The 144,179-nt window shown below is 40.1% G+C and overlaps 1 protein-coding gene across 2 annotated transcripts; it reads right to left on the reverse strand.

Moving 5' to 3' along the window:
- Positions 1–224: 224 nt before the first annotated feature.
- Positions 225–67,206, reverse strand: TRIM24 (tripartite motif containing 24). 2 transcript variants are annotated; one of them, XM_074901995.1, is made up of 20 exons: positions 66,733–67,206; positions 40,751–40,869; positions 32,611–32,758; positions 29,558–29,690; positions 28,216–28,332; positions 26,973–27,087; positions 26,086–26,232; positions 23,158–23,275; positions 19,752–19,915; positions 19,715–19,717; positions 18,837–19,001; positions 14,923–15,102; positions 13,039–13,174; positions 11,842–11,914; positions 10,294–10,462; positions 9,436–9,749; positions 6,580–6,712; positions 5,114–5,188; positions 3,679–3,828; positions 225–2,563 (listed from the first exon to the last, which is right to left on the reverse strand). In XM_074901995.1, exons 1-20 carry the CDS (start codon positions 67,118–67,120, stop codon positions 2,354–2,356), a joined length of 3,057 nt encoding a protein of 1,018 aa, XP_074758096.1. In that variant the 5' UTR covers positions 67,121–67,206; the 3' UTR covers positions 225–2,353. The 2 variants fall into 2 exon arrangements, with proteins under 2 accessions (XP_074758096.1, XP_074758094.1); XM_074901993.1 differs by having other exon boundaries at positions 19,650–19,915; positions 66,733–67,205.
- Positions 67,207–144,179: the final 76,973 nt, after the last annotated feature.

The following is a 144,179-nucleotide window of genomic DNA, read 5'->3' on the forward strand; positions in this document are numbered from 1 at the left end:
ATCATTCAGTGGATTGAGGCAAGAGGGAGGTATGAGGGGTGGGGAAAATACAGGAAGTGTATACAGTCTGCCACAGCAGCTTGAAAGAATATAGTACTCCCCTTTAAAAACAAAATAGCATTCCTCAACTATTTGTGCATGTCATCTGCATTAAAATAGTTAAATTTAACATCTCAAAGCTCATTGCATTGGCAATTCCTGAAGATTCTTAGGGTGATGTTCAAGACTACGAAATGAAAGTTGAGTCAGATTTTTCCAGTGGATTATTTAAACAGAGCCATTTTCAAACAGTTTACAGCAGACAGGTATGTAACTGGACTGCAGGAATACATCTACGCTCCTCTCCCCATTATTTTCCACTGAGAGAATAACTTGAATGTGAAGCTGTATAGGTGCCTAATGTCACCTCTAAATGCACTAAACCTCCTAATAAAACTGTGCTTGCAACTTATGGTCTGGAGAAACACAGAGCACCTTCCTCCGGAAGCACCGTTAAACTGGGTGACATGGTATCTAGGACTTCTAGGCACTGCTAGATCTTTAAGACTTCAAATGTTGCAATGGAATTGCCTCTTATTTCTTAAGTCTGTGGTGCTGTAGCCCGCACTGATCACACCTGTTTTACTAGAATGGTCTCCCTTACCATTCTGTTCTGCTCCTTCACCTCTCTTTTCTTCTGGTACTCTGGGATGGCAAAACTCCCGCTACAAACAACTCTCCTTCTGGTAATAAAAATTTTCTACAAAAAAACAAAGCCAAAACAAACACACACCCCACCACCCCTCAACAAAGGGAAAAAAAATGGTTGTTTTGAGCAGCTTAAAAAAAAAATCAACCACCTGACCAAGGCATTTCAAAAGCTATGTCAAAGGCCTGCTACAAACACAACTGGAGTGTTCTTTTGAAGTGTCCACTACATTTAAGTGTGCAGTGCCACCCTATGACAAGGCAGGTGAGTAGTATCTCATCTGGGGGGAGGCAAAAAAAAGTGTCTTTTTCTGAGCACATACGTACACAGCAGGGAGGCACAAGCAGCACTTGTATCCAGTCTCCTCAAAGATCTATCCAGAGCACCACATCAGTGTGATACGGCACACCAAAAGCAGGCTTGGGTACACTTGGGTATCTTGACAATCCCACCTGTGAAATTCTGGCACAGTCAGAGCTCAATTAATCCAAGAGACTGCCCTTTCTCCTGAAAACTCAGTTTTCATTTAAGATGACATAAATGAAGAGCATAAACCAATAGCTGGAACAACCATAGACAAGTACTTCTCTAACTCTGCAATCTCTGCGGGTAGAAACAACCATCCATATTGTTGTCAGTGCTTCTGAAAAGTAGACAGAACAAAAAAAAAGAAAAGTTAATTTGTCCTCAACTTCTGGTGATTTTAACAGGTACAGACCAAGGGTTGAAGAGCAATATCCTCTTCTCTCCACCTCTTCAAACTTGTGTACTTCCAGGTGAATAATGATGCTGGTTGCATTCTGACAACAACATATTTAGGAATTTGGAAAAACAAGAAGAGCTTGTGGACAGAAAGGATACTGGATACTTTTTTCCCCCCTCTCTAAACATACAAAAAGACTGACTGATGGTTGCAAGCAAACATTTTTCCCCTCAAGACTTTGCCATCAAGTCCATTAAACAGAGGTACATCAAACTTGAGACACCTGTCAAACAAACTAGTACAGAATACCATTGTTTCTTGCTGGTGGTGAGAAAAATGGCACAAAACAAAGTATTTTGTCCTTTACTTCCTCCATTAAAAACTCCCAAACAAATTCTTTCTTTTTTTTTTTTTTAAGTTGTTTTTAATACACTCTCCCTTACATTTTAAAATTACCAATAACTTCTTTGGGGGCAACTACACTTTCATTGTACCAGTCAGTATTGCAGGACAATAATATTACACCATCTGTTTTCATGGCTTGTGTTAAATACAGTACAAAGAAATCAAATTATGGCCAGCCACATGCCTTTGGTAAAATTAAAAGTCTGGTGAGATCACATTTTCTTCAAACTCAGAAAGCCACATGTTGAACCCATGTAATGTTTTAAAGTTCAATTCTATACAAAGTTCTTTTCTTTTTCAAAGTAAACAGCTGTCACCCCACACAAATGGCAATTTCTCCAGAAATCTGCTCCAGAAGTATGATGAAAGTTTGGAACTTCAGAGAAACTTTCCACATGCCTTGATCTCCATTAGATTTGTGTTTCAGACAAGGAATAGAAAGTCTAGTAAATATCCACAAACCTACAAGTCAAAGCAGTCGTGATTTTTCCTCTTTTCACAATTAACAGTGATAAATACTCTTAGTTTTTAAAAAACGCTCCGCAGTAACATGCAGCTCATTTAAGCAACTGTCGGTCTTCTCCTTTGAGGCGTTTTTTCCGGGGCTGTACAAAGTCATCATCTGAGTCATCAGTGAGTTCTGGATTATCTTTTTCACTCTGGCAGTTCGGTTGTACAGGGAACTTTCTCTCAGGGTAAAGGTTCCTTAGAAGTTCTTCAAAGTATGCTTCAAGTTTCATGCCAGCATCAGCCACTTCCGAATCAGGCTGTTGGGTGAATTGACAACATCAATGCATCACGAAACAGCTTTATACTTAGATCACATTAGGTCTTTTAAGTACTTTTACAAACTACCAAAAAAATCTATGGCAGTAAGAATGGCACCTGTGGAACACATGGTCCCAAAGAGCACAAGTCTGCAAAACAGAGGATCTTTTGGCCAACACCCCCAATGACTTTTTTTCTCTGATGGATTGTCATAGAAGCCAATTGCAAAAGCCATACTGTCTGGGTTCTGAAAGCTATGTAAAGAGACTTGAAACACTCTTAAATCCTGACTGGAAAAACAAAAAACCAAACAAAAAAAGAAGTTGGGGTACGCTGTGAAATATATAGGTATGCTTTCAGGGTGTTAAAAGTGTTTTGGAATGACTGCTTGAAATGCTAGAATTTCTCTAGCTTACAGACCTTTTCTAATGATGGTGAAAGTATTACTAGGATAGGTGATGACTCTAACCTGGGAGGACTAGGCAGTCCTAAAGTCATTCATAGCCACCATGGCTCATCGGTTTCCGGAAGCGGAGGTCACCATGGCAGGAAGTAGTCCCAGCTATCAGGGGTGACTGGAGGCACCCCTGACATTGAGGCCACTTAGAGAAGCCTTTACTCCCGCTGTAATTCTCTATCATTTTGTGGTCCACTCAGTACCTGCATCCTTTTAACCGTGTGTTCCCTTATGTGCAGTAAGGAATAATAACAATCACTCAACATACAACTAGGAATTGTAAGGGTGACTAGACCTCCCAGAATGAATATCCCACTGAATTTAAGATTTGAGGCAAGGAGGATTAAACCAGTTTTTAAATCAAATGTTCACCATTAACCTATGCAGTAAACAACTGTCGTATTCTTTACCTGCTGTCCTACCATTCAGCTAGCATGTCTGTTACAATCCTCCTTTCTTCTACAGAAGGATCTCCACTGCATAGTCATCTAACATCACAGCAGCAATTTCAAATGTGATTTCTGTTTTCACTGCCGTGTCATTGTCAAAATAAATTTAATACAGTAAGTTCTCGTGTTGCAGGTTTTATCCCCACTACAGTTTTCCTGAAAGCAATTAAGCTTTATGAAACCAGATAAAAGTATCTACTTTTCTAACCTCATTAAATTCAGCACAGTTTTGGAAAATCAGTCTGAAATCAGCCACAAAATCTTCTGGCTTTGTGTAGAATGAATTGGTCACTTCAAGTCTTTTCTTGATGGTTGACAAGTCCATAGGCTTTTTTATTATTCTGTAGTAATCGGGAACCTAAATGGAGAGTAAATTTTTTTTAATCAAATGCAGTCATGTTCATTATTTATTGTTTTATAAACCTTTAGCTCTAAGGCAGAAGGAGAGATTCAATCTCATATTCAAAGTACAACTCTAAGATATAAGAATTGTGCTTCTAACATATATGCAGACAGTTTCTGGAGTAACAGTGATGTATGCTAGTTTTTCTGGCTAAAAACCACTCCTCCCAATGCCTATTTTAAAATAAAAGTAAAACACATAAAAACCCCACCTACACTGACTACATATGATAGACCAAATGGTTTGGATGTTGTTTTGGATGTAGTCAAATAAGCCATCTATTAAGGTTCGCTCTCCAGACCACCATATGATAACTTTGGCAATCCACTAGAAAGGAGATAGCACGCAGGTTGCTTAAAATGAATTTTGGTCATGAAATATATTCTTGGAAATCGTGGCAAATTTCAGATATCAATTATTTTGGCACTCAAGCTGTGCTTGTAGGATTACAATTTATTCTTTCTCTAGAAAAGAATTAGAAAATAAGATATGAAATCCAATGATTTTTTTTTCCCTAACTAGATTCACGATTTAAGAGAAATGTTATAATACCTAAATTTAGTAACACATGACCACCATATGATTAATCAATTAGTCTCTTGTGCCATTTCTTATTATTAAATTTTGTGGAATGTTCTTCACAAGACTTCTTATTCAAATGGAATAAAAAGGGTGCATAGGACCACAGTACTTATTGAATTCTTTTCCAATTGACTTGTCTTGAAGATCATAAAAGAGGCACTTTTCATCTGATCAGACTGGTAACTCTTCTATGTATCCCTGGACTTCTGATTCACCCAGGTATTGTTTACCATTTTAAACTAATAAATTTCAAGCTAATAAGAAGTAAATTTCATGTTAGTACTATGGAGTACCCTAATTCTCAAAATCAGGCAATTTTTTTAAAAAAAATAAGCATATGCCAATTTACCTTTTTAGTGATATCATTCAGCATTGTGAAATCAGCAGCGAGTGTTAGAACTCACTTTTTGTGTCTAATTTTTGAAATACTAAGTAAAATCAGTTCTTGGGAAATTTCACTAGTAAATCCCCTTCCAATCCAATGCTTCATCTTTTAAATCCCCTTCAGACAGTTTTAATAAAATTAAAACACGTTTAATACAGTCAATATCTGGGAAACTTGACTGCTGATAACAGACTGTGATAGGACATAAAAATGCCATTAGAAAGACGTCAATTATGCTACCAAGAAAACACGGAAAAAAAGTGAGGTACATACTGTGGAAGGAACTGGATCTTGAAAAGCAAGACTCATTTCATGACAGTAAAGGTATAGCAGCAGTCTTTCACACTTCTGTGTCAAGAAAAATAGATATGCAAGTAATTAAGAGAATCCTACATGACTTGTTCTAAAATAACAAACCACAGAAAATACAAAACAGGTGCTCAGTACTCAGAGCACAGAAACTGTATTTGGAAGCAAGATTAAATGTCATACCTACTGGCCTACAGTAGTTCTTCTCTGCAATAGATATATCATTATCAACTCTCAAATGCCTGCTATGAAACCTAATACAGTTACCGTTATTCAGCATTTGCTGAGCCCAGCAGACATTTCAGGGAATAAAAAACCACGTGTGGCTCTTAGTGCTTGACAAATATTCAGAGATAGCAGTATTATTTCTCCTGATCTGGGTATAACTGCTCTGTCACTGCAAAGCCTACAGTGCTTTTTGTTAGCAGCAGGAAAGAATATCTTGTATTTGTATATTCAAATATATTAAGCTGGATCTTGAGACTTGAATGAGATTCTAAAAATAGTTTTGTGTGACTTTATGCTTGCTGATAATTTATTAGAATATTTACAGGACTTAACTTACATTTTTATAATTTACATTTAAAGCAAAATACAGAGGTAGCTTTTTTCCTTTTAGATAGCAGCACATATAAATAATAGTTCTACAGGTAGACTAAGTCCCAAAATAAAATATTAATTTCAGTGTATTTAAACAAGTTGCCAACTGAAACCAAGTAAGACACTGCTGAAAGTTTCCAATACAGCCCAAAATTGCCTTTAAAAAAGTTTTAAATAAAACAGAACAACTATAAATAAATAAATCAAAAAAGGCAGCCCCCCATACCCAAAACCCCAAGAATCCTAAAGATTTTGTGAAGCAGTTCAACTGTCTGCTCAAAGGCACAATTTTTTTCTTTTACCTCTGAAGTTTAAGGGAAAAACAAATGTTGGGGACCCATTGTTTGCTTTGCAACTTTTCCACCAGAACATTCAAAGCTGCAACAGGACAGCAGTTATTCCCTGAGACTGGTGCTAATCTCTGCAGGATCGTTAATTGCATCTCTGTATATCTTCATTGCAAAAGAATCACCTTAATTTTTCAAAAGGATGTTGACAAAGTGCTTTAAAGACTAAAAACATCAGTTGCTAATGTTAATCTATGCCAAACTTCGAAAGCACAAAGAAAAAATTCTCAATGCAAGGTCACTGTGTATGAGAGCTGTTAGAAACACCACTTGGTAATTTTCTAGAACACAGTCCCAGTTCAGAGCACCAGATCACAACCACTTCTCAGACATTTAGTGTGTGTTGTTCAGCATGTTTGCATGAAAGCTGCTATGATTTCAGAGCTTATTTAAAAAGATAATTCTCCTTTTTTACTATCCCTTTTTAAAGAATGCATACATTTCAGAATACCAGAAGCAGCAAGATACTAATTTTATGCTTACCCTACGATCTATTGGTGCCAAACCCACAGTGTCTTCCAATTTTCTTTTTTCAGAGTTCTGAGCAGGTTTATCACAGTCATATTCAACTTCTGGCTTGGACAAATCCCGACAGAATGTACAAATCCACTCTCCACTAAAGAAGACAAACAGACACATTGTGATGTAGCATGCTCTTGACAAAAGGTTTCCACATACTTCTGGATATGGTTCCTCATTTGTGGAGTGTTTTTTTTCTGCATCGTGTGTTGTTTTGTTGTTGTTGGTTTTTTAAACACTACAAAAGAAGAGACTGCTGGCAAAAATGCTTTATTAGAACTTTGTTTCTTTTTTAATGGCACTGATGTCATTAATGGTGTCATAACAGAAAAATGGTTTGTTAGAACAGACAAACTGTGTACTGAAATTTTTCAGTTGAGCTCACAGGCTTCAAGCAAAGCACTATTAAGAGTTCTGTTTCCTAACTACAGAGAGACTGAAGGAATCGTATAGGCTGAACAGAAGGACAAGTGTTCATGTTATATGGCAAGAATATATATTTTCCCTACAAGCGTCATCTACAAAATATTACTACTCTGTATAGATCTTTTGGAAAAATGGAAATTCTTCATTCCCTAAAACTTTCAGATGTTCCCAATTTTATCAGTTAGTCCAGGAAAACCCTATAGATTTAAACGACAACATAGGATTATGACAAAATTAGTTCTGCAAGCTATGTTCACTGATTCTCTAATACAATTTGTGAGCCTCAAAGTTTTGGAAAAAAACTATGAAGAGTGTATGTTTTTAATATAGTTTTCCACAAATGAAGAAACTTGCATGCTTGCAGATAACCACAAGAGGGCTGAGTTGTATTTCTCACATAGTAGACAGAATTTGGCAATAATCAGTTACAAGATCTTTTATACTCAGAGGTATAAGAATAAGATCTTTGTAATTGGGAAACAGTTTCTACAGCACCTTTTAGTTCATTTTGATAGTCAGGCAGAAGACCTTCCAAGTTAAAAAAAAACCCAACAAACCACAACTTACTGGTTTTTATTCAGAGTAATACAAAGACTTCCACAATCTGATAGTTGTAGCATACAGTAGCGAATAATGGGCATTTTCCTTCAAAGAGACTTTTACCTTCTACTGTCTTGACAGAGCTATTTATATGACAGTGTCACCTCTGTGCCTGGACTAGCATCAGATAAATTATGTGGTAGATATACAAAAATAGATACAGTCCATGATCTAAAGATCTTGTCATACAAGAAAACAGGAATCACATGAAAGATGAAGGAATGATGCATTTAAATATCCAAGAATCAGGAAAGGTGTAGCGGGTTGGAGCGAAGGAAAAAAGATGCAGTGACCTTGTGAATCTATAGGTGAAATTGTTCTATCAACCTGAAGCAAGAACAAAAAGCAATCATGAAATAGGTAGACTGACACTTCTGTTATAAGGGAGTGTGTTTGAAGGAACTAATGGTTAAGAGACCAAAGTCTGTCAAGCAGACTGTTACAAGCTGCAAAAAACCCCAAACCACAAGGATGAGAACAAAAACCTGACACATCTGAAGCCAGGAAGAAAATTAAGATAACCATGGTTCAGAAGTCCAGGAACACAGTGCACTTGTATTAATATGCACTTTTACAGATCTGAACACTTGTCAGAAAAGATGATTTTGGCTCCCTTGCCCCCCGACATCATCATCTCAGTTTCCAGTGAATGATCCAGGTAAAAAGAGAAATCTTAAAGACTTATTCTTGAGGCTTTAATTTTAATAGAAACAAAGCCTTGTAAATGCATGGTTACTGACCTGCTTAAAAATTATTTTTTTCTTGTCAGAAAGGCACAAATGTTTATTAGTTTAAGTGCTTATTGGAACTTTACTTGGTTTTGCTTATGGCACAAAGCTGTAACATAGCATCATTTTATTTAAAAACAACAAACTGTAATTTGAAATTTCAAAAGGTAAGTATTTTTATGTGCCATTTCTAGTGACACTTAGAAGAGTACATATATTTGCTGAAGTATTCTTGTTCAGAGTAGCACAGAGAGATGATCAGTGTACTAAATCAAGTTGCTATCCAAATGTTTTACACCAGCAAACTATGATAATATTTAATAAGAAAACCTAATATTTATAAAAGCATTAAACAATGAACATGTTAAGACAGATTTATTTATTTTTCTTTAATACTAATAAGCTTACTGCATAGCATTTCAAATTTGGAACATTGCAGAATGTCATTTACTTTAATCAAAGACACTAATTCCAGAAGGAAACACCAGTAATGCTTATTACAACAATCTATTTAAGACTGTATCTTGAAACTCAAAAAACTGAGTACTTGTTTTGTAACAGCCAATCAAGAAAACCTACTGCTTGTTTCAACATTGAATGAGATGTTACTGGAAGATGTCAGTCACTACATCCCATGCTTGGAGTGTAGCTACATTTAGTGCTATAGTAATTAATACATTTAATACTGTATTAGCTTAGATTTTGCTTTAAGTTATTTATTATTCTTATTAAAGAAATGCAAATATTTTGTGTCATCCTTAAAACATTTTATGACAAACTGGTAATTCTGTGGCCCAATTTTAATAATAGATGCTGTAGATATAAGTGATCTTGCTTAATTGCCAAATATGTGAAGAGTTTTATTATTGTACCTGCAAATCTATAAAGTTAAACTGGAGTTTTAATGCAAATTCCAATTTTTACCAATTAATAAAACTTCTGGATTCAAGACTTCAAAGACGACACTGTTTACTTTGAGCCTGAAACTTCTTGTACTGGGTTTCACAATACAAAACTTACGTCTTTTAATGGAAGTTTGGATGGAATTGAAGGGAGTCATAATTACCTTGGAAAGCTCATCAACGTAGGGACGTGACAAGAAAGATGGAATACTTTGGGACACTTCTCACAGCAAAGGAGCTCCCCTCCATTTTGACATACTGCACACCAGTCTTCATTGGGATCATCCTCTTTTCTGCCCTCCCCACTGTGGGAGGGACCTACCCATCCTGTCTTCCCACTGGGTGTGTTCTCCTGCAGTACCCCTGGTTGATCATCTGTGCTGTCCGGTGCATCTGTTCTTAAAACAGCTTCATCAGAGGTGGAATTATGATTGCTATCTAACAGCAATGAAGTAAGTATGCTTCTTGAAAAGGTGGCCTGTAAGAAGAAACAAAGGAAGCCAGATTATAATATTTATGTGAATTTTACATAAACCTAACAACAAGTAAACTGACCAGAACAACAAATCTATATGCAAGCAGACATGCAACGTGCATGCAAAAATTGCTGTTGTACTATAGCATCAGGCAACTAAACACTAAATAAGGTATGAAAGGCTATCTACTGCTCACTGCTCCACTAATAAAACTAATCTCTGATGCCCCAAAAGCCTAGATATATATTTATATATATTATTGCACTATGATTAGAAACTCTTATTAGCACCACATGAAGTTTGATGTTTCCAAGATATTTCCTGGCTTCCCAGGTTTTCAATGGACAAAAGCAGTCTGATTGCACCAGCTAACTGAAGTGACAGTAGAGCTAGTTTGGTTTTGCATTTCACCTCTTCCTTTGATTTAACTCTTTAGTTTTCCCCTGAAAAAGTCCCCAACAGAATATTAGTAGTTATTCTATTCCCCATAAATGAAAAATACCCTCCACCAAGGAGAAAGGAGATCTTTGTAACTGTCTATATTACATTCCGAGGCCGGGACTCCTCATCTGATTCTTGCTTCACTATAACAATTGGGAAATCAAAGTTCTCATTTGGTGCACTTGATTCTTGTTTAATTCTGATAGGCTCCAACATAACAACTGGGACTTTGTGTGTAGAATCAGCTCCTGGTGGCCTGCTGGAGGAGCCAGAACTGTAAAATGACAGAAAGAAGGAGGAAAAAAAAGATACGAGTAAGAACTGGACACCTTTTGTACACTGATGCTTTCTGAGACCTCAGGACACTAATCCATTTTGCTTCTTTGAATCCTGGGCACTACAGTATTGCTCTTACAGAATACATTTAAGTTTATTCCCTTTTATGTATATTGAAAAGGCAATTTCCAAAAGGAAAAATTTAATGGCGCAGTTCCAGAACTAGAGAATTACTCATTGTTTGACTTCCCACTACTCCCAAGATTTGTAGATAACTTCCATTTCTTTTAGGTCATACACAAAAAAGCACTTCCATTGAACATTATTCCACTTTGGAAGGACATACATCTGTATTTTGGGAAAGGCCAGTGTTTCTCCAGAGCTGAACTGATAATTGTAAACCATGCAAGCAAATAAGCCAGATAAAACACATATTTACACTCTCTTGGAAGATCTTCTCACAGCCTTGCAGCGCTACCAAAACTGGACCCTACTTTTAGAACTAGATCTGTTTTTTTCTCATGTGTTTAGTCATAATAGGATGAGAACGGACAACCAAACTCAAAAATACCAGCTTTTTTTTTAAATAATGAAGAATTTTACATCTAACAAAATTAATTAAAGCAGCAGCAGATACAATCACATTTCTTTAAATGCAAGTAAAAACCTCTTCAGACAAACATTTAAACAGTTCATAAGTCCTTCACAGAATTTACCACATAAATGGAATAGAGCAAAAGGTATTCTATATTAAAAAGCATCTGCATTTCCAATTCAAGTAGGATGAATGTCATCTGACTTTTCTCTGCATGAAAAATTAATCTTATGTCAGATGTATGCTCTAATTTATTGGAACACATTAATGGATCTGCACTCTTCAAACAACATTGTCTAAATCTATTTATTCATTAATATTCCTTCACTAAAGGATAAAAACAGTTGTGTAGACTTTCAGTAGATATCTACTACTCACTTAACTAACTGTATTATGGCAGAAGACTTTTAATAACCCTCTCTGTAACATGAGTTCCTTAAATTTGAAGTAACTTATGGTTTCATGAGGACTTTCAATATACAACTTTTTCCTTTAGATGCTTTTCTGAATTTAAAACCTAATTTAGAATTGGCATTCTTTTAAATAGCACCAACCTAGCCATCATTTACAGAGTTAATCTGGTTTTAGATGTGCTATTAATTGAATTGCAAATTGAATTACCACTTTTAGAATGCAAAGAGTGCTGTAATAACCATCAGGCTTGACCTGTTAACAGAGAAGGTAAGGCAAACTGAATTCTATGTGCATTAATGAGAGAAGAGACTGAGGCATGTCCTATGGAGGTGGAAGTTACATTTTCTTCTCTCCCACTTTTTCCTTACCTCTCTCTGCTCCCAACACTGGAGGCACTGGGTGAACGAATTGGAGGGTGTATGTTTGTCACACTGACTCCTCCTAGGATAGAAGAATCAGATTAGAACAAAACACAGGTCTGTGTTAAGTCTGAGATGTGACTCAGAAGTACACAGGTTTGGGGAAAAATTTCTTCTGCAGTGCCATTTATTTAACCCATATCTCATAAAACACAAATTCATTACAGGTGAGAAGAATGGGATAACAGAGGGAAGGAGAGGACTAAAAAGGGGCCCATTGCATGTAAGCAGGATGATGTGATGGGTCACGGTACCTTTGCCTTGGCTAACCCCTCCACTTGAGCACTGCAGTTTGTTTTGTCACACCTTATTAAAGGAAAACTAAGTCAGACAAGCTGGTGAGTGGGAAGAGGTTTGGGAGCCAGGTATGAGACAGACCAAAGGTCTGGGGACCAGATAGCCAAAAGACTATTTTCGCTGAGCATTGGTCTGAGAAATGAGAATGGGCTGTTTGTGCTTTCTGTGAACGCATTATCCACCTGCCTCAGCGAGTCTGCCCAAGTGCGTGAACGCCATACGACTGCATGAACATTACACAAGTGCTAACTGGGAATTCATGCTCACATAGCCTCACTACAAGGCCAGACAGGGAAATGGGAGTAAGGAGCAGCTGCTGATGGCTGCCAGGCATGGTGACAGAAATCCCCTGGGTCCTTCAAGTCCACCACATTTAGCTACCCATAACAATAACTTCTGTGCTCAACCTGTGTCGGTGCTGCACTACCCTTCCAGTGAAAAATATTTTCTAATATCCAAACTGAACTTTCCAAGTCATCATTTGTAGCCACTGTTCCCTGTTACATCACATCTTGCTTTTTCAAATACTTGTCCCTTATCACAGGTTCTAGGTTTTAATTTGGTGTAACCCCAAGAGTGCCATTTTTCTACAGATTTCTATGCAATTCGCTAAAATCTTAAAAACATGGAGGGCAAAACATAATAGATCTGGCCACTTTTGTTCACAACACTAAAATGTTGTCTCAACATTACCTACTAACAGGGTTTCTACAATTTTGCCTTCATTTTCATATTTGTCATCTTTGATATAAAATAGGTGTAACTAATTCTAATACCAGTGTTAACATTGCCACATTTTATTTTTCCATTACACCACTTAAACAGAAAATTGCGCCACGTTTAAATTACCCGAGAGGCCTGGCGATGGTACTGATGAATTTGGTGACTGCACAGTTCTGTTTGAAGGGGGTTTTGCCTGATTTTGCTCTGCAGTGCCATCCTTCCTTACAACATTATCCAGTGTGATGTTTCCTGAACAATCAATCTAAAAGGTGGGGAAAAGAGGGGAAACAATTAATGTTGGGAGGGGGAAAAAAAACCACAGCAAAACTCCCCAAAAGCCCAACAAAAAAACACCCCATGCCTCTGTCATACTGTTATTTTGAAGGTGAAGACCAAACTGACATCCAAAAAGTGAGGTGGTTACTTTAAAGCAGGTCATCTGCCTTTCTCTAAAAAGAAAAGAAATGCCAAATCCCAACAGTGCTTCATTTTAAGATCAGATGATTCCCTAAGTGCCAATTTTTATCCATCAGCTACATCTGGCTTACACCAGACAGGTAGCTTTCACACAGTGAAGTAAGAGATGATTTTCTATCACCACACCTTCTTTTGACATGCTCATGTTATATACTCTAAAAAAGATAATAAGCAATACAGAAACTACCCATTAATCCACTAGTGTTTGAAAGGAATGGAAGAACCTCAAAAGACACTGAATTTCATCTGTCCCACATACCCTCTGGGCAGGGGTCATGCATATTGACTCAAAATGCAAACAGCAAACCAAAACTTGTCTTCCCACACACAGCCCAGGCCAGACAACTGAATTCTGGTTTAGGGGCTCCCAATTTAGCATTCTAACTTTCTGTAAAAATTACACATTCTGGTTTGATAAAGTGACCTTTTGAAATGTTAGGGTTTTCTTGCAATACATAAGATCGTGTTTGATAAGAAAATAGGTCACCTGGTATCAACTTTTCTCAGTTATCTAGACACCTCACAAATCCACTTCTATCAACTGCATTGACCACTGAAATTTATATTTATAAGCTAGGCTTATCCAAAGTGGATGCAGAAGCCTCTGCTAGGTCAGCATATTTACAGTGATTTGGGCCATGTATCTTAATAGCATAAATGCAACCATATACAAGCAGAACAGTTCATAATACTGTGTACAAAATCAGTTTGCTAAAATGTCTCACCTATTCAGTAGTTTTATGATTGTGTTGCATAGTTCACCTTTTAAGCCTGACAGATCCTGTACTCTATGTACTCTCTTTCTAAAATAGAATACTTTTATCTGAGAACTTATTGGTGAGAACAAAAGACATTTCAGATACCTACAAATCTTAGACCACAAAAATAGGCTTAGAAGTTATTTCAAAGAATAAAGTCAACTGACTAAAACTCAACAGCTCTAATGTGGACCTCTGACAAACACATATCAGTCAAAAGAAACTATCAAAGGCAAGTTCAGAAGCTTAAGAAAAGATGATCTTATGATGCTTCTTCTATCACTGGCTCACAAACAGAGGATATATGAAGAAAAGGAAAAGATATAAGGAATGTCCAGTATACAACAATTAGTACCTACCTAAGGTAGGCCTTTCAGTGGGTTAAAAATATATTAAAAATGTTCAAAATACACCAGGAATACCATCAGCAAAACAGTGCTATCTACAAACACTGGTAAATGAAAGACAAGCTAACCCATTTTTGTTAGTATCATTATAGGGGGTGGGGGAAAAATATGCAGCATTCAAATAAAGAAGTCCAATTACAATTGCAACCTGCAATGTTATTTTTCTTACTTGTCCTAACAGCTGTCTTCCAGAATAGTTCTGGATACTGCCAGCAACATGTAGACAATCATGCATTGTTGTTTTCTAGAACTGTCTCATTTTGACAAACAGAGCACAATTTTCCATCTAAAAGTTTTCTACTTCTTACAAACACTAAGACTTACTTCAAAATAGAATCCATAAAACATTGCTCTTATGCTACACTTACATCAGGAAGAGATGGTAGGTTGTAGGAGCTACCTACTGGGGAACTCAAATCTATCACAGGGGGACCATATGTCTTCCCATCACATCCTACAGCACTAGTGACTGTGGGGCTGGATGGAGTAGATGTTGTGCTGCTTGCAGTTGAAAGGGCAGTTGAAGTTTGTCCACTACCAATCTGCCACTAAAAAGAAAAGACAATAATTCACAATTCAGCATTTTTTTTTCCAACAGTTCACATCTACTGCATATACTGCTTCTAACACAGCAGCTAAACAAGCAGCTTAGTTCAGTAAGCCACATTCAAACATAAAATCCTGATTTACTCTGAACTTATCTAATTTCAATAACCAATCTTACAAGACAAGATAAGATGACAAGTAGTTGAAAACTATGAATAGAAGAAATGAATGTGAATTCTTAAATTCAAAGCTGCATCTCAATGTTAAGTATCTATTAATATTTCATGCTGCATTGACAGTGTTGTGGGAGAAAGGTAACAGTTTTAGTGAAATAAAAGCATTACAGATAATAGGCTGAATGCACAACTGCTCCAGTGTTTTATTAAGTAAATAGCTATAGTGTCACTTGGTCGCCATCAAGTATTTAATGTTGTGCTTCCCTTAACAACTTAAAGTGATTAAGAATTTGAAATGTTGACTGGATCTCCACCCACATATACGTTTAACACCATGATATGAAGTGCAGAGTCAAGTGAGACTAAATTTCTTTCTCATTTAGACATATGCAGTTTTCAATGTCTTTAATGGAATTTCATGGCAACTGCAGGCAAAATTTCACTCTGCTCAACTCCTTTTTAGTCAGTCATTCTATTTACTGGTTGCTAGTTTCAGAAAGACATTACTAAATAATGAAAATGCTTAAAAGAATGGCTTGCAGACAGACCAATCTTCTTTTCAGAGGCACAGAATAGAAGTGACTTAGGATTTTTTCCTACAGGTTCTCTTAGGTACTGTACAGCTTTCTTCAACTTTGTTGGAATTAGTTCTCTGATATCATAAGCATTGAAAACATGGCTGACTGTCTTCATTAGGCACCTGCTTGACGACAGAATCCCTTGGGAAAGGGTCCTGAAGGGTAGAGAGGTCCAGGAAGGCTGGGCACTCTTTAAGAAGAACATCTTAATGGCTCAGGAGCAGGCTGTCCCCAGGTGCTCTAAGAGAAGCCGACACCAGAGAAGACCACCCTGGCTGAACAGGGAGCTTTGGCTGCAACTCAGGGAGAAAAGGAGAGTTTACAGCCTTTGGAAGAAGGGGCTAGCCACTCACAGTGATTACAGAGAGGCTGTGAGACTGTGCAGGGCAGAAATCGGGAGGTCTAAAGCCCAGCCAGAAATTAATCCGGCTTCAGCAATCAAGGACAAAAAGAAATGTTTCTATAAGTTTGTGAGCAGCAAAAGAAAGACCAGGGAGAGCCTCCATCCCCTGCTAGATGCAGGAGGAAACATGCTAACAAGTGATGAGGAAAAAGCTGAGGTGATTAATGCCTTCTTTGACTCAGTCTTTAATAGCAAGGTTAGTTGTACTGAGGGAATCCAGCCTCCTCAGCCAGAAGACAGAGGCTGGGAGAACGACCCCCTGCAATCCAGGAGACAGTCAGTGCCCTACTGCATCACACAGACACACACAAGTCTATGGGACTGGATGGGATACACCTGAGGGTGCTGAAGGAGCTGGCTGGGGTGCTCGCCAAGCCGCTTTCCATCATTTACCAGCAGTCCTGGCTGACCGGGGAGGTCCCGACTGATTGGAAATTGGCCAATGTGACGCCCATCTATAAGAAAGGTTGGAAGGATGATCCAGAAAATCACAGGCCTGTCAGCTTGACATCAGTGCCTGGGAAGCTGATGGAGCAGCTCATCCTGAGTACCATCACACAACACATGAGGGACAACCAGATGCTCAGGCCCAGTCAGCATGGATTTATGAAAGGCAGGTCCTGCCTGACAAACCTGATCTCCTTCTATGACAGAGAGACCTGCTTATTGGACGAGGGAAAGGCTGAGGATGTAGTTTACCTTGACTTTAGCAAGGTCTTTGACACTGTTTCCCACAGCATTCTCCTGGAGAAACTGGCTGCTTGAGGCTTGGATGGGCACACACTTCACTGGGTAAAAAACTGTCTCGATGGTCAGGCCCAGAGAGTTGTGGTTGAACGGAGTTATTATAAATCCAGCTGGCGGCCGGTCACGAGTGGTGTCCCCCAGGGCTCGGTTTTGGGGCCACTCCTGTTTAACATCTTTATTGATGATCTAGAGGAGGGGATCGAGTGCACCCTCAGTCAGTTTGCAGATGACACCCAGCTGGGTGGGAGTGTTCTCTGCTCGAGGGTAGGGAGGCTCTGCAGAGAGACCTGGACAGGCTGGAGCCATGGGCTGAGCCCAACTGGAGGAGTTTCAATGAAGCCAAATGCCAGGGACTGCCCTTGGGCCACAACAACCCCCAGCAGCGCTACAGGCTTGGGGAGGAGTGGCTGGAGAGCTGCCAGTCAGAGAGGGACCTGGGGGTGTTGATTGACAGCCAGCTGAACAGGAGCCAGAGGTGTGCCCAGGTGGCCAAGAAGGCCAATGGCATCCTGGCTTGTGTCAGCAATAGCGTGGCCAGCAGGGACAGGGAAGGGATCTTACCCCTGTACTCGGCACTGGTGAGGCCGCATCTCGATGACTGTGTTCAGCTTTGGGCCCCTCACTACAAAAAGGACATTGAATGACTCGAGCGTGTCCAACGAAAGGCAATGAAGCTGGTGCAGGATCTGGAGCACAGGTCGTATGAGGTATGGCTGAGGGAACTGGAGGTGTTTAGTCTGGAGGAGGATGAGGGGAGACGTCATTGCCCTCTACAGCTACCTGAAAGGAGGTTGCAGAGAGGGGGGATGAGCCTCTTTAACCAAGTAACAAGCGACAGGACAAAAGGGAATGGCCTCAAGTTGTGCCAGGGAAGGTTTAGACTGGATATTAAGAAGCATTCTTTACAGAAGGGGTTGTTAGGTGTTGGAATGGGCTGCCCAGGGACGTGGTGGAGTCCCCGTCCCTGGAGGTGTTTAAGAGTTGGGTTGACATAGCACTGAGGGATATGGTGTAGTTGGGAACTGTTAATGTTGGGTTGATGGATGGATGATCTTCAAGGTCTTTTCCAACATAGATGATTCTGTGGTATTAGTCCGCTTCCCAGGTCACCGATCAGATTCATTTGATCCTTCCCTGCTTACCTCTAGTGACATGATTTTCTCTTTTCTGGACATAGGAATATCTCCATAAATAAATATTCATATATTTATTTATAAATATATATGTATTTTTATATTTATATAAATAACTCCAAATAAATATTTGCCTTCCTGAACATCCAGAAAGCATACTATGTGTTTCCTTCTGCCCTAGTTCAACTGCTGATTAGCTGGGTATTTATCAGTCTCACTCAGTAGAGCTCTTTCAGTTGTAGACTTTCTTTGCTCTCATCTGTAAAAGTTCATATTTGGCATACTCTGAATAACAGTGGTAGCTATAGCTTTTTAGTCAAGCTTTTACCTGGCTCCTACTGCAGTCACTAACATCAAGCTAAATAGTGGGATTTTCTGTTTTCTCTAGTCACTGATTGCAGCGTGCAGACCATGGCCATGTTAAGTTTTACGTAAGCAGCCAGAAATCACAGTAATAGCAAACAAGAGAAAGAAACACCTATGTAGCAGCAAACTTCCGTAATGCTTCAGCTGCATAAAACTGTCAAAATGAAAGAAATTTGACATTTCATCATGAAAACTGTAGGTATCTTCTCACAGGAAAAAATGCAGTCTCTGTTCTGACTGAAAAGCACTCTAGAAACATAATATAAAAGATGATATAAAGCACATTTGTTGTTTTATTTCTACATGGTGAGTATAAAGGGAAAGAAATTCTACCTGTTTTATAGCTTGCTGTGCTAAGAATGCCATTTGCAGCGGGTTGGGCTTTATTGCTTGTCTTGGTAAGTTCTGATTTTGGGGAAATCTCATCTGTGGTGCAGGAAGAGCTGAACCATTGGACTTGGGGCTATGATTCTGAAAATGAATCAAGCGTGGAGGTGCCTGCATGAAAACAAACAAGCAATTCTGCTACTTATCTGATATTTATTAAATATTCCAGAAATTTTTACCAAGTGGGCCTTTTAAACTTCTGAAATTCTTAAATGCAAATAAATAGTATCACAACATTTATTGGAATGATCACATAACACATTGATTTTCAATGTTAAAACCAAAACCTAGTAGATGGTTTTGATTTATTCCAATATAATAAATGCATATATATCACAAGAGTCAGAGAGAGTATTTCCAACTTTGAAAGTTATATGGGAGAATTACAGAGTTTTATGCAAAAACTGGGGGGGGGGCGGGGGGGGGGGCAGGAATCAATGACATTCGCTTTTTAATAATTTGACAAAAATACAAAGTATGTAACTCAGTGCTAGATATGGTTGGGTACCATACGATTTTATTTTTAAGGAATAGGCTGAGTGCTACCACACATTTCACAAGCAAGTTTAAAAGACCCATTCAATTCTCAGTAATGTTCCTTAATCCATTTACATAGTCAAGTGCTGAAGATGAAGCTATCTGAAGTTAAGTATCTAGACTTAATTTCTTTCTTTTTTGTTATCTTTCTTTACTTTCTCCTTCAGTGCCATGGAAGAAAAAAAAAAAAAAGAGTCTTCTCTGGAAATAGTCATAACTTACCTGATGAGAAGCAGGAGGTTGCTGCATGGCTCCTGGCATTCTTGGATTTGGTAAACCTACTGGACCTGCTCTGCGTTGAGCTTGCTGTCTCTGAGCCATGACCTGCTGCTGCATGTGCTGCAGTCGGAGCTGAGCTAAGCTTATCTGCGTTGGGAACTTAGAGAGCTGGTTTGAAGGTAAGCTGCCTGGTGGCTGCAAGTTTGTTTCCATCACAGGGCTCTTCGGCATATGTGGTGGGGTTTCTTTATCTTCAATTACCAAAGAACCTATTTTAAGCAAAACAAATAAAATTAATACAAAAATAGTGCAGTTAGCAGAAATGATATTTTTCACAATTAGTTCCTTTTATACCATATGGTTACTATTCATTATTGCAATGTAAAGAATGGATATACATGGGACTCCATTTATTTTGTTCGTTTCTCTGAAAAAAAATGGTGCCATTTTATAGCAAACTCTCTTGTGCTGTGGCCTCCTTTATAAGGTAGATTCTCCTAGAAAGGTGTCCTGGTCTCTCCAGAAGAGCAAGGGAGCAAAGTTTCAATGGAAAAGAGTATCTTGATGCAATCATCTGATAAAAAACTTTAACTGTGTGATAAAACTGTGTGATCCTTTATGGCTTCTGAGTCACCATCATGAAATACTCAAGTGATACTCTCAGTTGCTATGCACCACCAATTCTAGGAGATGTTTGATCTCTCTCCACTGACTTAGAAGGAGATTTGACTAGACAAGTAACTTATAGAGATTAATGCTGAGTGAGAGATTTTATCTGAAGAGATATATACTGTGATTACATGAAATTCATGTAAAATTCTGGCTACCTTATCCAAGAAACATGAATTCCAATTCAAACAGAGTTTGATTTGATTCAAGGGAACAGCACATTGTACAGGAAAAGACAAAGACACTTTCTTTGTTTAAAACAGAGTGAAGTAGAGGAATTTATGTTCTGAGAGTTTAAAAATTGCAATGATCTGTGGAAGGCTGCACAACACCTTTTCAATACAAGTGGGAGAGAGAGACCTCATACTCTCTTCTCTCCCAGAGATATAGGGCCACTTTCCAGAAGAGTTCACCTCATGAGGTGGGCACACCACATGACAGTTTGACAACCCCATTACAGCAGAACTTGAAATCACCTTGTGCCACTTCTTTCCTCATATCCATCAGTCCCTGTGGATCCTGTGCAGTCTAGTCTGGCTCATTTTGGGGTAGATTATCTAAAGGAGGAGAGAAGCTATGCAAGTAGCATCATTCTAGTCCTCTATCTAGACACAGGCACAGAGGGAGTCTAGGCAGGCCAACATACTGAAGTGCAGAGCAGGGAAGAAAGCTAACATCAACAATACTGTTTCCATATTCACACTTGGTAATGTTGGTGTTGCATACATTTTAATTATGACTCTACCACATGAGTCATCAACAAAAATATTAAATACGCTAAACAAAATGGGAAAAACCTAGCGACATATTGCATAATAACCTTTACTCAGCCTATAAATCTAGTCAGTGCTTCCCATAAGTAAAAAGAGAAAAATGCAAATAAGTAATACTGTTTTCCATATATGGTTGTATGAAATACTTCAATACAGTCAAATTAGTTTTTTTTTTCCTCTAGAAAATGAATTACCTTGACAAAGAATGGTATTGACTGTACCACAATCAACTGTCAAAACCATACCACACTTTTCTTCAGTTCTCTCCAAGTCTAATTACATCTTTAAAAGTCTTTCCAGACTTAACATCTGTGGTATAGCTACTTACCCAAAGGTACTACAGAGAATGATTCCCTTCCATTATTCTAGAAAACCATTGGTTATCCTATAATTTGCAGAATTAAAACACTTTGTATTTTTTTTCTTAAATAAATTCTGAAATCCATAAGAGATATCCTATTAGTGTACAGATGTTACACTGTCAGCAACATACAGCCTGACTAGAATTCAAGCCATTCCCAGAATAACTTGTTTCTTTACCCAGACTTTATTTTCTTTTTCCTTCAGTGGTTCTTATATCTGGTTTATCTGCAGAAATTGAACATGTCTGCTCACAAAAGTAACAGCCTAAAGGTTGCGACTTCTGAAACCAGATAGATAAATGTGATCTAGTTTTATCTATCAATTAAATAAACTATTACAAGAACTCTTATCTATGCTGATCTATACAGGTGCCATTTCTATTGTAGCACTTTTCAGAATTTAAGGAAACCTATTTCAGCAGCTCATTAACTAAGCAAATAAAAAAAGAGCCCAAACACAAGAGAAAGCCCCCTCATCAAATAATATCATCTCAGTTTAGCAGTAGCTCACAGTTATCAGCACACAGCTTGACAGTTTGTTTCTGGAAACAAGAGATTCACTTTTGATTCCTTTTCCAAATAAAATGATTTACAAAGAAAGAACTTGGAGAATTTCCTGCTACCAATCAATGTTCTGGTGTGTGGGGAAAGGAGCTTGTTCATCTTAAATCACTACCATAACTCTTTCTCTGCTTTTGTAGAGAAACATACATTTGTACTTTGTGCATTTGTAGAGCCGACTGTACTTTCTAATGAAAGGCAGAAAAGGTCCCACAGGTATCTCACAAAGCATTCTGCACAGGACAGAAAAACAAAAATGCCCATCAAACTAACAGTAGAGAGAGAAAGGAAGCATGACAGTGGTCAACATCCTAAACAGACCTCTAAGCTTTAATTCCTGCTCCTAAATTGATGAGTTCCTAGGATGCTTATTTCCATTAAACTCAGGCTTTCAGGCAATCACACAAGCAGGCTATCATCTGCTGCAAAGCTTCCAGGTTCTGGGATTCACCAGTATCATAAAACCCTAGCAACTTATAGCTGTAAGAAAAAATGTAAAGATCAGTTTGTTTAGGAGAATGAAGATGAATTAGATTTGCAACTCGGTTAAAAACATGCTTTCTCCTGAATTCTACCTCACAACTTCAGGAAATACAATCTAAAAGCCAGAGAACTGTCAGAAAATAGTGTTCTCTTCCCTATTTTTCTGTTTTTCTTTGGCATTTTCCCCTTCTCTTTACTCAGGTCTCCAAGGCTTACTGTTCAGCATGACATGGGAGTTCCTGAACATATGCTGTTGCTATGAGTTCCAGCTTGGGAAGATGTGATTGAAGGAGGAGCTGGAAGGTGCAGACTCTGAGACTGACTTCTGGAATCCATTTTTAGGATGTGAAGCAGGGCTATAGATTGCATTCCTTGTTTCAGAAGCCAGAAAGCATACATATTGCCCAGAAAAACTGAAAGCTGCTGTTTTTACCATCACATGTACCATTCAAGCAAGATAAGTTTGTTAATACTTTATTGTAAGTATTCATAAATAATACTTTTTCCCATCAACATACTTTAAATGTCTTCTACAGGTAAGGAAATAAATCTAATAAAACAAACCAAGACATGAATAGTGTAGAGGATATTTATCTTCACAAAAAGAAAGCTGTTTTCAAAATAGAATCAAGACACCAAAGGGCTAATAAAACTTTATCATACCTAGATTGAAAATATTCTGAGCCCAGAAGCTTGGATCACAGTGAAACTGGATGGTATTGTTAGTCACTGGTGAAGCATCACACCTTGCTCGGAGAAGATACCTTAGTCGGTATGTAATCTAGAACAGGAACAAAACAAGATTTATTTTTTTTTCCTCTGTGGCCAGAGCCATTTATCTGAAGAGCATTAAAAGTCTAAAAAAAAAAACCCAACCCCAAACCAAAAACCCCACCAAAACCCCCCCAAAACCCCCCAAAAAACAAAACAAAAAACCCCAATAAACCCCGCCGCGCCCCGCCCCCCCCCCCCCCCCCAAACAAGCCCCTAGAGAATTGAGGTGAAAGAGTGAAAGACAGAGAAATTTGTCCCAAGCTGCAAATAAAAGAGGTATTCTTAACATCTTCCTCTTATTCCTAAAGTAGTTTTAAAAAAGCAATCAACTACAGCCTAAAAAAATTTAATTTTTCTCCCCTACAGAAATACATATCCTTCCACAAACTTTGTCATTACATTCGATGACTTAAACTGTGAAGTACAGACTCACCATTGTTGGGGGTTTTTTTCTCCCCAAACCTACGTTAGCCTATTCATTTTTCTTTCAAAAAAAAAGTATCCCATCCTTTTGCAACAAGTATCATCACATGAAGTTTTCCTTTGTAGTAAATTTAAGTTTTCTTCAGAGATTATAAAATCAGAATAGATTTTATAAACTTTTGTTTTTGAAAACTCTCAGATTCACAGATATTTTCAGAGTTTTCCAACTGTTTGGTTCCAAAGGACTGGACAATGATTACATTATACAAACAGAATATTTTATCAAATGCTCAGTATTTATCTGGTCCCCAGAAAGAAAATATTTTCTTGCAAAAGTTTCACTATAAGTATCTAACAGAGGCACTCATTTTAGAATAACACAGTAGATACAGAAAAAAAAACCTTATAGGTTCAACACTTATTTTTCTTGCATAATAAAATTATTTCCTAGAAAAGTTCAAGAGACATATTTGGGAAAGTCATCTTACCTGTTCAAAATGATACTAGTTATCTTTTGCATAGGAATTTTATAAAAGCTTCCAATTTACAAGGTTTTTCTTTAAATTTTAGGCAGGTCAGTTTTAGACCAGATACAAAAAACATTTAACATTTAGCAAGACTTAAGTTTTTTAAAGACCATAGAATATTTTAAGTGTAGTATTATTCTGAATATAAATTTCTCAGGATTTCTGTGTACGCTATCAGAATCTAGTACACTATAGAAATTCTAGGTTTTTGTGCCGTCACCAATACAGGTTGCACACAGTTCTTGTCATAGTTTGCTCCATATATTACTCCTAATGTGCTCACGCATATATTGTAGATAAATTCATGACCAGACTAGTTAACTCCTGTCAGTAGTAGCAGTAACTACCAGGGTTTTGTTTGTGCTAGAGGACTAGGCTGGGAGCCTGGTGTCCTCCTGCAAACTGTACTGTTTCCCTGAAGTACAGACGTTGCCTCCTAGCTGTAACTCTGCATTTAATTCTACTGGGCATTCCTCCCTTCTAGCTTCAAGGAGTTGGATATGTCAGAGCACAAGTCTTGCATGTTCCTCTATGCATCACTGTTCAGGAACAGATTTTCCAGATGTCCACAACAGGTTACCTGCTCAACTCCCAAAAAACACCAACTTTCAGCAACAAAAATCAGAAGCTTAAAGCTTATCTGTTCTTTTCAAAAATATTTCTTGTTTGCTGAGGTTTTATTGGCTAGATGATCTTTTTCTTCAACAGCACAATTTTTATAAGATTAAGATGCCTGCAGTGTAACTTACTTTCTTATTCACATAGCACAAGTCTTTGTAGCAACACTAAGCAATTAAAAACAACACGACTCAGTTTGATGCACTTTTTCATCATTCAATTAAAAAATATGACTTGCTGAGGAAGTATAGGGCGGGTCAAAGGAATTGAACTACTTGAAGTAAGTTGATAAAACCAAGTAATATTCCACTATCTGCTACAGCCTGCAGCATTTTCATGGTTATGAAAAAAAAACCCAAAAAAACCAAACACACACAAAAAAAAAACAAACACACAAAAAAACCCAACAACAAACTCAAAAACAAACAAACCAGCCCCACAAACTCCCCCAGTAGAGTCTCAACTAAGCAATGAGAAAATAAAGAAAAAATTTTGTGATCCAGTTATAGGAATTGGAAAAAAAGGATGTAGTATCTTTCCTCAATATTGCCATAGGTTTCTGTCATCAGGCTAGTACAATCTAGTAACCTCTGGAAAAATCAGTCAGCTTTTTGTTTATTTTTTAGTTCAAGTCTTTTAGGATTTCTGTTCATCATGAGCACTCAGTTTAGTGAGACCACAGACACTCACATCTTAAGTGTCATAGCACTGAAATATTTGCTTCATAACCGTTTGCATGGACAAGCAAAAGTCCCAGCTTAATTTTTATCCATTTTTGAAGACTTTTAGTGGAAGATGAGTCTGACAGAACAAAGCTATACATCAATTTTTACATGAAAACACTGGATATCAGACTCTACAACATATAAATACCATCCTTCTCTGAACTCAGAAGCTATAACAAGTACTGAAAAGAACCTCAATGATGATGTAGGATATACGTTTTCTCCTGTGTTTCATGGCTTCACGGTTTTCACTCCAGAGAAAAGAAGTTGTCCCTACTTCTGCAAATCTACAACAATCCTATGGTAGTGTAACAGAAGATAATAATGACCAGAGAGCTAAATTATTAGAAACATTCTGTATTTATGTTTGAGAGAAAACCATGAAAAATTATATACAAATATTCCCATTAGTAGAAAGTCATTAAAAAGTCCAATTCCTAAGTGTTACTGACAAGCATGTGCATGCATACCTGCCTTAACTGCAGTCTCTAAGTAAATGGAGAGAGCCATCTTCCTAACCTTACCAAGCGTTTGCTGTACAGTAGTGCTGTGCTGCTCCCACTGGAAACTGCCCATTTGGAAAAATTCATGACATGTTCCAGCTGTTTAGAGAGACCTGCCACTTCCTGTTGTTGCTGCAGAAGTTTCATCCGATGCTCTTTTGCCAGAGTCTGCAAGTAGAAAAGCAGTTCCAGTCAAAGGGTTCAATTTACAGTTAACAGGCATTAGCTTTCATATTTGTAATTCACAATGACCAAGTGGTTTCACTTAGCTCTCCTAAAAAGCACCTCTGACCCCTGACTGCAGCTATCAAGCAGAAAAGTCAGTATACATTTATTCAGGATATCAAGACTTTCTCTGCAGACTCCTGTTTTCTCTTACAGCATATTTTCATATAAATATATATATACAAAAAAAGTGTGCCATATATATCTGTACACATATATATGTGCCTCTGTATACACACACACACTTTTTAAAGCACAACTGAAAGTAGTATTTTTCCAGGTTATCTATTCTAGACAATTCTCTCCTCTGACTCCCTATTAGATTGCTGAATTTATGAAAAATTCTGATGGAAACACTTCATGCATGACGCATAGAATTAGGACTTGTAAAAGCATGGAAAAGAAACTCGGCTCAGAGGCAGCCCTGATTCACAAAGCAGGGACTGATTAATAATTACAAATAAAACAATAACCACACCCTAGAAAACAAACTTCTTACCCTCCCCCCACAACCAAAACAACCCTTTACTCAAATTGTTTGGTGGGACATCTCTCCACTTTGGAATTGTGATAGGACATGCTCAGGTGGCTAATGCTAGTAATGGACTTCTATTTTAATGTGAATCCACACAAAAAATTATTAAGACTGATGGTTTTGTTTCTTATGATAGAAACGAAGTTACCTCCAACTGATGCAGCAGAGCTTTTCCCTTTTTATTTATTTCTACCATCAGTGTAAATATGGCAACTTTAATATCCTGTTCCACCTGCTTTTGATTCTGATTCACTTCAAGAATTCTGTAAGTAGACAGTATAGAAAATTATGATCTTTAGTTCACAAACCCACCCTCTAAACAGTATAAAAAACAACCACAACCCTCTAGTCTGTTGCTGAGACCGCAGTATTTCTTGGTCATATGCACCAATTAATACATATTATCAGATATTTATAGTCAGGAAAATTACTAGGAGAAACAGAGCAAGTAACAGTGACCTATGGTAAAATTAATTAACTGGTAGCAAATTCTAATGCCATAAAATTACTGATATCTGCCACTGATAAAAATTAAATGTTCATTGTAATTTAAATTCTTATTTTTAATTGTCCAGCACATTTCTGGAACAGTCCATGGCGATCAAAACTGTGTAGTCTAATTTCCATCTAAGGTAGAATGGTACTCCAGAAACAAAAACAACAAACAGATTTTTCTAATTTAGCTATTTTAACAATAGTGCTCAAACTCATAACAGCAAAGCATAATCTTATACTGCGAAAACGACTACTGCTAAGATGCAAGGGAGAATAACCACTTAGATGCAGCTAAAGAAAAGATTTTTTTCCTCATCTCTACCATCCTCAGACAGGCAAAGAGAGAGGGAGAGCTCAAGTTGCTCTCAGCATCCTGTACTGTGTTGAATCTTCCTGGGTATTCCCTTTGAACTCTGCTGAAGGAGCAGTTAAAGGCCTACTGCAGCATGCATTTTACAGATTTATTTTTCTCCTAGGTTTCTTGTACCTAGTGAAAAAAGCCCCAAGCATAAAAGTATTACATAAATCTTCAAATATATGTCACAAGCATTATGAAAACATGAGTCATAACCTTTCACTTTCTGAGAGGGATCTACACTAAGAAAATAAGTGTGCTGGTGGTGGGGAAGAATATAAGACTGTAGTCTTCATTGCATAAGTTGTTTTGTTGCACCCAAGCTATTGCTGCCCATTAAGTCCACAGGCTGAAGAGTTACCTAACAAAACCAAGCACATTAAATAAGCAACAGTCACTCTGACAAACTGAAGATTTTATGATTTCTCTTTCTGGAAGGATAAAAGGACAGAGGTACAAAATACACTAAACATTTCAGAAAATTACAGCATATATAAAGTTGACTTCTGTGTCAGTTTTAATCTCAAAATCTGATACATACCTGTTTTGGATCTGCTTCCCTGTGTATTTTATGTACTTAGTCTTCTCCATCAATTTGGTGATTAGTGTCTCAATGATCACTTTCTGGTTCTGAAAAGCTTCTTCTATAAACTGGTACCTGTAGTAAAAAAAACGTGAATATTTACACATGTAAGAGGTGTGATATACTTGCTAAAAACTAGAGCACCTTATAAAAGACTTATTTAATTGAAGAAAGATGCTGCTTAAGTCCAAAATGTAACTGTCATCATGGAAGTATATGTCAGCAAATGCTGCTATGCTTTATTTATAGTATATTTATAGTGTATTTGCTGTAAATTTTCTGAGACTTTATGAATTTCATAAAGGGATATTGTGTGACCATAGCCCAATATTAGCAAAAGATAAATTAATGTGTTATAATCATCACTTCATAAGTGAATGTGCATGTAAGCTTCACGCAAAATATGGATGTAAAAACAGAAGAGAGATTGCTGAATCAGTAGAGGTCAGGAAAAAAGGAGGTGGCACATTCTGAAAGGGATAGAAATCCTAAGAAAAGGAGAACTTAAGAGGAAGACTGAAACTCTATAGCAGCAAGGTTTAGCCTGTTCTAATGATCAAGTGGCCAACACTTCTCCACCTACTGATGTTCACCTGGTCAGGCAAGAAAGTTCTTTGGGTGGATGTATCAGGTATAGCAAACATATTAATATTTAACCTAAGAGTACCTTTGTCCCAGATCATTATTGTATGCATTAGGCATCACGATTATTGTTTTGTACTCCGAAGTTGTATATAATCCTGCTTTTCAGCTTCTGTAGCCAGTAAGAGATGACCAAAGAACAGCAACCCACAGATTTGAGTGTTATAAATAGCACTGTCAAAGTACAGCATAGCCAAACTTTAGGTTTACCCTTCCTTTTAAAGGGCTCTTCACAGAAAAAATGCCCATTTGCTCCATTCTGAAATTGTTTGGTAATGTTCCATGTTCCATTATATAATCATCTTGTTGAAGGACAATGGAGAAATTACATATAAGTGTACAGTTGCATAACACAGCCCCTGTGCTCTCTAAGGGCTCTGTGAAGAGCTGCATAGCAACAAATTCTATCCAAATAACCTAAAGAAAGGTCTTGTGTTTAAGCCACCAGATTAACAACTGAAAGAATTAGGTTTTATTCTAAACTATCACAAACTCAGTCACTCTTTTGGATACAATCTCTGTTTATTTGTGGGTTTCATTTCTGAGCTGAAAATTTTATTTTGCACTTTTTGCAACTGACTGTATTCCATACAGCTAGAGCTACAATCAGCTTCAAGTTATAAGTGAGTTGCATAAAACATATACTTTTTTCTGATACCTGTGCTCTTTGTGTTCTAGTAACTGACAGTCTCGGCAGGTCAACTTATCACACGTTTCACAATACAACTTCAACTGCTCCTTTTTGTGGTAAGGACAAAACACAGGTCGCTGGCTGGTCACACCAACTGCCTCTGTTGAATGAAAGAAGACGTCAGTCCAATCTGTTACGGATGCTCTCAAATAAACAACCAACCACCAAAAATAATAATAAAAATATTATTATCATAATTAACTAGCTCTCCATAAATTATAGGTTCAGATGTCTCTTAGAGAAAGACAGCACAGATTTCCAAGGTTTACCGGCAACCAGCAACACTTTACAAAGAGCTCTATAGGGTTTAACAGCAACCCAAAACACTGAACAAAGCCTCACTCCCTAGGGTTTAACGGCAATCCAAAATGCTGAACAACGCCCTACTCCCTAGGGTTTAATGGCAACCCAAAACACTTTATCACTCACCTGACAAGTGAAGACTCTCAACCTCGAGGACCTGCTCAGGAGAGCGTCACGACCCACGGTCCCTCAAGGAGTTTCCTTGGGCAGCGTCCTAACCCAAGGGGAGAGTCCTCGACCGAAGCGTGCTGCTCCAGGGGACGAGCTCCAAGTAGCCCCCCCCCAGGGACTCCATTTATACCCAGGCCGAATCTGACCTGTAGTCAATAGCAGCTCTCATTGGCCAAAAGCCCCAATTGCCACGAGGCCCTGAGAACAAAGGCAGCCAGGAGCTGCTACACTTCAGCAGCCAAGAAGCTCTGCTTTCATTGGGCGGATGCACCTGCCACACAGTCTCCTGAAATTATTAAAGCTTTGCATTCTCTTGTTTTTCCTCCCCCTAGATGCTAGAAGTGTGTATCAAGCCATCTAATCAACACTGTAACAGCTGTAAGCTCAAACTGCAATGTCTCACTCTTGATCAAGCATGGAGCTAACACCCTCTCTCATAGAAAAAGTCTAGAACCTATAACTTACTATGGCCCTACAAAACTATTTACAAAAGTAGCAGCCAGCATTGTTGCCGTCGCAAAAGACATTGCACAACCAGAAAGCTCCTTTCTTAAATGGAAATGAGGAGATTGCTGATTTAATTTGTTGTTCTGTCTTCTTTCTCAGTCAAATGAGTGAAAGGAGGTTTGAGGGTATCAAGACACAGGCATTCAAAACTGTAAAACATGCAGAATATAACAAACAGAAGTTTACCAACATCCCTTCAGCATCCCATTCTAAATGGGTGAAAGGTCTCACTTCAGTTTCTAGTGAACAAATACCAGAGTGTAGGAAAGAAACACCACCAGATGATAAAAATTAAGTCTATTCTTTAAACAGTTTAACTGACAAGGCTTAATTTCTTATGAGTTAGGTTGGACATTTGAGTCCATGAGGATTGTGTGGCCTATAATGAACACTGGCTTCACAATGCAGCCTGTCCTTCACTGCAGATAAACAAGGTCTCTTTTCCACATCCATTCATTTACTTATTTTCATGAAACCTGGAAGAAGTTATTTTCAGATTTGTATCCTTCAGTAAAAATTCTTCACAACTGACCAGCAGACTCAGAGGCCTGACTGCACAGAGAGCATTCCTACCACCAAGACATTCAGTGTAACAGTCAGACACTTTTACCTACTACTTTTGCCCTCTCCTGAAAGGACACTCAATACTGACTTTTCATTAACCACATCTGAAAGTGGGATACAGAATATAGTGTATATCTCAAAAGTGTCATACTGGACACTACCCTTTGAGCAACAAATATTACAGAAGTGAAAGTCCATATTATATATAAAATTCACAGGTCTAGGTATGGTGGAATGAAAATAAATATATCATATATACATTTATAATAATTTATAACAATATTTTATATATTTACAAGATAAATCATGCAAGTCCAAAGGACTTATCGGAATAGAATGTTTGTCAGCATTATATTTGTAATTGTCGTACAATGTCATTAAAAGAGAAGACACAATAAGCATAAACTGAAACGGTTCGCAATAAATAAAAGTACAACCTTTTTTACCATGAGAATAGTCAAGATTTCTCAGAGAGACTGTACTGTACACCAAGTCCATCCTTGCTGGTCTCAAGGCCCGAATGGATAAAGCCATGAGCAACTTTATCTGAACACATAAATGACTCCTTTAAGCAGGAGGCTGGAGTAGATGATCTCCTGAGGTCCCTTCCAACCTGAATTATCATAGATCCTACCGAGAAAAACCACCCCCATTCATAACAAACTTCCCTTAATTTTTAAGGCAAAACATTTCAATCTTAAAATATACTTAGCCAAAACTTGAATTCTGGCACACTTTACTGCTAACAGAGCATGCTTTATTATCAGAGTGCTGAAGAAAATATAATCTATTAGTGCTCCTTTTGCTGCACTGTACAACAAAGTTCAAATAAACCATCTGGTAAACCTCTAGATAAACCAGAGGAGCCAAACGCATAAAGAAGTATTTTCTGTAGCTGATCTCTAAAGTCTAGACAATAATTTGCAGTCACTCCAGGTGAAAGCTAAAATCTATGTGTATTTATTAGTCTAAACCACGCTGCATAAAAATCACATGAAATACCAATCTGAAGGGTTTCTTAGCACTATGCAGCATATCTGACAGAAAAACAGCTGTCATACCCCCAGCCATGACAAGGTTTCCCTTTTCAGTAGCTATGTTCTAATGCATCTAATGCTTAAAATAAAGTTTTCTCTTTCGTTAGCTGGATCACTGAAGAGATCCACTTAGATGGAGAGCAGCCAGAGAAACACCAGAATTTGTTCAAATGGTTGCAGCCTTCAGCAATGAAATTGGAGTCACTGGAAAGCAGGCAACTATTAAAACATATCCATTATCAACCAGAAAAATAACATGGTTCCACTAATTCGTATGCACCAAAGGGTTATATCATGATGTAGCTGTCCTTTTACATTTACTAGGATTAAGGAAAACCATTTTTTTTAAATTTATCACTTCAGAAAGAAATATGGTGGTCTAACAGTTTTCCAACGCAGGCACACATTCTTTGTGAAATTATCAATCAGGTGTGTTACCTGGAGATACTTCCTCTTTCTGTCTTACAGTATGATCCTTTGTGAATTTAACCCTCTGGTGAGCTCTGATGCAGGTCTTGCACAGCCATTCTACACATTCCACACAAAACCCATTAGCTTCTGCATTGTCTTCACAGCTTGTGCAGACCTGACATGAAGAAGAAAAGGTAGCTGTTAAAATAAATACGGAATATACATACAAGCTATTGTTCATTGCTTGTTTTATGTGCATCATCTGTGCACTTTTCAGTGAAAACAGTGAAATGAGAATGGAAAACTGCCTGAGGTACAGGAACACTATAAATAACTACTGCATAAGAGTAATTGAATGTGACTTTTCAAAGAAAGTGGTGTTACTCTAAAACCTTTAACTGACATAATAGAAGTCAAATCATTACTTTCTGCCCAAAACTGTACCCTTAGAAGCCATATGATGTTTACTATATACAATATGCTCTTGTGAAATATCTGCTAAAGACAGAATATGATCAGAACTTCTCCAATTTTAGAAGCTTCCCTCAGTTCACACAGCAGCTTTAATTTTAGCTTCTGTTCACCTGCTTACAGTTTCAGGAAGTGCACACAGTATTGAACAGCAGGGTTCCTCTCAAGAATCTCTGCATCACCCCTTAAAAGATAGCATTCCAGTTAAGCTTATCAGTAAAGCTACTCTAGAACAGATTTACAACCAGTGTATACTAATTTTCAACCTGAGGCCTGTTAATTCCTGGGGCTCTTTGGACTACATCCAAGAGATCTAGAAAAAAAATTTAATTAAGGAAAACAAACCTGATGGCAGACCAAAACCTCTCTGCACAGAGTCAATACACAAACAAGAAAAAATTCCTATGGATCCACAATTTGAACAACACATTGAAAACTATGAATGACTCACAAACACCACTTCAAATGTTCATAACATCATTTCATTTTTAACTCCTCTCTTACAATACCTCTGTAGTCATAACTTAAAGGGGGGTTCGGTGGTAAAAATAGCGAACACGCTTACACAGATACTTGTTTAGGTAACAACCATCCGTTTCCATCAACACTTATCACTGCTGCAAACAAAAGCATCAGGATGTCTGAAGATCACTATATCCTACACATCACAGTGACAGAATTCTGCTAGCAGGAGCAACAAGGTTAAAATTTTATTAGATTTTTAGTTTATTTTTCAGCTTGATTAAAACAAAATTCCAACTTCTGCACCCACACAAGGTAAATATAGATTAAATTAAGGAGGAAGCAAATACATCCTATGCAGAGAGATAATATATATGTAGAACTATGTCCCAGTTTCCCCTTCAAGAAAAAGAGGAAAATTAGCACAAAACTTGCCTTAGGCCACATAGCAAGTTACTGACAGAACTGGAATTTGAACATAGGAGTTCCAGATTCCCAATGCTGTGCTTATTCCTCTTGATCATGTTGCCTCCCAAAGCAAGTATCTTCTGAGAAATGAAGTTACAACACAAGGGTGGTTGACCCCTCTAGTTGTCACTTGAAGTTTGAAGCAGTTCCTTTTCATTAAAGGTGACCTGCAAAGGAGAAAAAATAGGGCTTGTGCCCCTTTTTCCATTTCTTTACAAGAAGGAGGCTGGAAAGCTTTTTTTTTAAAAAACTTCTTAAAAATTTTTATCTTTGCTTTGGTTCTTCCTTTTCTTCTGCCTCTTCTCTTTAACAATAAAAATTCTAATCCTATCCAGACTAGTTGACTACTGAGAAATATCAAAATCAGGACATCATAAAAAAAGTCAAGAAAATGAAAGTAAAACAATAAAAGGAAGTGAATTGTAATCAGGAAATTGAAACTTTTTACTTGTTCTTAACCCTTAATTTCAATGACATTTTGGAAAAAAAAAAAATATTCTTAAAGACTCAGTACAGCTTCTTGAAAAACAGTTTGGAATAAGCAAATATCACTGGGCACTACTTCAATGTTACATTTTTCTCTGGCAGAAACTCCCATGAAAGAAATTCCCTCCCTTTTTCTTTGTCAGTTGTCTCTGCCAGTTGTTTCCTTTGCCAGTTCTGTGCCAATGCAACTCTCTGCAAGACTGTGGTGTAAAACCAGATTGATTGCATCACTGTATCCCAACGATCAGTTACATCAGCACTGCTGACTGGGCAGTGAAGTACTTCAGGACAAGAAAGAAGGTTTAAAATCAATCTGTTGCCAGAGAGGTGCTATGCCATCAGATACCCAGACGTGTTTCTGCAAGTTAGAGTGGAGAATTTCTTGGATATTTGTTTTTCTAGTGTAAAAAACCCAACAGTGAAAACAAAATAAACAAAGGGAAAAGCAACAAAAAAGTCTTTCAGGTATTAAGAAGCAAAACACAGACAGAAAAAAAAAAAAAAGAAAAAAAAAAAAGAAACAAAAAGGCAGAAACCCCATTTAAAAAAACCCAACCAAACAAAAAAACCCTCCACAGAACAGAAAAAACCCAACCATGACAGCCTTTCCAGGTCACCTTTAGCAAACTTAGGCAGATAAACCTGCTACGTGCCAGGGCATTTAGGTAAGTTCAAAGTATTTCTGAAGTTATTCACTCCTCCTAGATTTCAAAATCTTTGTCTATTTACTTTTTTTAATGTGCTTTCGTGTTTCTTTCAACGGGCTTGACCTGTTATAGCTGGAATGAGATGGAGATTGTGATTCAATAACCAATAATCAGGTGCTGCCAAATGAACTGAAACTCCTCCTTTTTAGTGCCAAAACTATATATTCCAACTTTATACTCTTCAAAGCCACCAAGTGGAAGAGACAGATTTCTAAAATTTTTCATAGACATCATAAATCATACTGTCAAAATAGCTACGCCTTCTGCGAGAAACTAGATCTGCTACTACCCACTTCTTATTTGAAATACGCATTTTCAGATGTAGCTTGGATTTTGCTAGAACTAGTTATTACAATAAGTCATATAGCTGAAGTACATGGAAGTGCAATTACTGCAAGTATTTGCTATATTCTTACAAAACGTAAAAAACTTATTTCACTCCTATTTTTGTGAGTCATACAAGCCGTGCTTCAGTGATTTCAAAGAAAACTCTCCCTAGTTATTATGGTTAGACAGATATTTATTTTTAATTGAGTTTTCCTTGTAATTATGTTTAATTCAGTTACTAGTCCTAGTATTTATAACCCCGGGAAGCATTCATTCAGCCTTCATTCAAATTTAATCAAAGCTGAAATTACTCAGCATGTTGCAGGTAAATACTTTTTTCTGTTGTAAAAGCTTGTATATTTACTTAAAAACAGATTTATATGCAAGAGTTGAGGTAATAAAGATGTCTTCTCAGCTACTGTAGTAACTAACCACTCTTTCAAAATACTTTGAGTATTAAAGAGATTAAATTAGCAAGCAAAGGTTTCCAGATTTCAAAGGAAAAGAGCACAGTAGTCCACAGGATTATTCAGGGAACTAATGTTCCAAACTTCACCAGTGTAAATTAAATGCAATTCTCCCTATTGGATCGAAAAAACCCTGATGCTAATAGTTATATAACCATTTTCTGGCACATACAAAATCACCAAAGACAGCACCTGTCTTTTGGGACCTTCTCGCCTGTATGTAACTCCAAACATGAACCATATGCTGGTATCGCAAAATGCATGAACCCTAACTGACACATCCCCCTTTCCCCAACATCCCATCAACAGCTGCCTCTCTGAAGCACAACAAAACTATATTGTGACTCTTCTGGAGTCTATTACCCACTGCCCTAAACCAGCGGCTTTCCAAGACATTTTGGCGATGGCTACAGCTTTGATAAGCTATTTAGCGTACTAGTTCTCTTTAAGAGAACACATAGTCACTATTCTGGCATCACACAAAACTACAGAAACTTTTTGTTTTAAATTGGCATTAGTCCCTCTATTATGCCAGTCAAACTTGCTGTCTTAGTATCCAGATCTAAACTCCTACTTGGTTTTGTCACTACATTTCCTATACATCACATAAACTCCAACTGTTTTTCATTGCTACTACATTTAAAACTCTCAGGTCAGTAACTGGTAAAGATGCAGAAAGTGTTCTTACCATCAAAAATATTTTTACAGGTGTTCTCTTTTGGACACAGAATCTGAGAATTAGAACCAAGACTAAAATGTACTACAGGCTCAATATGCTGCAACATCATGTTATCACTATGATCTTCTCTTTTGCATCAATCTCACACTTCTCATTTTCACTTTCATGGCTTTACACACATGTTAAACAATTTTCTTGTTAAGTTCCTAAATTGCCCTCACTTGTCTACCCTTTAGTCTTATTCAAATTTAGCATTTCCTTCAGTAACATCTTAACTTTGAAGCCCCTTTCTGTTCCCTCTTATGAATCAAATATAATTAAATTTTATTTTCAAACTTCTCTTTAACATCCAATAATTTTGTCAAGACTTTCAATAAATCGTAATGTGAAAAAAATTATAAAGGATGTGGTGTTTCAAAGTATTTATGTCCTAGTTTCCAGAACTGCCACCTCCATCAGAAGATCATGTTTGAGACCATCTAATGAAGGTGTACAAGCCCATGGGACCTGGTAAGATGCATCCACCAGTCCTGAGGAAACTGGTGACTAAAGTGGCTAAGCCACTATCCATCATGTTTCAGAAGTTGTGGCAGTCTGCTGAAGCTCCTGTTCACTGGAAAAGGGGAAACATAACCAACACTTCCTTATTTGTCATGTGCCCTAACAGTTTCCAGGAGGATCTGCTCCATGATCTTGCTGGGCACAGGAGAGACTGACTGGCCTGTAGTTCCCTGGGTCTTCCTTTTTTCTGGTTTTAAAAATGGTGGTTATGTTTTCCCTTTTCCAGTCACCAGGAACTTCACCATACTGCCATAACTTCTGAAATATGATGGATAGTGGCTTAGCCACTTCATCTGCCAGTTCCCTCAGGACCTCATTAGGTCCCATGGACTTGTGCATCCTCAGGTTCCTTAGATGGTCTCAGACCTGACCTGCTACAGGTGGTGGTTCTTCATTCTCCTAGTCCATGCCTTTGCCTTTTCTGTTTTGGACGGTATGGTTGGAGCCCTTGCCAGTGAAGAATGAGAGAAAAAAGTCACTGAGTATACCTCAGACTTTTCCATATCCTGGGTAACCAGGTCTCTCATTTCCTTCCAGAGAGGGCCCACATTTTCCTTAGTCTTCTTATACCAATGTACCTATAGAAGCTTTTCATGTTGCCCTTGATGTCTCTGGCCAGATTTAATTCTATCAGTGCTTTGGCCTTCCTAACCTGATCCCTGGATGCTCAGACAGTTTCTTGGACAGTCCTTCCTGACAACACACATATACAGGCTAGTCATAGATACGGACCAGTGGTTCTAAGCCACAACGTAACTTCCACAGGACCCATGGCTTGACTCTAATTCTAATTTCTTAAACATCCTGCTAAAACTGATGAACTATCAAAGCCTAACTAACTGTCTCAGTAGAAAATTTTCGTAAAATTGCCAACGTTTTCGACAGAATTTGAACGATCTCTGATCCAATATGTCCTGCAAGTCTCAGTATCTTTTCCACTTTAATTCCTCTGATCTGTTGCCTATGTTGCTACGGCCAATTTTTCTTTTTCTCTTTGCTCCTTCAAAGGCAAAACAAGACAGGGCTATTAAATGGATGTATCATACTTAAACCTCATAATATTCCCCCTTGAACAGGGCACGTATCTGTTTAACTATTATCAAGTTAACTTTGCTGTTCCACAACAGACTTTATAGAATGGTGTACTTTTTTTATGGCTTTAATGTCAAAGTACAAAGGAATGTCCAAAAAAGCTTCATCATACCAAAATTAATCTATTAACAAAACAGAACTGCACATCATTCATTTTCAAGATTAAGGTACACGCTTACTTAGCAGGCATCTAACAAAACATCTAGCTCCATTTTTTAAAAAAAAAGTCAGCAGAAAAGCACATGAATGTACTACTATGCTAGTTCAGCAAAGTCTGCCAGTTTGCCTTCAACTGCTGCAGAAAGTATGCTGAGTTCAGCCAGAGAACTTAGCTGAGGAACAGACATGCTTTCTGAACTGCAAGCCTGTTGTTTTTTGTTACAGAGAGAGAAACAAATATGGAATGGAAGAGTAAGATAGAAGTCTGAGAAGGGAACTTAAGGAAACAGAAATGCTTTTAAGAACCTCCCTGAAATCTGATCACACCACTCAACAATGGGCAATTCCAAACCAGGCACTGAAATACACAGAATTTCTCTGTATCACTCTCCAGCAGATCAAGATTGGAAGGTAAACAAAAAATATCTCCCTCAGTTCCAAGGAAGTGCCTGACTTATCCTGACATCATCAAGTTTGGTGGATACTCAAACTTTTCATACCCTATGACCTATTGAAGTACACACAATTCTACATGATTATGGCCAACCTCAAGAATATGAAGAGCTCTTCTTGAGTATTCAGTTCCTCATCTAAGTCTCAAAAGCAATTCCCCACTTAACTTTCACAGAAAGCTGAAAAAGTTTTGGGGGTAAAGAGAGGAGGGGGAAAAAAATAAAGAAAAAAAACCCCAACCAAAACTTTGTCACTAAACCCAGCAAAAAGAATGCTACATCTATCACCACTCCCTAAAGCAATATCTTCAAGAACTTGTTATAAAGCTAAGCAGAGGTTATGGCACAGCACACCACACCCCATTCAGGAAATCTGCATTACGAAGTTATTTGTTATCCTGCTTCTCTTCCTAATTAAAGCCACTAAAAAAAATTATCATGATCGAATTTTCAATGCAACAGGGATTATTGATTTTTTCATTCTTACTGATAAGAGTATTGAAAGACTTTGTGTAATTCTCACAGCCATTTCTGAAACTCAAAAGCTTCAAACTATTCTACATTAAGAGAACGCTGACACACTGCTTATAGTTCCAGAGTCTCCCAACTAAATTTCAGTTTCTGGTAAGGTCTATCATTTCTCAGAAATCCAGTTGCAAAATTCCTTATAAACTGAAGACAGTTTTTGAGACATAAATTAATTCCTCTTCCACAGAGATGATGACAACATTTATGCCTTTAGTAGTCAGTGAGCTGGTATCACAAACTTGACTGGATACTTTCATCTGTTCTTGAGACATACCTATTTACATATGTAAGCATAAATTTCAGCTAAGCTTTGAAACAGACTACACAATAAAAGGCCTGTGAGAAGCTGCCCCCAAAACAAATGCATGGAGAGCCAATGATACAGGTCCCTAAAACAGAAAGCAAAAAAGAGGCATTTTCAAAATAAAGGAGATCACCATTCAAATGTTAGGGGATGAGTTTAAAATGAAAGCTACATTGACATAGTAACCTTTTTGTACTGTTATTATGAAGAATTCAGCAACATATAAAGAGGTTCAAGTATTTAAAATAAGTTCCTGGAGTTTAATAAAAAGTTTATGACTAAAGAGATACTCTTTTACTAGCTAAAAATCATGCAATATTTTGATACCAGGGATTGCTAAACTGTGGTCCTCCACAGATGCAATTATTCACTTGGTACTGCTTCCACACTTGTATTTTGCTCCTGAAAAAACACCATGAGAGAAAAAAAATCCACCAGTATTACTATTCTTCCAGATAAGCAGGTTTTGTTTTATGTGATAGTTATTATTTGATTGCAAAAGAAAGAAGAGGCAGCCTACAGAAGGAAAATAAACAAGAAACCCCTACAACATACCATCTTCCCCAGTTAGAAGTTTGAGCCTCTTGCTTGGTAAATGCACTCCAGCTGTTCACTGCCATGTTTTGTCAGTGCTAAGAAAGTACTTGTTTTAACTAGAGAACTGAGATATCTCAGCATAGTGTTGTTAAAGTCTCTGTCTCAAAGAGTGCTTCAAGTGCCCTGTCCAAAGTGTAGAAATTCCCATTCTAACACCTATTACTTATTTTTCTCTTTTGCTATCATGATGCAATTTTATACCAACAATTAAAAATAGAATAAGATAACCCTCTTCTTCACAAGTATTTTAATCTATTTTAACTGATTTTCTATAGTAGCTAGCCTTCAAGTAAGTACTTGGAAGTCTTTTTCTGCATATGATCAGCAAAAAGGCCACACAGCAAGAAGGCAAGAACATGCATACACATCAAAAAGGTGTTAACTTAATTACATGTTAATGCACTTACCTGATTTGATTTTTCTACTGTGCTACTGGGAACCTCTGTGGTATCCTTCACAAAAAAGTTATCTATGATGTGTCTCTCTGCACACTCCTGACCACAAATTGGACAACGGATAACACCAACTGGGGGGAAAAAACAAAACATCTGATTATGCTTGCACAACTTGAAATTTATCAAACAACTCCAAAGACATCTTGTAAGAATAAATACTTTGAAAGGATGTTTTAATACTTTCTTGTCAATAATGTGTAGGAAACAAATAGTTAATTCTCATTTACCACTGAAGCAAACTTTTACGTGTTATTCCCTGATATGTATTTTTTTTTTTTTCAAACAAGGTCAAGCACCTTTTTCTTTCAGTCCTATAAACAATTTGCCCTAATCTTACAGAATTCTCTCTAAAGAGAATGTATTTCCATTGACAATTTGTGGTTATAAAATGGATAAAAGTAAACATTTATTAATGTGCAGTTATTAATTAGTGACATTGAGCAGTATTACAGACACACACATACACGCCAGCACACTGGGGAACAATTCTAAGACAGTAACATACTTAGACTTCTGGTCAAAGAAAGAGCTGAGAATCAGTAATTCAAAGAGTTAAACAATTAATAGTTTTCTCAAGAGAATAAAAAGGACAAAGTCAAATTCAAAACTGAGGGTTCAACAGTGAGTAGACTAGACTGAAATGGAAAAGATCTATATAAACATTTTAAAGCAAACACCTTTCCTGGGTGCAGAAAACAGAATGTCTTATTAGCACTGAGGCTTGTTTATCATCCAGGAAAAAGTCTCTAAAATGCTACATATTAACATCTTGCTTCAAGAAAACTATCACAGTCATTACCACCAAAAGAAGAAAAAAAATGAAGCTAAGTTAGGTTGAATTAAATACTTAGGATGTGGATGCAAAGCCTACAGTGGAAGTCATGGTGAGGCCACACAGAGAGATTCTAGACCTACAGCTGCCATTTGAAGAGGCATGATTTTAGGGCCATAGGCACTGTTTAACCCAAAGAACTTAACACCAGTATATAATTCAGCAGTTGCATATTTAACTAAACCAGCATAATCTTATTTCTGTTCCTGCTTCACTTTTACAGTAAAACATGGAAGTACAAAAACTATTGAATATTTTGCTTTCTGTAGAACAACATAATTCCTTACTGTAAGTGCTTCAAATAAGACTTAGGTAACTTTTTCATAATGTTCTTCCAATACATGCTACAGATTTAACTGGCCAACCTACTATAAAGCAGTTCTCTAATAAAAGTCCACCAGTTTTACTAAATTAGCTCTTCATTCTGGAAATTTATCCAGCAGTTTTCCACTTGTGTGCAAGGCATTTCACTTTCATCTAAAAGGGTATATGATGCTAATCCTGTGTTTATTACAACTGCAATTTTGCCAGTCTACATTTTGAGACATATCTGTGCAGCTTCCTATATTTTGGCTAAAACTTTTGCAATATTTTTTATACCACCATCATGAAGGATAATTAAGAAAACCAATTCTAGTATGTCAAGTAGTTAATAGAACTCCCAAGTACTGAATTTCTCCTTTTATTAAGCAAATCAATTTACCACAGTAAAGACGAGTCAAATCTTCTAATACTCAAGCTATATACATGCTGAAAAAGATTATTTGTGATATTTTTCAACAGTACAAATTACAAACTGCCCTCTGTTCCCTTGCTGCTCATTCTTGCCCCAATGAAGTATAGTGCTTGGGCCAATGCAAGTGACTAGGTCGGTCTTTGCATGTGTTTGGGAGTGGAGTATAGGCAGAGAACGAGACTGACAGACCAATTCAGGCACGGATGTATTTCTCCTGCCATCCTAAGCCTCACCTTCAGCCCCCGATCTGCTTCACTGACCAAATGCTTACACTGAAGCAACATGAGAAGCAGCAAGAGAATGGGAAGGGCCAACACCTCCACTGAAAATTAAACTTAGAAACAGACCAGTTGTATTAAGCTAAGTTTATAAATCAGCTTGAATTGAAAACATGGCAGGCAAGGACAGGGCAGGGGACAAGTTAGGAAACATGCTAATGTAAACCAAAAGTTCCATTTTCATTGTCACTAACAGCATACTGCCAACTACCTGTTAAAGAGGTCACTTAGAAACTCTAGACTGAGAAGGGAGAAGGAGAAAAGGAACACTAGCCAAACCTCTCAAAATTATCTGGAGAATTTTTTTCTAGAATTCCTTTCAGTGTCTAGGTTTAAATCAAGGTTTTCTTCTGGAACTGTGTGTAGGTAAATTTGCTTTTGTTATAATCCTGGATTGATGACTGCTACACAAATCAGTTTTAGTCCAGGTTTAACCCACTTCAGGACCCTGGATTTCAGTGAAAACACCTAGTATCATGATCTCAGTGTAACTGTTACAAGCCCAGTTACACTGATACAGGCACAGCCTTTGTGGCACAAAATGTAAAACACCAATCAGCCAGGCAACATTCCTTTCAGGTCCCACTAATATTAAAGTAACCAAGGTTCTTTCAGTAATGTACTGAACAACATAAACCATGTGTGTTATTTTCCTCTCCACTCTCTAGGTGGGAAATGGAAGGTGCAAGCAGAGTGCTCTGTACATGTTTTTTAACATGTGCTGCATTTGAAACAAAAGGGTGATGGCAAATAAGAGTAGCTAATGAATTAACGCACGTTTATTTCAGAACTTCAGCCTAGACACCTCAGAGAAAATCTCACACAGATGAGCTACACCTCAGCACTGGCATTTCTAACTGTGCTCCTTATCAGTAAACAAATAGTACAGTGGATCACCACACAGTCCTGCAGAACACAGTGAGGAGCTAGCAGTCCACCAGAACCCACCTCATTAAGAGAGACACTAAGTTACTGGGCAGGAAAAATATGGTTTACGATGAACCCAGAATTCAGAACTTCCTATGGGAAAACAGAGGTAGAGGACAAAACAATTATTATTTTGGAACTAAACGGAAAACACAGAAAAATACAAAACCAGTGTACTCAAGGTTAAAAAAAAGAACACTGATTACGTTCAAGTAAAAACACACACTGTAATTTAGCAAACCTCATGGAAAAAGTATCTCTGTTTCAACATTAGCATTTCTACTACTGACATTGGCAATTACCTGTCATAATTAAGTACTAAAGTTTTATTTGGAAATAGCAATTTTGAAGTAAATTCTTACTTTGCAATACTGGTTACAGAATTCAGCTTTTTGTGTAAAATCATAAAACTACACATAGGCCAAGCAAAATTTTCAGCCTTTCATCCAATATAAATTTTACAGTTGTCAGCTAGCACAGATCCAATGGGATTTGAGTAATTTCATGTTATTTTTGTTGCTTACAGCCCAGAACACATCAGCACGACCTGAGCACCATGCACCTGTAAACATCAAGCTGCAGAGAGTTATAAACAAGAAATAGTGGGAACAGGAAAGTTACTGGATTTGTTCAGTATCCACTCCTGAAGATGACACAGAACATTTAATTTTTTTCATGGGCAGAGTCCTCTTTTAGAATAATATTTGGTCTAATAACATGATGAATTGGGCTTACATGTCCAGATTTTGGTAAAGGGGGGCAAGAGGGCTCTGCACAAGTGGCCTCTGTGAGAAGACACGAGGGGCTGCCCCCATGTCAGACAGAGCCAATTCTAGCCAGCTCCACGCTGGCCAAAGCTGAACCCATCAGCAATGCCGGTCGGCACCTCTTGTGTACGTGTTTAAGAAAGGGCTAAAAAAAAATGCTATGCAACAGCAGCTAGGAAAGAGTAAGAAAAAGGTGAGAGAAACAGCCCTGCAGCCACCAAGGTCAGTGAAAACAGAGGGGGAGGAGGTGCTCCAGGTGCCAGCGCAGAAATTCCCCTGCAGCAGACCGTGGTGAAACACTGTCCCCCTGCAGCGCACAGACTATGTTAGAGCAGGTATCCACACTGCAGCCTGTGGAGGGCCGCACGCTGCAGAGGTGGATATGCCCTGAACGAAGCTGCAGCCTGTGGAAAGTCCACGCCAGAGCAGGTTCCTGGCAGGAGCTGCAGCCCATGGAGAGGTGCCCGTGCAGGAGCAGATTTTCTGACAGGAACTGTGGTCTGGATAGACTGGAGCAATGGGCTGAGGCCAACTGCTTCAATAAGGCCAAATGCCAGGGGCTGCACTTGGGCCACAACAACCCCCAGCAGTGCTACAGGCTTGGGGAGGAGTGGCTGGAGAGCTGCCAGTCAGAGAGGGACCTGGGGGGGTGATTGACAGCCAGCTGAACAGGAGCCAGCAGTGTGCTCAGGTGGCCAAGAAGGCCAATGGCATCCTGGCTTGTAACAGCAAATAGCGTGGCCAGCAGGGACAGGGAAGGGATCTTACTCCTGTACTTGGCGCTGGTGAGGCCGCACCTCGATTCCTGTGTTCAGTTTTGGGCCCCTCACTACAAGAAGGACATTGAGTTACTCGAATGTGTCCAGAGAAGGGCTACACAGCTTGGTCAAGGGTCTGGAACACATGTCCTATGAGGAGCAGCTGAGGGAACTGGGATTGTTTAGTCTGGAGAAGAGGAGGCTGAGGGGAGACCTTATCACCCTCTACAGCTACCTGAAAGGAAGCTGCAGAGAGCTGGGTTTGAGCGACAGGACAAGAGGGAATGGCCTCAAGTTGCACCAAGGAAAGTTCAGGATAGATATTAGGAAGCATTTCTTTACAGAAGGGGTTGTTAGGCATTGGAATGGGCTGCCCAGGGAGGTGGTGGAGTCCCCATCCCTGGAGGTGTTCAAGAGTAGGGTCGATTTAGAGCTTAAGGATATGCTGTAGGTGGGAACTGTGCTAGGTGAGAGGTTGGACTAGATGATCTCCAGGGTCCTTTCCAACCTAGATGATTCTGTAGGGGACACACACTGGAGCACCCTGTTCCTGAAGGACTATATCCCATGAGAGGGACCCCACAGCAGAGCAGGGAACAAGATGGAGCAGCAGAGAGGAATGTTATGAACTGATCCCAACCCCCATTCCTCATCCAGGCTCCACCCCTTGAGTAAGGAAGGAGGTAAAATCAGGAATGAAGGAATGAAGTCGAAAAGGGTTGTGAAGGGGGGGTTGGTTTTTTTTAGTTTATTTTTGTGTTTGTTTCTCACCCTCCAAATCTATTTAATTGGCAACGCATTAATCTTTTTCATGTTGAATCTGTTTTGCCCATAATGGTAATGGACAAGCAATCTCCCCATCTTTATTTGTCCTGTTGAAGGGGAGGAGAGCAAGCAGCTTGGTAGGCCTCTGGCAGCCAGCCACGGTTAACTCACCTCACCATAAGCCTTAGGAGACAGACCTTGATGGCTCTGGGGGTTGGTCTGTTTGCAATTTTTGGTTGGTTTTGGTGTCCAGTTGTCTGCTTTTTTTAAAGCTAATGCTAAAACTCAAATTCTAACTTAGCTGACAAGAGAAGTGAAGTAGATCTGAAGGAGATGCTGGTGGGTATGTAACTTTGCAAGTTTTATAGAGAGAAGACTGTTGCAGTCTTAGAGAGGTGTAGAGAATTCATAACCTCATGCCAAATACAATATGTACCACTTTGGAGGTTTAATCCTTATTCAAATCCTTAATTAGAATATTGCTAACAATGTAGATCGTATGCTTTTTCCTTTTCCCAAGTAAAAAGGACTCTGAAGTGTACTGAGTGTCACTGTCCTCAGACTAGTCTATTAGATGATGTGATAGGTAGTAAATCGTCTGTTCATCAAATCCAGTAAGAAGACAATAGAAAAGCAAACTGTTATATGATCTATTGTATGTTGTGTAAGGCTAACAGCAAATGTTTAATTGAATTAACATGATAGTGTGAATTGTGACAGGAAGAAAGGGGGGGGGGGGGAACAACAAGAGAAGAAGCATCTGCACTTCAAAAGGTGTGAAGAGTTGCAGATGCCCAATTAAGCAAACAAGAGAGTGTTCACGACCATAAATCTCCTTATTCAAAGAGACTGCTGGGCCTAGGCTGATAAGGACGCTGCAGACTTAGTGGATCATCACATTCCAGGCGAAAGGGGAAAAGTACACTGTGAGGAGGACCTACGGCCTTCATCCCAAACGACCACCACCCATAATTTGGAGACCCTTACCCGTATTTTTAACTTCTGCGCAAGCGTAAGACTGATAAGCTAATTACCATACGAAGCGGGAATAGGCGGGTCCAAGTAATGTATATGCATAAGTGTATAATGACTATGTAACACTTTATAGTATAAGATTGAAATAAAATGCCCTAGGGTTGCGGGCCGTTGTTGGAGCAGGAGACTCCCCGGCCGCCCAGCGCTGTTTTGCTTGTTGCCGCTTGCTAAATAAAACTCTGACTCAGCCAAATTTAAGAAGTCAGTTTATAACAGATGACACCATATATGACAGCAATGTAAGAGAAATTTTATTTAAAAGATAGCAGGAAAACTCAGATGCATGCTAGAGTGTTTTGGTATCAACAATAAAAATGGAAACAGTGTACAATAAATATTAACATATTAATGACTTGACAGTTTTAATAGATTACTCCTACTCTCTCAAATCATATTATAATATGCTTTCTATGTACAGTGATGATTCGATAAAGGAATCACAGACATGATTTAAAACCCTTTTTTCCTCATCCAGTTTTCTGATACAAAGGCTTAACTGAGACCATGAACAAGTATCCCTTGCTAGGTCCTGTGGTAGTAACAAAACACAACACTGCACACTAAGGATTACTGGTCTCCCCAAACTACTAATAGACATGCTACAGGAGTTTGACTTCTTTTGGTGCATAAGAATTCAGATTTAAAGTCATAACTGACAAATAGTATTAAGACAAATGGTTGAAACAAACACAGGAGCAGACATACAAGCTTTTTCCAACAAGCTAACAGGTACTGTGGTAAGCAATTAACTCAACTTTTTTTTGAACAATGAAAAGGACAATTATATTTTCCAAAGACATTTCTGCTTCATCAAACAGTTACAATAACATACAGAAAGAAGGAATACAACACAAAGGCACATTAACATAGCCCCAACATTTTCTTACTGCATTCCATGTAAGTATTTGATTTTAGTGTTCATTGGTACACCTTTTTTCCTCATAAACATTTAATTATTTTAAGTTGTTCCTTAAGCATGCATAGAATGCAATTTCTAAATTAATCTCTGAATTAATTAACGTTACCCTCAGGTCCTCTGCTAGACACTTCCCTAGTGCTACAATGAATCAATTTTTTTAAAAAAAAAAGTGTTAAGTTTGGAAGCAGTCATGCAACAGCTTTTTAACTATGCTTCATCTTAATGCCAGCATTTCCTTCCTCTTGTTTCCAGACACCTGCTTCCTGAATTGTGCTACAATTTACTTCAGTAAATATAAAAGATGTAAGTATAGTACAGTAAGTATACAAGTAACTATACAGTAAGTATAAAAGATGGGAACCCTAGCTATTATACTATGGCCCGTTCAAGAAGATTCAAATTCTGAGTAGCAAGATACTAAAAGCCATGTAGTTAATTTCCTTGTATAAATTGGTTAGGAAACTTCTAATGAAACTATAGAATCACACTATGTCATCAAGACAAAAACTACATTATTGCTTTAAAGAGGGTGAAAAAAATTCCCCAAACTATTTGCTGTTCATTATCTCCTCCCCTCAAATACCCAGTTTTGCTAAAAGGAATGAGGGCAAAAGGGAAGAAAAAAAATCTAGCAAGCTTCAGCACAGAACATTATTAATCTACACACTGTGGGATGATATAATGAAGTTTCACTAATCCAAAAATTACTTCTGCAATTGATATTTGCTATACTGAGTCTATATTCAAGTACATTATGAAGTCAGCCCAAAACCTAGTATTTTCACAAAAGGCAAAACCCCAGTATCTTTAAATAAGAGCTGTTAGAGCAATTATAATGCAGCAGCATCAGAAACAGCATCAGATTCAGGTTTGCATTTTGGTTAACATTGTTCAGGTTAAGCATATTTCTGGATGGTAAGGCTTTACCATTTAACCTGATTAAACTGGGGGTAAGGAGGACCTCTAATTCCACATTAATGTTCTGATGCTCAACTAATTCTTGACCCAATCAGCAAAGAGCTTTGACATATTTGTGTGTGAAGTGAACAATATATTTAGGGGGCTTCCAAGATCAGGGTACTTTTTAGTGAACAAAGTAATTTCCCTTCCTGAATATTCTCTGAAAGATGACTTGCTACGATAGCAAATTACCAGAAGAGTTGACACTTGGTATTTTTAATGTCATTTCCTTTCAGAATGTCTGCTGTTGCACTACATTCTAGTGACATGGGGAATATCTGAGAAAAACAGATCCAGTATTACTTAGAAGAGGGAACAAGTTGAGATCAAGCTACCTTTCCTATTCCTCCTTAGAGTGGGGAGGATAGGGGATTGGGCAAGGGTGACCTTACATTTTCCTAAAACTGCCTGAAGTAGAATCACCTACCATCATCTACATCCTCCAGTTTAAAGCAAACAAACACCAAACTCAATCCAGCAGTGACTCCAGCCCACCAGAACAGCTACAATAGTTAACCAGTGACCTTCAGCCAGTTGTTTAATTTTTGACTAGACTTACCCCTCCCCAACTGCCTGTTTGTTTCAAACCCTATGTTTCCCTCTCAACCTTTTGTCAAGCTTCAGTCAGTTGTCAGCTGACTTGCCATCCTTCCTTCCAATTTAGAATATTCGATCCTACAGAACCTCATTTTCTCTAGTGGTTAACAAGAAACCTATTTCTGGTTAGAACCAGAAAAGAATCAACTGCATTATTCATATCAAGTGCAATCTCCTGCTTCCAGCCCTGTAGTGCCCATTACAATGGGACAAATGCAGGGGGGAAGAGAACCAAGAAAAACCTACAGGATTCATCTGTAAAATAATTGAAAACTTCAGTGTGTTTGGGCCTGAAGCACTGCAAGGTTTAGCGGATGTGAAACAGAAAAGAAAAAGCATTTAAGAAGTAGAGAGCACCAAAAAAAAAGTATTGTTAGAAATAGGTAAGGTTCTTAGCACTTACTGAATCTTCAAAAAGGTAACACTGCAAGGGCAAAGATAATACGCATGGGAACGCCTTTCACTGAAAACTGTCTCATTTTACATGGGCTTAAGTTTTCAAATTTAAGAATCCTAACAAGAATTGCATAGTTTGCTCTCTCTTAATAACCGATTATGTAAGTATCTTCGTTCAAAGGTATAAAAAAAAAGAAATCCATTGTCTATCAAGAATGAAGAGAGGCTTGAAACTTTCTCTTCCTGTCTCTGTGCACTGACACAAGCTGAGGGAGAACCTAAGTCCAGGTAGGCAGTCCACTGAGCTTTGAGAGTAGGTAAGTATTTCTAATCTTGTCAATTTGCAACTGTCGTCTAACTTGAAACCACTTCAGGAAGTAAAATTTTAAAAGCATTCTTACCTGTTTGTTCTTGCTCAGAAGAATGACTTTCAAGTGTGAAGGTTTACTTTTGTCAAAAAAATCTTTTCTTCTTGATGGAGCAAGTGTTTCCAGAATGCTCCAATGGGCAGGTGAAAACATATTACTTAATTTGGGAGGAGTTCCATAATCACCATCATGATTATCATGATAATGGTAAGTGATAAGATCTCAAATTTTCATCTACTCCTTCCTGCTAGGATAGGTATTTATGCAGCTGTACCAAGAGCACACGGCTCTTGAGGAGGAGGAGTAGAGGGAAGACTCCCACCCTTCTTAGCAGCAGCATCCATTCATATAAAAATCAAGCAGGTGCAGAACCTCACATTCGGCTCTGGTTGACCCAGGCCTGGACACTATGCTGCTAACAAAAGTAACGATGCTGGCTCCCATGCCCAGTCATTTCTAGCCCATGCCAGCACAAGATTTATGCTACCAGGCAGTGAGCTGGATTAGGGGAATGATGTGGATTAAATAGGTTTGTGCCAGGAGAGATGAGTTAGTTTCCATCATAACAGTTCTCACTGGCTACAGACTCACAATGCCTTTTTAAGGAATGCCAGCCTGCATTTTAGGCACAGGGGAAGCCATGGCACATTCTTACTCCTCTTTACAAGTTACACACTGCATCCACAGCAATGGCATCTCAAACCACTCAGTAGAATGGATTTACAGCATATACTGTATTATTTCCAACTCAGTTTTTAATTTCCTGGGAGTATATTTGAGACTACTGAACCATCCTGAGACAACAGGAGGAGATTGCTGTGGTCTGCCCCAGTTTCGGCTCATTTGCATCTTCACTTTATTGAAGAGGTTTCAGAGTCAATTTAACAAAGCCACTGGATAATCATTTGTGGATCCAAAAGGGTTTGGTTTTTTTTTCATAGATGCAAAGTACTTTACTAGAAAAGGAGGGCCTGAGGGTTCCCTTTCTTCAGCACAGATCAGTCAAAAAAAATTACTAGTTTTGTGAAAGACAGCTCTTTATTAAATAGAGTCCTTGGAAGCAACCGGTAACTAATTTTCCCTAAAATGACAGAGTCATTACAGAATAAATTAATTAGGCTTGCATAAGGCAATTTTCCTTGGTTTTACAGAAGTCTTGTTTGAAATTTTAACTATATGGATTTCAGAACAGAAAATACTAACAGCAAGTCACACAAGCAGTTAATTTTTTAAAAAAATGGACAGGCTAGTTAACACTAAGAGAAGGTATGTCAGAGACTGAAGACAGTGGCAGCTATAAGATTTTTAGCAGAGCTACATAGAAAATTAGAGCACTTCAATTATGACCTACAGAATGTTTTCTCCTCTCACTGTGTATATAGACACCATTAATATTTGCAAGGTTTTTCATTAAAATGCATGGGGTTGAAGGTAAGCCCGTTATACTTACACAGGTCATGTTTTTCTGCTAAAAACAAACACTTAGAAAACTTAATCTGAGAGACGATATCATGTGCAGTAACGTCTGAATCAATTTTAAAAGTAATGACTGCTTTCCTCTTGTTTCTCATTAAGCCAATACTGCTGCTGTAAAATTGGCAACTTCTTCAAACCAGTTTGTTCCAGAAAAAGCTGCTCCTATCTAGTTCTGACAGCCTGCTGCTGCTAGTGGAGGGGAGATAGGTTAAACCAACAAGCAAGCGCATCTCAAGGGGAAACTGGCACTCACTGCCAAAACATAAACATGCAAAGCAACCACCAATCTAGCAGATAAGTTTATTAAAACCTGAATGCTTTATTTACCACCCTTTAAAATGTAAATAGATGAAAACTAGACAAAGACTACTAGCTGTAATCCCCCCTCTGGAAGAGTGTTACAGGCCAGTTTTTATGCTGCAGTGCATTGGCTTTCTTGGAAAGCACTGCAGAGCTGAATTAAAATATTTCAGCTGCTCTGTGAAATGGTTCATTGTTTTTGCTATACATGCCCAATCTTCAAACATTTCAAATATCACATATAAGACTCCAAAAACTAAATTTTGCAAAGGTTGACTCTCCAGCCACTTCTGACTATCTTAAGAAATTCTGAAAGGAGAGTTTATGTTCACATTAAAGTCTGTCCAATGCCTTTCCTTCAACAACACAATTCTAAGAAGTGTCATAATGGTAACAACAGGAAATACTGCTATTGGGGGATAGACACTATTTAAGTACAAGGTGATGAATAAAAAAAACTTCACTGTCTTGCAAAGAACATGCTTAAACAGTGATGCAGAAGCCACCAACAATTATGCCAATTGTCACTGCTGACTGATGAGCGTTTCTTTCATCAAAATTAAAATACATTCTTTCAAGTCCTGAAATTGTCAAGTATTTCCAACTTATAGGTAATGAATTCAAGCATACAAGATGCAAGGATTTTTAAGATTCAGTGACATTCTTGCATCATTTTCTCTGAGCAGCCTAGTATTTAATTTTTCAAGTTGCTAACATTTTAGAAGTTGGTTTAATGCTGTCTAGATTCATACATTCTACTAAAATACCATTTTGCAGACACTCTAGGATCTTGCCAACAGTGCTCAAGTCCATTGTATCCATGTGCTTCTGGACAAGAAAATTAACACCTTTCTTCCTGAATAGCAAGATGTTAGCATGTTGCAATTACTATTTTAAAAAAAGATCACTGGGGTAAAAAATTTCTGTTGCCAGAAACTCTGGTAAGGAGATGGACCCCGCCTTAAGAGTTGTGAGCACCACAGAGCTAGTAGTCATTTCTTTGTAGCAAGAAATTTCATACTCTGCTCTTCATCTTTTAGAGTGCTCATGTACTACCTGACAGTTCAGTAGTTGCAGTACAATGCATCTATTACCAGAAATTATAGTTATAAAAAAGTAGGTAAGCAGATTATCACATGGGTAGTTGGAGCCAGTCACGAGCCAAGGAACAAAGACATTCTGGAAGAGACTGAAGGAGTTGGCTCCTTTTACCCTCTGTTGAAAAGATGAAAACTACACTCCAACACATGACTCTTCACTGTTTCACCAGCTTCCTCCATTTAGCCCCAGATACCATAATGTTCCCATCAACACTGAGCAGATGTGAAGGTAAAAAAAGCCTTGAAAAATAACTTCTAAGAATCTGGACCACAATAGAGTTGGAAGCAGTAGTGGGAACAACAGTAAGTAACAGGCTTTAGTCAGAGTATTTCAGGAGAAATGTCATCCAAAACAGGAACGTTAATGCAATTCAAGGCCTTTGGCTAGCTCATGCTACTCCCTCTCTTCTCTGAGTGAGCACTCAGATGAACAGATGCACCCTTGCAAAATGTTCTTTCACAAGTCTCCTCCCATTCTCAAAATGATCACCACCAAATAACTGGAAACGAGCCTCTTGGCTCTCATTTTTCCAGCCACTAATCTCAGAGGAGCAATTCAGGTGCCTAAACAGACATACCTAATTTGAAGTGGATATCCTGCCTGGCTTCCAGCTACTATTCCAGAAGGAAATAGGTCTCCTGTCCGATTGCGGAGTACATCTGTCAGCCCTTTTCTGAATATCAGAGGCATCCCAGAAATTTAGAAGTGGCAGAAGATACTCCGGTTTGGACAGTGAATCTCCACTTACCTGTCCACTCTATTCCACATATCTACTATGGCAATTTCAAATTCCTGGTGTAAAATACAACTGTGAGGCACACAGAGGATCTCTTATGTAGTACCCAAATGGCAGTCTGTAGCTCCAAAGAAAAACTTTGTTAAAATTACTTGTCAATGTTCAGAGCCATCACCTTCTTAATGCAGTGTTTGCTGCATCCAACGGTATTCTGTCTGAATTATGTCTGTTCTCAAGGAGAACTTCAAAGTCTATATAGCAGAAGTCATCAATGTCTCCATTATGCTTCCTTCAAATGATCTCAAAATATAAACTACAGTGATGTAACAAATAATGGAAGACTCCATCAACCTTACTCATAAATTGTATATGCAGGGAATGGATGTTCAAAAGTACATAGAAATAATATGTTAATTTAAATAATAGGTTCTGGCTTTGTTATGTTATTTTGTTTGGTGAAGGGATGGAGGAAAAAAAGGGCAGACCAATGTGAAAAAAAATCACAGATTTTTTTGCTAACTGGAATCACAGAATTTAGGTTGGAAAAGACCCTCAAGATCAAGTCCAACCATAAACTTAATACTGCCAAGTCCACCCCTAAACCATGTCCCTAAGCATAACATCTACACATCTTTTAAAAAACTCCAGGGATGGTGACTCAACCACTTCCCTAGGCAGCCCGTTCCAGTGCTTGACAACCCTTCTGGTGAAGGAATTTTCCCCAATATCCACTCTAAACTTCCCCTAGTGCAACTTGAGGCCATTTCCTCTTGTCCTATTGCTTGTTAGCTGGGAGAAGAGACCGACTCCCATCTTGCTACAACCTTGTTGTAGAGAGCGATAAGGTCTTCCCTGAGCCTCCTTTTCTCAAAACTAAACCACTTCCCTCAGCCACTCAAGACTTGTGCTCTAGACCCTTCACTGGCTTCATTGCTTTTCTATGGATGTTGCCCTTAGTATCTCTTCAATATATTCCTCAGTGACAATAATAGCATATTTACCATTCAAGAACAATGCCCAGAATTAGATCCCCAACAGTGAGAAAGAGGAATTTAATCCATTATCAAAAAAATCTGAATATTTATAAAGGTACAGTTTTAATCTGTGCTGAAATTAAGTCTGTTATATAACAAACATTTCATTATTAACCTGGTAATATTTTAAGGCTTTCTAGATTTTTTTTTCTTTTTTTAAAGCTTGCTGTTGGCAGGGACAGAGACAATGAAAGGCACAAACTATCTGATGAAAATTCCCACTCTGGTAAATGTAGTCAATAAAACAAACAAAAATATTTCTATTTCGTGCAGTTTCCATCAGATAGGTCTGGAAGCTCTGCAAGACATTATCATTAGAATAAAAAAAATTCCAGCCATTTAATTTATTTGAGCAAAACAACCCCAAGATTCCCAAATCCAGTCTGACTATTTATTATATTCAAAAGCTGTTTAATACTCAAGCTTGTGTCGTGATTTGAGCCTAGAGGGCAACTGAGCTCTGTTCACTCACCCCTTCCCCCGCAGAGCTGGGAAGGAGGAAAATGAATCAAAAGGCTCAGAAATCGAGATAAGAACAGGGAGGGGTCGCTCAGCCGTTAACATTCACAGGCAAAAGGCAGGGTCGTTAGGGGAAGAAAACAACAATATCACCAATTCAAAAATTAACAATACCTACACTTACCATAAAGAATGGGACAGTGAGAAGCATTAACATATCTTAAAACACCTTCCCCCTATCGTCTTTTCTTCCCGGGATCACCTCCCCCAGCGTTGTAGAGGATGGGGGGTGCAGTTGCTTCTTCCTGCTAGGGGCAGGGGGGCAAAGCACTCCTCTGCATTCTTCCCCCTGCTCCACGTGGCGTCCCTCTCACGGCAGACAGTCCTCCACAGACCTCCTCTGCCCTGAGTCCTCCCCATGGGGTGCATTCTTCTCGAGATGCTCTGGTGTATTGCAGTCCTCCCAGCACTGAACTACCACAGTGGGGGCTTCCTCCCTCGGTCCTGGGCGTCCTCTACAGGCGAACCTCTGCTCCTCCAGTGACCTCCATGGGTGATGGGGTCAGCCCTGCCACCTCACCCTGTGGTCCAGAGGGGCTCTCTGCTCCCCCCCTTCCTCCTCCTTCCTTCCACTGACCTCAGTGTTTGCAGAGGTGTCCTCCTAGTAACTCGTCCTCCGAGTCCCCATCCTCTCTCAGGTTTCCTTTCTGAAATACGTTGTCACAGAGCCATGGCTACCGTCGCTAATTGACTCAGCCTGCATCGGAGGCAGGTCCGACTTAGAACCGGGGGAAGAAGCTTCTCACAGAGGCCACTGCTGTAGCCCCCTCCCCTGCTACCAAAAATCCCACCACACAAACCCAGCACAACTTGTCACATACAGAATTTTTACATCTATGAAAAAGTAACTTAAAGGCAGCACAGCAATAATACTGATTTACTATGCCAAGGCGACTCTATAAAGTTAAACCTTACACTTGAGAGATGAATAAAGTTTCTTTGCAGCGTTGCCAAACTTTAATACCTTGGGTGGGATTCATCTAAGTGTTGTTTTACATTAAGACAACAAAACTGGAGCAATATATGCATAGTGAGATCCACATAGACTATACTGCCTCCAAGAACCATCATTAATTAAGAAGTAGCATTGTTCCTTCTACTCTGACAATACATTAATATGAAAATTACAGAATGTAACTAATAAAACATATTCCTTCTGGGTTGAAGGGATGCGCTGATTGATCAAGTAAGAACAGTGATTTCAAATACCTGCCCTACTGCTCTCAGAAAACAGTTTATGACATTTTCCCAAAACCAGAGAAGAGCTCCTTCAAAGGCACTTTCGCAGCCTGAGAATTTCTACTAAGAATAAAGCTTATGGAAATGAATCTTCTATCAAAACCAGTCTTCACAAATGCCATTTACCTGTCCTTTAGATTCACTTGCTCTACTTCCACCTTCTTGTGCCATACTGCCCAAAAGGACTGATCATGTATTAGTCTAGATAATGAAGTTCTGGAAACATTACACTGTGCCCCTAATACCAGTCTGGAAACAAAACTAGGATTATACTTCTATTTCTACTTTATTTTTAAGGGATAGTCACAAGTGTTCAACCATGGCATTATGGTTCTTAATCTACCTGGCTGGCATAATGACAAAGGAAGAAAAAACACAATCAACCACAACCTTAAGGCAGAACAACAGCTACTCTGGCAAAAGCTTGAAGTCAGATATGCTGCAGCTCATAGCACTACACTATATTCTCAATAATTTAAATCAGTCAAAAGCCAGCCAAAGAAAACCTTATTAAAACTGATCTCATTCCAGTGGAACTGGAAGCAGGGTAAAAGAAAAACACCCCACACAATACAATGGAACACAATGCAATAACACTGTTGCTAAATGGACTTTAAAAGGATGCAAGAATATCATTTAGCTTTTAAAGAATCCAGACTACATTCAGCTCTTGCACAAAAGGTGGAATGGACTGTTCAATCCATCTAGGATTCCCATATACAGTAGCCTTCATTTTCCCAGAACAGCTTCTAGAATTACTATTTTGAGAAGAGATCTTTGGCCCCATTGAATTTAAACAGCGGTGATAATAATCTAGAAGACATGAGCCACCATAAACTGTGGCTTTGCTTCTAAATTTTATCCGGTCCCAGGCCATTACTAAGAAGAAAAAGGCAACAGTGGACTGTCTCTTGATCTGCAACTGAACGTGCTCAGTCCATCAAGACTGAGCAGAATTTTACTAATGGTGCCAGGCCCAGTGTATACAACAAATACTTATTTATCAAGTGGTAAGAGCAATTCTGGCAGGTCATTCTTATAATACAAAATAAGACCCTATTTCTAGGGTTTTTTTGTTTAATCTTCACTGCTAGGAAATGTGGGAAGACCACATGCTATCACATAAATTCCAATCCAGGTTCTTCTGAACTCTCTTTCACAACACTGCCTTTGTAAAAATGAGGGAATAACCATCCTATTTTGCAGCTTGGAGTATATCTGAAGAAAGGGATGCTAGCATCTCTGGACTCACATGCAGGCAGACGCAGACTGCAAGAGGTAAACTACACCTATGTTTATCCCAGGAAAAAACTCTATGTATCTATATTTTGAGCTAATACTTATTCAGACAAGGTTTAAAGCATGAGTTCGGAATCCACACTTCATTTTCTTGCATAGAGAAGGGACTGAGGAACAGAGTGAAGTTGAGCTTCTCAAAAGAGATCAAGTTTCTTTAACATTTGATTAAACTAAGCAACTGAAGTATTCGAAGTCATTTTGGGGGTTTTAAAGATTTGCTAGCCAGTGGGTTATACCATCATAGTCCATGCTCACTACCAACAGTGGGAAGAGAAAACAGAACTATTGAAGGCCAAGTAGCCTGTAATCGATAAACTCAACAGTTAATAGGTTAAAACAACTGAGAACAATAGCTGCTAATGCATGAAAGACCCCAGACAAGACAAAAGCAGGTAAGAACAGAACTACTGAGGGCTGAAAACCAACCGCCTAAACACAGGTATTACAGGAATTGGGAAGCTGTGAACACTCAAGAGCTAAATCTAATCCCGAAGTATGCTACCTGCAAGATTTCAAAATTCCGAAGACATTTAACCATTACTGAGGTCCTGCTTATCAGACACTGAACATCATTACACAGCTCTATTCATTTAACAAAGCTTGTCTACTAAACAGACTGTCTTTATCTCGGCTTGTGACTGATCAGTTGCCTACTACCCTACCCAATTTATTACTTCGGGGCTAAGGAATGCTATGAATTTCAACTTTTGCATGAAAACTACTGAAAAAAGTTACAAGTCACACAAGTATTCCAAAAAGACAAAGATGATTCAAAGCTACTTAGACTTCTCTTTAAACCAACTGACTAGAAGGGCAGGTAATTTACACTCCTACATTGCTTTAGCAAGTAGTTCACTCATTTTAAAGCAGAATACAGGTTAAACAAAAAAGCATGTTTCAACTCACACTTTTGCTATTCAGGCCAATCTTGCATAGTACTCATTTCTAGTAACAGGCCTGTTGGTGCTGGGCTGTTTTATCAAAGCACTGTGCCTTGCATTTAAAATTAGAATCTTTCTCCCACTTTAAAATGTCTTCTCCAGCCCCAGCAGAGCACTGCAGCTCTTCACCTCTCTTTCTTCCCAACTTACACAGTCCCTGCACAGCTGCCAGCATTCCCTAACCTAACCAGCATGAGCGTTACAAGTATCCTGACATAGCAAGTTCAGCAACAGCTTAAGCCTAACATGAACTTCTGTTAAGCTGGCTTATAGCATTAGTTCAACAAAGTTCAACTCCACGCAGCCTTAACCATGTTGTGAGTCTATAGCAGATGCCTAGAAATGAACAAAGCAGGTTTACTTTTACATTTATTACACACTTTTTGAACTCAGGTACACATCCAAGAAAATACATGGATTTTTTTTCCAAGTCAACATTTACATAAAAATAGTCCTGTTTCTTTTTTACTATGTACAGTACAGACAGATGTGTCAGCTCACTGGGAGAATATACAGTCACTTTTCAAATAAGGTAATCATTTTAGTTAAAAGGGTATTTCAGCTACAGTCTTGTTTTATTCAAATTGCATTATATTCACTTGAGGGACTACAGTAGAAAGGGGAACTTACCACCTTAAAAAAAAGTTGCCCGTGGCAACTTACTTACTAATCAGAAGCAGGAATCTCTCCAGTCAGAAAGCAAACAGCTCTGTTCTCTTGTCCATGTACTCCCACTTACAGAGAGTTTAGCACTGGAGTTGCAGATTTCTTTTGAAATGAGGATGTGCCCATGACCCAGATCCACTTTAGAAACAAGGGCCCTCAAAGCCCATGAGTGCAGTTCTAACAGCTGAGCCCTGCTTACTGACTTCCTTTTTTCCATAGCCCACTGATAAACTTCAAAAATAACTAGAAAGCTTGTTTAACATCAGTTCTCTATCATAACTTAGTAATGTATGCAAGGTAATACACAATTTTCTCCCACATAAAAGCTTCAAATGAGCATTTACTTGAAGCACTGGAGAGACAGCATAAAGTCATTAGGAACATTCTTTTGCTCAACCTTCAGTTTCATGCCTGACTTTACAAGACTGTTTCTTGTTAAGAATAGTGTAGTTTTCTTAAGTTACTTCACACAACTGTTTCATGCTTTCTTTGATGATAAACATTTATGTTTTTATACATTCTCTCTGGCCACTAGAAAAAAAGTTGGTAGTCAGTTCAACTATGACACTGACATCTTCAAACCACGTTTGAGCTGGAAGTTCATAGTTTAAGCAGTAAATTACTCCATAGCTACCTAATTGCTGAGGTCAATTTTAACAGCATCACTGGAATTTTTCTGTGAAAACAATATTTCCGTGACCTTTAAATTAGCCAAAGAAAGAAAAATGCATCATTAAACTGCTACAGCAGATACAGTTAAATAAGACATAGTAAGCCCAGTAGGAGATTTTGCTACTATTCACAATTCAGCCAGATCATCTGCACAGGTGCACAGTGCAAGCTATAGGGCCATGCTCACCTGAAGAACCCTGCCTGACCAGCATATCATTGTTCAGAAATCAGTGAAAACTACTGTTTTAAAGTATTTCATTTTATTGTAAAAAAATATTTTAGTCTAAACTTCCAATTTCAGAAATAAAACATTTTTCATCAACAGTCAGTTATTCATACTGAAATACAGTCACATTAAAAGTCACTTTAAATTCTTTGGGTTTTTCCCCCATCTTGTTTTTAAATTAGATATAATGCACGAAATCTCAAGTTTACTATTACTGGGAAATTCCACTAAATAATATGGAAATTCCACTTACAACATCTTAACACAAACTCTCACAACCCTGGCATAAAGCTTTTCCTATACAAAAGACCAGCTTTACAACACTACTTCCAGAATCAAGAGTTTCAATAAAATTTCTTTCTTAAATTTAACAAACTGTGTAAAGTTGAGCAAACATGGCCACTTTGTAGTACTCAGGCAAGTCAGCAGGAGACCTTAAAAGCCTGCTGCATAGTCTACTAGCTCTTCACTACATTTCTCCTGTGAATGAGCAAGCCCACAAAGAGCACACTCTCTCAATGAGCATATGCACCATTATTTTTCCTTGCTCTTTAGACAAGTAATTTTCTTAAGAGATATCTCTATCGCATGCATTAAAACAACCCGATATACTTCCAACTAGATCCACATTCAACAATTTTTAGTACATTATTATATATTCCCTCTCCTGTTACCTTTTGATCCAGGATTCCTTTCCATTATTAAAAGTACTAATTGCTTACCAGACATAAGCCAATTCTGTACCAGAACAGAGGTAGGTTGGCTTCTAAGGATTTGAATCTTTGCTTAAAAAAAAAAAGTTTCACAAAACAGTTCATCTATTTTAATAACTTCTACAGCCTAACTTCTAAAAGGCTCCCAACTCAAATGAACCTGGCTATATCATTGTAGTTAACACTCACTGATGTTTCTGAGGGCTTCAGTTTTTCAATCTCCCGCTTCCTATTGGTAAAAGAAGCAAGAATGTAAATTCATCTAACCTATCCTTGAATACTATTCTGTAGACATACATAAGTATGTATTATACGCTTATATTAATCGTATATTGGGGAGCACAATTAAAGCTTCTTTCAGCAGTTGTCCATCTTAATAAAGGCTGCATAGGCCTGTCTAGAGATTTTTGCGGAACTCCTGGTAGAAAAGAATGCAAGACCTTTAGGCAAATACATCAGATTAAACTTATACAATTAGTATCATAACCCATCATATATATCTGGAGCGCATACCTTTTTCTAAAAGAAGGGCATTATAATTAGAAAAATAAAACCTTCTCTAGATAGTTTACTAATTAATATTTTAAGTTTTTACTAGTTTCATGACTCTTTAGCCAAAAGATTTATCCGTTACAGGCTATCAAAACAATAATTTTATATAGTACTGTAACAATGCTAAGTGCTTTTCAGATAGGCAATCTCTGGGGCTTCAGGAGTTTTCAATTCAAAGTTAGCACAAATCAAAAACAGTATGAAAACTAGGCATACCTTTCCTATGCTTATTCCTATAACATACATTATTTTTTAAATGTCAGCACTCCCAAATCTCCTCAGGTTTGTTATGGGTTAAAGAATTCTGTTCTTGATGGCACCACAGCAGAAATAAGACTTGTGAAAGTCTTATCTCATAGATGAGACCATCTATGTGCAAGTGTGAGTGTATACCCACACAAATAAAATATGAACTCCTTGTAATGGCAAAGAGAGAGAATTCACTTTAAGCAAGTGGCAATAAGAAAGATTAAATGGAACTAATCATATGTAGCAGGCAGATTAAAAAAAATCTTAAATCTTCTTAGACTACCAAGACCTGAAAGAAAAATTGATCTTCACCATAAGAAAGCTCAAATGAAGCTATTATATATATATCCTTCAAACTAACTAATGAGGATTCTGATCATTATCAAACTGAAAGAGGGAAAAAACACGTTACAAACAGAGAAATAAGAAAGTTTAATTTCAAAAAGCTGTATTTTCAAGGTCAAATGAAGTGATGACATCAGAAAGTCCAGATATCAAGATCAGATGAGAGTTTGAAAGTTTAAAGCTATCTGGATAAGGACTGACTGTGGGACATAATAAAACAGCACATGCCATCCACATACATGAGGGCATATCAAGGGTTAGGTCTTCATTCCATGCCTTATAGACCTCCAATTGCAAACAAGTATTTCTGGGCATTAATAAGCTGGAATATGAAACATGAACACTACTGAAATCCTCATTTAGTAAGTAACTCTTAAGTATTTATTCCTTAATTAATAGCAAGTATCAAACATATTTGGGTTGTTAGTCTGGACACTCCCCAAGATTTATATCCTGGGAGTGTCCAAACACTGCATGCTTCCAACACCTTCACACAGATTGGTTTGCTAGTAGGTCTACAGACAAGACATAGAAAAAAATTTCCCTCCACTATTTTTGATATTGACACTAGCAAGATTTAATCATGATACCTGCATGAAACTTTGCTACATATTTCCATTCACAAATTCTTCCCCACACCACTTCCCAATCTATTTTGTGTACAGACTGATGATAAAGAACAAACAAGGATGTCTGCAACTTAAATAGTTTTGAAAACAAACAGAATCTCAATCCATAACTTTGCAGTTTTCAAGTACCTCTTTCATTTAAAAAATCCATGAGTACTATGATGTCCAGATACTCCTCGCATTACAAACACTGCTCTTTAATTAAATATATACTACTTAACTAGTCATTGAAGCACCACCCAGCACAAAATTTGGGCAAATGGCAGATTTCTAATAACAGCCTTCTTGAATGCACCAGTTAGAACTTGCACAAACAGTAAGGAATGGCCATTTGAAAAACAAAAGAGAAAACACACATCAAGTTAGCCAAGATACTTGGTAGCAGTGTCTGCAGACACTTGCTCGCAGGCTAGCATCACATTTACAGACCCACTCTTGCAGCATTCCCTACAGTTTGTAATGTTCTGTACCTGGCAACCTGTTTTTGGCAATGCAATGACAAAAATATCACCTACATGAGACAAGCTGCCATTAGACATTCAGAAAACAAGTAGCAGTTCTCCAGTGCTAAGACCATTGAAGTCTGACACACAGCTGATGCTTCAACACCTTAAACTTCAGCAACAGTACAGAGGACAGAAAGTCCAGGTTTTCTTTTCGACAGAAATCATTTTATTTCAAAACTGAACGCATGTGGCAGTACAGAGTATATCCATGCAATTGCCACCTGCCTACCTTCACAGGAGGAATACTGATTAATATCCACCACAGGAAACTCCTGCATATGTCCTGACATTTGTCTTTGCCATTACCTGTGCTGAACCTCGTATTCAAGTGAGCAACAATAGAATACTTAATTCACTCTAGATCCCTAAGATTGAAAAACATTTTCACAGCACTCTTATTGGTTGTTAATATCTTTCGAGAAGGAGAGACGACATTTTCCCAAGTAAACTTGTCTATATGTTGGAATTTGAAGATACGCATTATTCTAGGAAAGCGAAGGACTGTTTCTGCTTGGAAAGTTTACTGAAGACTAAATGCATATGCAGATTATACTTGAAACTCAGTTCCTCTTTACCTACTTGTTTCTCAGCTAATCTGGATATTAGCACAACATTTCATCTCAAGGCTTGCTCAGTGAAGCACTTTCCAAATAACATCCTTTTCGTTGTACAAGACAGACTCCCTTCTACCAATCTTCAGGCTCCTGTTTGTGCAACACCGTACCGCTCAGCACAGGTGCATAATCTTCCTTCCTAAGGTCTGCTTATCTTCCAGGAGCCTTTTATAGTTGACAATTCTACTGTATTCCTTACCTAGGACATTCCTTCGAGCACAGACAGCTTTCTTGCTCACTCTTTCTTCAGTTTAGTCACAGTAATCTCATCATTTACATCATGAAAGGCATTTACTATCCAATTTTCCAAGTTTATACTCTTTCAGTTTATTTCTTCAGGTCACTCATATATACTATGCACAACATATTACAAAAAGAGATGACAGATTTGCATTGTTTTGTCCTTCCTTCCGTCTTCTGAGAATTTAAGAACTCCTCCAACCATAACATTTTCCTTGATATTATCAGCTTTAGAGACACTGACACTTTTTCTTTCCCAATCCTAACTTAAGTTTACAACTTTTTTGCATCGGTTGGAAAACAGAATGCAGCCAATGCACGTCATCAAGTTAGGCCTTGGCTAGCTAATATACAGTCATTGTCATTTTAACTGGGTCAAAACTATGACAAGAAAAGATGTAAAGAATGTGTCAAGAAGAGTGAGATCTATACAAGTTTCTTCTTCCTAGTGGACAATGAATGACAAGTGTGGAAGCATTAAAATAAACTTGAAAGAGAAGTCGACAGGGTAAAAATAATGTCACCAAAAAAAAAATGTCTGTAAATTCATAGAACAAGGAGGAATACATACTGTATCATTCATTCATACAGAACCAACTCAGTCAAAATAGATATACAAGTTAGCTGTTGCTACAATTCATCATTTCATTTATCATTTGTCCGCTCAAGCAGATGTTTCGATAGCACTAATCTTTTCATTCTTATGATGCATCTCATTTCTTACACAACTACAGAACCCTATTTCTGCTATATTTAAATAGAACATCTGGGAATTGAGCTGTGCTGTTCATGACCTCAAAACTTTTAAGACGATGATTATATTGTCTCTCAGCCTATGTTGCAACCCCTGATCTAGCTGCATCACTGCCCTCTTTCTCGTTTCGAAGTATCTCATCTTGAAATATCTTATCATATACCAGAGCTTGTGCTTTTTCTGTTCCTCCCATGCAAAACTTCACAGTTCTACTCAGACGTATGAGCAATAACATCTTCTGGATCAGCCACACTTAAATGTACTGGCTTTGGGTCTCACAGATTCTCCCATTCTGGAGCTTCTGACTAGGCAGTCTGACTACTACATAAATTACATGCTAAAATTAAAGACTGAATGAATACACTAACACAGACACCCATGTAGATAAAGAGGCTCACCATATCCTGTAATAACATACTCGGGACTTTGTCAGGTATTCTGAAGCAAGACTGTCTCTCCGATCATCCCAAATATTCCTTTCTCTCAAGAGGGTGTTCCCTTTACGAACTGCAGCAAACACTTCGCACATTCAGGTTGTAATCTTTCCGGTCTGAACTGCTGTCAGGATGGTAAAGGTTTCCTAAAATGCACTTAAAGGACAATGGCCAGTACTTGCTTGAGAGTGGGCAGCCTGGAGTTACCACTTGTTTATTCATGTGGAGCTTTCCACTTGAGCCCCCACCGCACATCCCCGTAAGCACAACCTCCACTAACACCTATAGAGGAGCTCAATTTCCATCGTACTTATCTATTATATTAAAGTTCCTCCAGGACCATCACCCATTTCCACTAGAGGATGCATGCTTGCACCTTTTCCTAAGATGAAGTTGCCTTTAGCAAAATTAAGCGACCCACTAGACCTAAGAGAGCTAGGAAGAAAAAAGAAAGACATCAGGAGAGTACCTTTCAGTTACAGGAGTTTACTGCACATCTTCTACAGCACGATGTATTTTTTCAAACCCATCGACATAAGCTACTACGTCAGTACACGATCTTACCAAAACTTCCTCGCAGCGTCCTCCCTTCAGCGCGACAATTAAACAAGTAAGCTTCACATTAACGCGCTACCAGATCCATCCAGGCTGCCCATCACGTGGGCAAATGTTATGGTCGTCCGCACCTGCTACACCCGCCCCGCCGCTCGCCCCCCCGCCGGACACCCGGCAGAGGGGGTGGCACCCGCAGGGCTTCCCTCCGGGTCAGCTCCAAACTGCCCGCCTACAAACGGGGCTCAAAAAAAAAGTCTGTTTTCCCGCTACGGTTTTCTGCCTTCGTATCGCCCCTGTTAAGGTTTTCCCCCGGCAAAAGCAGAAAAAGCCCTTTTGGGTGCAAAGCCCCTCCGCCCCCCGCCTCGGTCACCATCGGGGGCCGCTGCCCCCCTGCGGCGGGCCCGGGGGGGCAGAGGGGACGGCTCTCGCCGCGCCTCTCTATCCACACAGAGGTCCCGCGAAAGTAACATTACTGCCTTCCCTTCCGAGGTGGGAAATTTAAAAAAAAAAAAAACACGCACCACACCACAATCCCCCCGCCAGGCTCGGCGCTGGCGAGCAGCGAGCACGGCCCGCCCCGAGAGGTCCGTGCCCCCGGCACCCCCGCGGCGGGGCACCTGCACCCCGCCCACCGCACTCGGCGCTTCGCAAATTCCAGTCGCGACAGCTCCCCGCCCCCCACGTCGGTCGCGACACACAGGCCTCCGGGGGGCGGGGTCGGAGGGGGCTGCACCCCCAGCCGCGGGGCCCGCGGGCCAGGCGGAGGGAAGGGGCGGGCGGCAGAGGGGGCACTTACCGGGCGTGCAGTGCAGGGGGGAGGCAGGCGAAGAGACGGGCGAGGAGGGGGGCGCCGCCGGCTGCGGCTCCTTCGGGGTGCCGGCGGCCGCGGAGGGGATGGCGGGGGGCAGCATGAGGTAGCGGTCGGGCTGCGGCAGGCAGCGGAGGCAGACCGAGTGGAGGCAGGGCAACAGCTTGGGCCGCCGGCTCTGGATGGGCTGCCCGCACACGCCGCAAGTGTCCAACAGGTTGAGCGGGGCCACCTCCCCGCCGCGCTCCGCCGGGCCCTGCCGGCTCTCGGCCTCGTTTTCCCCGCTCAGCGCCGCCGCCCCCGCTCGATCCGCCGGGCAGGGCCCCCCCCCCGCCGCTGCCGCCGCCGCCGCTACCACCGCCGCCGCCTCTTCCATTGTCCTGCGCCGGCCGCCGCCGGAGCGCCGAAGGGAGGCGGGGCGGCCCCGCTGCCCCCGCCGCTTCCCGCCGCCGCGCCGACCCCCGCCCCGCGCGGCCCGCGGTGTTTGTGTGCCGGCCCCGCCGCGCCACACCGCCAACGGCCGCCCGCGCCCCGCCCCTCGCCGCGCCCCGCCCCGCCCGCGGCCCCGCTGCCCCGCCCCTCCCCGAGGCCACGCCCCGCCACCGCCTACGTGCGCTTGGCGCCTCTCCCGCCCCGTCGGCCGGGGAAGCCCCGCCCGGCCCCGCCCCGAGAGGCCCCGCCCCGCGTGTCGCCGGGCGGTGGCGGCGCCGTCCCGCGGCGGCCGTGGCGCCGCTGCTCGTGGCGCCGGTCCCCCACCCGCCTCCCCGCCGCCCTGCGCCCACCACCTCGCACACGCCGCGTTAAAGGCATTCCACGGGCGCAGCGGGAGCCCACGGTCCTCTCAGCCCCTGCCCAAGCGGCCGCCCTCTCCTCTGGGCAGGAGGCCCGGCCCGCGGCCAGCAGCGCACGGGCAGCCTGGCTGGGTGAAGGGCCTTTGCCCCTCTGAGAGGCCGGTGAGGAGGTCGTTGAAGAGGTTGTCCTCTCCCCTGCTTTAGGTGCGGGTGTCTGTAAATTTGGACTTGCACTTGGCTTGGCCACACACAGGCACATCACCTGTCTGAAGCTAGTGGATGATGGGCAAAATTAAAAAAATACAATGGAAATGTACAATTCCAGTTTGGACACAACGTTTTCACAGAATCACAGAATCGTCTATGTTGGAAAGGACCCTGAAGATCATCCAGTCCAACCATTAACCTCACACTGACAGTTCCCAGCTACACCATATCCCTCAGCGCTATGTCAACCCTACTCTTAAACACCTCCAGGGACGGGGACTCCACCACTGCCCTGGGCAGCCCATTCCAACGCCCAACAACCCCTTCTGGAAAGAGATGCTTCCTAATCCTTTGATTTTATTGAATCAAATGCTTTAACTTAAGGACGCATGCAGACATGAAGCACTGCTTACGCACTGGTCACAGGTCAACTGTAAACTGATCCAAGCTCCTCAGAATTTTCCAGATGTCTGCGCTTAAAATCCTAGAGCGGCCGGCGTGCTTCCCACTTCCTTGAAATCCCATCAAGACACTAACATCAGACCCATAATAAATAGGAGCATAAAAAAGACATACATGACAAAAGACTAATTTCTTCAGCACACAGAACAACTGTGTACAGGAGCATTGTCATGATTCAGCATGTCTCACATCCATAATTTACCATGATAACAGAAGAACAATACTACAGGTTGTTTCAGGGTGGAAAAAAGAAAAAGCAAATTTGGCTTTACAATGAGGAACTGTTAAGAGATAAATGTCATTCCCTTCTTAAGAGTATCAAGAAAAGAGACGATACATACCTTTGCAAACTTTTGACCTGCCAACACATAGGGAAAAAATGTCACCAGAAGCAGTTTCCTGAAGCACGTCTTCTGCCTCTCAGTCCATGAGCCTCTCTCCCTTTGCTGAGACTCAACAACAAGTGGTAGGGTAGAGCCCCATCATCCTCTTTCTCTGGTCCCACACGCAGCTGAGGCTTTGCTATCCAGCACACTATGATCATGTTCTAACAATTCCTTGTGACAGGACCTAAGACACTGTGAGTGTTAATGATGAAACGCATTCAGAAATTAAAGCTGAGGATGATGGTACAGGTTCTTTAAGGTGAAAAACTGTCAAAAATGCCATTAGAATGGGTCTGTTGGGAAACAGGTGATAACTGAAGTATGTTTGATTAGTTTTAATAGCAAACATGGTCAGAAAGTGAATGAATAATATGAGGGATGATAGCAAGTCATAAGATCGTCAAACTAGATGGTTTCTGTAACTAGTGTAAGCTGTTTCTCCAGTAAGTGTCAACACAGGAAAATAGAGATAGTAACAAAGAGTACAAAGAGCATTCTGCAAAGGATCTGAGCAGACAATTTGTTGGAAATGATGATCCCCATAAGCTAGTATCCCAGAGATTAGTAAAATGATACGATTATGTTTTCTGCAAAGTTTATTTGCTTGGGATGTTTGCAAAGCTCATATGAACTGTGCTGTAAAATCTGTAGTCACATGGCATCTGAACAACATCTGATTTAAAATAAATGTTTGAACTTGTATGATTTGAATATGAATGCAGAGCCTTGCTCTCCTTTCTGTTAGTGGTGGCATCACATTAGGAGTCCTCAGGACAGGAGCAAAAAGTGTCAGGAACAAAAATAGCCATCCTAAGATAACCATCTGTGCAATGTAGGAAGACGAAAGTGAATTAAAAAGCTTCTATGCATAACTGTATTGCTCAGACGAAATGAGAGATGCTGCACCCCATTATAGTCACCTGGGTGCACTGCTTTTGGACCGCAGCTGCACCGCAGCTGGCCCACAGGACCCCAGGCAGAGGTGGCCTGGAGCTGCTTGTGAAAGGCGATGCAGACAAACCATGGGACAGTACATGCTATACTGTCTTCAGTCTGAAAACAGCTGCTGGTTTTGTCTAGTTTCTGTCAGAAGTAGGCTATGACTTGCTGGGTTGTCCGTTGTTTCATCGGCATAAGACAAACCAATGGAGAAAAATGAAGATGATGGACAAGCTGATAGAGTCAGTTTAGAAAACACGGAAATCATGTAGACTAGCTGCAGAAAACAACCAGAAACTGAGATTACTTAATCCCTCCTTACCTCTTCCATGCTCACAGAAGAGTTTAAGAGTTTGCTATGTTACTTGTTACTTCTGTTCACAATATGTGAGTTTTATTAAATCCTCTGCTTCTTCTGAGCATCCCAATTAAACCAAATTCCAGAAGCAGTATTATTCCTCCAGCATTTTGCCTTTTGTTTAGATAGCACACTTTGTGACCATAATCTAGACTGTTGCCATTTGTAATCTAGATTCCTGCAACAAACTCCACAAAAATTTACCATTTAGAAACTTCAGCTGCAGAAGGAAATGGCTGCTGACTACCCAGCAGAACTTCTCAATGGAGGGCTCATTAACTAGGAGCTCCTTGCACTCAGAATTTGCTTGCTGGCTCTGATTTCTTCCTTTTGTCTCTGGTTCAGTTCATCTCCTTCCTGTATTTCTAGATTTTCTAGTAGTCAGTCAGCTGACCTTACAAAATGCAAACCTTCCCAGATTACCCCTAAACATCAGCATGTACATTTCCTCCTCCTCAGAGAGCCATGTGACACTAAGCAGTCTCTTTCCAAAGTTTTTCACAGACCAAAATAAAGCCATGGGGCTTGCCATGTGATCCAGACAGATCAGTTTTGTCCTTTATGTGGCAACAGTGAAGGAAGTGGCAGAGGAGACTCAGCAGTCCATCTGTATCATTAAAAAATGCTTTTGCCACTGTGGTCATCCAAGAGGTAGATACAGCAGCTTTTTGGCCAGGCTCCACTACCAACAACATGAAGCAGTCACTGGGAGGATATTCCCCAGAATATACAGCAATTTCTAGTCTGTTTTCTCTTGACAAATGGATGTCTTAATATATGGTTGGTTTTGCTGTTGAGTGAAATCCATACAATATAAAAGATGTTCACTGGGGACAAGATGAGCGCATTAGAAATTCACAGTTAGGGAGATGTAATATATTAACCTTTCCAGCAACAGTGAAGAAGAACTTTACATACCAGAACAGCTGGAATAAGCAGTGAATTAACACAGCACCTCCCTAGCTATGATAGCTGAATTAGGAGTTAACCTAGAATATGATTTAGGCCTGTAGGCTGCCTCTTTGAACTCCTTAATCAAGAACCCCTAAAGCTCTAGTAAACTACCTACTTGCCCTCTCAGCCAGGAGAGAGTGAGAGAGACATGGTTTGGGTAATTTTCTTAGAATTTTCAACTTTCTTGTAGTTTTCTATACTTCACTCACCCAACATCTACACACACAGAAAAAATCTTTCTTCAAATGGTTTCTTAGAAACCTTCTTTGTGTCCTATTATATATGCTATTTACTGATGTCAGATATTTCTTTAGCATCTGGCAAATAACCACTGTCACTCTTTCACAATCGAGGAGAAATTCACTTGATCAGCTTGGTCTCAGCTGGAAGCTCACCACAGATGAGGCTGGGTCCAACACCCTGGAGTGGGCCAGCAACCATTTAATGTTTCCAGTGCTCCACCCAACATGCCTCCACTGTAAACTATGGAATAACACCACCACTGCACAGCTTCCCATTAGTTTCGTGTTCAGAGAAGTTACTGCGCTTTTGTAAATTAACCCTGGGGTCATCTCATTAGGTTCCCTTTCATGGAAGAGAGGCTTGCCTAAGGGGAGAGGCAATGTGCCAGTTCTGAATGCCAAGTATTAGATAAAAACTGATGAAAATGACCATGTTATTCACAAACCCTTTTTCTTCCAAAATGTATTTTTTAGGTTTAATCTTCACTTTCATAGAAAATTCCACAAGCACATGGAATGAGCACAGCTATACATGAACATACCCCAGTTAATGTCCACTAACAATGCTCTATCCACTTGTTTTATCAAACAGTTACAGATCCCATCTCTAATCCCCAGTGGACCTTCAGAGAACCTATGTCTCTCCTAGGGATGAGCATGGTGCTGGGACTGCCCGTGAAGTGAGGCTCTGGTTCAAAACCAAATCTCTTCCCCATTCCAAGTCCCCGTACTCCCTGGCTGTGCAGTCTCAATGGAAGTGGGACATCCCAGGGTTGCAAGTACAGAACAGCCCAGCAATAATTTAAGAGCACAGTTGCAAGTCAACCCCTGATGAGTTAAACTCAGACATTCATCCAAATAATCAGGCCAACAGACCATATTCCTAAATTATCACAGGGCAGCTCCAAATCTGTCACATCCAGTTTCTTTTCTGACATGTAAAAGGCCAGAAATATCTTTCTGCAGCAGCACAAGTAACCCTGTTGGGTATTAGACTCGTTTCAAGGAACTCGGGAATTATCCAGTGGGGGCCACAGCTTCTGCTGATAAATCTCAGTAATCTCAGAAATTATAAAGTAGGGGGTATAGCTGTAGTGCCTGTGGATTTGAAATTCAGTAATAATTGAGTGCTTAGCTCCCTACCCTCCTAAGCACTTCCCTTGCCCCATCTCTTCATCTGATGAGGGTTTCCTACTCAGGTTCTTGTTAGCATTAGCGCTGTTTTTAGAAAAAATGTAGCATTACAAAGTCCTGTTAATGTATGTTTCTGGGAAGGTCCAAAGAGAATCTGGGCCTACAGAACAGTGTTTCTCATGTTGCCCGGCCCAACTGGGAGACTGTAACCCACCAGGATGAGATTCTGCCTCAACTTCATTCCTGAAAAGGGACTTCCTAAACTTCTTTTTCAGGAAGAGTGGGGGAAGAAAAAAATGTTGCTTTAGCAGTCACTTTCAGCATCAGTAGCGATGGTAGTAGGTGAATGCACACGGAAAGGAAGCCTCTTATGATGTCCTTTTTCACTTCCCTAGTGTGACTCTTTAGCCATAAGGAGCATCAAAGTTTCATTTACAAAAGATTCCCAGCTTTCAGAATGTGCTCCCATTCAGATTAGGAAAAACTTTCCCCAATTTTAAAATACTTTGTAAAGAAAAGATTTTGAGACATAGTCTGGATTTGATTAAAAACTATGTTTTCAATAAAAATATTTTGTTTGGGTTTTCATCTTTCATTTATTACCACATTAAATAAATGTTATACTGCAACATACAGTATTTAGAAATTATTTTTTTTTCCCCAAAAAACCATCCAAAAGACATTTATCAAATTATCAGAACTTTTACTCCAACTTCACAATTTTCTGGAGCATTTTTATTAAAAAAACAAAACCTAAAAAAAAAAATAATTGAAAAAATTACCAAACCTGTGCAGACTGCAAAGGAAAATGGTCATTATCTCATTACTGGTATTCCTACTGTCACCTCACTTGCTGACCCCACCTAGTTTTCACTAACGCCTTCACAGGCTGTGCCATTTTTTGCCCTTAGATCTTTGGCTGAACACCCACGATAGGGTACATTCTGTTCTCTTCTTATTCTTACTGAGTGTCAGAGGTTTGTTTTCTCTCTTGTCGACAACAGATCACATTAAGTTACTAAGAACAGCCCAGGACCAAAAATACGTTCATTTTCAATTCCGTTCTAAAGAGTAACCATAAAATGGAGTTATGCAATCACATGTTTATTTTCCCAATGATTTTAAGGTCAAATATGCTCAGTTTAAACATAAAGGGTGCTTTTTGAATTATTATCTGTTAAGCTACTGCAACTTGCAATCTGAAGGTCATTATATTCCTTCATAATCAACGGTACTCTTAATGAACCCTTATTTTTGACCAGAAAGTCCCTTGCTTTCAACGTAGGCTCTCAGGGGCATCTGTATGAATCACATTAACAAATCAGCTGGGAAGAATAGAATCTTTCACTTTCACTTCATTTTAAATATTGTGTATATTCAGAAATGCCCTACTTTGCACACAGGCATTACATCTGTATGAGAGATTTGCATCAGTGTGACTAAATTGATTTTGCTGCATCATTGCACATTTGCTTAATGTAAACAAGGCTATGCTGAACTAAAAAAAAAAAAAAAAACAACCAGCAACGAGAACTTTCTCTAAGGTTGTTCGGGGATAGGATTCTGAATACACATACAGGGAAAATAAGTGTTGGCTTGCTTTTACATGTTTATACTTTTACAAAGTTGGTTTTCACTGAAGCAAAGCTTATTAGAAAACTCAGAATCCGTCAATTTAAGCCAAAGGAGCATGCTACAAATTTACTAGCAGAAAGCTATAACTAACCTTATCTTGGTTAATGAAAATTTTATTTGCAGTACCAATTAGCTAGTGAATAAAATGTTCACCTCTTAAAAAGTCTCTGAGCTGTTTAGAGTTTCCCTCTCATTGTGTCCCAAGTCTCATCCACACAACTAAACTGAACCCACAGTGGACAACAGGCATCAGGACCAGCTGGAGCCAAACCAACTCCTCTGTTTTATTATGCAACTTCTCTGAACAGACCTGAATAGAGGGTGGGACAATGAAACAGAGGATAAACAAGTCACAATCCTGGCCAAAAGCCACAGTGGATAAGACACAGGACTGCATTATCTGGAATAACACCTTGTGAGCCCTCCAGCCATCTGTGTCTGAACAGTTGTCAAGGCTGTTGCACACAAAGTTCACGACTCTCGCTGGCCTCTCAGCTCTGAAAGCCACCTTTGCGATGGGAGACATGGCACTCAGACATGTTTAAACCCCAAGACTTAAGGGATGAGATTCCAAGCCTGTCTCAAATTTTTTCATTCTGTCATCACTATTTGTGGTATTAATTCTTAGGAGATTATAAAATAATGAAATTAAAGGGAATAAATTATACATAGGAACTTTAGATATTTACAGTATTTAAACCCAACACATTTTACTCTCAGTACAGGCATTTATGGATCTAGGCAAATACTGAACATCTAAGAGCATTTCTTTCTCAATGTCTGTGTTTGGTTAGTATCTGGGGGAGAAGTGTGGGAGATAGGCAATGTTCATTTTGCCTTTGCTTTTCCACATGCAGTTTCCAGCTGTGGAGAAATTCTTTCCTGGTGTAATGATTTGATATACAAATCTTTTGGCAACAGTGCCAGTGATAAAGTGGCTCCACCTTACCTGCTCAAATGTTCAGTCATGGCCTACAAGAACATAGCATTGCTAAATGACAAATAAAAAAATATTTTTTATTACAGTTTTTTGGTGGGGCAGAGAGTTATCATCCTTCTGTTGGCTGCTGGAAAGAATATCTTTAAAAGTCAATGACTACACCAGGGGCAACTCTACTGTCCCATCACAACAGAGTTATAGAACACTATTGATACCCTGATATCTACGTTTCAGCTTCCCAGGCATACTCTCCTCTTGCTTTAAAAGAAATGGGTGATTCTTAATTACATTTATGATCAAAACCAGTATTTTACAATCTAAAAAAGAATACGTAAGGTAGCAAAAATATTCCTCTAATTATTAAGAGCTGAGATGCACTTCTGTGGTTATTGGTCCATCCAGTCTCTTTCTCTCATTAAATACCCCAACAGTGAGGCCGTTGCTGGAGGGACCCTGTGGTATCGCAAGCAACTCCTTCAGTACCAATGGGCTAAAGGTGGATTAGCCATAAGATCAGAGGCCTGTGGTTCTCATCGATCAGTGAATGACTATTGATTTACGGCATTACGTGACTTTGGGGCAGGCTATTTTCTATGTCACTCTGGCAGCTTTGAGAGGAAAGTTTACATGCTAAAATTTTTCCTTTCTTCTCATTTACACTGTCGTAGTGAACAGTAGGACTTGGAAGTTTGCATAATTCAAAATACTGCATGCTGGCGTACAGGCAAAACTGAAGAGGTTAAGACTGATACCAGCTTTTGTATCTGTTGACTTACTTTATTTAAAATTTGTAATATTGGTAGAGGAGTCAAAATAAGATTTCAGCTGCATTGGTATGAACCTTCAGAAGTACTGGTAAGGAGAGAAAAACAGCTCTATATCAGGATTAAGTTATATATTTCCTGTGAAACCATGCAAGTGCTATTACATCTCTTAGAAATTTTCTACCAAACGCTGTCATATTCTGTCCCTCTTAGATTAGTACCTTAGTACATATTTTTATTTATATTTGGAGCAGTGTCAGTGATGTGTGGCCATATAATACTGTGACAAAACCTGCTCCTGCACTCACATGTGTATTTCCATCCTAAGCAGAGTTTGACACTAAATTGGAAAGCTTCGTAAGCAGAAGCTATGTATTACAGTTGCAGAAATCTGACCTCCAGATCTGTGGAACTGCATGTTTATAATTTTCCAGTGCCTGAATAGATTTTAAAATAAACCAGTCCATAAATATAAGGGAGAATCTAAATGCAGCATTATGAAGTTGTGCAATGCAGCACTCCAGATTTGTTTTCTTCACAACTTTGTAGAACTGTGGGCAGTATGTAACTAACTAAATGCCTAATTTATTTCTTTTACTTATTCTCAAACAAGCCATACCCCAAAGGAATATCTTAGTGATCTACAGCACTGTGAATTTTAATGTATTTTTTGAAGGTATCATTTGACTATTCAGCTAGGATCAAGGGTGATGGTTCACCCATTAGAGACATACTCTAGGATTAAAGACAACTTGATTAACCTTTTATATACATATATCACATACTTCCCTGGGCAAATTACTGAGTCTATAGCTCTGTTTGCATTTGCACAAAAATAGCAATTTCCTGTCCCATGAGCATGATGTGAGGAACCTCAAAGACTGAGATGTCTCACATATTGTTGTAATTGGAAGTCATAAAATGTGCAGCAGGCAGATATTCTAAATGTTAAAATGGAGTTGGAACTCAGAAGTAATTTCTAATTTGTCATTATTGTCACCCAGTAAAGGATTAAAATAAGGAGAATATTGCACATTTTTTCTTGATCTCAAGTAATAACTGAGTGTATTTTTGTCTTGAGAGAAAACTCACAGCTAATGACATAATTTTCATTTCAGATATTGACCAAAACAAAGTTATTCCAAGTTATTACTTTAACTGAGTTTATACTGTATTAAAAAGAACAAGGATACTCAAAATTCAGCAAGTATGTCTCCGCATAACTTCACTGAAGTAGCTAAAACTACACCAAGTTGTACTTCCTGACAGTCTGTCCTAGTGTCCCTACTCACAGTTCTGCAGTGACTGAAATCTTAGTTCACCTTTACAAGATACATAATTTTGTTTCTTAGCTTCTGCTTGATTAATCATAGGTGAGTAACAGATTGAGAAGGATGAATGTAAAACTGGACTTGAATAGTATCAGTATCAAGTGATGAACATGACAACTCTTTTTTTCCCCTGAGAAAATTAAACAAGCAAAATAGGAGTGGTTAAAAAAGATGTACGTTAACTTAAAAAACCCTACCATTTTCTGGTAAAAGGACATAGCTATGCTAAAACTACATAACATAACAGCATAGTCAGTTGTCCACTGAATTGTAGAGGACAAGATGGAATTTGCTTTAAATTATTTATGGTTATCCAATGGGCCAGCGCATAATTTTTCCATTCTGTAATTTTCTACAGATTTGTGCAGATATGAATGCTAAATAGCTCAAGTTAACAATTCTCACTTTTGCCACTGGAATATGATGCCACAGTCCAACATCTTTCACAGTTTTGGTTGCATTTGTTAATGTTTTTCTTTCATTTTCACACTCATTTTTCCTGCATACATTCTTCTCTATCAAAAAAGAAAAAAAAAAATCTCTTCTCATTGCAGACAGTAGGAATCTTCACCCTCCAATATTTTTTCCTGAATGTAGTTCCTGTTAATATTCCATTTCAGTCTTTCCTTTACTCATGTTTTGCCACACTTGACTGCCACCTTCCCAATTTTGCTGCATTTCTGTTGCAGCCTGTATGTTTTTCCACCAGTGCTGCGCCAGCTCCGTGCTGACTGCAATATAACAATCGCATCCCAACAGCATTATGATGAGATCATGTCAGATCAGAGTCATGCAGTAGTCATATCAGATATACTACACTCTTCTTATATGATTACCTGTGATGCACTGTAGCCGAGGCACAGGGTTATATTAAGAAAAATGCCTAAGAACCTTTAGAGGAAATACAGGGAGCTGCAGAAAACCAATTGTTCAAATAAAAAGAAAGGTGCCTCTTCCACTTCAGCAAGGTAGAGGAAAAAAAAGAAACTCTGCTAGTGATATTGCAAGCCACTAAAAATTGAGTGATTCAGACTTACAAGCAACCAGTGATTACCTGTCATACGTCGGTCTTGATTGAAGCAGTATTTCAGTTCTTCCCTCTTCAGGCTGCAGTCCTGTGGCCATCACCAGCTTGGTGAAGCCTGGAAATGCTGTAACCAGGCAGTGTCAGTGAAATGAGGCAGATGTGCAGCTTTGGGTACCGTAAGAGCTGCTGTGTTGGAACTGAAGAGTACCGAGAGCTTTTGGGCTCCCTCTGTAATCTGCTCAGCCAAGGATGTTGCTGTATGTCGGGTTACAAGTCCTTCCTCTCTGGTTGCATGGGGAGAATTGTTTAGTTCAATGAGGAGAAGAGGAAAAGAAAATTATAGACCAGGTAGAAACACCCCAGTCTGTTGGCCAGATCAGGAGCCTGAAGGTCAAAATGTTGAAACACATTTCAAGCCCATTTCCCTGAAACAGGGAAAGAACTGGTTTATGGCTTAAATTAATAGGCTGTTTTGCCCAGATTCTAATGTTTAACACAAAATGGTGGAGAAGGAAAAAAAAAAAAAAAACACAATGAAAACCAAAGCCTTATTTGACCAACCCTTAATTCTTTTCCAACAGACTTACAATGTTTAGGTAAAAAGAGATATCCCCTAGCTAGCCTTCCATTGCCTAAACATGAAAATAAATACAATGTTCCTATAGTGGTTCACTCCAGCACATCCTTAAACAGCTAATTTCTCTGTTTTGATTGTTAATAAGTAATAAAACAAAGACACAATAAAATCTGCACACAAGGATGTATAGCAAGAGGGAAGAGTAAACAATGTTGACTGGACAATAATTGGAGAATAAGATGTTTCCATAATTTTCTTATTTGCAGTCATATGGAGAAACCTTTCAAACACAGAAAATAACCCGTCTTAGATTTGGTTCCAGAGTTCGTCATTATAGAACAGTTTCCCAAATACCAAGTAAAAACAAGCTAAAAAGAATTAATTCATGGTATCCATTCAAGAACTTTGCTTAACACAATGAGTGTAGGCTGCCATCCCCTTATATAAAAATATTACCTAAGCCAAGGAAAAAGAGTGTCAGTAGACATAGTAGTTAATACACCATCTATTGTTTTGATACTCCCTGAGTATCCCATAGAAAATAAGTACAATTCTGTAAAGCCATCACAATTTCTTTTTCCATTCAGCCACACTAGTGCTAACTGGCATGTTAGGGCAGGAGTTGATTATGTGGCTTAGGAGGTGAATTGGTTTGTATCCAGGCATAAAATGAATTGTCTTGCAGAATGATATAAGGGGATTTAACTTTGCTGAGTCAAATTTCAGTAAAATAAATAGACCCAGGGGGTCAAATGTATTAAAGGTACTGTGTCACTGCAACAAAACTATATTGCAAAACATGTTTTGGGGTAGGGTTTGAGGTTTCAAATGCATAAATCTTAGCTTGTTTATTCCTGTGACAACACGAACCACGCCAAATCTTTTAAATCCTTTATTAAAGGCAGAAAAAATAAGTGGAGAAAATAAATAAAATATTTGGAATGCAGAAAAGCAAGGCTTTCATTTTAAAAACCTCCCATTTCCCTTCACTGTTAAGAATCTATATGAAGAAAACACCATTGTTTAACAGGCTTAAAGAGGTAGTAAGAAAGACAATTTTTTGTTGCTTTTATTTTAGAAAAGAGTTATTCAGTTCACAGAGATGGACTGGAACTGCTACTGGAGCTGTTGTCAGAGCCCAGTCCTTCCCTGGAGAGGCAGGCAGTACGAACAAGGGACAAAGACAGCACAAGAGCTGCAGGGTAAGGGAACTCGGCCTCTCACTCTGGTGTTGGCTCTGAATAGCAAGTTCGCTGCTACAAAAACTCCAGCACAGCATATTGTCTGTTGGTCACACAGAAACATGGAAATTGCAGCAGTGCCCTGCTGTCTCTAACACAGCTTTTTGGAAGCTGTCTATTAACAGCATTGCAGCAGCTCTCCAATGGACATAGCTTTAACAGCTCAAGCAGATTCTTCTTAAACAGAAACCAAAGGGAAACACAGGTGAAAAAGGGAAGAACAAGGGAGGGAAGGAAAAGCATAAACCAGTGGACTATGATAGTCTCATTCCAGGTGTTTCTCAGAATTTAGCCAGTGCAAATGGAGGTGTGAAGCCACCTGGATTCCTCCTTCTGGCCCAGTTCTGTCTGTACACCTTTCATGTTGACAGTAAATGCCCAGTGTAAAGGAGCTGCGGTGGACTGGCTGCACGAGATGGGGCAAATGACTGCAACGATGCCTGTTCTCCCACTGTCTGCCTATCTTCTTGCAGTTTGAGTGAAATTAAGCCTTCTTGCAGCCGACTCACAAGGTTAGGGGCACCAGAGAGGCAGAAGAGCCCGTCCGCTCATGATTTTGCACATCAGCAAGGCTTACTCTACAGTATGTCAGTTTTGTCCCACAAAAGATAGTCTCACACTTTACTTCTTTACTGGACATGATTTCAACATAGTCCTTGGGGCTTATCACTGGGTCTTTTTTTTCTTAAAAAAAATGTCATTTTGTCTTTAATTTTTACTGGCCTTTGCAAATTATTTTATGTAACAGACTGAGCTGTACACTGGTTACCTTGAACTATTTAGAGCATAGGCCTTGGTACAGCATGATCTAATTTTTCTTATTTGCAAGGATAGTACTTATTTTCTATGGGAATCAAAGGAATGAAAGTCTGTGCAGTGGTCATTAAAGATATTGGTATGCTTTTTATGAGATTAAATGTATGAACCCTGTTGTCCTATCTAAACAATATGAAATTGTATAATTCAGGACTTTTTACTTGACACACATTCTCAAGGGGAACTCATATAAAAGAACTCAGACATGTCTGACATGTCTGACACTGTAGAGGAAAATGTGCTGCACTTAAAAAATTCTGGTGTCTTCTGTGGCAAAGCCTACATATTGCAAGTTTGGTGCAAGGACAAATTCTGATTGAAGATAGAATTTGTGTCAGGGACATGTTGTTTTTATCCTAATGTAATAAGTGTGTGAAAAGTCATGGTGCATGTTCAATATAGATTACTTAGATTTTAACAGCAAACTTTCATAAAAGGTCCCATTTACTATGGACAGGCATCTGCTACCATGAGCCGTAAGAGGTCTAAGCACCCAAACAGAAAGCAGGGGTCTGCCTTCCTCTGGTCCCAGCAGTCCCATTGTTTGAATCAGTACAGAGGATGGAATTGTTCAAATGCACCGTGAAGAAAATCTCAAACAGATATATTGGATCCCAGAGCTGTGCTAGATGAGGAACAGGGTTGGGAGGAGGGATTGAGGAGTTAGGATGGTCCAGCCAAGTAGATTGGGAGCAAACAATGTCATACTGGGAGTGATCAAAGAGCTAATCAGACTGGGAGATCAGGAGCTGGGATCCACCGTGACTCGCTGGAGCCTGGGTCTGGGATGAAGCGGGGAAGGCGAAGGACAAGGATAGTGAGAGGCCAGAGGAGAGGCAGCAGATTAGTTTACATCTACCTGATTACTTGTCACTCCAGACAAGAAGCAAATGCTCGGTTCTTGTTTCTCAGCAGTGCCCATCAACAATCCTCTTCTGGGAGTGCTTTACTCAGAGGATGACAATCCATGACTGGTGGTGGCACTCTATTAGCTCAAGTAGCAGAAATCTGTGCTAATTCTGCAGTTCCCAGTCTGCTGAGGAAAATGAGGTATGGTGATGAAATTCATCACTTTCCAGCTTGTTTTTCTTTCTATATCTTTTTTCCGTTTAAGAAAATAAATAATTTGTTAAAGAACATTACCAAGATTGCTAAGTCAAGCAATTGAAATAGGAAATAGCAGACTCAAGTAAATTATGTTTATTCTGTTTAATTAATTTTTCCTAATGTGATATTAGGAGCTTATCTCCCCCTGTTATCCCTGTGTGGCCTGATAAGTAATTAGCCCAAACTCATTTAGAGCAGAGAATATGCTAATAAAACATAAATATGTCTTGCAGTAGGTCTTTTTTCGTATGTCTTCACTACACAGGCTTATTTTGTGCTCTCTGTGAGTTAGTACAGTGGAAAACAAGAATGCAACTATGCAGTCATCCTGATTTATCTGTTTTGTACATTGTGCTTGCTGCCCTTGCATTTAATCTTGGCTGTTCCTAGGCTGTGCGCTCTGGTCACAGACTGTTTTTCCATCCCTGCATGGTATCTAGAATATTTTGAAAGTGACTTATAGAACAATAATGCCAAGGTAATTTCCCCAAATATCTACAAAATAAAAAAGACCCTTTGCTTGCTCAGGGGAGTAGCCTAACACTGCCTAAGAGGAAAATGAAAAGTTAATCATATTTTTCAAAGGAAAATAGGGGCCCATGTTTGTGTCTTGGCTCATATTCCCTCTCTCTTTGAAACAAGCCTTAATGTTCCAATTTATGTGAGCTATGGCTGAACCTGCCAGATCAGCCCAGAGAGACAAGGTCTTGTATCAAAAGTAATTGTTTTCACAGAGATGAAATTAATCCAATATTAATCCAAGAAAATTACGGAAATTATTGACAAGTCTTAGCTGTTCCTAAATCTTGCAGCAGCTCCACCCAACCGATAGCCTGCACAAGAGCAGAGCTGCAGCAGGAATCCAAAGGAGAAATAATTTATTAGCAGATAATAACAAAAGGCATACGTTGCCCTGATGTTCTCTGCCATGGGGTCTCTTGGTGCAGAGCCAGCTGTCATGGCTGAAGGACCAGGGCATGGGAGCTGGCAGGGCAGGGCAGGGCAGGGCAGGGCAGACAGGGCACGACAGGGCAGGGCAGAGCAGGGTAGAGCAGGCAAGCATGACACTTGTTTAATTTTGTCTCCAGTCAGTGCTGGGAGCCTATCTCCACCTTTCATCACTGCCCAGTATGTTAGGGAATTAACCCAACCTCATTTACAGCAGAGAATATTCTAATACAGTGTAAGTATGTCTTCCAGTCTATAATTGACTGCTCTAATTATATAACAAAATTGAATGTCATAACATAGATATTGCTTCGTCACAGCTGTATTCTGGGACCCGTGGCCTTCATCTTGATGCTGCCACTGCATAAATGCAGGATACTTTACAGCATGATCTCACCCGAGGAACTGTTATGTGATTACATACAATGGGTACAATGCATGCTTTTATTACTGGTGAGGCAAGTGTGAGCTATGGTCTAATATGCCCTTGCTGCTGTCAGCCTTGCAGACAGCCAGTGATCCAGGCAGTGACATTTCAGTCAAGGTTTTGATTCCAGAAAACACGCCTGTTCTTCATTGCACCCTCATTCAGAAAAGTGTGTAAACGCACACCAAACTTATTTTCAGTAGGTGCCTAAAAAGAAGGCACACATTTAAGAGCACCTCCTGAATAAGGCTCTTTACTTCAACTGCTATACACTTATAAATACATATGGGCTCTGGTGGGCAGACTCTCAAATTTAAAAAAATATATATTTAGTTGTTTAACTTGGAGAACAAGACCAACCTCATTTTGGAAATGAGGTTAAACCTCTGTGAAAATAGTGAATAAATTCTCATTATGAATACATGTAAGAAACACTGATGCTCCTTTATGGAGGCAGATATCTAAAATAACAGCAGTCTGTACTCAAAACACAGACACATGCTGCTGTTCAGGACATAGGAATATATATAGCACAAGAAGGTAGAAAAATTTCACCAGATACCATTGAGGAATCTGGGCTATGTGTGGGTCTGATTTTATGAGGAAAGTAGAAGAAAGCTGAGAACAGACTGCAGGTTTACATTTTAAAAAAGCATAGAAATAGTGGTTTTGTGTTAAAACTTGGCTAAAGAAATGGCAGGGAATTATAGCAGAGACTATATATCCTGAACATATTCAATATAACAGGAGTCTGTGTGCCTTTTTACATCAATGGCATCACCTCAAAAGCTATGCTCAGATCTAAGCTCAAACGTAACAAGCTGAAGCTGAAACAACTTGATAGATCACTCAAATGAAAAAGGACTACTTATTTTATAGATATTAGTAACCTTGCAGATCAACACCAGATTGCACACCCAAATATTTATGGTTAAACAGCAGAACTGTCTCTACTGCAACACAGTTTGATTAAAGATCTCTCATTCAGTCTAGGTAACAAAAAATAAACCATCACTGCTTATGACACCAGTAGGCTCCAGATACCTTTGAAGATACATGAAAGGCCAAACTCCTTTAATCAGGGATCATGTAATTTTTCACTGTGGCATGACTACCTGAGTCCCACACCTGACAGCTCTTCTTGGCATGGACTTTCTTCCCAGTCTGTCATGACTGCAGCAATCACATGGCAATGCCTTGGCAACAAGCCCCCAGCTTTTTGAAGCATCTGGCAGAGTGCTTTAATCTGGACATCAGCTACTATCCGCATCTCTTGAGCAAGAGCTTTATTTTTCTCCCCTTCAGTAAGGTTCACAACTACTACCTCCAGTGGCAGCTGATAAAACAAGCTAGCTAATACAAGTTTTGCTTCACAGAGAAAGATAAACAATTATGGGGAATATATTTGATTCTCTAGTAACCCTTAATAGCAAGGCTGGGACATGCAGTGGAAGCTAGTGCCTTCCATTCCTCTCTGTCATCTGTTGGTGTTTCTAGTGGACATGGTTGAGATTGTTCACTGTCATTCCTGTTAGGTGGGTCTTCTTAAGATCTCTAATGAGCCTCTTCTTCTTCATGCATGCTGATCTCCACTGGATTGCTTGGGGGGGATTCTTGAGGGCTGCCATTCAGAGAAGGCACACCAAATACATCCTGTGCTCCCTGATGACTTTGGTGAAAGATGAGCTGGTGGGCTGTTCAACTCTATGCTTCAGACTTTCTCTCCTCCAGGTCATCTAGTCTTCTAGCACCTTTGATGTCTCTACTTTCTAGGGTCTATTTTAGCATGGTAATTACATGTAAATAACAACTTTTAAAATCTCATTTTCATTCTGGGACTGAATATCTTGGGTTTCTATATACTGAAATAAGTATGAATGGTGGAAAACTCTCCTATCCTTGCTGTCAGTTCCTTCCTAATTACTCAGAAGTGGGATATGGACAGGACAGGCAAGCTGTTCTATTTTGCCAGAATTTATGTTTTCTAACATGGCTTTGATGCTTCGTATTAAGCTTTCAGGGATGTTTGCTTTGATAGCTGATTTTGAATCCTGTTTGGCTTACTTTTTTTACTAGGTTATGTATCTTCACAGCTTTTTTTCTGGTCTATGGCTCAGTAACTAGCTACTAGCACAATTTATGCTTCCAAGATTTGTATAATCCACCCCATAGTGTGCTGCTACTTGTGCTGCCTACACAGTAGCTATGTATGATCATGCAAAACAGCAACAGAAAGCAAGCGTACCCTGGTTTTACACCAGTGTTCAAAGTGAACAAATCTATTACTTAGATGGACTCCCAGATGGAGCCATCTATTCCTCTCTGCAAGGCTGTGATGATGGAGGACAAGTTGAGTGCTGTAGTTCCACAAGGACACTGTCAAGTAATCTTTAAAAAATCAATGAAACTGGTGATGAGCAAAGCCTGTCATTGCGTGCTTTCTTTCAGGATGCTCTTTTCTGTGAATACCCAGTTTTCTGGGCCTGAGTCCAGAGGCCATTCTCCTCCAATTCTGCATCCAACATCTTTGTCATCTTGTGCGACATTCCACTGAAAATGGCCTCCCCTATAGCGCAGGGCAAAGAGACACTTTCCCAGCCTCATTTTTAAATATTTTAACAGCTCCATGTTCCCCCTCATCAAAAGTTGTTTTTTTCCCAGATTTTATTCAACAACTTTTAAAATATACTTCTGCAGTGACATCATGGGCTCTTAGCATTTCTGCTATGATCAGATCATCTTCCATTGCATTGTTGCTGCTACCTACTGGACTACAACTTGCTTGTCTGATATCACTACTGAGCCAGTGGCAATCTCCTGTTGTTTGAAGTCACATCATCTCCAGTCACAGAATCTCATGTCAAGGTAGGGCTGAGATTTTGCCTCTGACTTCTTTAAAATGCTTTACCTATCTATTTTATCTCTGTTGTATGCATTTCCCTATCTTTGCTTCTGATCAGCCCATTTCCTGTTTAAACTAGCCACACAGGATTTTTGTAACTTGGTAAACAAGATCTGTGGTTTCCTACAATGCAGGAGCTTCAGTTTCAAGTATCAGGTCTTTAATATATCTCTGTTTATCTTTCCTTGAACGCTACTTTTCACCAGTTTGTCTGCTTTCATGTTCCTTTTTATAATTCCACACTTTTCATTGGTCTTAGCATTATTTTTATTCCTGGGTTTTTATTTTCTTTATGATGCATCCTTTTTGAGCTTGCCCAATTTGTTGATCTGCCCGTATTGAAGCTGCTGCAGATATATCACATTGTTTCATGAGGCAGCAAGCCAATTTTAATGGCTCACTCCCACTGCAAGGGCCCTGCCCAACCTTAACTCCTTCCAATCTTAACCACATGTTCCCACCTCCTCCTCATGCTGTGGTGCTCATCTGTCTCATAATGAAAAAGTTCAGCTAACTAAATTAGCAGAAAGCCAACCAGTTTAAAAAACCTAATCAGTTTCTGCCAGGTCAGTGAGCTGAAACAGCTCAGAGATGTTGGACAAGGGCCAGTACTAGCTCTCAAGAGAGAGACTAGGAACACCAGGACAGGACCTGGAGAGAGATGGGATCACTTTACACGGATGGCAGCAGCTAAGTTTTGCAGACACTCAGACATACCGGGATATGTCATTCTCTCGTTGTAACACCATTTCTCCACCTCACCTACCCTTTGTCTCCAACAGTAATTTAAATCACAGACTCATCTGATGATCCAAGCTGGAAGGGGACTCAGGAGGTCCTTAGTCCATCCACCTCACTCAGTGCACCGTCAGTGCTTGAGCTCAGACTAGGCTGCTCAGGGTTTTATTCAGTCATGTCTGGAAAACCTCCAAGGATTGAGACTGCCAAACCTCTCTGGGCAACCTGTGCCAGTGATTAATTATCCTCACAGTAAATTTTTTTTTCCTTATAAATCTGTGCATGGTCAAAGACAGAATATCATACAGCACTGTTTCATTTTCAGCTTTGTCCCACTGATTTCTGAGTCATTTTTCCTTTGTAGTCCATCCTTCCAAGACTTTTCTGTTTGGTATTACAAAGACCGTCACTGATACCTCCAGTTTTATAGCGGATCTGACCCCAGGTGGTGTTTGTGTCAGCATCTAGTTCTCAGAGTCTTTTTGCTATCTGGCAAGATCCACATTTTTAAGCCAGCCAAGTGCTTAGAAATATGTCAGACAACAAGCACAGATCAGTCTCTCTCCCATCATTTTGGTAGATCTTTCACACACTCTTACTGTTTTAACACAAGGCCTAGGTCAGCCATAAGACCCCAGCTCTGCTTGACTAAATAAAAAACGTTGCAAAGCTATGAATGACAGCACATAAACTTAAGACAAGCAAGATATATAAAAAAAGCAGAAACAAGGACAGAAGTGAAGTAGTTGAGTCAGTAGCAGTCACTCAAGAACCAAAGGAAAAAATATTAACTGAAAAAGCTCTAAAACCCTGAGGAAAAAAATCAGAGTTGAAGATAACAACTCAGCAAAACTGAGGATCAGCCTGTTGTAAGTAGCAATGGAAACTGGCAGTTCCCTGTGTGATTACCATCTGCCTGACCAGCAGAAACCCAGTGGGTACCTGCATCAGAGGTGGTGAGGACATTAGTGCTTAGGCTAATAGCATGTTAGTCCCAACGATTTATTGCGTGTACAATCCAACAAACAACATAATCGTTGCATACTCATAAACTGTGTTTGTGATCCTGCTTTTGAGTCTCCATGCACAGAAAAATACATCCAAATAAAAGTGACCAAAAATGATGAGAGAGTTATACTATACTACTACTCTATCCATTTCTTGAGTGTTATAGTTACCTTTGGTATTAAAGTGCTCCATGAAAAGAAATAGGTTGAGTTTTGGTATATCTTTAATTCCTACTTTGAAGGCCATTTTGGAAATGCATGCTTGTGCTCTTCTCCACATTTCTTTGTCATAGCACAGGATTGTGCAATATCCTTTTTGGCATGTGGTATGCAATGCATTGCTCAGATCACCTGTTTTGCTGGCACACTTCCTTCTCCATCTTAATTGCCAGATGACAGTCTACTATCCTGGGGTGACTCAGTCTGCAGTCTAGCTGGCTCACTCATCATTCCCCCCGTCATCCGCACATGGACGTGTGTCAAGGCAGGATATGGGTGGAGATGGAAGCACAGCCCAATTACAGAATCAAGAATGCAAGAGGGAATGCATGAAATTAATATTGGTAGAGTGCAAACACTGGCTTTCTTCCTAAAATCTTAAACTCTACACACCTCTTGGGATAGCTTCCAGCAGAGCCGAAGAATTGGGCTGGTGTTGCAGTCTAGGGAAATGGTATTCACAGACATGCAGTAGATTCAGGCAATTCACTATATCATCCATTGGCCAAAGAAGCTAGCCACCAAAGCTGGAAAAAAAAAAAAAACAAAAAACCAACAGACAAATTAGGAACAAATGTAAAAAAGAGTTATTTTTTGAAGTTGAAATGAACTATCAGTTTATTTCAGATAAACAAGATTATTTAAAAAATTAAATGCTAGTGGGAATGTCAAGGTTTGGGAGAAGTTGCTGAGGTATGAGAAAAAGTGTCAGTTTGGCCTATGAAGCCCCATGCTGTCCTGTAGCGAGGCCAACTGTAATCCTACAGACTCATCAAAGAGACAGTTTTCTTGAGTTTGGGGAAGGAAGGAAGGGTGAGTCTGGTGTCCATACATTTCTGCTGTCTGAGCAGCTGGTAATCGGAGCAGTAGCCCTCAGTGATGGGCCAACACCTCGTGATCTGCCCAGCAACAGGACACTGGTAGCTTGCCAGCACTTGGTGATTTAGTCCAACAGCAGCTCTGAAATTTTATTTTTCCATTGGTGGATCAGTACAGATGTGTGGCCTCACTAGGCTCAATACAGTCAATAAAAATTTTTTGACACATGCACGGTTGTTTATCAAGGCATAAAAACGTGCAGTGCTGCTATCGCCGCAAACTAGCAGAGTTAATTTTAACATACACTGAAGTTTCCTGAAAGCCAAAGGAAGTTGAGTTCCATTGGGCGTATGCATAAATGTCTGCCAAACTGTGGCCTGTATACATGACCTGATATCTGCTGTTATATGTTTTCTGTTTTACAAATGTTAAAAAAAAATCCTTCAGATCTGAAACTGCCCAAACTGTCTTGTAACATGAACGGGACCTTTTTCTTCTCAGATGTAAAGAAAAATATTTAAAAGAAAATGCATGCTATGTATTAGTGACTACATACAGCTTTTCAGAATTAAAAAATATTATTTTTCCATGTTCATCATTAACCTTAATTAACCTCATTAATTCCCACCATTAATAATTGATGTAAATGAGCAGCAGCTTAGAGGAGAGCTAGACCCAAGTCACTGCCGCAGCTGAGGGAATGACAGGTGCAGCTCACCACCTTCTCCAAGCTGAGAGCTGCCCAGACACCAAGCAGCTAACACTGTCCTACTGACCATGAAGCCCACAGGCAGTCCAGACAACCTGCTCTTTTTCCTGCTGAACTGACAGGAGCTTGAGAAGGAACTGGGCTACCAGAAGCGTGTTGTAGACACAAAGCATGAACCCAAGGAAGCCATGCTCCAACAGTCCCAAATCCTCCACTATGAATAAAGCTGTTAATTACCAGTGGTGTCACCCGATGGGAGCATATCTAATCAATATTTAAGAAACAGAAATAATTCAATCACTTACAAGCTAGTGAATCTTACTGGCATCATATGTAGAGTTTTAGAACACATTTTGAAGGAAGTCAGTTAATAGCTGGATAAATGGAAAAGGGGATTAAAATGCGTTGATGACTTGAAAAGAATAGGTCATGCTAGAAATCTTGAATAAAAATGGGCACAAACATGCTTTCAAGCTGCTGGAAAAAAAAATAACATTGGGTATAAATCAAGCCTCAGCTAAAGTGTTAAGTGATTCTTGTATAAATATACCACATTGGACATGCTGTACATGTAATACACACTATGGTGATATGCAACATCATTTCGGAATTCATAACATAGATAATTGGGAGAAAATAGAGCAGTGAGTAAGGCTGACCATGATTCCTCTTCTTGCTTACAACCTCAAGTCTTTAGAACTTAGAACACATTGTTCAAGTATCATAAATTTTACAGTTGCATTTCACAGCTAAATTGTGATTAGAGTGTTAGATATATACAAAGTCATGTGTGATGGGACTCCATAAGCCTGTGAGAAATATGAGGCCAGCTTAGCTGAGGACCAGAGGGACCTGAGAAGTTAGGATATGATCCCAGGAAATGAGTGAAGGATATGAAAGAGTAGAATGTTCCTACTAAAGGAACTGGAAAGGGAATTCAAACATGAGAAAAGTGTGATGATGTAGGCCTGAGCGGATCCTCAGCATCGATGACATCACATCCAGCTCAGGTACTCTAGTACATCACCACCACAACCCTAGTTATTAACATGTCAGCTGTACACCGCTGACTTGTATGTAAAGGGGAGGGGGTGTTACATCCTTTGGTAAGAACAGAATGACTTGTAGTTTGTGCAGCAGGCCCCAAGTTCAGAGAGATGGAGTGAAAAGTGAAAACAACATCCTATCCGTCCTAATAGATCACCAGTGTAGGAAGACACATTTATCCATTTTTCTGGACAGCTGCCCCCAGACTTCCTCCTCCTACACCCTTTCTGAAACCTTCAAAATGCCAGGAAATGTGATGTAGATTTGGTGCATTGTATTCCCTCTTCTGAACAATACTAGCCGACCTGGTTACTGGCTTTTTGTAGGTGATAATCTAATGGCTGCCACTGGTATTTTTTGGTATTACGCTGTTGGCTTTTTCCCCAATATTTCTGTCAACTCATACCCTTCTCTTGAGAAAAAGCGTGCTAGATTTAGGTTAAACTATAGCGGATACAAATGAATGGTTGTACCCAGGATGGTTCTCTGGGTTGAGTAGCTGAATCAAGACATGTTTTCTTCATAAAAGTACATCACTGCAGTAAGAGCACTCCACTGATCTCTTTAGGATGAATTAATTGGAGAGGAAATAGATACTGAAAGAGCCTGAGCAAAATGGGTGAAAACAGAAACAAGAGGAGGTGGCTGAGGAAGGAAAGTAGATACAAAAGAGGAAGAAACAATGAGCTAACCAAGGGGAGAGAGTATACTTTTCATTATTTTATACAACATCATTGCCAAAATATGTCAATACCAGTTGTTTGCATTTGCACAGACTCGTAGCTGGATCTGTGGCAATGCCGTAGCTCCTTCCTTCCCTCCGATGGCAAGGGAGCCACTGCCCACAGCCAGATTCCTTGCACTCGCCTGGCGAGGAGCAGCTTTTCGAGGCCCTTGTTGAAGTCCTAGAGCAGTTTAAGCAGCTTAAACTGGTTTATAAGCTTAAAGTGTCTAAGTCTACAAAGCTGCTTAAAGCTATTTAAGCTGCTTAAGACACTTTAGGCTGATGGCGTGTGCCATCACTGTATGCGACATCCTGGCCTACAAACCAAACAGGTCCCAGCAAAGAAACTGGCTCACCAGGGCTGCCCTAAGCAAACTCACCTGAGCTGAGATTTGTTTACTTGGGTCTAATTGTTTCTCTGCACTTTGGGATTAAGGCTGTCCTTGACACTTGACAAGATTGTCCTGGGATCTTTGAACTTCTGCAGCTTTTTACTGTTCAACAAGGGTAGGGTGTCTAATGGTAGACCTGAAGCTAGCTGGATTCATGAGGTCAATATTCATCCATTTCCACAGCAAAATTCACAAGCTCCAGTGTTTGTTTATAAGAGAGAAAGTTCCCATGTAGTATGAAATCATTATTCTGGTGTCCAAAAGTCATGTATATTTTTAAAAGAGCAAAAGGACCAACAGACATTCACTGAAGTATGGCCTAATCAATAAACGCCAAACACAAATATTTCTGAATTTCTGGAAAGCCCTATTTGGTCCAGACCCTGATCTTATCTTTGAGGCTTATGACCATCTTTTACTAGACAAAAATAACAATGGTGGGTCATACTTGTACATATTTGGGTCAACACCATAGAGCACAGATTCCCCCAGAAAATATTTTTGAGACAGTTTTTTTTATATATATATATATATTAAGGAATGACTAGAGTTTGTCAGAAGTTTTACACAGGTTTGAATTTCTAACAAAGCACATTTTCTGAAAAACTTAGTTTTGCTCAGTTTTCCTTTGGGAGTATGATTTTTAAAAGACTCATTTTGCGCTCACAAAAAATATCATATTGCCTCTTTATTTGCATTATAATTCTGTTTGGCATTTTTGTGTGTATACTAGGGTCCCTGGAGGACTGTGGCTCCTCTAATGTTCACAGTGCTCCCTTACCTGAGATATATATATATGTGGGACACCATGACTGCAACGTTTTGATTTTCAAATATTGAAATGTTCATCTGTAAATAAAGTCCTCAGAACTTTCAAGCCTTTCCAAAACACATTTTTTTTCTCATTCCCATCTCCCATCCCCAATTTTCTAAATTAGAAGGAATCCTAAAATTCTGAATAAAAACAGTTACTAAAATTCAGAATTTCCCACCAAGTGAGAAGTCCTGACTTGTTAGTTTTACTGAGGTCTGTATCTATGCTGTTGTTTTGCAGACCCACTGGCATAAAAAAAAAAAAGTCCTTTTCTATTGACAAAGATGATTTGATCTGTGTTTACTTTGGATATGTTTGTTTAATTCCTCATTTGAGCACTATCATACATGATTAGGTCATTACTGCCCTGGGAAAAGGACTAGTTTAATAATTAACTAGTGCTTTCAAAGCTCGTCAACAACTCAGAAAAAATACTGTAGATTGCACATGAATCATAGAAATGTAGACTTGGATGGGATCTCAAGGGGTTATGCAGTCTGTTATTCCTCAATATTTTTGATCAAAGCTGTACCTAACCTTCCTGAGATAAAATTAAAACAAACTAAAAAAACCTACAACACAAAGTCAAACAAGGGTTTTTTTAAAAAAAAGTCCAGGGAACAACCTGTGCAGTCTTCCATAACGGCTAATGAATATGCCCAGGACCACACATGGAATTTTCAAATGTTTTCATAGTGAAAACTTGTTATGTATTATCTTGTAATAACGTGTACATTTTGTCATGGGATCTCAGCCCCCCACTACAAAACATTCATCTGGTCCATGTCCTAACTTTGAGGAAAGACAACAATTGTCTTGATAATTGTAGATGGCCGTCCCTCCAATTTGTATCTAAAAACATTAATGATTGGGATTATGCAATCTTTTTGGTTAATATATTCTAGTGATAATATTTTCTTGTGGTTACAATGTGTTACTGTAATATCTATTACAGTGTAGTTAAAAAGTTTTCCTTCACATTCTGCCCCTATCTCTAGTGGACATGAAAAAACATATCACTACCCTCTTTATAATAAACTTTTATGTACTCGAAGACTGTTGAACCCCATATATATAGCCTTATATTTTGTAGATTAAAACAAAATCAAAACTTGCAATCTTGCTTTATGGATCCATTTTTTCAAACTTGTCCTTGCTGATCTTCTCTGGATTGTTTACAGCTTATCTACATCTTTCTTAAATTATGGTGCTTCAGAGTAAATACAGTATTTTAGTTGAGGGCTCACCAGTGCCAAGAGCACACTAATTTTCTCTTGTCTTACACATACTGTTTCAATCAGACAGTACAAAAGACTCTAGAATTACATTTGTCTCTTTTCCTCAACAGCATCACACTGTTGACTCATTCCTGGACCTCATTAATCACTAGATCTTTATCTGCAGTGGCATTCTGTGGTTGTGCTTTTGATTTCCTCCTCCCAAATGTCGTCCTCTGCGATTAACTGTTCAAATTTTTATGTTGGATTTCAGAACTTTTCAGAACCTATAGAGATACTTTTGAATTCTGATTCTGTTCTTGAGCACGTTTTGCAAATGTTTACATGGTGTCATCTATCACACTTACAAATATATAATTATTTCTAGTTCTGTCATCAAAGTCTTTATTGGAACGTTGAACAGAAGCCTATCCATTAGGAGCTGTGCAAGACTCCTCTTCAACATCCTCCTAGTGCAACTACCAGTGATCATGTGTTAGGTTTACATTTAACAGTGGATTGAATTAGGAGTGATTTCAAATGGGACAACTTTCCCCAGTTCATTTATCAGCATACAGGGCAGTGTCAAAAACCTTACTTAGGTCAAGGTACGTCTTGGGTCATTATATAGTAATTTCTACTGCTTTTCCTTATCTATTGGACAAGTTGCCTTGTTCAAGGAGGAAACTAGATTAGTTTGACAAATTCACATTGACTGTTTCTTATCGCCTTATTATTCTCATGGCGTGTATGCATTTACTTCTCAATAATTTGTCCTGCTATCTTTCTCTGTATCCAACGTAGGCAAAGTACTCTATAATTCCCTACATTCATTTCCCATTTTTAAAAGCAGATATGGTTATAACCCTGCAAACCAGGGCTGCAGCCAACTTGATTCTTAACAGTGCCCAAATCTGAGCCTACTGTGAATGCCACATTTAAGAAACCTTATTAAATCTTTCCTTTCCTTTCCTTTCCTTTCCTTTCCTTTCCTTTCCTTTCCTTTCCTTTCCTTTCCTTTCCTTTCCTTTCCTTTCCTTTCCTTTCCTTTCCTTTCCTTTCCTTTCCTTTCCTTTCCTTTCCTTTCCTTTCCTTTCCCTTCCTTTCCTTTCCCTTCCTTTCCCCATGTGCCATGATGGCAAGAATTAAGGACAAGCAAGTCTTTAAACTGACTGGGTGTTTTGTTTAAAATAATTTGCAAAATGTATATGGTAATGTCAGATTTCTGATCATTACCAAAAATGGCAGTGTGATCCCGACTGTATTTCCATCTTAGGCTATATAGTTGCTGCAGGTCTGGGTAACTTACCCACTGTTCCAGGAACACTCAGAGATAAGTTGAGAGCCCAATATGTATTAAGTGAATTTCAGCAGTCTCTAGAGAATGCATACATCTAATTTAGTCAAACATTCTTTACTTGTTTTTTTCCCTGTCCTGACATATGACCTTCCCCTTGTTAAAAAAATAGTGTTAAGTACCTAACATTAATGTTTATGAGCACATGAAGATTGTAGCAAAATAAATAAAACATTTCACTGTATTCTGCTTGTCTGTTATTTGTGCCTCTGCCTTGCTCTTTCTCTAACTTCTTTGTATTTATAGAACCTCCTTTTCTTCTATTTTATGCTCCATGAAAGTTGTAATTAATTTTGTGACTTAGTCTTCTTATTTTTTTCCCTAGATGTTTATTCTACTGCTTTATTACTCATCTCACTTATATGCCCTTGCTTTCACTCTTTGTAGGATTTCCTTTTTGGTATTCAGGTCACTGGAGAATTCCTGATGCAGCTATACTGGTCTCTTACTACTTATCTGTCTTCCACATCAGCTTGGTTTGCTGGTGAACCTACAGCACTTTCATTTACTCAAAAGTTTATATTCTTTATCATTTCTTCACATGGGACAATTCCTAGCAGCACCCTGAACTGCTGTGCTATATAGTGGTCATTTTTTAAAATAGCTTCATTTAAAACCAAAACAAACCAAAACTGGTATGTTTCATCTGACATTTTCACATGAGAAAAATAACAGGTTTAAAATAGATAATACGGGGCTCTCAGCAACTTGATTATATCCCGTTTTAAAGAACTACTTTGCCAATGAAAGAAAAGCATGCCAGGATTTCAGCACAATGATTTATGATCCTGTCACAGTGACAGATGTTCTTCGTGTATCTCTGACATCGTAATCTGGAATCAATGTGCTTTTTTTCATGTTTGCTGGTAGAAAGAAATGCACTATATAAATACATTGTTATTTGTCTTCAAGGCCTTGTCCTTCATTAGCTTGGAAAACTGGTCTGGTTTTGAGATGAGTTCTGTAGTAGAACCACTTTAGTCATGACACTGTACCATAAAACCAGCACTGCAGACCCAGTTGGGCCCCCTTACTGGACACTTACCAGGCTGGTATGCTCAAATCCAGTGAGGATCTGGCACACTGCTGTGCTCCTTTGAATCTTGGCAGACTTCAGCCATCTTCATCTTCGGCTTCCTAGCTCATCCTGAGGGCTGAGATTCCTGATCTTAAGCATCCCTTGTCTGCATTCAGGATGTATTACCCGTACCTCTTGGCTGCTGAGACGCAGAATTTAAGTCTAGTGGGAGAGAGAATCACTGAAGCATGAACAGAGAAAGGCATTGACTTATGAAGGAAGAGAGGCATCAAACTGTACCAGTAAGGAGCTTCTTTATGCCACTCACCTCTTCACTCACTGCAGTTCAAGAATCCTCCATCTCTAGCCCTTTCTTAGGTACAAGAATTGTTCTTGGCACCCTCGTTTCTGCTTAAGGGACTGCTGAGAGAAGCTGAATGACCAAGGCGTTAGTTCAGTAAAGTGGTGGAGTGACACAGACACATGAATATCTACATACATCCTTCTTGAAATTGTGCTGATGAAGTAGAATTATGCTAAAGGTTTCTACCAGTACAGCTCCACTCACCAGGGATTGCACTTTACAGCACGGCCACCCTGGTGACAGCTTGTGCGATAAACATAGCTAAGGTTCAAAGGTTCCCCAAAACACATCTCATCTTGCTGTAACAGGGAGCTTCCCACCAAAACTTATGCTCCTATTGAATTCTTATTTTGAGGGCATTGCCCTGCAGTCTGGATCTCTGCTGCAGTTGTGTTTACTGGTTAGTCTTGTTCAGCTCTGAGTTCTCAGAAAAAGGTGCAGAGAACCATTGTACCACAAAAGGAAGAAGCTATAAGAAAACCACTGTTGCCAGACACAACTTTATAACCTATCTTTGCTAGGAAAAAAAAGTGTGACCAGCTATAGATTCACCCATAAAAATGTAGTGAAATATTGCAAAGAACAGTTAACCCTCCAGACAGACTCTATTTTTTATGAACATTTTGATAGACAAGGCTTAACATTTTGATAAACTAGGCTAGGTAAGATTAAAGTAGAAAGAACAGTTCTGCACTGAGGGAGCAAAAGATGTTAATGCATCTTTCTTATCTCTAGTTTCTATGAATGAGCTAGCAAACAGGTGCAAACATCAATAGGCAATCCAAATTCTGAATTTAAAGGCTGACTTCCTGATTACTATCAACAGAAGATGACAACACTACATTCTAGGGTTTCCTGAGTACTGCATCACAGATTAAACTAAAACAAGCCTGCCCTGCTTATTTCTACCTTATGTCTAGTAGTAAGATGCCTGATAAGTAAAAGGAGATCTACTGTAGAAGATGTCTGAAGTCTTCATGAAGATGGAGTTTCATTAACAAAAGGCATCGCTGCATGGATGGGGGTCCAACAGAAACAGACTCAACTATGTGTGCTCTGGGATGCTGGGACTCAGGCCAGTCTGTTGGCTACAGAGGCATAAGAGTGGCTCTCCACCGCTGCTGATAGGCCCTGCCCCTCATCTAAAACAGTCACAGGGCTTCCAGACCACAGCTGGTGCACAGGACGCAGGTGCAGAGCAAGGGCAGAGAAGTTTGGATCTAGCCATAACTGCCCATGTGGCCCTGGTCTGCGATACTCAACCACAAGCTAAACTTAGCAAAACTAGAACATGAAAGAAAATTACTTTTATGAAAGCTACAAATGGGCTTATTTTCAAGATGGTAGAGTTTATCAGTGTCAGTTCTGCAGAGCTTCAGACGTCTGCAAGTTGAAGGCTCAGACTCTATTCTTTAAGGTTTAGGAAATCAACAGAAGTTAACCTTTAGGCATGCAAATACTTAACTATTGTGGTGCAAATACAGAAATCGGGTTTCACGGAGGGTTGCCATTTCCTCCCTTCCTAGAAGAGAGGCTGCAGATCTTTCAATTTATTTGGTCTTTAAAAAAAAATGCAAGTGACATTGTTCAACGATTTATACTTACAAAATCAATATATCTGTCAGCTACTACACAAACTTATCTGGTTTTGAAATATTTACAACATAGCAGAAAAGCAAAGTATGGGTGGAGCTCTTTGTGTTATCACAAAGCAGTCCTGCTCAGAGAAGGTTCTTTTTAGTTCTCTCCATTTTGCAGAAAGCCAGAAACTATAAGCAGTAATCATATTATTTCTTTTTAAACATATACCTTTAAGTAGAACCCTTAAGGAAAAAAAAATAATAATACAGCATCTGATATAAATTTTTGATCATGGTCATGAACATATTCACATACATTTAAGTCCCAATCATTCTGTCTACCTTAGTAATTTGGTTCATAGCAGTAGGGTAGCTTTGAAGCAAATCCCCAGGCTGTTCCAACTTGTCACATGTTAGCTGGTTTCTCAAGGCAGTGCTGGTGTACACAAAAGTAGATTCCTGTTGGATGAAACCAAACCAGGAGCTCTGCTCCACAGCACTCCGGGCTTAGTGGAGCAATGGGTCCTAAATCCTTGTGTGGACTTTCCACTGCAAGGACCTCCAGCATGTGGCTAAAATACATGCATTCACAGAAGGCTCTCAGACCCTGAAGAGTGGCACCAAAGCCAGAAGGAGGTTGCAGGGTCAAGTACTACATATACCTTCCTATTTGCTGTCAATTGCCAGTCCTCAACTGCTTTTGTGGTGTCTGCTTTATCCTCCTGTCTTCTATTGTTGAACTCCTTGATGAACCTGTCTTTTGTATTATATCCTCTCCATATTTCTACCCTCCTCTACCACACTGGAAGCTCCCTCTTCCACCTGCCAAAAAATTGATATAACTGTAGCCTTAAGCCCTGATGATATGACATCTCCCATGAACCTGTGCCATGAGAGAAAGGAGTTTCTCAAGGGCCAAGATAGCCCGGTGGCAATCTCAGAAGGTTGAGAAACTCTCACCAGCTGTCACCTACAAAAGAAGTGGTGAACAAGACTGCCTTAAAAAGTCAAATATGAAGGTAGACTTCTTGCAGGCCAGTAACTATAACCAACAGTCAGTCCTGTGCCCAGTACAGGGAGCCTGAGAAAGTCTTTGGGACAGAGCATGCAACTGAGTCAACATCTGCCTTGGATTTCTCCATCATGAATCTCAGTGTCCCCATGTAGGAGGGTCTGGAGGAACATGAGCCTTTGGACATCACTTGTCACCCTGGCCCCAAGTCTTACAGCAGCCTCCTGGGACGGCACACCCAGGGACAATTCTTCAGTCTCCTCCCATACAGAGCAGATGCCAGCCACCTTCTCTGCCATCAGCCCAGTTCTGACCCCAGGAGGTCTGTACCTCTTTTCTACAATGTCTCTGAAGTAGAGGGATGGGGGAGCTGTAAGATTTCTGGTAGGGTTACAGCACTGATCTCAGAGCTGTGGAGAAGGGATAGATTTTGCCAGGCTCCCCATGGGGACTACTGTGTTTTGAAGTGCAGTGGAGCCATAAACTGTAGGAAAAGTCTCCTGCAGAGGAACTGCATGCATCAGAAACCTCATGCCCCAGCCCCAGCCTGTACAAATGCCTGCCTGGTGCATTGCCAGGGCCGGGTGAGCTGCACATGGGGACATGTCACGATAACACAGTTATCTGAGGCCAGACAGTGAGCCCTGCCCAGCTCCTCCTCACTGAGCAGAGCCAGCTGTAGGCTTGTGACAGTCACATGTTTTGTCATATGAATGCTTTTGCCAGTCTCTTTCTGTTAGCTGCACTTCTTCTCATACCTATCCTTGGCCTTTCTTTCAAGCCTTGTCTGGTGTCTACTTTGCATCTGTCCCCCATAGGCAGGGGCTTGGCAGGAGTGGGCCCCCCTCAGTGCTAATGGCTCATTGCAAGGGGGGAGCGGGGAGCAGGGGAGAAGCTCGTGCCCCCAGCTAGGGAAATGGGGGGAGGGAAGGTCGCCTTGCTGAAGGAATCCTTTGCCTTCTTCCAGAACCTAACCAAATCAGCCCAGCCCCTGTTTCCTTATCAAGCGTAGTTCTGCCTTCACAGCCTTTGTTAAGCTTCCCCAGCTCTGCTGCCTTTTCTCCCCACTGTTTCTTGCAGATCTTTTAGGCAGCAAACCCTGCAGCCTGTCACCCTTCCTGCTGGGCTGAGGCTGCTCCCTGGCTCTTCCCAGCACAGAATGCCTGGAGCAGTGATGGCACAGGGCGTAGCACAATGACTTCCTGAGAGCCACAGAGGTCCACACCACCAGAGGAGGGGCAAAAAGGGTAGAGAAGGTTGGAGACCACATATTAAGAGTAAACTAAAGGGATGGTGGACTGCATGCCCCTGAGGAGTGAGTGGATGAAGCAGGCCAGCCTTATGGGGTGCACCAGGGTGTGAAGAAGCTCTCCATCCCTTCCCCCAGAAGAGAGGAAGATGACATGTCAGCATTTCAGAAATCTTTTTAAGTCTTCTCATTACAGGCATTTCAAAAATGCCACATCATGAGTCCCTGAACCAAAATCTGCTGAGAAATCCATAAATCTCCCTTAGAGGTTGAGCAAAGCCTTACAATGTATGTAGTTATAGCTGCAGTAGTCTGGGAAAAGAAGGAGAATATGAATCTTGACAGAGCCCCTCTCTCAATTTAGGAAGTCATAGAGACGAAAGGCTTGGAGAGCTTCTCAGATGTCACCCACAGCGCTACTGGATTAAAGAAGGTTTGGAGGATGAAATCTCCATAAACTCTCTGCCTGTGGTGGACCTGTCCACCTCAAAGGGATTAGTGACCAAGGGGTAATGGTCAGAGGCTGCAAGACTCTAAAGGATGACAGCCACTCACTTGGGCATGGCTATGGACTCTGAAATCTCATGTGAAGATGGTAAAAATATGGCACCAACTCACAGAAGAGGGCCTTGATGATCACAGAATCACAGAATCATCAAGGTTAGAAAAGACCTTGAAGATCATCTAGTCAAACCATTAACCTGGTTATCCTATCTGCTTGCCACGGTCAACACAGTCCCATTTGCTAAACTTGTTTTAAGATTTGTATCCTATATTCAGAAAACACTGCAATATTTGAACCTCAACATGTCTTACAAAAGGACAGTGGCATTTTTACACTCTTCCAGGCCAAGAATATCCAACTGCTCAAACAAGATCATCCCAGTGCATTGCAAACTCTCCTAGAAAAACAGAGCTTAAAACATTGCCATTACAATATTAGGTCAGACCCTTGACTGATCTAGTCCAATAGGTAATCTCAGGTGGAGAGTAATATCAAATATCCATGACTAAGTCTTGTGACTCAACTGCTCTTGAATAATTGGAAGTGGCTGAATATACATTATTGGAAATTTGTCAGGCAGTGATGATCTTTTAGCACATCTCCATAAAGTTGTTCGCTCTGACACAATTAAAAATGTAAACCATGTTATGTCAAATCATTCTTTCAGCTACAACAACTCAAATCTGTTACTTCACTGAAGTCCTGCTGTCTTCCTTTTTACATGTTTAACCTATCAACAGCTTCCTGATAACAAAACCTGAGAAAATGGCTAAAAATAATATTATTGTCTTTTGAACTCAGAGGATGCTAACTTAGGAAGATAGCAGCCAGCAGCTTACCTACCCTCTTTTTTGATCACTTCTTTGTTCACTTCTTGTCTGGAGAAGTGGATGTAAACACTCACTGGAAATGCTACAGCCTACTCCAGTCCTGCTCCAAGAGAATCTTTCAGCGAGACTTTATTACAAATGCAAACAACCCAGACAGAAGATGTGTAACTGTGAGGCAATATGATTTTTGTTTCACTCTGGACTGATGAGAAATCAGGTGCCTTTTTATTTTCAGTTAGATCTAAATCTGAGATATGGGAAAAGGGAAAAGAGTTGTTATCATTTCTGTCATTTTAAGAATATTAGTATGTGGCTCGGCTATAGCTCATCGTATATTAGTGGAGATATAAACACTTCACTTTGAGATAATTGGTGTCATTTTCCATACTGGCTTCCTTTACAGGTCTCTTCGTTCCCCCATTAGCCACAGCCAGCCTCTGCACATCCCGTGCCCCTCATCAAAATGCTTTTTTTTCTGCCTACAACCCTGCACCTACAGCTCATTCACCCTTCGATTGGGACATTATGCATTGCCTCAGCAACCTCTTCTGTATGCACAGCCCATATCTACACCAAGTCCTGCTCCCTCTGTACCCTTTTCTTTCTCATCTTTTGTTGAAGCCTGCATTTATTTTCAAAGACTCCTCTACTCAGCCTTTTATGTGCTGTGCTTTAAACCCTTTTATTCCCCTGAGCATTCCCAACTATCCATTCTTTCCCTGAGAGGGAGGTGGATCTTCCTTGAAGTCATTATTCAGGCAAAGGAGACTAGGCCCCATTATTTGATTGATTTCACAAGTCATTTAAATGAATGGTAGTATGCACAACTAGCAAATGCTTGTTAAAATGGTTAATTTGATCGTTTCTTTTCAGTGATTGTGGGAGAACGTAAAAATCACAAAATGAGTAACTGAGCAAAATGGCAAGAATTATGTTTTGTCCTGCTTTCTTTGAAATAATATTAAATGACAACATAAATCCTGCAGAAATACTTACGGGGTATTACTAAATCTACCAAGAGTTCATTATGTCTTACATTATTAGAATGAAAGGCAAAGAAATGAATTATTAGATTATGATGTTAAAGCTGCACCATTTTTGTTTAAGCAATTGCATTACTTGCAGCGTAGCATGCCAGAAAAGTGACTGGTTTGGTGACAGATCTCCTTTTCTATTACAAAGCCCCTTTTAAAATAATTAGCAACAGGACAGAAAGCAATATACCAAATATCTTTAAATGTGGAAAAAATGAGTTATTATTCTGATGATCTAAATTACCCTAAAGCACTTGCTTGTATGACAAAATCACTGCAATAATTTGTCTAACTTGGTGGTTTTCACACAGGAACATTTAAATAGGATAGCAGTTAGAACAGGAAGGACAGTGACAAAGCTCTTCAAGCAAAATCTTGCCACGATCTGCCTCACTTATGCATTGCTTCAGTAAATACCAAGATTTTGTACTTTTCTGAGGGCAAACCCCCTGTTTTTTCTTAAAAATAAAATTGTCTACTGTTGACTTATTAAAAACATAAACAACAACTTCTTGATTATAGTTAATTAGAAGATCTTGTAAAAATGCTACACTGACTTCAAGTGAACAGGCTAAGATTCTGTTGCCAAACATTTGGGTATGATTTCCACTGGCTTTATCAGGAATTGCACCTGTAATCAGTTAATGGAGAGAAAAATACGGCTGTGGAAACAAAGATTCCTAAGTTATGTCTGACAGCGTCTCCAAATAAACCTGTGCCAATTGATAGTTGGAAACCACACCATTACATTTTGCCAGGCAAGTGTACTTGTTACTGATTTTATTATCAACTGAAATTAAATTGTGTTAGATTTTAATATAAGTATAGAATTAAGAGATATTTTAGTAAAAATAATTTATTTTACATGTATTGTATTTTGAATCTAGCAACCGACTGCCACTCTAAAATCCCCTGTACAGCCCTGTACCAAGGTCGAAGGGATTGGTCATAACTGTTTAGTGGGAGCAGTTAGAATCTAGGTAACAAAACACAAGATGGTTTGTAAACTGATTTATAATACATACATAGGGCTAGAAGAATGCAGGTAGTTGTCAAGTTCCAGGATTAATGGGAACTGAGGGAAGTGACCGTAACAGCTTGCAAGTACCTGCCAAGAAAACTGTGTCCTTAAGCAGAAGATAATTCCGGCAGGGGGAGATCGTGACCACTGACTCATGGACCACCTACTCACATTACACCCCAGACCCATTTCTAGACATTTCTAACCTTTGTTGAGCAGAATCGGAAATAGAAGGAGAATATGTTAATGATTTCTTGGAAGTTGTATGCTTATGTATGAATACTTAATGAATATGTATGAGTAAGTTCTATATAAGGTATATGATCCTAGTGCCTGGGACGTGTTGTTGGTGAGAGCACTCCCTTACACGTCTGGCCATCAATAAAGAAGTGTCTGCTTATCTACATCACATTGGTGTCGATAAGTTTTTATCCCGGTTTTCGGTGACATACTGATGACAGGCATCCTGTGTTTGGAGACCTAATGTAGGCATAAACATATTCCTTAATAGCAAAGCCTTAGGCTTAATGCTGGAATTTCCAATGGGCTCAGCATTTGTTAACCTCCAGCCCTGGTCCCCAGCTTGCTTTCTTTCACTCAAATAGAGGAAAGGAGCTGCAGTAACTCACCACTTCTCCCTGGCCGTGGTCTTCTCTCCAGCACATCCCCAGAAGCGTTACAGCCAGCGCAGTGCTAATCCCTTTGCCATCACCTTTTGCAGCTCCTGTCCTAGGGGTGTGTCAGGGACAGCTTCTGTGCAGAAACCCCAGCTGCCAAAAGTGCCCTAGAAGCCACAGGCAGAATGTTAAAGGACTAAATTAAAAGGTTTCTGCGGTCATATTGCAGTTGGCCATTGGACTAAATTGCCATAAGGCACTCCCTTTATGAGTGTAAGCTCGATTACCATGAGGGAGGGTTTCTCCTTGGTGTTTAATCCTTTGACTGTGCATTCTCTATGTCAATAACTTTATTATACTCTTAACAAGAACAGAATCATATTTCATATATACCTTTCTATCAGTGATTGGGAAGTACCTTGAAACTGGTTATTATTAAGCTTGCCTATGCTTATGTGCATTTTGCTAACACTTCCCAGACCAGACAGCAATGACCCTTTGTTCCATGTTAAACCTTGAGCTTGTCAGAGCTGTGGCAATGGGTCCATCTTTATCAGAGATGTACTTGTTTCTTAGTTGAAATTCCTTAGCTCTTTCTGAAGTCAAATGGAAATTGTGTCTGAAATGAAAGGTCACTCTTACTGAAGTCTATGCAAAGCAGTGATTCCAGCAAAGCAACTATCCTTCAGGATGTATAGTGCTTTCCACACATGGAAAAACACCAGTGTTTTATATACATGCAGAGATATGCTTGCATAACTTGTATTATTTATGCTCTAGACTTCATGAGTTTTCCATATTAAAATGTGATGATTTCATATTCACTCTGTGGCAGTATATGCTGATCATCCTGGAAAATATTAATCATTTTTCTACGGTTTCAATTCTACAGTCATTGTTCTGCCATTCCGATCTTCGCACTGGATGAAGGCTTACCCACTGGTGTGATTGTAAAGTGATAGACACCAAGTCCTTACTAGAGGCATAAAGCTTGTGTTTAAAAAATTGTTAATAAAGAAATAGGCACTCAGTGGCAGGAAATAGCGTTATAGACTTCAGAACACCAGGAGCATAATTAGTACCGTGGCATAATGATGAAAGAAGGAAATAAAATAATTTTACTTCACTATGTAATTCTTAGAGCAATGCATATTAACTTGTCAGCAGGGAAGGGTTGGTTTCCTTTCTTAAATTTCCTCTGTATGCTGTCTTAACGTTGTTTTCTTTTAAAGAGATTTTGCAGAACACAGTGAATACCATACAACTTAATTTTGAATTCACATGCTACATGAATGATCGTCCTTTTTCAGGTTGAGAATCTCATCTACAACACAGTTGTAGTTAGGAGAGTTTGTAGTGGCCAGAGAATCAGTGGTTCTCTGGTCCTAGGAAAAAACACAGGGTGTGAGCCTTTTATCTGTGATCTCTGCAAAGCTGTGGAGGCTCAGGAGGGCAGAGGTAATAGCATCACCGTACCAGCCTTTTTCAGAGCAAAGAGAAATTGTGTTGGTGACAATTCGAAAAATTCAGAGTGTCAAGAAAGAACCAACATACTTGATTATTTATATTTTGTGGAAAACAAAACCAAATATTATCTCATAAAGTAGCGGTGGAGAAAAGTTGTAAAGCGGTAAACCACTAAAACAATTAGGGTAAAAATATATTAAAAGCAGAAGCACAAGGCAAATGACACCAAGTGCCATCTCTGCTTCCTGCTGATGCCCATGTCAAAACTTGCCTTGCACTACTTGTTATTTCTACCATATGATTCACAGAAAAAGACTCTACAACTCGAATAGAGTTATAAAGCAGGTATGTTTACTCCGGTGTCGGGGTGCAAGGGGATTTTTCCACAAAGCTTGCACACCCACCGCACATTTTACCAAAAACTCATAGAGTGTGGTTATCCATATTCATTGGGTTACATAACACAAACATACATATGCATGAGTAGGGCTGGGTTAGTTCGAAAGGCTGATGTCAACAGTTTATGTCATCTTTGCACCTGCGCATTGCCTCCTGGGGGGCGTCTTCAGGGGTCTTTGGGAGGAAGGCTCATAGTCTTTCTCACTTTGTTTTTTCCCCTGGAGCATGTGCAGATTCTCTTGGCCAATTTCTTGAATAACAAGAGTGTTTTTCAGACGGTTTACTTTCTATCTTATCTAAGAGAACCAATAGAACTTCTACCATTCGTATATGGCTATCTTTACTCATTAGCAAAATTCCAACTAGTTAGAGCCACGTGTTACTCAAGGACAAAAGTATAATATTTTGCTGAACATTGTAATCCTTGGTAGATTTTCACAGTGAACTGCTTTGTTTTGATGAACACAGTGGTCCTTGGTAAAATTCCACAGAACAGTCTGGGCAAGCAGGATTCTTAGTAATATTTTAAAATTACTGTAACTTGCTATAAATAAGTAAATAAGTTGCTAAGCAGTTTTCTATAAGTAAATAAGTAAATAAATCTCAAAACAAGTAATCATTTCTCTGTATCACATATATTAAAAAGTGATTATTTAAAATACTGGTCAGAGAGATCATTGTGTCACTGTTTATTCCAAATCCTTACATTTTTTGTTTAACAGAATATATTGGGCCAAATTCAGCTGGTACATGTTAAACAAATGCAAAGGCACTGAAATTAATGCTCTTCCAGTATCAGTACTGCATTTGCTCTGCAACCATTTTACTGTTGGAAATTTATTTCCTCTTGACTGTATTTGTAATACATTTGCAACACAAAACTGAAACATTAATTTGCTTTTTATTTCTGGATGATAATTGAATGTGATCTGATTCTCTGCTTTTTATTTATCTTTACTATTTTCAGAAGGGTACTGGAATTCAGATTTCTTTAGAAAGAGAACAGTCAGTCTGAGTTTCCATATATAGTAAGTCGGTTTGCTGCTATTTCATTAAAACCTAATTTAGACTGAACTAAACACTTCTCTGAACTAATTAATCTGACATAGAAAACTTCAGAATACTAAATCACTAATGGTCTCATTTTATATTAATAAATTTAGACAGATGTATGGATCATCTTATGGACTCGTGCCTATATATGGTATAAAAACATCAAAGAAAAGAGAAGAAAAGGCAAGACCTGATGGTATCATAAGTTTAATGGAGCCAAGCTTGGTCAAGAAATGAGACAGGGTTATTTTATGAGAAAGGTAGACAGGAATTATAGGACCAGAAGATGGAATTTGGTGATGGGATTTAAGACAACTCAGGAAGCCATTTAGTCTGTTCCAGATGGTGAAGGCAGCATGGGAGAAGGAGCTCACTGCCAGCTGTGGCAAGACAAGCAGGAGAAACACAATATTTAAATTATTTCTATTGAATTACATAAAAGGACTACATTCAAAGTGTTAGGGTTGCAAAGTTGCATACTCAGAGAACAAGAAGTGTCTGATTTAAAGTTTCCCAGACAAATTAAACTTGTAACTCTTATATGCACTGTAAAATCTTTAATTACAGGATAACATACACTTTTTTGCACAGGACCTTTGGCCTTTCTGTGCACATGAAGGGCATACATTTAATGAAATTTAATTCGCTTGTTTTAGCCTCATTGTTAAGTGCATGGCCTCATGCCTTATTTACTATATCCTACTCAAACTCTGCCCTGAATACACAATTAGTAATATCCTCATAGGATCTCCCATGTAATTTATTGCTATAGTACTTAGTGCTTCACAAACATTAATTAATGTCTCCAACCTCCTTGTAAGGACAGTAATTTTTCCTATTTTTATAGTTGGGAAAAATGTGAGATGACAACTGATTTTTTTCAGAACACCTGCATTCCTATGTGTCTTCTTGAAGAAATGACTGCTTACCATTTTCTTTTCTGCCCTGGTGTGAAGCCAGGACCCCTTCCCCTTCTCCTGCAGTAATACCATGCCAGCTGTATGACAAGCCAGTGAATCTCAGCACCTGACTGTTCTTGGGCAAGTATATCCCACTGGGCCATCTGCAGCCTGAGCTCTGACCAGACATTTCCTTGGGCAGCAAGGGAACAAAGTGAACAATTGCCTGTCCAAACCGCCTGCTTGAAGGAGGGAAGACGACTGTGTGATCACAGCCCAGAGGGAGCTGCTGCTCCCACTGCTCCTCATGTATTGATGCTGGGGGTGTATGATGAAAGTTTGAGTGGCTGCTCCACTTGGCTGCAGCACACAATGCGGGAGCAGCGCCACTGCCCAGAGCTGGTGGCTACCACCAGAAGATGCCAAACTTCCTACCTTGCCCCATGCAACGACAGCAGTACAGTCATTTTTATATAGGTCCAGCACTTTCACCATGTCATGCTGTGGTCATGCCTACATGGAGCATATGGCCATCTCATGCAACCAACCTGGTATTACTGCTCCTCCCATAGCCATGGCTATGGCATCCCATTGGGCCCTGAGTCCTTGATGGTAGGGAAAGAGCCTCTCCTCTTTGCCAGACAAAATGTGATCCTTGCCTGCTTACTGTAGCTTTCCTGGGTTCACAGCCCATCACCAATCTCCTGACAAAGTGAGTTCCCACACTGATACACTCACTGGGACATTGCTTCTGGCCTGGAAGAGATACAAGGAGTCCAGCTGATTCTCCCACACTTCTAGAAAGACGCTGTACAGCAGGCAAAGTTTGACCTCATCCATGGCTCCCTCCTTAACACCCATGGCCACCACAGTGCCTGTAGACACTAGCTCATGGGAATTATAAAGCTGCCCTAGATCTTACAAAAGTTGCTGTGGTGGACTCCTCAGTACAAATGCCAGGGAGATCACCCTAAAAGACACAGGTATACTGAGCGCCTCTTATCATGGTCCTGCACATTCACATTAGGTATCTTTAATTTTATAAGTTTATCTTTGCATTGCTCCCTGTGCAGCTGAAAGAAGCCTGAGCTACTGCCATACCCGGCAGGAAATTTTTGCAGCAGGAAATGGCATCAAGCACATTCATCAGTCTTCTGCCTCCCCAGACCCATCAGATCCCAGCCTAGCAGAAGCAGAAGTGATGCACATGATTCTATGAAGAGCTCTAGTAGAAATGTCAGCCTTGGTATGGGTGGAGCACAAGTGGGAAATGTCTGGGTGTTGTGTCTCTAGGAAATTTTCTACTCTGTTCGTTCTGAACTTATAAATAGAACAATGACAAGGTCACTTACTGATTTAAGACTGTTGCAGTCAAAAGAACGAGCCAGGAGATAAGAGAATGAGTTACTCCAAATCTGCGTAAACAGTGCAGGCCTTGCTAACAACAGTACCTTTGAAGAGGAGCTAAAAGACTGCTGATAAGAGGGGAACATCCTACCCCAGAAGGCGCTGGCAGCTGGAGGATTGTCTGAGAAGCATGAAGTCACTGAAAATCAGTAGTAACTGGTAAAGGTGGTTGGGAGAGATAGCGACCACCGACTCAATTTAAGACCAGGAAGACATGGTCCCCTTCACCCTTTGAGTTTCCGCAGAAGAATTAAAAGACCCTGTAACTTTAAATCAAGATGAGGCATGTTATTAATCGGTGAGGGACAAAGTGATAGACAACTAACCAGTGGTCATTACAGTAAATGTGTATTCATGTAGTTTGAAGTGTATAAGTACATAGAAGTTCTTTGGTGTGGTGTGCTAGCTTTGTGGCATTACCACATAGCACCCCTCTTTGAGCAAACATGGAATAAATAAATATCTTTGCTCTGTGTGTATACTGGCATATTGCACATTGGGTAAACAACCCGGCTTGTGGGACAACAGGGGTGGGAGAACAGGAAGAAGTGGAAGAAGAAAGAATGAAAGAATAGCATGCGTTGATGACACTTAATTTAGTAGGTCATTAAGTTCCCGGCACAACTATCTTTAGTTTCTCTAAACATCCAGACTGGAAAAACAAAGGGCAAATCCAAATACAGCAGCCTGCACCCAGAAAGAGAGACAAAAGAACAGTTAGTGAATCAGCAATTTTGCCCAATGACTCACAGAGGTGGGACAGCAGAAGACACAAACATTCACAGTCACTGTCAACTTTTAAAAGGTGTAAAAGACACATTCAAAAACCAGCCACGTGGTTGCCGATAATAAGAACAACACAGAAGACAGGATAAGAACTAAATAACTAGCTTCCGTCATCCTCTGTCACCACAAATAATCCTAGACAGACCACGTGCAAGTTTCTCAGTACGAAAGAATGAGTGAGTAACATCTATGAGAGAATGACCATGTACAAGTTTGTACAAAATACAAACACTGTCCTTCTTATCCTGTCTCTTGCTGAGGGTCACTCCATTAGCTGAGCTTTGCAGAACAATTGTGGATTCAGCTCCATGGCTCCACTCCCACCATGCGAATGAAGCCACTCCTGCCAGGACTCAGCACCAGCTTGGCCTCAACAAATTGGCTGTGCTGGCTAAGAAGCAGCACATGCTCCCAGGTGTGATTTCCTCGTGGAAATCAGATTGATTTGAGCCCAAGGTCAGATGATGAGGAAGAACCAGCACACAGTGAAGGGGTTTAGGTGGGCGCAGGCATATGGCTCTGGCTCTCAAGCAGGGACAGAGCATACTTGGCTTCCTGCAGGCCAGCATCTCAGTGTTGCACTGGGAGTGCTATGCAGATTACAGAAGAGGATCTCACCCATCCACCATCACACCCTGGCCCTTCATTAAGTCCTCTCTAACCATGGACAAGCTGAGTCAGTCACCTCTACTGTCTGCAGAAAAGTGACATCCATCTCCAGCCCCAGATGCCCACCTGTTGCAACAGTTTCAGGTCACCAGTCTACTGAGGCACCTGTTAAACTTCACAGGTTGGAAAGGGGATCTTAAATACCAAAGACTACTACATCTTTACAAGCTAGTCATTCCTCCCTTGCCTATTAATGGCTTTGCAAACTCCTGTAGCATGTAGCTTGAGTACACATTTTTAAATGGTTTACGAGCTCGTGATAGTCACCCATTCATCATTCATGGTCAAGCACTAAAATATTTTGCAGGCAACTCTATCTGACATTAGAAAGTGTTAATAAATACCAGTTATGCAGTGAGAATTTCAACTTTCTTATATATAAGAAAATTGTGACATCAGTGTCGTTAGTATTTTCCTTTTCAAAGCACATTAAACAGGAAAGAATCTGTATAGGATCTTCAAAACAGATGTAGGTGCTGAAGAGAAATTCAAAATATTTGCTTCACATGCAGCACTGGGAATGTGAGCTTGGGTTACAGTCTTATGCCGTCAAGGCTGGAAGCTCTGCTTACATGCGAAAAAGTAGCACATACTGTAGTTACATCATTTTGTATACTGTACTCTGCTTTCCTTACAGGTGACCTTTTAATTTGGGCTCCATGAAGTTATAGCTGAACAGGCTGGATTCAGACATGGCAGTATTTTGGTTACTGCCAGGCAAAGTAACCTGTTTGAGTGCATGGCTATCTTGGTCATAGTCAACATTTACACAGAATTAAGTTACTTTCTATATCTAAAAGCTAATTCTTCATCATAAAACAGTTCCACACCATCATAAGCAAACAGAAAATAACGGTAAACAGTAAAGGACTAGTTTGTTTTCTCCGCATCACTTCAGCACTGCAAAGGGACACCGATGAGAATGATAATCATGGCCAAAGCCATTATGCAGCACAGGTGTAAAATTAGTCCAACAGTCTGAGATAACAGCTACACATTAGGTTCAGTGCTCCTTAAATAGTTATTTTCCAGTCCAATCAACTCTCTGATATGGTTCATCACACAAATAACCATGCTGGCACAGAGTGTAGAAAAGAGTGGTGGAAAAGAGAGTGGTGAAAGTACTGAAGGATAAAGTGCTTCTTAAGCCCTCGCCACCAGCAGGTGAAGATGCTCAAAGCTACAGCCTTGTGCAGACACTCCCATGGAGTTCATCATCATGCCTTTTAGGCACATGGTTTAGTGGTAGATTTGACAGTGTTAAGTTTACAGTTGGACTCTATGATCTTAAAGGTCTTTTCCAACCTAAATTATTCTGTGATTCTATGCTCTTTCTGTAGCAGTTTGTGGTGTCCTTCCTCCTGGTCGTTAGGATGCAATATTTTTAGAACTAAGCAGTAAGGGGCCTGTGGTAGCACGTTCAGGAGAAAGTTCAGTCTTATGAAATGGTTGACAAAATGTAAACATGAGGTGACAGCTGATCAAATAACGAGTCTACACAAATCTAGCAGCAATTGAGCTGTGATGTGATAAAATAATACAGAAACAGCTTTATAGCAGTATATAGCCACAGCCATCAACTAATTTCTCCAGATGTAAAATAGATGCATACAAAACCCCAAATGTGCTCATGTTATTCAGACTTGAAGCAAAAACTCGTTTTTTCGAATCCTGGATGTGGCTATGGTAAAAATTACTTCAGGAAGGACTTCGGTCTCATCAGGTATTGCAAAATGGTGGCTATAATTTTCCCAGACAGAATTTTGGTCTGGCTGCAATACAGGGAATTATCCTCTTTGATTGCAAAACCAGCTGAAACCCAGTTGATGATTTTCTCAGAGTTTGGGATTCACCTGATGATTCCTGACAAAGTTTAATATCAACAGCTGTGACCGTTCACTCAACTCCAGATTTTTGGCTGACAAAGCTCATGCTAAAGCCTCATGTATATTGGGAGTAATGCAATTGGGTCAAATAAATAAATAAAGATAAGCAAAAACAGCGCTGGACGAACCGGGAGCCCCTGCTCTACCTGGCCCATGCCGACCGTTTCCCTCTCTCTCTCTTCTCATACACAGTTATAACCTTTAATACATATTCATAGGATTTCCGGGAAAAGGGCGGGTTTATGGAGATCTTTCTCACGCATGTTCTCTTTGTCTGTTGGGGTCTTTTTCGCCCCTCTCTGGTGGTCGTGGGATGAAGTAAACACTCTTCCTCGGCCTGCCCTTTTGGTGACCCCAAACTTCGAGCATGGGTCTTACAAACAACTTCTTCTTGGTCCCAGATATCTGTAAACAACATTTAACAGAACCAGTTTATGAGTCAGGATGGCTTTGCAAAAAACAAAGAGAGCTATTTACACATTACATCACCCTGCCTCCTCAAACCTGCAGTTATACAAAAACAGTTCAGTCAAAAATACATATAAAAAGAGCAATACTATAAACTTATTTTACACTGTGCAAAACCATATGCTGAGGTAGGTGAAAATGGACTAAAAAGTCCTAACATTATTTTATAATAACACGAATCATGTAAACATATTTCACAAGCTCATAAAATAAATTTACAGAGTACATTGTCCTGTAAATTTGAAATATCCAAATGGACCATGACAATACCCTTCAAAAGTTTGGTTTACTGCAACATGGCTTGTTCCATTTCAACACAGAAGAGTGAATGAAAAGTTGAATTAATTTTCTCTTCAACTTATTTTGAGAAGGTAAATAATTTTAAAAAATTCCACAGCTGAGGCTTGATACATATTAAAGTTTTCCCACAGCTAGCTAGGTGGGTGAACCTAGGAAGCCATAATCACTGTTTTGATTATATAAGATGCCTGTGAAGCCAGAGAGATACAGACCCCAAATAAACTTATTTAAAATCAGATTGAACTAGCTGTTTTATTTTCACCCAATCTACTACACATCTGCGTTTGAAGTCTGGAAATTAACAATTTCTGCTCTTAAGTTTCACTATAGGGTTTCCTATGTGACATTAGCAAACTTCTATCATGTATTTCTAGAGATATCAAAACTTCATACAACATACAAGCTGACGCTTGTAAAGACTTTGCGTTTAATTATACTGTTATAAACGACCAAAATTCCGATCCACAAAAAAATAGTTGATTTATTATAGATTAGTAGAAAAAGGCAATAAGCAAAACAGCTCTGGGTGCGTAGGGAGTCTCCGCTCCGCCAATATGCACACCGAGTTCTAAAAAGCAGCTTCCTTTATACTCCTGTACCACCGTCTTAACCAATCCCCCTTCGTCAGATAGTTGCCCTGCTTTTCTTCCACTGGGTCATTTGAGTTGCTGGGGTACGTGTCCTCCTCCTATTGAGTCTTTTGAAAGTCTCGAAGCCTTGGTCTCTTGGCATGCTTTTGTCCTATTGGATCTTTGAAAGCCTTATGATCCCATCTTTTGGTGGGCTTTTTCAAGCAGCAGTTATATCAGCTCTAGGCGGGGTTTCTAAGAAGCGGTTACATTGTTCCAAGCGAATGGCACACTTTATATTTTATCCACATATATTCAAACATTCATCATAATTATAATATAGGTTATAGTGATCACAAATAATTTCAGATCCACACAGGGTACCATATTCTATTTTTACAATATTTCAGACAGCAGGATATTATGGTTTAACATTTACAAATCATTCAAGCGTAACGTACCCGCCTTGCTTAACTTAGCAAATTAGTTACAATGGTTTATTACAATACCACTTTGCACTTTATATGATGTGACCAGAGTGAACCATCTTGATTAACCTCTTCACCAGCCTTTGTAGACTGCATAGTATGTCTGTAACAGCTTCCTTTATGATCACAAAAATTATCATTGCAACACCCTGGGAGTGCTTTTTTTAAGGAGACTCAGTTCCTCATCTGTCATTTATTTACAAGCATGGTCTCATGCCAAGAATTTATATATAATTGTATGGTATCTGTTTAGGCATATAGCCGGTGAGTATCACTAATTCCCTGTAAAATGCTTAAGAAAAAAAAAAAAAACACCAACTGAATTTGAGGCAGTTCAGTGAATTTTTACTGACAGAGTAAAGAAAAAGGAGGAAACAGGACTGGAATCTGCCTCACTGGTACTCTGTCACGGAACACACAACTTTTACACCAAATGGTTCCTGAGCCTGTGCAGATGCTTGGGTTACGATGCTTTTCTTTTCAATTCTGTGTCAATATCCCTGATTGTTTATGACATGCATTGTGACAGTTCTTGACAGTGGACCAAGACAGTAGGTCAGAGAGAAAGTCCCTGGCCCTCAAAGCTTCATGTATCCCTATGCAATACAGGCAGGGCAAGGCAGAGATCCTGGCCAGGCACACCAGAGCCAATAGCCACAGTCATGGATCTGAACACTGGTGGTCTGCTGTGCACATAGTCTGCCTTGGGGTGGAAGAATAGTATTGTCAGGCCTGGTGAAGTAAAACAGCCAAGAAAGTGGCAGTTAATGTGGTGTTGTATGGCACAGAGTACATCCCTTCTCCCCTGGCCAAGGGATGCAGCCATGGCATGAAGGCAGTGGCTCACACAGAAGGCGCCAGGGATGGCAACCACACTGTTTGCAGACACACTGCCTGGCCACACATAAATGGAGTTGAAGAAATGTGGCAAGAGAAAACTAAACAGAAAGTCTGTCGTGTAACTTGTAATAATAAATATAGTGTTGTATAACCCCATACCAGGTCTCCTTCTTGTGGGCAACAGAAGCAAATAGTCACTGGCAAGGTAAGGCAGACAGAAGCAGACAGAAACACCAGAGAAGCAGCAGAAGAAACTCCCTGTCTATAGCTAGTAATTACCTTTTTCCTGGATGAACAAGAAGCAAATCTGTGCGTATTCACACACACAAATGCATTTTACCGTGCCCACTTCTGAAACCAATTTTGTTGTTGTTCAGACTTTTGTTTAAAACAAGAAGGGGCAACTCAAATGCAGCCTGCTGACCAAGGACACATGCTCTTGTTTAGACAGGACGTGCCATGACACTCTCCAAGAGCAGCGATCAGACATGGCACCTATAGGTTTCCCAGCACCACCACAGCAAATTTGGCCAACATTTGTCTTCTCATGCTTCTTGTATAGTATTTTCTTCTCTGCAGAATAATATAAGATCTCCCCTAATTTAGCAGCATTTTTATAGAGGTTCTGCTACCAAATTTCCTGTCTGGGAAGGTACGGATATTTTTCTATTTCAAATACAGCAAGTCAACAGCCAATGTTGTTTTGTCTTCAGAGAAAAGTCACTTACCAGGCATCTCTAGGTCTCAGTTGCTATTGTGCTATTTTGGCTTAGACTACAATATTTTCTCCTCTGTTGCAGCATTTATTATTCCATTTTCCACTATAAATACCTTACATACCCCTAGCAGCCAAAAATCAAAGGATGCATTTTTCCAAATAAGTGGTGGGTCTTATGCATTTGTTGAGATATGACTCCATTCCTCACCAGAGAAAATTAGTCCCAATTTATGTTTTTTGAACAAAGTCTCGCATCACCATAAAATCCCAAAGCAATTTGTCTAACGACTGTCTGCTCCATTCAGATTTTATTGCTGGCAGGCTTGCAACCCTCAAAGGAAGAGGTTTCTGAAATGTGTAGTAGGAGGGCTCTTTCCACAACAACACAAAACCTCTGACACATACTCAGCTGGGACCCCTTCCTCTGCAGTGGGCCTCTGGCACTTCAGGGGCCAAAATTTACTGACCAACGAAAGCCTGTGACATGGTTCCACCTAATTTCAGCTCTAATCTGCATGCCCCAGATTCCAAAATTTCCCACTGCCCAAAGCATTTTCAAATTTCATGTAATCCCCAGTAATCCATCTCAGACCTCAGTCAGGGCGTTGCTCTGATCCTTCTAACCAAAAAAGCTGCACAACTCATCCCAATCCCCCTGGTTGCAGAGGAGCAGCCACTGCTGTTCCCGTGAAAGCTCCCTTGCACCCAGCTGGCACTGTCCCTGCCTCATGCAGCCTTTTAGTTGTACTTATCCCTCCCTCCTTGCGTTGCCACTCTTGAGCTCCCCAGCTCAGGATATGCCACTTTCTGACTATGGATTTGTTCTGGTTGACATCCAGCGCAATGCCCTGCACTGCTGATATGCAGTTGCATATCAGGCAGCTCTGTCTAACCAGGGGGCTCAGCCAGCCCATCCCATATGGCTGTTTATATCCCTGGATAGGCTTTTCCTGCTAATCAGGCTGACCTGATTCCCATAGTCTCTGGTGGCGTTTCTGCCTAAGATCAATTGCCAAGGCCGGGAGAGCTCACATTGCTGCTCCAGTGCACTTATTAGGGCACTCTAATCCATTGGTAGCTGACAGGCACACAAAAACAGAAAATCACTCCCTCTGAAAGGCAATAGGCCAAAATCTGCCTTCTCTCCTTCAAACAAGACTCCTTGCATATTAATAATGGTGCATTTACCTAGGAGCTTTTACTCCCTCAACCACTAAAAGACATTCAGGTCTAGAAAGTGAGCAGAGGTCTGCAGCTTCCCCATCCCTGGACCTTGTATCTTGTTGGCACACACAGATACTGGCTCATTCTCAGCCCAGAATGTAGATGGCACTGCTGGAAGTGCAAGGAAAGGCAGCCGAGGCAGCGGGCTCAGGGACATTGGCTTTCTCTCAGTGAAGCCTTTTCCTGGGCCCAGGCAAAGGCTGAGTTACAATGGCTGGTCCTGAGCTCTCTCTGGCTGTGGGAACCTCCATCTGTCAAATCTGAAGTCTAAAGGAGTAGCCAAGTGGAAATAATCATTTCAAAAGAAAACAAGAAAGTAAGATGACCTAAGATCCCAGGAGGCAACTTATTGCCTGGCTTACTCTTTCTTGCCCTCTTGCAACACCATCCCAACTGCTTGAAATCAAAAGTTCAAAGATTCTTTGGGAATTTGGGCTTTAAAGATGCCTGAGAAATCTGCAACAGGTTGTTCAGTAAGAGATTCTGCAAGAGGTGGCTCTGCCAGTCCATCCTGGGGCCAGGCTGAGCTCTGCAGGAGGCCTGCCGAGAGTTGCTGACATATTTATCCAGGATATAAACACAGATGGAAGGAAATGGCCATAAAAACACCCACAACATGGAAAGTCATAAAGGATGTAGCTACACCTAAAACACGTGAGAGATGAGGCAACTTTTAGGTTTGATAAGTGGCAGAGGAAGATTTCATCCAACCAAAAGCCTGCTGTATTGGCCAAGTGACTGAGTGAGGAGAGGTCCAGCAGGCTGCCCCAGGCCAGCCACATGGGACAACACATCTTGTCCCCCTTTCTCTTCTGCTGAGCCGCCAGGGAGGGGCCTGGCCGCCAGGCACAAGCGGAGATCCTCAGTCCAGCAGGAGGTTTCATCTGCAGCAGCAGTGAGGGTTCGGAGGTGGGCCCAAGCCTCAGTGTTACATCAATACCAGTGATGGCCACCAGAATGACATGCCAGCCATGACTTGTATTCCTGCTGCCTCTGAGAATGGCAGTGCAGCCAGAAATAGGATAGGTGGGGACAATCACCCCATTAGGAGGAAAGCATTAGCCACAGAAATAAGGAATGAGCCTATAAAAGAATCTCACTATCGAGGGACCCATCTGGCTCTCACCAGTGAGTATTTGCATGGCTCTCAAGCATTTAAAAGTAGATTTAATAAGAATCTTTTTCTTTCATCAGTTCTAGGCAGTAGGAGGAACAGTTGATTAGTTTGCTTGTTAAAGTATTACTGACATACCATATTGTAGTTTTCAAACAATCAGATCCTGATTAATTTTGGTCATGTAAATAAAATTCTTACAAAGATTATTTTCAAGCCTATTTAATTCTCTATATAAATGCAGCATTATTTTCAAACCTCAACTTCCCTTGCCCCAATAAACTAAACATTATGTTTTCATGCACATGGCACAGGAAATGAAGAGTTTTTATGGGACTATTTAAAACTCACTTTTGCAGACAAAGCAGGCTTAGAAAACCTCATTTGAAAGGGTCAGTTTTTCAAGGTTGGAAGGGGCAAATTATGAGCCTTGGAAACAGCATTCATCCTCCCAAAATAATTTCATTTTAATCACACTGTTTACTGGATGCTTATAATGCACATGCAGAAGATTAGAGGTAGATGGATGAAAGAGTATCAGTTGTGCAGAGCTTGGGAAATAACCCCAAATTCCAGCTTTGGAGAGAAGTTCATTGGAAATTCTTGGTGAGAATTATTATTTCCATAATAAAACCAGAAAACAGATATCTTCCTAATGCACTGGATGCACTACAGTGGTCTATGCCCACAAGTACATGTACTCTGGGAAGAGCCCAGATTACCAAGCTTCTGGGCCAAGGAACAAACAAACAGCAGCAGAAGAGTTTCTGGGCAGAAATGGACTCTTGCCTGGAGGACTCCAGGCTTCCCTGGCAGAGCCAAACATCCTCAAGGCAAGATATGTTTCAAGAGCATGCAACATGCCAATCTAAATATAAATCTTTGATTCATCTCACTCTACAAAAGCACAGACAGAATTTGCCTCGCTCCCCATTAGCCCGTAACACTATTATAGAATAAGCAAGGGAGGACCAAGGCACAGCTAATGAGGGATCTTAACAGTGACACAGAGCAAATGGCAGGAACTTTTAGATCATCAAGGAACAAAACTGAAATATTCTTCATCAGAAAAAAATCAAAGTCAAAAGAAGACCCATAAAAGTAGGAGAATATCTCACTGATAGGGCAGAAAGAAAATTCAAGAATCAGTTCAATAGCAAGAGGAGAAGTTCTGGGGGATGTTTTTCCACAAGCAGTGAATTTGAAAAAAAAATAAAAAGGAAACAATGAGCAAATTCAGGTTCAATTCAGCTAAATTCTTGGCTGAAAGAAGAATACAGGAATAGATTTTTAAAGATGGCAAATACTTCCATTACAATGGCTTGCAAATAAAATGTTGCAGCTTATTTATTCAAAGTGTCATTCAATTTACAAAAAGACAAGAATAACCAGAACACAAAACATTCAATTTTGGTAGAAAGAAACATTTTTGTTCATTCAAGGTTTTGGCATGATGAGTTTTTTTGTTTCATTTTGCCAAAGAAAACTTTAGAGTATTCTGACCCCAAGACATTTTTTTCCTCCTTTTTCATTTTGGCCTCTGAGCAAAAAAAAAACCCAGAGCAGTATTTGCCCGGATCTATTAGAGTCATTGAATGAAGTGATGCCAAGGTAACATCATTTTATCACAGCAAAATGAAGACGCTAAAGCATCAGATTAATCCAAAGCAGCTGTGTGCTGGTTTATGCTTACTGACTACTGAAGGAAATACAAAAGAAATGACGCAATGCTACACATGATGAATTCTGGAATATGATCTATGTGTCTAGAACTTAAAGATGGTGGAAGCTTTCTTTCCCTCTATTCTTTCCTTTTTCTCCCTAGGCTTCTGGCCACACATACCAATGATACACCACTAGCGAGGCAGAAAGATGCTCCCCAAAACTTTTTTTAAATGGACTTCACTGACAAACAGTGGCTGCCTTTTGCTAGAACAAGTATTGTCTTGGCCTTCACAGGTTATTTATTGGTGCAGTGCTGCAACATACTTCATTTCAAAAGACATAAGTCATTTTAGCTGTAAATTTATCTGAAGTCCTTTCAATTTTTATGTGCCCTCACTTTTAATGCTGAATGTTCTCCAGGAAGCGAGACATGATGGTTCATGAGACAGGCATGGCCTCCTACTGCTCTCTCTGTTCCCATTTGTGCGGCTCCTATGGCCAGTCCTGCCACCACTGAGGCCACTGCTGGGATCAGTGAACTGCTGCCAGCGTGAGTGGAAACATGTTTCAGTCCCTTTAATGTGTATTTGGCAAACCTAAGCTTTTAGAGCTCATCTCTCAGAGAAAAAAAAAATCCCGTATTGTCTTCACCAGAAAATATAGGTACAGAGAGCACAGATAAAGGATAAGAATAAAGAATAAATGGGAGCTAATAGAGCAGTTATTAGTGCAGGAGGCATCCTCAAGGCACTCTGCTTCCAGCAGCAATGATCTGTCCCCATCTTGATCATGGTCCGTTTCTAGGGCTTGGGGGACTGAGAGCAGCATTTGCTGCAAGGTAAAGAGTTGTTTTATGCCTGCTTCATGTTCCCTGCTATGGTTCCATCAGAGAATGGCTCTATCTTATGTAGAAATAAATTAATTAATAAAGTAGGCACCAATAAAATAAATTTCTTTGAAAAGTACCAGTCAAACCTATCAGTTAAGCATTTCATGGGAATATCAGTAAAATGCAGTGTGTACTACAGCCAAAACAGAAATAGTCTTCCTGATGCAAGAGTAAACAAGAAAAGCAATGGAGCAATAACAGAAATAATGAATTAAAGACAGGGAGCACAGCACTTTGATAATCATGCAAGAGCTTAAGAACATTATTTTTGTACTGGCATGAAAACTGTAAGCAGAGTAATGTAACAAGGTGTGATATTTTCAGTGGTTATTAGCCCTTTGGATGGCACATGTGACAAACAAGCACTCTGACAGTGATATTAAGACTTGTTTAAGACCACCTGGGAGGGGATAAAGTAATTTAGAACAACATTTTATGGTCTGGTGAAGCTCAGATTAGTATGCTACAGTTTACTAAAAAAGTCTAAAGATGAAGCAAGGAGAAAGAGGACCTAATAGGGAAACATCTAATTTTTCATATTTAGGATGGTGGCAGAAAAACTTCCAAATGTGTAATGGTACATATTGTAAATCTATGCTTAGTTATATTTTATAAAAATATATTCCACATGGTACACAGTAAGGCAGTATCAAAGCAGAAATACTCCTGTCAAAAGGCAAAGACACTATAGCCATTGGCTAAAACATGGATAGAGGGCAAGAAGTTACTGGAAAGAAGATTTTACAGGAAGCTAGGTAACATGTACACCCTGTCATCCTTGTGCCTGTTCCCACACCACTGTAAGCAGTTGTTCCCCAAAGAGTAAGGTCAGATTTAGAAACATGATGTTGTGTCAATTTATTATTCAGCACATGTCAGACACAATGGATGAGGGTTTCATTTCATGTATTCCAGGCTTATAATGAAAGCATAAGTCAAAACTCTATAGCTAAACTCTGTCTGGGATTCACTCACTGTGGGTCTGGTACCCTGGGCAGCTGCTTTGCCACAAATCCTAAATAAAGGATAGAAAATTTTTTTTACATTTATTGAACCTTTCTCTTTTGAAACAGGAGTCACAGGTAACATCTTTGACATGGTACTGGGAAAGAGGAAGACAAAACTTCACTTGTTCAGAGGACATAATATCTGAGTATCTGTTTTCAAATACACTTATATTCTTTGGTAATTAACACAGATTAAAGTCTTAAGGATCTTCTCACCACCACTAGAATCTATCCCAGTGTCGCCACGAGTGAAACAGCAGGAGACCCAAGTTTGGAGACCCTCCCTTTAGACTTGTCAAGACTAAATTACCACTGTGTTTCAATCTAGAAACAAAGGTTTTTTGTCTCCTGGATACACTTTGTCCATGGCATTTGTTCCATATACCTTACACAATGCCTCTGCAACTGTCTACTGCATGGAGGATGCACCTTCACCCCAGGGACTTGCCTCTTTATCTGACTACACTTGCTATGAGGAACCCATTTTGAAGTGCTATGGCAATGGTCTGCATTTATACTGCTGCTTACAGAAGTCCTGAAAATAGGCACAACAACAATTTATATTCCTGTTCATGTTAATAGTTACTTGTATCAGGCAGACCAGACTGCCAAGGGGTCTTCTCACTGCATCCCAAAATGGCAGGTGAGAGCTGCAGGCTTGGGCTTAATTTAGGTAGGCAAGAAGTCAAGCATGCACTGCAGGATCTAAAGAGTGACACGGCCTTCAAAGCACTGCATGATCAGCATACCAGCAGCTGTTTCCCAATTTAAGCATGTGAATTGGTGTCTGCAGTATTAGACTAGATTTTAGGCTCTGTGGTCCAGGAAAAGCATCTTCCCTTTTGTAGAGCTGAGGTAAAAAAGCTACAACTTCCAAACGTGACAAAAATCTCTATTATAATTTATGCATTAGCTTTCTGTGCAAAGTCTTTCAGGTGACAGAGAAGCAGATGGTTTTTGAGTCATGTGTACATATGTTTCTCAGCACAAGAGCTTCCTGTGGAAGCTTCTAGGCACAAAGAACACAGAAAAGATCAGATAAAATCTTTTCAAAGAGGAAGAGAAAAATGTGTCATTCCAGTGACAACTTAAAAAAAAAATCAAATACTGAAAAAAATACTTCAGCATTTATTTAAAGCTTAGTAGAAGTTTCCTGGATGGACACACAAATGAATATATGAGGTTTTGTGTCTTTTTTTATTTTTAGTGGGTTTTGAGCAGGTTGTCACAGGGGCCCCTGAGAATACACCCATAGGATGACATAGGCCTTGAAAGTACAGGCACAGGACGACTCCAGAGGTAAAAGCACAAATACAGACGTTTGACTATGGTCAGTAAAGGAATGCAACCCTAAGAGCTGGACAGGGCTTGCTTTATGGCATAACAAAGAAGCCATAAAAAAGGGAACAAAGAACTTACATTGAATAGATATAAAACATCTTCTATATGGTGAAAATGCAAGGAAGGAAAAAAGGAGAAATAAAAAAAACCTCTCTGCAAGACTGGGAACAGAGGAAGAGCAGAACGAGAGGAAGTGCCCCTGCAGTTTGCCATCCCCTCGCCCAGGCAGTAAGAGCATCATGCCCAGGCAACACCTACCCACAGCAAGTCCTCATCCCCTTCTGCAGAGAAGGAGTGCTGTCGTACTGAAACTCAGCAACTACCCATTCCGTGTTACCTTTTTGTCTATGGGTTAAATAAACTACAATTATAAAAAGTTGTGTACATATGCACATGTGAATGTGCATGCACGTGTGTGCATGTGTTAATACATGTGTGTGTTTTCTGCTCCAGCCTTCCCACACAAGGTGATTGAGACCGGAGCACCAAGTCAGACTAAAGGTAGACACATCCCACAGTTTTTTTTAAAAAATTAATTAAAAATGTGGAATAGTAAAAAAAAAAAAGAAAAATCTACAAAACCCCTAAGTACTTAATAATTTAGAAAATGGTGTAAAACTTTAAAAAATGACTAAATAATTCATTATACAAATACTTTCCAAAGATGAATTTCCGTGCTCGAGGAATTCCTGAAATGAAGCTTGGCAAATGCAATGAACATCTGAAAAGAATGGCATTAATTCCAGAAGGTTCTGAATTTAACAGGTTTCTACCTTAACATGAGATGGGAATTATTATTCTGTCACTCCTTCTGGAATGATATTAAGATGCAGACACCGAGCGTGGCAATGGAGTGCGAAGGCTTGCTGTACACCAAGCAGCTCCTCGCTGCACCTGTTTACGATCGACTGCCTCATTATCATTTCGCACAGCAGGAGAGAACACAGCTAAATCTGCCTTCGGAGAAAACTGAAAATTCACCGGCCTTATTAATGCCCCTTTCATCTGCAGCCCCACACGCCGCTTCCTGGGGGCAGGGCACCTCCGTGCAGCTGTAACAGGGACCTTTATTGCCTGGTGTAGGATGGCACAGAATTGCATCAGAGAACCTTCCAAGCTTCCAAGGATGGCACGTGGGCATAATAGAGCAGAGAAATAAGAAAACATGGCCATACTTTTTTTTTTTATTTCTTTCTTTTTCCTCCCAGATGGGTAAGTCTAACTGCGAGCAAGGATGGAATAATACATGGAGAGGAAGGAAACAGGAAAATCATTGCACTTTTCATGTTTTCATAAATCATAATAAAACCCCATCCCTGACTATTTTCATCCCTGCGGCCAGGTGGGCTCCATGTTGTGGAGTGCTCTCCAGGTACTCTCCATAGCTGACTCAGGGAGTAACTTTGAGGGATAGCCTCCTATCCTCTGGGAAATGCACTTAATACAACTGGAGCACCGTAAGACAAAAAAATGCTGTAGAGATGCATTGGTACTGACATTCCTCCTGACAATATTTGCAAGCCCTTATCTCTGTTTTTTGTATGCACACTGCTGAAAACAAAATTTATTTGCACATAGGGACATCTTGGCAAATAGTCAAATATAATCACCTAAAAGAGCCACACATAAGAATCACATGCGCAGAGACTGGTAACCATCACACAAAAATAGGTGACCAACCACAAGCCCCAGAACAGCAAATACCCAGTGAAATGGTTGTAACACTGGAATGTGTTTGCATAAATTATTCACAGAATAATTCTGAATATTGAATATATAAAAGGTTAAGGCAGTCAAGGAAACTCTGCACACATGTATTTTTCCTTTTTATAGTTTTTTTTATTCCTCATCCTGCTGGCCCCCTTAATTCCCTCTCTCCTCACTGTCTTTGCAGACAAAGGTGTAACTAAGTGTCCCTCTCATAACTCAGAGTCTGACCAACTCTGGACACAAAGACCAATGGTTAATATGAGCAAAATAGTTAAATCAGGATTCCTTCATTACAACAGTTGCCTGTTTGTATTTAGCAGATCCTATTTGCTTGATGCTGAAAACGCTTACAGAAAATGAATGCTAAGAGTTGACTTGTTTTATTTGCCACCAGGGCATTGCACTGGCTTTTGGTTGCCTGGATCCTATGCTGACCAGCCTGTAGCAATCTGTCACTTGCCCCAAAACTGCACACATCTGTAAGGTGAGATTAAGTACCAAAGATCCAAAAAGAGGCAGTTTGATACCACTATTTATTTCCTGTGATTGATTCAGCACAAGGCAAGTAGTACCATGCAACAATTTCTTTTCTAGACTGAAAGTACACAAGAAAGATAAATATTCCTTCCTTAAAATTCACAGAAGATGAGATTGAAGATTGTCTTGATTCATCATGACCAGAGCATTTAATTCTATTCTGACATTAATTTAAGCCAATGCATCTTGGGTGGAAAAGGTATGAATCAGTCAATTTTATTTTATTTATATTCAATAGTAAAAAAAAAAAAAAAAAAAACACCAAACTGTAGGCAAAAGGAGTCTTATACCACTTTTCTCCTATTGATTCTCCAGCAGTAAGTAAAGAAAAAAGATTTTTTTGTGCAGGGTTGTAAATTCTCCTACTAATGGTGTTTCCTGTGGTACTTGTGCACAGTGGAATGAAGAGGAAGAAATGCTAGTTTGTGCCTGAAAGGAGAAAAGGCAGAAAATTAGTGTTTGACAGGTAGAAGAGAACAACCAGAGGAGGAGAATGTGGTAAACAGCAGAAGTCAAATGAAAGGAGTAAAAAACCAACCACAACTGAGAGGTTTCAGAGTCGAAGCCCTATGTCTTTTAGTCAGTAAAGACCTAAGCAAGAAGTGATTAGCTTGTGCCCACATGCAGTCCTTACTTTCAACACTGAACTCTGTCCAGTGTCTCAGGATACATCTTCATGGCACAATATCAGGCCACACAGAGACCCCAAATGAACTTGCTCAAAGATCTAAAGCAACTAAAGCCCTTCTGAGAAGTGTATTAAGAGTGTCACTTCATCCTGGCTAGACTGCATCTAGTCCTGATAGAATGATTGAATGAATATAAATCTCTCAAGCTCTAGAGAAAAATGTAGCCATAGGTGCTTGTGTGCCATCTGCATGATACAGTATTTTTCCATCTAGACAAACTCATCATTGCCTTGACCGCTGCCAGCTGTTTCTTTTGTATGGCTAATTTACAGACCCAGTGATGTAGGTATTATTTCATTTATTATGGGAAAATAAATATAAATAAGAATGAAATCCCTTGAAGAGTAAGTGGATCCACAGAAGTCAAGAATAAAATTTACCGCTGATCTCAATATTACAAGAAGTTCATTTTTACAGCCAAAAATGTCCTTTCAAATGAGATGGAAAGGTCAAATTAGCATCAGAAACTATGTACTCCTATTTGCAGCAAATTTATGACTTCTATACCTATTAAGTATGACAACTTCACAATCGTTAGTACATTTATCAAGTATATGAATCATCCCTTCTCCATTTTTCAGGTACAAACTCAAATGCACCTCAGAGAGTGTCAAGATACTTGGCATCTAACCTTAACCAATTTCCATGGAAAACAAATAGGTATTATACCTTGAAGAATCTGACACGAAATTATTTCCCTCAGGTCTTACAAGTAATCAACTGCAGAAGAGAAAATTGAATCCAGTTTCCCAAGTTCAAGGCTGGCAACTTAATCTCTGGACAGGTTCTCCCTCTGCGTGTCAAAGCAGCAGCCTGGAAAAGGAGCCACGTTCTGTGCATCAGTCAAGTCTTTGACCTTGTCATGGCACAAAGGATTGGTTGGACTTCTTGGGGCAGGCTATTGTAAGAGGACTTTCTATATAGAGTGAACGCTTCCTATAAGATCTTATTGCCCTGAGTAATTTGTGCAGGTATTCATTACTACAAGAAATATCACTAATCCACCTGATTTTTTTTTAATCTCTTCCATCATATAAGTGTTGGGGAACTTGACACTAGCTGACCTCTGTCTGGAGCCACAGTGGCAACTCCACAATCTGAAGCAAAGAGTGGTTTTTTGCATCGTGAGCACATGCAGTTGCATTACCAGCAGTTCCACGTGCTTTGCAGTATTGCTGCTAAGGATAGCTGTTGAGGACCTCAAGGGAGGAGGGGACTGCACAAAAAGAGCAGCTGCCTTGAGCAGACAAGACCTGCAAGTTCAGAGGCAGATTTCTTGTAGCCTTTCTGGCATGCCTGTGTTCTCAAGAATCTCATGTTTTTCTCTCCATGGGTCCCAGAAGACTCTCATTTCCCACCTCCAACCCACAAACAAGTCATAAGTAGAAAAAACATTTCAAGGTGAATTTGAGTTGTTTTCTAGGCCTCCTGCCCCACTTCTGTAGGCCTTACTTAGAAGAGTGATGTAAAGCACCAAGTCAGGGAGGCCTCCTATAATCCCTGGGATATTCATGTAAAAATCCAGTCCTGATTAGCTCTGCCTTCCTCATCATTAAAGCAAATGTATGAAACTTTGGATTTGTGGACTTTAGGAATAAGTTCTTTAAATTATCAAAGCTTGTTTATTCAATGCGTAGAAGAAATCTGTTCCTCAGTGAGTTTATAGGACTATTGAATAAATTCCACAGTCAAATACAATCCTTAATCCTCAATATCCTGTTACTCATCACAACAGCAGATTTAAACCTAATTAGCTTGTTTATTTTTAATTAAATTCTTCTCTTATGAAAGATGTAAAATCTGAATGATTGCTTGACAGTGGATTCAGAAACTGCTTAAACAAGGGCTTGATGCCAAGACTACTGAAATCAATGTTTTCAATAAGTTTTGGATCAGGGACTGTAGAAAATAAATTTTGTACAACTATCTAAATGCATTCTGTTGTGTAGGAAGAGTCTAGAAAAGCTCCCATTTCTCCGTAGTATCATTACCCTAAGATCATCTGTGCTTCCTCAAAAAGATTTGAAAAATGTTTTATTTGGAAACAATTTTATTAACGTGTCTGGTACATAGTATACTTTTCCCATTGCTGTTTCAGTTATTACTAGTATTATTATTAATAAATCACAGTTGCTATGGAGATAACTGCAAATAAAAGATTATGACTGAGTTTCTGAGGCAAACAGTAAGTATTGGGAACAGATTAACCTTAAACTATCAATGAGTTTATTTCCATATAAATAATGTAATCAGAAAAAAAAGAAAGAATAAAAACCAAAACACACTAAAAAAAAAAAACAAACAACCAAACAACAACAACAAAAATCAAACCCAAAACATTTAAATCACTCTCCATATCCAGCATTTTCTGATGTCTTCCCAGAGACACCATGTCTGCTAGAATGTTTCACTTAAAAGTCTGAATATTTCTTAAATTACATTATAGCTGTCCCAAGGGCCAGGCACTAACACATTATCACACCAATGTGTTTAACCACTGACAGCAATACCAGTCAAAAACAATCACTAAATGTGCTGCGTGTACACACAACTTCATGTAGCTGCTTACTGGAAACAGGATTGCAGACTTAGAGGCAAATTTACACTTTAACATTGATACAAAGGTAACTTTTCAGAATTTGAAAAAAGCTTTTAGCCTTGAGCTATGAATGTGACTGTACCAGGCCAACAAGAGTATTTTGCTTAGAGTAAATTGGGGGTTTCTTTATAGTTAGAGTGCTGCTAACAGACCCTCTTTATCATCTAGGCAGAAGAAATGCACCTAGCCATGCCCAAATATTTAAGTATTTCTGAAAGTGAGATGGCAGATGGGAGGCAAACCCTTGGGAAAAGATTGAAATCAGCATTTTGATTAAATTACATTCTAAACGGAACCACAGAGAATAAATTAGGCGTAAACATTATACCCAGAAAGGATCCCAAGCAACAAATTTGGTTAAGCATTTTTCACTGCACAGAGAAAAGCCTCTTTGAGTTCATTTAAGCATGGGTGGATAAAAGAACAGTTTTCTTCTTAGTTCTGTCTCTAAATTCATTGTAATTGCGTTGCTGACATTTGTGCTATGTAAACAAGTTCTCATTTACATTTGCTTTCATCTTTACTGCTGTTAAGTGTGATTTCAGGAGAGCTAGAAAGCAGCAAGACTTGGGTGTAGTAAACCTTAAAACTCTCAGTGCTGGGCACTGCAAAGCCATCCCCAGAGCCTTCGGAAGTAAAAAGCTTCTGTGCTCTTCTGGAAACCAGACTGGTCCGGACCAGTGCTGGCCACTCATGGCATTTGCACCACAGATATTTCCATATGCACCCAGGATTAGGAGGGGTTTTCCCCACTAGGAGGACACTGGTGAAGACTGCCAGCACCCTACAGCCCTACAGTGAGTTTGTAACAGTGGCCTGCCTTCCTTGCAAAATTCAAGGAAAACACCCATCCCCATTAACTCTGTCCTGGTTTCATCTGGAATGAAGTTAATTTTCTTCATAGTAGCTGGTATAGTGCTGTGTTTTGGATTTAGGATGAGAATAATGTTGATAATACACTGATGTTTTAGCTGTTGCTGAGTGGTGCTTACACTAAGTCAGGGACTTTTCAGCTTCTCAAACTGTCCTGCCAGCGAGGAGGCTGGGAGTGCACAAGAAACTGGGTGAGGACACAGCCAGGACAGCTGACCCAAAGGAGCATTCCATACAATATGATGTCACGCCCAGTACATAAACTGGGGGGAGTTGGCCAGGGGACACCACAGCTTGGGGATTGACTGGGCGTCGGTCAGTTGGTGGTGAGCAATTGTATTGTGCATCATGTGTTTTGTATATTCTATTCTTATTCTTATTATTATTTCCCCTTCCTTTTCTGTCCTATTAAACAATCTTTATCTCAACCTGTGAGTTTTACTTTTTTTTTTTTTTTTTTTTTTAATTCTCGACCCCATCCCACTGTGGGGAAGAGTGAATGAGCGACTGTGTGGTGCTTATTTGCTGTCTGGGGTTAAACCATGACACTCTCTCTCCGAAGATGTTAACCATCTGTCATTACCATTCCCCTCTTTCCCAGCTTTCATAACTGTTAATGGAATAATGTACAGTCTCTCTCCTTCACAAGGTTGACTGCAGGTGGTCACGGTCAGAGTCTCATGTAATAGCACTTCAAGAGCAATTCCTGTTCCACTAATTAGATGATGTTCTCAGCACTTCATGAAAACAGAGAAGGAATTTGAAAGTAATAAAGTTAACAGCTGAGATACAACAGACAAAACTGCTAAGCAAACCTGAGATTTTGAAGTTCACAGTAATAGTGAAGACCTTTAGAGGTCTTGAAGGCTTGAAGACATGCATGTGGAAAGAGAGACCTTTTCTTTCTCCATAGTCTGGCTGATCACAGAATCAACTCGGCTGGAAAGGACCTTAAATATCATCCAGTCCAACCATTAACCTAACACTGATAGTTCCAAACTACACCATATCCCTCAGCGCTATGTCAACCCAACTTTTAAACACCTCCTGACATGGGGACTCCACCACCTCCCTGGGCAGCCCATTCCAACGCCTAACAACCCCTTCTGGAAAGAAATGCTTCCTAATATCTAGTCTGAACTTTCCCTGGTGCAACTTGAGGCCATTCCCTCTTGTCCTATCACTTGTTACTTGGTTAAAGAGGCTCATCCCCCCTCTCTGCAACCTCCTTTCAGGTAGCTGTAGAGGGCGATGAGGTCTCCCCTCAGCCTCCTCTTCTCCAGACTAAACACCCCCAGTTCCCTCAGCCACTCCCCATACGACCTGTGCTCCAGACCCTGCACCAGCTCCATTGCCCTTCTTTGGACACGCTCGAGTCATTCAATGTCCTTTTTGTAGTGAGGGGCCCAAAACTGAACCCAGTCATCGAGGTGCAGCCTCAGCAGTGCCGAGCACAGGGGTAAGATCCCTTCCCTGTCCCTGCTGGCCACGCTATTGCTGACACAAGCCAGGATGCCATTGGCCTTCTTGGCCACCTGGGCACACCTCTGGCTCCTGTTCAGCTGGCTGTCAATCAACACCCCCAGGTCCCTCTCTGACTGGCAGCTCTCCAGCCACTCCTCCCCAAGCCTGTAGCGCTGCTGGGGGTTGTTGTGGCCCAAGGGCAGTCCCTGGCATTTGGCCTCATTGAAACTCCTCCAGTTGGCCTCAGCCCATGGCTCCAGCCTGTCCAGGTCTCTCTGCAGAGCCTCCCTACCCTCGAGCAGAGAACACTCCCACCCAGCTGGGTGTCATCTGCAAACTGACTGAGGGTGCACTCGATCCCCTCGTCTAGATCATCAATAAAGATGTTAAACAGGAGTGGCCCCAAAACTGAGCCCTGGGGGACACCACTCGTGACCGGCCGCCAGCTGGATTTATAATAACTCCATTCACCACAGCTCTCTGGGCCTGGCCATCCAGACAGTTTCTTACCCAGCAAAGCGTGTGATTGTCCAAGCCTCGAGCAGTCAGTTTTGCCAGGAGAATGCTGTGGGAAATAGTGTCAAAGGCCTTGCTAAAGTCAAGGTAAACTACATCCACAGCCTTTCCCTCATCCAATAAGCAGGTCTCTCTGTCATAGAAGGAGATCAGGTTTGTCAGGCAGGATCTGCCTTTCATAAACCCATGCTGACTGGGCCTGAGCATCTGGTTGTCCCACATGTGTTGTGTGATGGTACTCAGGATCACTCCGTCAGCTTCCCGGGCACTGAAGTCAAGCTGACAGGCCTGTAACTTCCTGGATCATCCTTCCAACCCTTCTTATATATGGGCCTCACATTGGCCAATTTCCAATCTGTCAGGACCTCCCTGGTCAGCCAGGACTGCTGGTAAATGATGGAAAGCGGCTTGGTGAGCACCCCAGCCAGCTCCTTCAGCACCCTCAGGTGTATCCCATCCAGTCCCATAGACTTGTGTGTGTCTGTGTGATGCAGTAGGGCACTGACTGTCTCCTGGATTGCAGGGGGATCGTTCTCCCAGTCTCTGTCTTCTGGCTGAGGAGGCTGGATTCCCTCAGTACAACTAATCTTGTTATTAAAGACTGAGTCAAAGAAGGCATTAAGCACCTCAGCCTTTTCCTTATCACTTGTTACCAAATTTCCTCCTGCATCTAGCAGGGGATGGAGACTCTCCCTGGTCTTTCTTTTGCTACTGACATACTTATAGAAACATTTCTTGTTGTCTTTGATTGCTGAAGCCAGATTAATTTTCAGCTGGGCCTTAGACCTCCTGATTTCTGCCCTGCATAGCCTCACAGCCTCTCTGTAATCACTGTGAGTGGCTAGCCCCTTCTTCCAAAGGCTGTAAACTCTCCTTTTCTCCCTGAGTTGCAGCCAAAGCTCCCTGTTCAGCCAGGGTGGTCTTCTCTGGTGTCGGCTTCTCTTAGAGCACCTGGGGACAGCCTGCTCCTGAGCCATTAAGATGTTCTTAAAGAGCGCCCAGCCTTCCTGGGCCCCTATACCCTCCAGGATCGTCTCCCAGGGGAGACAAAGTCAGCCCTTTGGAAGTCCAGGATGTCAGTCCTGCCTGACCCTCTCCTGGCCTCTCTGAGAATAGAGAACTCTATTATTTCATGATTGCTGTGCCCCAGTCATCCTCCAACCACCACATCATCCACCAGTCCTTCTCTGTTCACAAAGAGGAGATCCAGCAGAACACCTGCTCTGGTCGGTTCTCTCACCAGCTGCATCAGGAATTTGTCTCCCACACATTCCAGGAATCTCCGGGACTGGTTCTGCTCTGCTGTATTGTATTTCCAGCAGATGTCTGGGAAGCTAAAGTCACCCACAAGAACAAGGGCAAGCGATCGTGAGATTTCACCTAAATGCGTATAGAATATTTCATCCACCTCTCTGTTCTGGTTGGGTGGCCTATAGTAGACTCCTACTACAACATCTGCCCTGTTGGCCTTCTCCCTGATTCTAACGCAAAAACACTCAACCCTGTCTTCACTACACCTGTGCTCAAAGCATTCATAACATTCCCTAACATGCAGCGCCACTCCACCATCTCTCCTTCCCTGTCTGTCCCTCCTAAAGAGCTTGTAGCCATCAATTGGCACACTCCAGTCATGGGAGACATCCCACCATGTTTCTGTAATAGCCATTACATCATAATTTTCCGGTTTCATCATCACTTCAAGCTCGTCCTGTCTGTTACCCATGCTGTGTGCATTGGTATACATGCACTTCAGATGGGCCAATGTTTTGCCTCCTTCCCCTTTCAAATCTAGTTTAAAGCTCTCTCAATGAGCCCAGCTAACTCCTGCCCCAAGACCCTCTTCCCCCTCTGGGACAGGTGCATCCCATCTGATGCCAAAAGGTCAGGTGCCCTGTATACCAACCCATGATTGAAAAATCCAAAGCCGTGACAGTATCACCAGTCTTGAAGCCACCAGTTCACCTGCTGAGTTCTCTGGTATTCTTCTTCATCCATCCTCCAAACTGAAGGGATGGAGGAGAACACAATTTGTGTCCCTGACCCCTTAATCAGTTTCTCCAAGGACCTGAAATCTCTCTTCATTTCTTTAGGACTTCTCCTGGTAATGTCACCACTACATACCTGAAAAACCAGGAGACAGTAGTAGTCCTTGCGTCTCACCAGAGCGTGAAGGTTTGCCATGATGTGTCACTTCAAGCTAAAGGTTGTTTTGACCTCCCAGTTCATGTGTGTGATGTATGACTATCACAGCTCTGATTTTTCAAGCGTTCAATACCCACAACTTTAGTTAAACAAATCCAGCACCTGGATTTGCCTAGCTTATCTGAAAAGCCAATCTCTATATCTTCTCTTCTCTGAGCAACCTGTGCAGCAAAAACCAGATTGAACAAATACATATTTAGAGCAATCCTACTTTCAGAAATTCTGAACAAAGCATCAGAGAATGATGTTCTGGATTATTGCAAAACTACATCTTCTGTTTAAACAAACAAACAGACAGTCTGCATCTGACCTTTTAGTCCAAAATGGAAACATTTTTTGAACTCTGGAATTTCCTGAAAATAATGGAACTTCTGGTTCCTGCCCAGCTCTGCTCTCTCCAATCTCTTTCCTGCTCAAGCATGAAACCTAAGAAACCCAGTCATTGCCACACTCTCCCTTTGCATCTCATGGTCTTGCCAGGGGGCTCCAGCTGTGTTTTGTGCTACAAAAAGAGGCTCATTCTGTCTCTGAGCACAAAGGCTGACAGTTTAGCACATTCAGCTGCATTCGAGATTTACGATTGCCTTCATATAGGATCCCTATTCATGGGCCATTAAGCTTCCTGTTTTATATGTAGAGTAGAACCTTTATATTTGGTTTGTTGAAAGATACAAAATATGTAAAGGTTTTCATCTTACTCTTAACATTTGTCTGTGGCTACCTGAATTTCTATGGTTCCTTGTGAGAGCTGTTGTTCAGATAGCTGAAGTGTGTTCCCTGTCACAGCGGTGCTCTTTGGCCAAACTAGCTCTGGTGAGGAACCATTACTTAGCACAAAAGCAATGTTAAAATACTGGAAGTCATCAAAAGATTAAATTCCTCTCCCCAGCTCCCCTACCCCCTCCCAGCCATGCCATCTAGCTCTGCTTAGAAAATTTTACTTTTTAACTGAGCTTTGCTTTCATCAGTTGTTTTCAAACCGTGCACCCAAATGTGTTTGGTGGATGCTGGATAACATCTGTTTAGAGCCTCCAGCACCATAAGCACACTCCTTTTATCAGTACTAAATGGTTACAAAATCTCGTTCAAGGCTGAGCTTTCTTTAGTACACTACCAAGCCATGTTTTCCATAGATTTAGCTGGAAAACCCCCGAAGAATAACTTCTCAGACTTTTGCAAACCTACCCGGAGCACAGCCAACCACATCAGTGAACAAGAAAAACTCTACCATGCCCTAACACGAGCAAGTAGCAACCATGATTTGCACTTAGGCAGTTTGAAGATAAAACCTTGAGGTTTAAAGCTGAGGAAGAAATTTCTGCATTGAAGTGAAACTCAGTGTAAACATTGTTTTCTACTCTAAGAGTGCAAGGGTACCATCTGATGCTACGATCTTATCTGAATTGTCATGTCATCTGAAGTTAGCTGCCTAAAAGCTAGATGTCGAATCTCAATTTAGCATCTAGTCTCTCCCCTCATGTCTGCAGAGACACATAAGCATTTATAGGGATGATTCAGTCCATTCATTTGGGATATCTAGAAATGATACCTTAAATTTCGTAGCTAAAGTTAGATCAGGTGAGTCTGGACAGATGGCAAATCTCCATCACTAACTTGTTAAATTTATGTTTCTTTCTACTCTCACATGAATACACAAGTGTCAGGGCCCTGAGGGCACTGAGAGGCTTTAATCACCCCAACCAGTTGGTAACCATCATTCTCTGTAATCCTCCTCCCTCTGCAACTTTTTCCCTCTGGGGTTTGGCTGTCTGTGTTCAAGGTCAGCTCTGATACATATGGCAGTGGTGGTTTAGCTGTGAGCCTTTGAGGTGAAGATGACAAACCAGGTACCAAGCTTTATTAGTAAAGGTATAGTCAGCAGCTGAAACAAATCGATCCTCTTCCCTTCTATTTGGCACTCATGAGACCATCAGTGGAGTTCCATGACCAGTTTTGGGACCGCCAGTAAAAAAAAGGCATTGACAAACTGGAATGAATCCAGCAGAGAGCCCCCAGCACAGGATGACTGGAGGACTGGCTCACACAAATACATTGTGTGGGCTTAGTCAGCCATAAGAGGAAGAAAAGGCTCAGGGGAGATCTTATGGCTGTCTTCAATAACCTAATGGTAGGTTGCAGAGTAGACAGGGGGAACTGCTTGTATGTACACGGCAAAAGTGCAAGAGGAAAAACTGTGCAACAGGCAACAGACATGAGTTGCAACAGAGAAAACTCCAGCTGGATATTAACAAAAAGTTTTCCCCATCAAATATGGTCAATTATTGGAAGAGGTGCTCAGAGAAGCTGAAAAGTCTACATCTTTTTTTGGTCCCAAAATCTGGGTTCTTTTACCCCATGTGCAATGAGGTGAAACAAGGTTGAGATATTTATTTAATTCATATCTGCACAGAGAGGGATGCTAGGTGATAATTTCACAAAACTAGCACACCTTGGTTAACACATGGTAAGCATTCATACATTCCAACTGACAGTTATCAGTACTTTTTACTGGTAAGATTGGCCACCCTCTCATTGGTCATTGTGAGGTCTCCTCTACATTTAAAGTCACAGCATCCTCCTTTTTAACTGCATGCTCAGTGCGGAAGGGATTTTTCTTGGGAGGGGGCTTTTTCCTACTCGGAAATGGATTTTTACTTGCTAATTTGGAAAGCTCATAGTTCAAGTAGTTCTCTCCTTGGTTTTATCATCAGCTTTTGTTCCTGTGCTCTTATTTCGGTATTTCCCTGCTTGATGGTGAAAGGGCTCAAAGCAGTGAATTTCTGCTTAAGTCTAAACAGATGCATGAAAGTTTTGCTTGTGTTTGTTTCCCAAGGACTCCTCAACTGTTTTTCCTAGGCCTCTTTGTCTGCCTAGACAAAAGTAAAAGGCTCCCTATATAAGTCACTGATAGCAGCCTTCAATGGGCACTTGGGCAAACTAAGATAAGGGGGAACCTGAACAAAAGGACACAGAGATACAATCTAGGGACGATGATGTGTCCGTTTAGGAAGAGGACACCTGGACTTTACCTCACAGCCATGCTCTGGAAGGAGCCGACACCGTGAAGAGGACCACGTACTTCCCTGGACCACCAAAGAGCCTCACTCTATTTTCACTATGCATGACCGGACTACGTAAATTAATCCCGGGAACTCATTATCATAACACACTCCTTTCCAGGAAATCTAATGAATATGTACGATTTGTGTGTATGTAAACTGATGTCCCTTGCTAGTTCGGGGGAGTCCTCATGGTGGAGAATCCCCAGGGTGACCCCAGCACTGTTAATAAAGAATTCCTGCTTAACGGTTATATTGAACTCTGACTGTTGAGTCAATTTCTTCATTTCAATGGTTTTAAGGTGTCATTCCTAGCACTTACAGCAGTATTTTCTTGTTTTAATCACAGTGTTGCTTCTTCAAGGTCACTCTGTCAGCTTTACCAATTCCTTTACCAATTTCTAGCATTCTTTCACAACCTTCCTTTGGTCATTTTATCAATTAAGATGTAACATTTTGAGCTCAAAACTCAACTGGACAAGACAATGACAACCTGACCCAGATCACTATCCCATTAGCAGGAAACAAAGGGGCTGGATGACACCCCAAGGTCACCTCCACAAGTCTCTGTGCACCTCAGGATTCACTCAGCTCCCACTAAGTCAGTTTTAGACCTCTGATACAAGGAAATGATCACCTGCTTTGCAACTTACTTACAGCAATTTATTATGATTTCTGAATATTGCTTAATAATCCTGCTTGCCCTGACTGTTCTGTGGAAACTTACCAAGGACTACTGTGTTCATCAAAACAAAGCAGTTTTCTGTGGAAAATTACCAAGAATGACTATGTTGGGCAAAAATAAGAGACATGTCCTTGGAAAGCAGATGGGTTCTAACAAGTTGAGTTTTTGTATAGATAGCCACACATGGATGGTAGAAACTAGTATGCTAGTGCTTTTAGATAAGATAGACGGAGTAAACTGGCTGGAACCACTCTTGTTCAGGAAGTTATTTAGGAGAATCTGCGCATGCTCTGAGGAACTGAATGGAAAAGGACAAGATGAAGAAGACTGTGAGCCTTCCTCCAAAAGACCCTGGAAGACGCCCACCAGGAGTTGATGCGCAGGTGCAAAGAGAACATGAACTGCTGACACTGGCCTTTCAAACTAACCCAGCCTTACTTATGTATAGGTATATTTGTATTGTGTAATTGTGAGAAACTATGGACTAGAGTATTGTTTATTAAGATTTATGTTAAGCTCAATGTAAAGGTTAGGCAACAAAAGATATGAAATCGCTTAGGCAAACAGCTACCAGACACCACACCGCTTGTGTAAGATAAGATAACCGCAACTGCTTACACAAACAGTCACCAGATACCGTTTGTGCAAGATAAGATAACTGCCAGATTTCCAGGAAACCGACAGAAACAGGAGAAATAACACCATATAAGGACATATGAGTGAAGGGTCAACTATGGGACAAAAGAGGAAGACTTCTTACTTCGGCCTCAGCAACCACCAAGAGGCAGAAGACGACCCCCTAACAACAACTGAAGCATGCGCAGAGTACCTCCACTACTTCATGAACACGGAAGGAAGGATGTATAAAAAGGGACCGTTTGAACTGATCAGCACGGCAGTTGGCGGAGCGCAGACTCCCCTGCCGTCCAGCGCTGTCTTTGCTCATATTCTATTTGCTATAATTAATAAAATTCTAATTGGATTATGATCCATTGTGGTCGTAATTTATAACATAATCCAATTAATATGTATATCCACACTCTATAGGTTTCTGGTAAAATGTACTGTTGGTGTGCAAGCTTTGTGGAGAAATCCCCTTGCACCCTGGCGCTGGAATAAACATACCTACTTTATAACTCTGAGTTGTAGAGTCTGTTTCCGTGCATCACATCCACCCACTTCAGTGTGGGCTTTCTATCCATTTTATTCCATTACACTTGGAAAATAAGGATAAAATTCATGCTGAGAATGGGACAAAATATCGAGATTTTTAAAAAAATTATTCAGAAATTAATTAACATTTCAAAATTTTCCAACAAAACCATTTTATTTTGGCTTGCTAGTCCAATTCTAGATGTGGTGAAACTCCCAATTTGTCTAACCCCCACTAGCACATGCATGTGTGGTGGTAAAATTACTAATATTTAAGATCGAGAGGTCTGGCTAATAAGTTATCTTTACTAAAAGAACGTTCCTTTTGACTAAAGGCTGACAGTCTGTGATTATTTCCAACTCCCTGTTTCTGAGCTAAGATAATACTGGGTGTGCCACTCCAATAGGCTCCACCAAGAGCCACCTCTCCATATTGTCATGCTATTTACTGTTTGAATTCTTAGAATTGTAGCAGTTAGCAAGATACTTAAGGATTCCATCCCTCCCAGAGATGGATACCTGGCTTTGTTAGCATTGAACTGATTTTCTCACCTCTTTCTTTTGTTTCTGAAACATATAGTTTGGGCCTCTGTAACCACTCGGCAGGGAACAGGGAAGCAGAGGGGTATATGCTGTCAACTGTTCTCTTACTATGGTCATAGTTAATAAAGGTTCTATCTGACTTGTTCTAAATCGTACTTGTATAATTATGCAAGTCTCCAGATTCTCCAACACATGCAAATAAAAATTAAAATGGAGGTGCTCAAATGTGTGTAACTTTTGTACTTTATAAGGGCTTTCACAGCTCACCAATATACAAAATGAACAACCGTCAGAGGTGCGAGAAACAACTCGTTACTCATAATCACGGGACTGAAACAAGATAGAAAACTTAAAGGCAGTTTTTTCCACCCTGCAACAGCTCCCAGCAAAGGCAGTAAGGGGAGGGAGAGAACCTATTTTGCATTCAAAGAGGCATAAAGCAGAATTACTGAAGGGGTGGGGAGAGGAAGAGGGAAGTGAATAGGCTGGACAGTGTTCAAGGCAGTAATGGTTGTGAACGCTAATGTTCTTGCTGCAATTCTCAACTGAGCCAATTTAATGTGATGACAAACAGCAATAAAACACAGTGCTGCATCATGCTCCTACCATAACATCATGACACTGCATCTTACAATTTTAAGATAATTAACTTACTTCATCATAACATTTCTCCGTGGCGCCTCGTCTTAAAGTATACCAATAAGACAAGGAAATTCTGCACCAAAGTAGAATTGGAGATTCACAGCAGTTTCCCTCTCAGGGTGTGACAAAATAGTACTTCTATCCAAGTATGTGTTTCCCAGCACTGTTGAATAAATTGCTTTCTTTGTGGCCTCTATTGCAGCACCCCTCTCATTAATTGAAGAAGAATATTTATATAATCTCTCTGGCAGTTGCTTAGGTTATTACATCTATAGAATCTGAATCCCACCACCACAAGGGGTGAAGATTTATGTTACAAAGGTTTTTGTCCCAGTTTTTCTTCCTTTGTATAAAAATAACATATCCCAATCACTAGTGGAATAAATACTCCTTTCCTCAGAGCATGGGGCTGTCCTATGGCATCTGAGCAACTTTTGGTGCTTGTTCAAATTCCGCCTACTTAAGTAGGAGTGTCATCAATTCCTGAAACTTGCAGAGCTTAGATAAGGCTCAAAGCTCTCTGAGTTTCTTCAGAAATGTTGTCTCCTAAGCAAGTCTGATTAAAATCTGGCCATTTCATTCAAGATTCTATGAAGAGGTCGGTTAAAGAAACTCCTTTGTAAACTCATGGATAGGATGTCTGCTTCCTAGGACTACATGAATGGGAGGAAGCATACAGTTTCTGAATCAGGATCAGGAGTCAGATAGGGTTGGTTGACTTCCAGTTTGCTTAGCTCTATTGGCTTGTTTTCTTTCACTTATGCACGATTTTCCAGCTCAGCTGGATTGATGGTTTAGATATATTTTCTTTGGGATAAAAATATTACTATCTTGGAACACGGTCCTGATATTAATTCTTTTATCACTGTCCAAAACATTTTGAAGATTAACTTCTCAATTATCAATTTATCATTTACAAGACTGTTGAAGATAGGTAATGTATGTCAAATGGCTAACACAGGCCGAAATCTCTGCTGTCATCTCTTCGCTTTATTGCTTAGCCATGCCAGAATAAAAACTAATTGCAGATTTTTCTAAATCTGCTGTGGCTATGCTTTCAAACTGTGCTGGTTATATGGCTGGGATAGAGTTAATTTTCTTCATAGTAGCTAGCATGGGGCTATGCTTTGGATTTGTGCTAAAACCAGTGTTGACAAAACAGGAATGTTTTAGTTATTGCTCAGCAGTGTTTACAAAGAGCCAAGGCCTTTTCTGCCTCTCCCATCACCCACCAGTGAGTAGGATGAGGGTGCACAAAATGTTGGGAGGGAACACAGCTGGGACAGCTGACCCCAACTGACCACAGGGATATTCCATACCATATGACATCATGCTCAGCATATAAAGCTGGGGAAGAAGGAGGAAGGGGAGATGTTTGGAGTGATGGTGTTTGTCTTCACAAGTAACCGCTACATGTGATGGAACCCTGCTTTCCTGGAGATGGCTGAACATCTCACCTGCCTGCAAATGGGAAGTGGTGAATGAATTCCTTGGTTTGCCTTTTTTTTTTCTTCTCCTTTTTTTTTTTTTTTTTTTTCCCTTGCTTTTATTTTACCTATTAAACCGTCTTTATCTCAACCCATAAGTTTTTGCACTTTTACCTTTGTCTCCTTCATCCCGGGGAGGGGAGGGGGAAGGGGAAGTGACACAGAGTACCCATCCTCTCTGAAAGCTCTACAATCTTCACCTTCTTATCCACACAGTTGAAGGAACACAATTAATGCTACCATACAATAGCATCAATGTAGTAAATCTCAGTTCAAGACTGTATAGGAGGGAAAGGTGACTATTTTGAAGCACAACAGATTTCACCCACTAACACTGTCATTCCTACAAGGACCAAGATGCACATGTCCAAGTGCATTTGAGCACTGGGCTTGAAAGTCTCCAAGACATCTGGCCAGGATTACTTGGTGTGGAGGAGGAGAAGCTGTACAGTTATCAAGTCCTCACCACCTCTTCAGGGCTCTTCTCAGGTTGGTTTTGGATGTATGTACCCTTGAGGAACAGGGACTCTGATTCATCCTGTTTCACCTCTGTGAGTCATTAGGATTTGCACTGCTCCTTTTTCTCTTTAGAGGGGTGTTACTTACCTCCAGCCCTGTTATCTTCCCACTATATCTCTTAAGGGCTGCAGACTGGCCTTTGTTTCGGGCTTACCTTTGTTTTCTTCATGGAGATGTCCTGAGAAATTGCATGTAGGTGCCTTGGGATCTTGATGACCTGCTAATGTAGGTGTTATCAGCACATCTCTTGCACATCCCCCCTTTGGTTGTTTCTGTGGATGATTCCATACCCAGACCTCCCCATTTAGGCTAGGATCGTCCTTGGCCCACCAACAGGCCCTGCCACCTCTTCCTCTAGGCGAGTCCTGACACAAGGCAGCTGTAATCTTGGACTAGACTGGGTGGAAAGAGCTAAATTGTGAGGAGGTATGAGAAGCCTCAATATGGACTTTCATCCCTGGGTTTGGAGCTGCACTTTGATACAGAGAAATGACCACTTTCCTTGCAAATTATTTACTTATAGCGAAGTATGATGATTTCTGAACGTTGTCTAAGAACCCTGCTTGTCCAGACTTGTTTTGTGGATTCACTGTGGCTTACCAGATAGCTTGAGGATTGGCTATAAGAAAGTAGCAAGTAGCCTGGGGGTATGAATTAAAAGGGCAACTCACCCATAACAGAAGCAAAGCCCTGAATGGGCACTTAGGCAAACTTAAACTTGAACAAAAGGACTCAGAGATGCTATCTAGGGAGGATGATCTTGCCGATTTAGGAAGGAGACATCTGGACTTTGCTTAACAGCGGGACACCATGTAGAGGACCACATATTTCTCCCGTTGAATAATTATAATAATCATACCTATTCCCCGAACTAATTGTAATAACGCAGCCCTTCCTAATTAATATGTATGTTTTGTTGTAATAAATATCTGGCTACTTGTCAGAGACGGTGTGCAAGCTTTGTGGAGAAATCCCCTTGCACCCCGGCCAGAATAAACATACCTGCTTTATAACTCTGAGCTGTAGAGTTTGTTTCTTGCACATCAACTTATGCCTTGGTCCTTGCCTAGAACCATCCGTACGCTGTGGACAGTCCCCTGCCCAGCCCAACGCCTTGCTTGCTCCCCTCACCCGTGGGATGCCTCAGCATTACCCCCCACTCAGCTAAGCCTGGTCACCATTGCTGTGAGCCACTAGCCCTCGAGCTCCACAGGCCATACCAGCATTAACATTTGCTTGAGGTCTTCACATCCTAGTCACATTAATTAAAAATACATTGTTAACAAAATGAATGCAGATATTCTAGCCCGACTTTTTATTCTCAACTCTGCTTGTAACATCCAGCAATCACTGCTACAGCTTCTGGTCTGACTTTGCTTTCCCTGTACAAAACTCTCAAAGTCAATTTGATGGTGAGTTTTTAAATTCACTTTCCGTATATACTAACTGATTTTTGTTTCAAGTAAATTTAATCTAGCTAAGCCTCAGCACTGGAAAGTGTTTCCCAATTTTTATTCTACACTGAATTACTAAATTATTTCAATTAATGTAATGGATAACCTTCAAAATATTTCCAATACTAAAATATAACCTTTTATAGTTATTCCCACTTCTATAAGGCCTTTAGCATTATCTCACTAATATTGCTTAAAGCATTGTAAGAAGGTAGTTTGAAGTACATGAATTCAGCCGGATTCACTTTTTAACATAAGGAACAAAGCTTTACATACTGCTTTTCACTGAACATTTTAAACCTCATAAAATATGTTGTGATCCTGAATCTCACAAAATCCCCCATGCTCACTTTTGAGTCATTAGGGTTTTATAAAAGAATGGAAACTTCAAGCAGTTATTCTTTATCACAAAGCCTGAGGAAAACCCCTCAGTGATTAATTTCTTACCATGGATTGTTTTTTTTGTTGTTGCTGTTAATTTTATAAGGATATCCTTCATATCTTGAATTTAATGCCATGGATTTAGTCTGTTTGAAGACAAGAGAAAATGTTTTCACCCTGTTTACTAGCTAGTTTCTCCATGGGCTGGGACTAGAATTTGATTATCACCACACATAGAAAATGACTGTTAGCCTTACAAATTTTTTTTAAGCT

This window comes from Athene noctua, chromosome 3 (assembly GCF_965140245.1).
Source record: "Athene noctua chromosome 3, bAthNoc1.hap1.1, whole genome shotgun sequence".
NCBI classification, from domain to species: Eukaryota; Metazoa; Chordata; class Aves; order Strigiformes; family Strigidae; genus Athene; species Athene noctua.

Excerpts from the sequence above, each read along its gene's own strand:
- TRIM24 (XM_074901993.1), bottom strand. The coding sequence starts at position 67,120 with ATGGAAGAGGCGGCGGCGGTGGTAGCGGCGGCGGCGGCAGCGGCGGGG. Across the intron at positions 32,759-40,750 it reads CAGTAGAAAAATCAAATCAG|GTCTGCACAAGCTGTGAAGA; the intron begins GTAAGTGCATTA and ends TCTTCATGTCAG. Across the intron at positions 11,915-13,038 it reads ACCATCGCCAGGCCTCTCGG|GAGGAGTCAGTGTGACAAAC; the intron begins GTAATTTAAACG and ends CTTCTATCCTAG.